Source organism: Mustela nivalis (assembly GCF_964662115.1).
Source record: "Mustela nivalis genome assembly, chromosome: 4".
NCBI classification, from domain to species: Eukaryota; Metazoa; Chordata; class Mammalia; order Carnivora; family Mustelidae; genus Mustela; species Mustela nivalis.
In genome coordinates this window covers 66966067-67076583 of record NC_139023.1, presented here as the reverse complement: position 1 = coordinate 67076583, position 110517 = coordinate 66966067, and the positions used below count along the sequence as shown (strand labels likewise).

Sequence of the window (110517 nt, the reverse complement as noted above, 5' to 3'; positions counted from 1 at the left end):
GGTTCCCAGGTCTCTTTGCTCTCACAGGGACCATAACCTCCATAAGCAAGGGCCCAGACGGAGCCCAGGACAGCCTGGCACCTGGCAGGCCTTGTGGACAGGAGCACTGGCTGGAGAGGGGCTCAGGAACCCCCAGGCTCGAGACGCCCAGGGCTGGGCGCTGTCTGGTCCGGATCCCTGGAAGGGGAGGGCAGGCAGGCATGGTTGTTGCTGTTGACACATTTCTCTCTCCCATTTCCCCCAGGCTCCTCCCACCAAGCAGGAAATGCTGGGGCTCTCCTGTGGGCCACAGGCCAGGCCTTCTGGACACTTCTGGGAACCCCCTCCCCACATTCTCAGAAAGCTCTTGCCCTGAGCCCAGGCTTGTCTAGCCCAAGGTGCCCCTCCCTCCTGCCAGGGACAGCTGAGGAAGGTCAGCTTCCTGGAAGAGGTGCCCTGGGCCTTGCTGGACACCAGCCCAGGGGGAGGCTGGTAGGCAAGGACTCTGGACAGGGGCTTAGGTCAGGCGAAGGAGGAAGCAGAAGGGGATCCAGACCAGGGCACAGGGCTCTGGCCAGGCTGTGAACACTCTCTTCACACTAGGGTCCCCAGATTCTAAGACCTGGGCCACTGTGCTACCCCTGCAGGAGGGGATGGGGACAGTAAGCAGTGAGGCCATGCCATTCTGCTGGTCATGCCAGTGTGGCACCGTCTGCCTCCCGCCTGTCCACTTGGAGCCACTCTGTCATGGAGCCCCACTTGGCAAACTTGGCCAGGGCCTCACCTGCGAGGGACTGGGGGGCTTCAAAGAGGAGCCCCTCCCAAGAAAATCTCCCAGAATGCTAACGTGCCCCCTAAGAACTTCTGCTCACAGACCCTGGGCTCCCCCAGCAGCCCAGAGGCTCAGGGACGGTGTCCCACAGTGCAGGGACTTGGGCAGGGAGTGTGGGGCAGGGAGGCTGGTGCCCTGGCCTCAGGGAGCTAGGAGTGGCAGGCCACGGGGAGGGCCCAGCGAGGGAGAGGGGTTTTCAGAGGGTGGATGGCCCGGATGGTGACCTGTGGGGAGGAAGTGGGGACACCTGGGGGAGACCTAGTGGGGGCCCCAAGGGCCAGCAGCCACTGGGGCCATGGGGGAGGGATTTTCCAAGTGGCCAGGGCTCTGAGGCAGGGTATGGGGCCATGTGGCCACAGCAGGGCTGGCCAGGTGCCCCCACCCCAAACCTGCTGGAGGCAGGCTGCGGGGGCAGCGGGGGTGCGTGACCAGGCCGGCTGGTCACCCATTCTGAGGTTGGAGAAGCAGGCTGGCGGCCAGGGCCTGGCTGCTGTCTCTGCAGGGCCCTCTCTGAGGACACCCGGTCCCAGAGGAGCTGGGAGGCCAGAGCCCAGCACAGCAACTGGACAGCCGCCGCTTTGAGCAGGACCCTCCTGGCGTTCCCAGGCAGCCCCCGGCCATGCCCTCAGTCCAGAAAAAGCTGGCAGGCCGGAGGTAGGAGGGGGACAGGGCCTGTGGCTACACTGGGTCCCTCAGGGGAACCTGAGCCTGGGGAGGGGTGAGTGGCCCCGAGCAGCAGCCTGAGGGCTTTCTGAAGGAGGCGGTGGCCCCCCCAGTGCCCTGCCCCTTGGCAGCCAGTTTCAGAGGCTTCAGCCGGTGGTTCTCATCAGTTCAGGGAACCAGCGGTTTGGCGGAGGGGCTGGGCTGGGGGGAGGGGCTGGCCTCCGCCAGGCAGGCACCCATCCTCGTCCCTGTCAAGCCCCAAACCCTTCGTAGGCACTTGTGGCCAGGATGACCCTCCCATCTCATGGACGGGACCTTGTGGGGAAAGGGGGGTCCATTCCACAACATGGCTACCAGCTAGGGAGGCTTCCTGGGGGAGGCAAGGCCTGGAGGATAAGGACCTGGGAGCAGGAAGGGAGGAGCTCCCAAGGAGGAGGAGCAGGATGAGGCTGGGCGGTCTCACCACCTCCCAGTGGAAGTCAGGCTGGAGATGCCTCCTCCAAAACAGGTCAGAGACAAGGGGCAGCAGGCACAGGCCTCAGAGCCTGCCTGCCTGCTGGTGCCTGGACACAGGAGGCCATGGAGACGGGCAGCTCCCGTGCCCAAAGTCAGCGCAATCCTGTTTCATAACCAGCCTGGATTCCACCCCAGCCGAGAAAAGAGCATAAAAACCCAATATATTTTAATTATATCTTTGAGGGCCATGAGCACAATCGTTTCCAGATGGGGACCCGAATGATGGCTGCTCTGTGCTTGGCCCGGGGTTGGGGGAGAAGGGAGGATGGGCTGGGCCCCTCCAGGGTGACAGTGGCTGCTGTGGCTCAGGGCTCACTGCCCAGAGGCGAGGAGCTCTCTCTTACTGCTGGTGACTTCCATTTTACAGATGGGTAAACTGAGGCTCAGGGCTACTGGACTGCACTGCCTGAGGGCAGAGTTGGCACCCTGGCCCAGGGGGTCCTTCCAGACAGGGGGCTCCCTGGGGTGGGCAGCCCGGGTCTCGGAGCAGGGGCCTGCAGCAGACTAGTGTGTCAGGGACGTGATTGGCAGAGGGTCTGGACCACACTGCCCAGGGAAGGCCAGCTCCGCAGCAATGGAAGGAGCCCTTGCTTACAGCTGAACCCAGCTCCGTCCCAGGGCTCCCAGAGTCTGGGGCGCTGTCCAGGACTCCTGCCTGCCCCTCCTGCTCCCTCTGGGCAGGAACAGACCCAGAGCAGCATCCTTCTCAGCTGTGAGACCCCTGGGGGTCTGTTGGAGGCCCTGGTCCCACCTGCTGGGAGACCTAGCCCCATAGGGCAGGGCACGCACAGGGTGGGCACTGGAACAGGAAGGTCCTCAGGAGCTCAGGGAGGCTGCTAGGAATTCTCCCAGGTAATAAGATTCTCTGCTCGGCCTCCCTGGCCCTTCCTGTGGAGCTGGCGGCCCATGACTACCCAGCACCCCCCCACCCCGCTCTACTGCCCCACTGCACCCCTCACCCCAGCCCAGCCCCGCTGGAGTAGGCAGGACACCCACCAGCCCCTTGCATGTAATCAGAGGACGGACAGGACAGCAAAGGGCCTCCCATCTCTGCCCACACGCAGGGCTGAGGCCCCACCCCAGTGGTGGAAGCGGGAGGGCCCAGGAGGCACGATGGCATAGGGAGGGTTTGGGGAGGGCAGCTGCTGGGCCCCCAGTGGGGATGCCCTCACCCTCCAGGCTGGCTCGAGGATGCTGGCCTGGGCTGGGAGCGCCCATGCACCTGGTTGGAGTTCGGAGTCAGCCCCACCAGCTCTTCCCAGCCACACAGCTGCCTGGCCTCGGTGCCCTACATATAAAATGGGCACCAAGCAGAGGGTCCCTTCCAGGATGTCCAGGAAGGTGTGGAGGGGTGGCTGGGTCTTATGGGACTCTGGCACCTCCCGGCGACGGCGTCTCCTGGGCTTGTACTCTGGGGAGACTCCACCACGACACCCTATCTTCCGTCACAGCCAGCATCCCAGAGGTGACCCACCAGGGGTCTTGTGGGGGTGGGGAGTGGAGAGATAGGCTTAGCCAGGGACCAAGGTGCTACAGCCCAGACCTGGCCAGGATGGCCCCAAGGATGGTGGCCTAGGGCCTTTCCCTCCCAGCACCCTGCCCTCCCGATGACCGCAGGGTGACCCTATATGAACTGCAGCTGGCAAGGTCAAGGTGGGGACTTGGCCCAGTGCTGGGCAGAGCACCCCTACCTCCTGCGCCCACTGCCAGGCCCCGGGGCACCCACAGCAGACGTGATGTCATCCTGTGGCCTCACCTCCGCTGGGAACAGTGAAGGTGCTCCCTCGGCCCACCGAGGCAGGTGTGGGTGCTCCTTCTCCCCGGCTGCCCGAGGCTGCTGACTCACCCCTCCCCACCCACCAGCAGCCCTCAGTCCTGCCCCGAGCAGGGGGAGGCACAGACCTGCCTCACCGGCCCCTGGCCAATGCTGGTGAGAGTCTGGCTTCCCGGTGCTTCCCCGGAGCCCCCCCAACCGCTAATGCCAGCAGCCACCTCCCAGTGTGAGACTGCCTAGCACCAGCCGGGCCACAGGGCATGCTCTCTATGCTAGCATAGAGCTGACCCAGGCTGCCTCCCGCCACCCAGGTCACCGGCTCCTGGGTGCCCAAACTCCACTCTCTCTGGGAGCCAATTCCCAGGATTCTGGCTGCCACCGACTTCCATTTCCATTCTCTGTCCTGCACATACTCAACCCTGCACCGTCCCTCCCCTCTCTACCCTATGCATACTCACCCTTCCACCACCTCCCACCCTCCACCCTGCACGTACTCATCCCTCCACCACCCCCCACTCCACCACCTCCCACCCTCCATCCTGCACGTACTCATCCCTCCACCACCCCCCACTCCACCACCTCCCACCCTCCACCCTGCACATACTCACCTCTGCACCACTCCTCCACTCTCACCCACATTGCACATACTCACCCCTCCACAACCCCTGACTCTGCAAATCCTCACCCCTCCACCCCCCCATCCTCCATATACTCGCTCCACACTTTCACCACCTGCCCCTCTCCCAACTGTCAGAGCCCTATATGGCTAGCAGCTTCTCCATCTCTTCACCCTGCAGGCCATATACCACCCACGGCCCTGCTGGCTCAAGACAGCTGTGTGCACTCCTCTGGCTCCTGTTCCATCACTCTGCCTCTCCCATCCTGCCACCAGACCAGTCACTGATCCATCCATGCGTCCACCAAACAGGTCCTGACCAAGCACACGGGCCCTGGCCCTGTGGGGCAAGGCTGTGCTCTCAGGACCTCCCACACCTACAGTGAGGGGCCCTCCGGGGATCGAGCAGAGTGGGTGGGCACCTAGTCTGAGGCAGGTGGGTGTGGTGTGTCGGGAGGCGGGTGGGGGCAAGGGGGCTTTAGCAGGGCCGAAGGCAAGGGGCAGGTTCTGAGGGAGGTAGGGCAGGAGGCCAAGAGCAGGGCCCGAAGGCAGGAGGAGGAAACGGTGCCAGAGACAATCCCACAACAGACCCGATAAGTGCCTGCTGCATACCAGTAGTCGGGGCCCCAAGGAAGAAGCCAAGGACTGTCTTGAGACAGCTGGGTCTGGGGGTGAAAAAAGGGTTTGCCTGCCTTTCCGGGCCCCTATAGCCTGGGGCTGCCTCCACCCAGAGGGATAGGGGCCGCACCAAAGGCTGGAGCGGGAATGGGAGAGAGGTGCCACAGGCACACCTACCCTCACCCCTCCAGGCTGCAGCCCAGGGTTGCGGACAGGCCTGAGCAGGCATGATGGAGGCATGGCAGAGGCGCACCTCCCTCCCCGTCCTTTCCACCCGCGCCAGCGGACGGCGGGCCAGGGCTGACATCCTCTTCAGGACCCGCCTGCTTCGGGCCCTTCTCCGGCTCTGCCATGGCTGCCCAGCTGGATTCTAGCCACAGCGAGAACCTGGATGGTCCCCACAGGCCCTGAGCTAGAGCCCACCCCAGAGCTGCTTTTGTGCCTGGCGGTAAAGGAAAGATTCTGGGTGAAGGTGTCCCCCCAACATGGACCTCAAGGGCGCTGGCTCAGGAAAGCTCCCTCCCCTCAGGCGTCAGTCCCCACTGCTTCTGGGTCCTCCCAGGCTCAGAGACCAGTGGAACCAGCTCAGGGAGGCTGGGAGGACCAGGAAATGACTGCAGACTCCCTCAATCAGGGGTCTGCAGGCAGTGGGAGGTGGTCATCAGGCTCAGGAGACAAGACAGGCCCTCTCACTTCCAACAAGGTGGGTGAGGGGTCTCTGCCTCAATGCCCTGTCCCCTGGGCAGACATGGTACCTGACCCAGGGTCTTGACTACTTCCACACCTGAGAACACGGAGACCAGGCCCCACGGGCTCCCGGTCCATGGTAGTCCACGGCCCTGGCAAGCAGCACTCAAAGCTGCGTCAGGAGGAGGGTGGGCACCTGGGGTCCTCCCCGTTCTGCTGGAGGCACCCAGGTGGCCATGTAATGGGTACCTGGCGGGGCTGCTGTTCATAACCCCAGATCCTGGGCTCTGCTGAGATGGAGCTGGAAAACTTGGGGTTTAAACCAAGAATGAATCCTCTGCCCGTCCTGAGACTTGGCCCAGGTCCCCAGAAGAGCAGAGTGAGCCAAGCCCCTGGGATAGGAAGTGAGGTCCTGGCAAATCCTGGGGTCCAGCTGAACCCCACCCCTTCATGAGCATGGGGAAGAGGGACAGGAAGGCCCCTGTTTCTCTTGCACACTCTCTGGACTTCTCATTCATGACCACAAGGTCCCCCAGGCCACAGAGCAGTTCCCTGAGAAGAAGGGGGCCCTGAGACCCCGAGTGGGCTTCCCAGGGAGCTAACCACCACCTCCTGGCTAAAGAGCACGCCAGCGTTTTCACCCCTGAGGAGGGCAAGGCCTAAGAAAGAAGGATAGGCCCCATCAAGGCTCTTGGCGCTTCAGCTATGCTTGACCCAGCACCCTCCCTCTCCCGCCACCCCCCCATGTCCCCTTCCCCTTGCAGCAGAGATAGCGTGGGACTGAGAAGCAGATAAACTTGCCCGCCCCAGGACCTGATTAACAGCAAATCCCAGGAAGTCCCCGCCCCATCCTGAAACCCCATCTGCAGCCTGGTTTAGCCTGGGCAGTCATCCCACCCATCCGGGGCAGGCCTGGCCCAGAGGCCATCACCACTGGCATGCACCCGTAGCCCCTCCCTGAGGGCCCAGCCTTCTCTGCCCACTTTAGGGGTGAGATGACTGAGGGGTCCTAGAGCCACCCCTGCCCCCAGGGCCTTCCCCACTTGTCTTATCTGTGGCTGGACCAGGGCCTCATAAATGCCCCGGGGAGCAGCAGGCCCCTAGGTGAGGGCTCAGGGAGGGAGCTGACATAGTTTCTCATGGAGGTGGGTCAGGAAAAAACCAGCCCGCCCAGGAGGCCCTCAGAGAGATAGGTCCCTGGAGGACCTGTGCACGGACACTGGGGACAGCAGGGAAGGCAGCTGGGGCATAAGGACTTCCCTATTTCTTTTCTTTTTTTTTTTTTTTAAAGATTTTATTTATTAATTTGACAGAGAGAAATCACAAGTAGATGGAGAGGCAGCCAGAGAGAGAGAGAGAGAGAGAGGGAAGCAGGCTCTCCGCCAAGCAGAGAGCCCGATGCGGGACTCGATCCCAGGACCCTGAGATCATGACCCGAGCCGAAGGCAGCGGCTTAACCCACTGAGCCACCCAGGCGCCCAGGACTTCCCTATTTCTTTTCCTTAAATGAGATGGCCCACCTTCCACCCTCTGGCCATTTCCTGGGGCATCAGGGTGGGGACTGGGAAGGGGGTCAGGTCCCTGGGGCGTGTACAGTCTTCAGCCCTTGTACTAGGGCCTTCAGATGCTCAGTCGGCCTGAAGAACAGATAGCCACACTGAGGCAGGGGGCCTTGGCTGTGGTCACCTGTGGGTCAGGGGCAGAACTAAAGCCTACACAGAAGGGTAAGGCAGGCAGAGTCAGGCATCCCGACCATGGGTGGGGGGACAGCGAGCCTGGCCGCAGGACAGGAAGCTGGCTGGGCTGCAGTGGCCACCAAGTGTGGGCAGGAGTGGCCCTCAGTTGCCGGGGTGGGGGGGCATGTGTGGTGCCATTGGGCAGATGACTTAATCACAGGCGGGCTTTGTCGCTGGGCGCTTGCCTCCCTGCCCAGATCCTCCAACCAGCCCTGCCGCAGGCTGCACGCCCCCACCCCCAGCCCCAGCTCCTAGCAACCTGCAGCCGAGCATGGGCAAATGTGAGGAGGGCTGGGGGCTCCTTGCCACAGGGCCTGGGAACAGCGCAGGGGTGGCCGTGGGGTGCGGCCGGGGTGGGTCCATCCCAGCCCGGGCCGGGGGGACGCCTGCCATGCCTGGCCCGTGCCAGCCCCTGGAGGAGGGCATCCTGGGAGTGGTTCTGGGCTGGCATCCTGGCAGAGGAGGCGCCGGGGCCGGGGGCTTTGTATGCTGCAAGCCCTCTTCTCTTCCTGGGCCCCCACCCGACCAATCCTGTCAGAGCCTTAGAAAGTGAGACAAAGGCCCGGGAGGCCCCGGGAGGGCTGGGACACAGGCAGGAGATGGGGTTTTAATGACCGGACTCTAAGGGTGGGAGAGGAGGGAGCTCGTTAACCCTGTCGGGCCCTCTCCCTGGGGCCGCCCACCCCCACCCAGGCCCCTGTCACTGACCCTTTAAGATGGAGAACGAGCAGAAACAGGGTTGGGGGCCAGGATCCCCAATGCCCCCACCCAGGTAGCCTGTGCCCCAGTCCCCTGCCAGACAGCTGGGAGCAACTGAGGCCCTGTGCAGGAGCGGGACGCCAGCTAGGAACATGGGTCTGTCATCCCTGCCCCTCTGCGCTTGCAAGTTTCCTGTGTCCTGAGCTCAGACTAGGAGCTTCACCCCTGCAGAGGGGTCACCTGCAGTGTGGGAAACCAGGGGCTCTGCCACGCCTCCCCAATTCTTTCGCAGAGTTCTTCCTCACATGGCGGGGCAGTAGGGAGCCCCTGTGGGCCCCAGAGCTGTGGCAGAGACCATGGAGGGGATGGCCACCTGCTTGTTTCCTCCTTCAGGCCCTCACATCCAGTGTCGCCTGCCCCCAGCTCCAGACATTCTCAGAGGTGCCACCAGCCAGCTCTTCCATTCCCCCCACCCCATCCCCCACAAACCACCTCCTATCCCTCACCCCAAGGTGCAGAATTGGGCCTGGGCCTGTCATCTGCTCTGACCTTGGACTTGCCATGTGGGGACTTGACGAGGCCCTGGGTGTCCTGAGCCTCATTTTTCTGGAGGGCCAGGTGTCCAAGGACCCAGAACAGAAGCAGAGCCACAGATGGAGATTTTCAGCTACGTGGGATAATCCATGGAGAACACCAAGCATGGGGGCCAGGTGTGAGCAGCCCCCCAGGGGGCCGGCACATTGTTCCAGAGGGTGGCAGTTGGAGGAAGCAACTCCAGGGGCACCAGATAGGGCACCCCCTGCCCCCCAAGTGCCAGCTGCCTGTGGTAGGAGGACCCACTTCGGCAGCCTGAACCTGCGCATTCTGTCCTGCTCTGGACTGGGGCAGGGACAGGAGGCTGAGGTCATAGAGCCCAGCACATGGGGAGGGATGTGCGGTAGGGCCAGCTTCTCTGCTGGGCTCAGGATGGGGTGTCCAGCTGGGAAAGGGCAGAGGCCAGGGTCCCTCTGCAGGGTCACCTCCACTCCGGGGGCTGAGCTCTGATCCCTGCCCACCATCTATGTCTATGCTGTGGGGCCAGATGGGCCCAGGGAGACCAGCAAGGGGTACCTGTGATGGCCCACAGAATGTGGGTGAGGCCAGCCAGCGGGGAGGCCAAGGTCTCGTGGGGTGTCCAGGTAGTTGGAAGGTGGACAGACTCCCAGAGGACTCAGGGATTGGGCCTGAGAGCTGGTCAGGTACAGAACAGCCCATGCTTGAGCTGGGCAGTGAACAGGAGTCAGAAGCAAGGTGTGATGTCATTAGGGTCAGGAGACCCCCTCAAGGTGCCCACTGGCTGCATCCAAGTGCAGGTACATCGTAGAGGGCACATTCCTGTGCTTACAGGTATCTCTCTGTGCCCACAGGCCTGGAGCTGGGCCTGGGCCCAGAAGTGTCCCCAGGGTGGGTGTATGTGGCAGGTGCCTGACACTGAGGCACGTGGCTTGTCCATGTGTGGCTATAGCAGACCCCCCCCGCACCCTAGAGTCATCAGGGTGCAGGTGCTCCCCGGGAACCCCCAAGCTCTCTCCATATAGCATACCTGCCCTCAGAACGCTGAACTTCAGGAGAGCTTGAGGCCCCTATGCCTTCTTATAGACACTTCCTTCTTGGGGTGGGGGGTTTCTGGGAAGGCCAGTAAATGAGCGTCGTCCGCCCAATAAAGCCACATCCCGGCCTCGGGCAAGCAGCCCTCGGCCCAGGAGTCTCCAAGTCAGACGATGGTCCCAGGACTTGCCTGGGCCAGGTCTCCTCTGGGCAACCTGTGCTGCCAGGAGGGGACTGAGTTTCCATCGAACAGAACAGGAGATGAGAGGCCGCCCCGCAGTGGCCACCCCAGGCCCGCTCACCTGTGGACAGGCCAGCCGAGCTGGGGGCAGTGGCCTCGGCACAAACAGCCCGGCTTGTTTTCACCCACGGGGTTCCACGGAGTTTCCCAAAGTCTTAATAAGGGACGTGGCCTGGGCGGGAGCGTGGCCGCCGGGCTGTGAATGGCGCCTGTGAGCGCTGGGGAGAGGCCGTCCTCCGCGGCCAGCCAGGGGGGCCTGGGATAAATGGCCCCAGTCATGCCTTGGGCCGGCCCAGCGCGAGTGTGCGAAGTTGAAGCTATAAATTACCCGCCGAGGCCAGCGCCACCGCAGCGCGGGCGGGGGTGGGGTGGGTGTCCGTAAATCGGCCCTTTCACCACTGGAGGCTGTGCACGAAAGAAAAACTTTGTTTTATTAAAGCAACATCAGGGCTGCGGCCGCCCGGCTGGGAGGCGCCAACAGCGGGGCTGGGCACCGGGCAGGCGGGGAGGCGGGGGGTCCAGCCGCACCCCGGGGCCTTGGAAAAAGGGCCCGTCAGGAAGGACCAGCTCCAGCCACGGGGGGCCGGTGCCCACTCCTGCACCAAAATTGGCGGGGGCCTGTGCTGCTGGCTCTCTGGGTGGCCCCACCCTGGTCCCCCACACATTGCCGGGGCCCCTCCAAACCCCCCCACCGCAAAGCCAGCCTCCATCAGCCCCTGAGTGGGGCTCCTGGGTGAGCCACCTCCATCCGCAAGAGCTCCATCTTTCCTTCCAACCGGAGGATGACTGACATTCTGGGGAGCAGGGAAGGACCGCTTGGGAAGCCGCAGGCCTTGTACTGCCCCTGGTGGGCTCAGGCCCTGCTCTGCTGTGGGGGCTGGAGCCCCAGCCAGCCCTCATGGGGAGTCCCCCACCCCACTCAAGCCTTCCATGGCTCCCGGCTATCCCAGCCTCAGGGTCACAGGAGGCTGGGTGTGTGGTGCTTTAGGAGCTGCCTAGGATAATTTTTAGACAATTAAAGTGAAAATGAATGGAAACCAGGGGCCTTATCTCTACTCCTCCCTCAGCCAGGAGGTAGGCGCTAGTGTCCCACAGACCCTGGCAGGGTGAGTGGGTGGAAATTCAGGGTGTGTGAGTGCAGGTTCTTGCCACACACGGACTCCCAAAGGAAGCTCCCGGTGGCCCCCCAGCCCTGCCCGTGCAGGGACACCCCCTGTGCGAGGTCCTCTGTGCCCATAGCCTCCTCCAGAGCCTCCCCAGAGCACCCCAGCCCCATGAACCGCAGAGGAGGCTGCAACCCAAGGCCCACCCTCCCTCCTTTCTACACCCCTGCCAGAGGACAAGGCTGCATTGCTTGCCCCACGCCTGAGCCCCCTAGCCAGGTAAGTGCCTAGTAGGAAGACCTCCGGCACCACATCTGGCAAGCAAGTGCTTGCTTGGGGCAGCCAAGCCTCTGGCTTCTCTGTTGCAGGCGATTGGCTTTGCCTGTGCCCTCTGGACTTTCCAGATGCCTCAGCTGAAGATGGGGCCTGGAGGTCAGGGTGGCAACCCTCTCTGGGCCCAGAGCGCGTCTGCCCCCATGTCCCCATCAGGCTGGAAGCTTCTTCTGCTTCAGCCAGGGGATCACAGTCCTTGCTCCCCATGTGGATTCAGAAACCCAGGCTCCTCAGCTGATGCATGGAATCTCGGGAGTCACAAATGACTGATGCCAGCCCCTTGAGGTACCAGTAACTCACACCTGCCAACCTGGGTGGGAGGTCCTGTGAACAAGACCGGCTGGGGTGGGGCTGGCCTCCCAACTGAACCCAGATTGCAGTATTCAGAACAGATCCGATATCGGAATCCAGGGAGCGAGATCAATTTGGAGGCATCAGGCAGGGAGGGCACCGTGATTGGCGCACTCTTGGGTTGAACCTGAAGGATAAGAAGGAACCAGGCCTGAGTGGCCCTGAAGTACGGGCTTCTGGGAGGCCCAGGGGCTGGAGTAGATGGAGCCACAGGAGGCGGGAAACCAGGGGCCAGGGCACAGGAGCCACTGCAGGAGCAGAGTGGCACATGGATTTGGGAGGGAGGGCACCAGGCAGGGCAGCACAGGCCCGGGTAAGGAGCAGGGGTTGAGGTCAATCCTGGGCAAAGGCTGAAATTCCAGGGCCTGGGACTCAGCCTCCTGTACCCTCAGGCTGCTCTAGGGCCCCTCCCTGACACGGTAGGCAGAACCTGGGCTGGGTTAGGGTGCCAGTCTCTGCCAGGGGGCCAGGGGAAAGGGCCTGGGAGATGGCTGTGCCCCCGGAATCATGCTGCTTCCAGCCCGCCACCCAGGAGATGAAAGGCCGTACGTTGGCCCTGCCCTGTTCAGGCCCCCACGGTGCCCTTTGAAGGCTGTGGGAATGCCTGCAGGGCAGACGGGTGCCAGGCACTGGGAGGGGGGCTGCTGGTGTTGGGGCACTGGCCGAAAGGGCATCCTGGCTCAGCCTTGGCCACCTCCCAAGGCCACACTGTCACGGCCGTGCCCTGTCAGAGATGCCAGTGGGCAGTGGGGGCAGGGGGTACCACCATTCTCCACCGGTCGCAAAAAGCAAGGCCTGTGACCGTGCCTCAGTCTCCCCATCTGTACTGCCAGTAGACAGAGACCAAGAAGAGACCAAGAAGATGTGGAATCGAGACTCCCACATACCCACCCCTGCAGTGTGGGCCTCAGGGTCGACAAGGGTCCAAGGAAATGCAGGCCTCCCAGGCCCCTCTGGAACCTCTCCTCTAGGGGAGAGGCAGGCCTCGGGGAAACCTCCCACCAGGACCGACTGTGGGGTGGTGGGGCAGCCTCTGCATCAGTCTGCTCTGGCTGGGAATCCCTCCGGTCTGATCCCAGCTGCCATCCGGGATGCAGGACAGACTCCAGGGAACCTGAGGGCGGGGGTGGGGCCTGTTGCTCCCCGGGGCTGGGCTGGGGCTGGAATGTTTGCATTCACTGTTTGCCTGAGGAGGGTGGTGCCCCCGGGGTGGGGGGGGCCCTCCTGGGGAGCCCCTCCCGGTTCCTAGGGCCCCAGGCCCAGCTGAGTCTACAGCTAAGTCAGCTGGGGTGGGGGAGGGACACTTTGAGTCGGATGGGGAATTCCAGGGCTGGTCTGGACACAAAAGGGTCCTTCCTACCTCCAGCCTGCCCCTCAGGGACCCTCTGTGCCCTGGACCCCGAGACCCCAGCCCAAATAGTTGCTCAACCAGCTCCTCCCCCGCCCAGCCCTACGGGTCCCGGGGCTTCCCAGCCCAGCGCGGAGATTATGCAAATCCCCGGCGGCTCCTTAATTAAATCCCTAACGAGGCGCTGGGGCCGGGCCAGAGGCGGCGCTGAAAGCCGGGGTCACGCTCCGGAGGGGCCCGGCCCGTCTGCGACGTGAGGGCCCCCTGTGCCCCTACCAGGCCTGGGAACCTCCGCGCAGCCGGAGGGGGTGGCCGGGCCGGCCCTCCTTTCGCCGGGCCGGCCCGCCCCCCCGCCTCGCCCCCAACTCCCGACCGGGAGGCTGGACCCCAGCCCCACCTAGCGGCTTCGCCCCGGGCCTCAGTCTCCCCAGCGAGGACGGCCGGTGCCCGCGCACCTGCGCCGGGTCCTGCGGGCTCAGGGTCCTGGGGGCGGGGGGCCGCCGGGGTCGGGGGCGTGGCGGCCGGGGGCAGCGGCCCCCCCGAGCCCCGCGCTCCCCTTTCAGACGCGGGTTGTTGGGCCAACAGCCCGGCCGGCCGCCTGAAAGGCCGGGATTAGCGCACATTAGCGGCCCTTTGAGCGGCGCCCGGGGCGCCCCTTCCGCCTGCCCCGCCCCGCACAAGCCGGACCGCGGGGCGGGAGGCTGGGGGAGGGGAGGCCAAGAGTCCCCCCTTTTTGTCAGGCCTCCGGTCAGGGTGTTAGCCCCGCCTGGAGCAGAGGGGCCGGCCAGCACAGACCGCGAGAGGGCCGCTGCCCGGTGGGGTCCGGATGGCCAGCATGCACAGCGGCCTCCTGCCCCGGAGCCCTACCCGGTGGAAGCCCTTTCCCCCTTCCTCCAACCTCTTTGCCACGGCTTCAAGGGGGTGACCTGGGGAAAGCCCCAGCCGCTCTCTGCTCTAAAGTGGCCTCCGCATGGGGGTCGAGGATGCCGCTTGCTGGCCTGCTACAGGGTCTCTCAGGCTCCTAACAGCAAACAGCGACCCCCAGAACAACCGAAGGGCTGTTCCCACGCCCACCTCCAGTCCTAGCTTCTAACATTCTCCCTGATCCAAACATCTTTTCCTCCCAGCAGCCTGCCTGGATTTTCCCAAACTGAGCTCCAGGCCTCTGGGTCTCCAAAACGTTCTTCTTCTCCTGGACGCCCTGGCTCAAAGGTCCCCCCAGTGGGTTAGCATCCCTCCCCCAGCACCCAGCTAGAGGCTCACTCTTTTCTGTCAGAATAATCCTTGAGCCCTGGGTCCAGAAAGGAGACTGCAGGTGGGAGTAGCCCCTGTCCCCAGCTGGAGTCAGGGATGACACAGTTTGCTGAGTGCAGCCTGCCTGCCACACCTTGTCCCAGACACCTGACCCGGACTGACTGGGGAAACTGAGGGATGGGTGGGGAAGGAGCCAGCCATCCGGGTCACACTCTACACCCACGGCCCCCTTCTCACTCTCACCTAGCCACCTGCCTGTTGGGGGCGACCGCTGGCCCAAGGACCCTCAACATCGACCCAGCATGACCAGCACCGGGACTGGGGGTCCGGTTGATGCCCACCTGCTACCAGGCCCCACATGTGTACACGCGCGTGCACACACATGCCCACCGGGGCTCCGCAGCGCGCCCCCACCCTGGGAAGAGTAAATATCTTCTCCAGAGGAAGCAACAGGCCTGTCTCCCGAGAGAAAAAATGTGGCCAAACCAGACCCAGGAGGCCTGTGGGCCCCTCTCCTGCTACCACCCTGGAGTCACGATGGCCTCTCAAGTTTGGTGGTAAAACATTGACAGCCCCCCTCCTCCACTGGCCTGGTTCTCACATGGGCCGGTGCCTTGGGGGAGTATGGGGCTGAGCAGGCAGGTAGGACACGGCAGGTGTTGGTGTATGTGAGCATACGCGGTGGGGGGGTGGGAGGGCTGGGAGCTACCCCTGCCCGCTGCCATGAGGAGGGACTCTCAGAGCCTGGAAGGCCCCCAGGGCTGCCCCATCTGCTCAGGGGATCTTGCCTAAAAGAGACAAAGCTCCCTTGCTTATGGGCCTGCAACTCTGCTACCTGAGTCTCCCTGTACCTTCCCCACCCTCCCCCCCATCACCACCCTGGGCCCCAGATGGGTCGGGACCAACTGCAGACAAGCACAGGGCCTCTGGGCCTTAAGGGAGAGCCCCTGGGCTATTGGGGGCCCAGAACAGAGGCTCCCTGGGTCCTGGGCCTCACTGGGATGATGAGTCCAGGGGTCTTGCCTTTGTCGGCTTTGGAAGGATGTGACTGCCTCTCACTTCTTTGCCTCTGGAAAGGCAAAAGAAGGGCAGTCGAGACCCTCCCCTGCCCAGGGGCCCCCACCAGCCTAGCCAGGACAAAGACTGGTCAGGCCAGATCCTATGACTCTGGAGAAACCACATGGAGCCTGGGGTTTGCCTCGGGAAACCCGATCAACTAATGACAGGTTTGGTGTGGGGGTGACTGGCTGAGGCCCCACCACAGGCCTATCAGCAGCAGAGGACCCCTATTCCCTCCACGTCCCCATGGCTGCAGATGCCAGAAGCCCGGCCTCAAGGCCTCTGACACCATCCCCCAGCGTGTGTTTGCCCTGGTTGGACCCCCAGCGTCTCACTCACCCTGGCCACCCAACCCCGCTCGGCCAGCCTGTACCAGGCCCTCCCCTGCCCTGAGGACATTTGGAACTTCTGGAGCTGCTCTTCTGGAAGCAATCGCAAGAAGGGTGTCAGGCCACTGAGAGGCTGTGGCCCTGCATTGTCACCTGCATCTTCCCTGGACCAGTCTGGCCCCTCTGCCTGGGGCCTTCCAGGCTTCGAGGCTCAGAAGGGATGGCCTGGGAGCTCTGGTGGTCAGGAGCTACAAACAGCCACGGGTATCCTACAGCCACCAGGCCTTGTGGATATGCCCGTGGGGACCCAACCCTGTACACACTAGGCTCAGCCCAAGCCTCCCGGAACCCCGTGGGGGCTGCCCTTCTGGTAGGGTACAGTGTCCGGCACTGAGGCAAGGCTGTGGGCAGCTTGTGGGGGGTCTGGGCGGCGGCAGGCCTGCGGGGTCCCCAGAGGATCCTGGAATGGCCCGCTCACCCATGCCCCCACTCAGGAGGGAAGCTGAGGCATGTCCTGGAGGCCAGTGAGTGCAGCGGGGATGGGGGAGCCAGCCGGGGAGTGCAGGTGGCCTCCTGGGACTCATGGGTGCAGGGCACACACTGCCTGTCTGACGGTCTGACGGGGCAGGGCACCAGAGCCTCCCTCTGTCGCTGCAGCCCAGGCGGGCAGCTTTAATTACCACTCGCTGGGCCCATTGAGCCGAGATAATCTGGGCCCGCTGCAGGCGGCGCAGGGAGGTGCCTCCTCCCCCCGCAGCCCGGGCACAGGGTCCCCAGGTTCTCACGTCCTGCCGGCCCCAATTAAAGAGAGCTCGGCGGGGCTGCCGCTGCACTAATGAGCTCCGTGGGCTGCTGGGCTCCGCGCCAGGGGGGCGCAGGAGCGGCGGGGTGGGGGAGGGGAGGCTTGGGACCATTCCAGAGGGGAGCCCACGGGCCTTCCCCTATCTGTGTCCACCTGCCCAGTGGAGCTCTGAGACATCCTTGTGACGGAGAGACACCTGATGCAGGAGGCCCCCTCTCTGTGCAAAACCCCCTGACAGCCCACACTCAGAAGTCAAGACACCCTCCCAGGGCCAGGAGCCAGGCAGGAGCCAGGGTCTGGAGGGCAAGTGGCAGGCGCCGCAGGGGTGGGAGCTGGGGCAGAGGCAGAGGGCAGGGGTGCCTGTCCTGGCAGCTGGCTTAAGACACAGGGGGTTCCCTCTCAGCCCTTCCCATTCAGAGCAGCCGCCCAGGGCCCTGGGAGGGAGAAGTGAGGGGCTGAGGGGGGCAGGACGGGAGCCCTAGAGGATGGGTATCAGGACCAGGGGAATCTTCCAGAAACCTCTGAAGGCGACCAGGGGAGCCCAGGTCAGTCTGGATGGGGCAGCCCAGACCTCTCCCAACCCAGAGCTTCCGGTCACTGGGGCGCTTGAGGCCGAGTGGGGCACACAGGACTCAGTTGGTGAAGGGAGACGGGGCACTTGCAGACCGAGATGGCCAGCTGGGGGGTTTTGTGTCAGGCTTACCAGAAACGGGCTTATCCCACACTGCTGCCTGTCCTGTGCTACTCTCTGAGCTTTGGAGGCCAGGCTGGGTGTGCAGGGCCTCTGAGAGGCTGGGACTGCAGTCCATCAGTTGGGGAGGCTTTTAGGGCCAGGGCCCCCAGTGTCCGCTGGGACTTTCGGGTCTGCCCCTCGAGTCACAGACTGTGTCTGTGGGGCCCAGGACAGAAAGTGGGACAGGGGCCTTAGTGGGCAGATACCCAGAGGGGAGCAAGAGTGTAGGGGGCTTCTTGGCCAGCAGTGCACATCGGGCTCCCCACCCTGCTGACCTGACCCCTGAGGGGAACCCGGAGGCTAGGTCCTGACCAGCCTGAACCTCATGCACACAGTCCATGCACACGGACGTGAACCACTGACCTGTGCTCATACGTGTGGACATGGGGTTCCTGGACAAGCACAGGCCTCAGGACCGGCCCCCCACAGGCTTAGGGCTCCGTGAATATTTGTTGCAGCCAGGGAAAAGGTCGACGGTCAGCACAGAGAGATCTGGAGGCCGTGTGGTGACCCAGTTTACTGGAAAAGCTGGAGCCCAGCAGAGGGTTTGGCCAAAGCCAGCTCCGGGTCCTACAGACCTGTGGGCACCCCAACACATGGTCCCAGAGACCCGGCGAAGGCAAGGGACCCCGGGACAGGCCAGCCCATCTCCCAGGGTGGAAGACAAAGGCTGGAGGAGGGTGCCTTTGCCCCCTGCCCGCAGGGTCGGGTGAGGGGTGTCCCAGGAACCAGACCGGGGAGCTGGGCCAGGCTGGGATGGGGTGAGGCCAAGCCTGTGTTAGTCCGATGGCAGCACTGCAGCTGGCAGCCCCCCTTGGCCAACTTCCGTCTCCTCAGCTCTGGCTACTTCATCTGACCCAGGCCTTGAGGCCAGTCAGGTACAAGGGCCATTTGTGTTCTTGGAGGAAGGGGGTCCCCTTGGACCCCCGAGTCTGCTCCATGCTTGCCCCTTGCTCCTGCCAGGAGTCCCCCGGCCCTGTTGTCCCCTTGGTGCACTGGCTTTTGCCTCTCTGGGGGCAGGGAGGTGCCTGGCAGCCACAAAGGAGCATGGGGCAGTTTGAGCCCCTGAGAGAAGCTGATGGGAAGGGGGGCAGCTTCTCACTTCCACTTACCCCTCCCTTGGGGCCTACCCCTTCGAGCCCACCCCCCTACTGGGCCAGGGCTGGTGCCAGCCCTTGTCCCCGGGACAGCCGGTGAGCGCCACAGGTGCTATCCGTGACAGCAGCAGAATGAGCCCGTCGCACTCAGGGCAGGTGTCGGCGCCTGGGACAGGGCCAACTAGAAACCCAACCCACCCCCCTACCCCCACCCGCTGCAAACCTGGCAGGCCTTCCCCTGAGAGAGAGAGAGAGATTAGCAGGACCCTTGTCCCAGCCCCTCCCCGATCGATCTGCCCCAGATAAGGTGGGTTCCAGGGCGGGTGAGCGGGGCAGTGGGGGTGGGGGCGGGCAGGACGCAGGACAACAGGACAGGAGGAGGCCCTCCTGGCTTGGTCTTTCAGGACCCGAGCTGGGGGAGGCTTAATCTCACATCCCAACTCCCTTCCTGCTCAGGTGGCCAGGAGATCTAGGTCAGGTCGGGGGCTGGGAAGAGTGGTGCACACGGGTGTGGGCTTACCGCTCTCACAGCACCCTCCCTTGGGCACCCTGGGCCCACACAGTCCCTAGGGGGTGACCACAACAGGACAGCTCCTCGTTCTCGGCCTGTGGGGTCTCTCCCCATTGGGGTTCTCACTGCGGGCCTTCAGGGTCCTGTGCACCTCCTTGCCCAAACAGCTGGGCTTCCTCACCAAGCACACACATCCTCCTTTCTCAGGCCACAGACTTGCTGGGTCTGCTCTGGGGAGCCCCTGACTCCAGACTCTGCCCCTCCTAGCCCTCCCTGCTGGGGAGGGGGTTCCCAGGGAGGGCAGCTCCTCCTGGGGGTTCCATGGAGGTGTGCGTCTCTGCCTGGAGGGCCCATCTGCTCTGATCCCCCAGAGCTGACATGGGCAGTGAGGTGCTGGGCTCTAGGAAGGGGGTGAGGTGGACATGGGAGGGACTCATATTTCTGGGGCTTTAAACCCCCGAGGGCTCAGCCTGTTCTCTAGCCCTAGGCACAGCCCTCCCCAGGGCCAGACTGTCTGGAGCTCTCTGCGAGTCCTCTAGAACAGCTTTCCATTCACACTGCATCTACAGCCCTCCCACTGGCCACCAGGTCCCCCCACCTCATGGGTGCCCTCCATAGCTCTGCAGGGCTGGCCTCGCTGCCCAGCCTCCTCCTTCTCTGCCTCCCCCAGCTGATGAGGACTGCTGTCTCTGCAGAAGCTGCTGTCTGATGGCCATGGGCCCAGCTGGGCCTCTCCCTGGGGTCTTGGTGCCAGCAAGGCCTTCTGCTTGGGGAGACTGTCCCTTGCCGCCACTTCGTCCCCACATCTTGGGGATTTGCCTGCAAGTCCTGGGCCATTCATACCCCTGCTAGTCTTCTATACCCCTAACCGGGCCATACACACAGTGGGCACTTTCTGGACACCAACCCTAGGCTGACCAAAGGCCACTCCTGGACCTCGACAGCTTTCCAGACCTGCTCCCTTGGGCCCAGGGCAGCCCCCATGGCCACTGAGTCCAGTTCCAACACCCCCCAGGACCCCATCCCACCTGGACGCTGTCCCCAGGTGCTGGTCTGAGCACATCCCAGCCACACGGCTTTGCTCTCAGGAAGGCATGCCCTGGGCCATGGCAGAGGGTGGCTGTGGGCTTTTGGGTGGAGCAGTGGGGGCTGGGCAGGGGAAGGCTCATGGGATTCCATGAGCTCCATGCTTGCCCCTTGCTCCTTCCAGGAGTCCCCCGGCCCTGGGGCCCAATGCAGGTCACCCGAGGGACAGTGCCTGCCTTCTACGCTGGCCTCTGCAACTTGAGGCCTGAGACAGGCTGGCAGGGGCCCAAGTCAGCGTGGCCAACAGTCCCATGTGTCAACTTGTCAGGTCAGCAGGTGCTCCCCGGGAGGACAGACTGCTGAGCGCTCAGGTCCAGGGGACTTGGTCCATGAGGGGGTGACTGAGGCACCCATAGCCCCAGAGCTTGTCCCCGGAGGGAGCTACCTACAGGCTCCCAGCTGCCAGTTGGCATACCCGTGGAGGCCTGAGTCCTGAGCTGTGCCCACATCTCAGGCCCTCAGCGCCCCTTATGAGGCAGCCCCTCCACAGGGATCTGGGGACCCTGCGCATGACCTGCCTGGCCCTGGACAGAGAGGTTCTTCCCTTGGCTTCCTGCCCGGCCCTCCCGCCCCTACTTTGGAGACATCAGTCCCAGGGGCCGCAGCTGATGCCGGGGGTCCCACCTCCCTCAACCAGGTGAGCACAGCCAACCGCAAGTGGGCAAGACAGACAAATGGCCGCCAGACAGACACCCGGCCAGCTCAGTGGCCCACACACTCCTCCAGGCCAGCTGGCCACACCAATGCCTGTTGACTCTTGGCCTCTCCTGCCCGTGAGGGGCCATGTTCAGTTGGAGGCTGGGGCTGGCTGGAGCAGCGCCTGAGATGAGGTGGTGGGTGCTGGGGCAGGGGGACTTGCCGAGGGCCCTGGCCGGGCTCAGGAGGGCCTATGAGCTGTGCTGCTCTGGCTGTTTCTCCCTCTAGCCACAAACACTTCCACCAAGAAGCCATCTGGGAAGAGGACAGCCTCCACCATCCTGCTCAGGGTGGATCCTCTAGGATGGGCTGGGCCACGTATTAGCAGGGATGTGGTAGAGTGTCCTGACCTTGCCAGACCTCACGCCCTGAGGGATCGGCAGCCTAACCCTGAATCCTCCACCCTCTAACCCTGCTCTCCTCGGGGTCACTCTTGTGGGGAGCCTCCCACAGAGCGACGCAGCAGCTGCTGCTGTCAGGGGGACCTACCACACTTGACCCCTCTCACCCTCCCCAAGGCCTCGCCCCTCCCGCTGGGACCCTGCATTCACCTCCTCCCTCATAGCCTGTGGAGAACCTGGCCTATACCCCTTGGCCAGGTCCCCAGGGCTCACCTTAGTAAGGCTTTGCAGCAACCCTCTGGCTGGCCTCTGCCCCCTCAGTCCCCTTAAGCCCTCATACTTGCCAGCAGGGCCCACCCTCAGGGATCCTGTGAGGCTGTTCCCTGGGCCTGAGGCACTGTTCCCTGCACATCAGGGTCCTAGGGCCTCAGGCTGTTTACTTGGTGCCCCTCTACCCACCCCCAGCTCTGCCTCTGTGAGGAAGACTGCTGGCCATGAGAGCTAAGAGTTTGTTCTTCTTGACTTCCCCACAGGGCTTCTAGGGCTGGATCTGGGTCTGTGTCCTTTGCCCATGGGTGTCTGTGGCCTGGGGTGGGAATGCTCATGGTGCCCCCGGCTGGCTGTCTCCCCCACCTCCAGCCTAGGCCACAGCCCCCACCCCCACAGAAACACACACTAGACTTTCCTCAAACACAAGTCCATTTCCATTTGTGCCACACTGATTGTCTGTGCGGACAAAGGCTCCTTTCAGGGACGTCAGAGGTTCAGCAAATAAATAAATGAATGAAGTCTCCGAGAGGAAGAGGTGGTGGGAAGGGGCCGGGCTGGGGGTGGGGGCAGACAGGCACCCTCCCATCAGCTGTCCTGGCCCTTGGAGGGCACACAGACTAGGGCCAGAGTGGACGGTGGGGGGACCAGGGGACAGGCCTCCCCAGCCTGGGGGCTGTGAGCTGCCCTGGATGGGGGTGGTTCAGGGCAATGAGGCCCAGGAATCAAGTGTCACACTAAGGGCTCCCACAAAGGCTGGGGGCTGGCTCAGTCTGGCATTTGGTTTGTCCCACGATGCATCATGGGCCCTCTGGGGGAGACAGGATCAGAGGCCCCAAGCCTGGGTGCTGGGGGGCGGCAGGCCTGCATGGGTTCCCCTGTGCCCTTGTGAGCCCAGTCCCACCCTCACTGTATACCTTCCTGGGGTCCCAGGAGGGACCCACAGTCAACTCTTAGCCTCCTGGAGGATCTGAGCTCCTTGAAAGGCAGGCAGGCAGGGTCCCCACCTGCTGCTTTCTAGGGTCCCCTGATACTGAGCACCCCCCCAGCTCTGGGAATTCCCTCTGCCCAGGTCAGGCCTCCCTGAGGGTTCTGTGCTCCCTCTAGCCGAGGCTCAAGGGCCCGCAGAGGCCAGCAAACCCCCTGCCCTAACTGTCTTTGTCAGTCAGACTCAAGTAGAGAGGAATGGAAGGGTCCAGGAGGGCTGCCTGGAGGAAGGGACTGGGGTATTGCCTACAGGAGAGAAGGGGCTGGTCTGCTTGATTGGCTGCTGCTCCAGTCCAGGCCTGGTCCAGCCCCCAGGGCAGTGCTGACTCCTGGCTATTCTGGGGACAACAATGGCCAGCATTTAAATTCCAATTGAGTCGGCCTGAGTGGCCTCGGGCGTGAGAACGGGAGCCCCCACCCCCAGCCTGAGCCCCGCCCGCCACATTCCTGCCTCCCCGGAGATGGCCATGGCCAGGCCGTCGCCAGGGGGCCGGGAATGCAGCACTCAATGGCCAGGGACAAGGGCCCATTGAGCGGTGACGGGCCGGATTGAGCCGTCATTGCCCCTCTGCTCAGGAGCCCCCCTCCTCTGTCCCACCCGCCCCCCAGTGTTCCCAATGTCAGATGTTAGGGGGACCCTGTGCAGGCCTTCCTGGGTCCAGAGCAGGCACAGGCAGACCTCGGTCCTCTCGGTGGACCAAGTGACCACACAGCCTCTCTCCTCTTACCCCTCTTGCCACAGCCAAATTGTAATCAGATCATGTCACACTCCTGCCTATACTATAGTCCTTGGTGCTACCAGTGCCTGCAGAAACTGAAGGCTGAGCCCCTCCTCCAACAGCTGGGCCAGCTGACCTCTCCTCCCCTCACCCACCCTTGCTCTCCACCTCCCTCACCCTGCCCGGTGGCCCCCCACCCACCCTGCCACCAGCTCTCATTCAGCCTTACCTTTCCCCCTGTGCACTCTTCACCGTCCACACCATCAGCCCCACAGAGTCAGGATCCCGTCAGCCCCAGGCCTGATCTTCGGGGGCTCCACATGGATGGACCCATCAGGGTTTTAATGCCCACAAGCATGGCCAGGACAGGTCTCCCGCACCCCAGAAAGAGCACAGTACCTTCATGGAAGCCCCATTGGAGGACACTTGGTTGCAGGTGTGTTCTTCCCCACAGGGCCCCTAAAGGTAGAGGCCCATCCCATGAGGCAGCCCATGGCCCAAGAACTTGACCCTCAAGGGGACCTGAGTCCCTTGAGAAGGGCGCTCCTCGCTGGCTTTGCAGGGTCAGGGATCCCTCACTCCTTCACTTTGGAGGGGAAGCCCTGGGCCAGCTGGCCTAGAGAGTAGGGGGTGAGCCACCAAAAAGTCACGGAGTCCAAGGACACCAAGGAGTCACTCTGCTCACGGAGCCAGCCTCAGGCCAGTGACTGGCTGACACTGTACGCACTGTTATCTGTCCTCACCCAGATGGATCACCTGGACAGGACCCCAGGCTTCGTGGCCCTCTGTGGCCATGTCAGTGGCCCTGTTTCAGGCCAGGATAGGAGGATGTCAGGCAAGATGCCAGGGAACCTGAGCCCAGGGAGGGTAGTCCCAGGGGGTAGCAGCTGATTGGGAGACATAAAGCCCTGGGTGCCAGGGCCCCCACTCGGGAGAGAACTGGGGGATGGGAGGGGGGCTGGCTCAGTGCCCATGGGCAGCATGTGTCCCCATGAGGATACCTCCTTCCATCCTGCTTGGGAAGATGAGCTCACCTGCCTGTCTCCTGGGTGCACCTGGCTGGGAGGAGAAAGAGTGCTGGTGGGGGGGCAGCCTTGGCCAGGGTCAACAGCCTGCCAGGTCTGGAAATGTCCCCCAAGCAGGCACGGCAGCCCACCTCCCCCAGGCAGGACCCAGGGAACACAAGACAAGTGAGGTGTCGCAGTGCTGAGGGCCAGGTCTGGGCTTACTGAGAGCTCCCAGGGCGGTGGCCTAGGGGGCTAGACCTGGTGCGTGGGGCGCATGGGAGCCCCTAGTGCCCTTAGATGACCTGGCAACTGGGGGTGCTAGGAAGATAGTTGTGGACTGAATGCATGCCTGCTTCACAGCAGGGAGTAAAGGGGAATAAAGGGGAGAGCTGGGGCCCAGGCCTACCCCCCACCCTGTCCCACTATCCAGAGAAACCCAGGCCCACAGTGGGACCCCTCCACCCTCACCCTGCCCAGGCAGTCTGGCAGGGGACCTGAGTCCCTTGAGAAGGGCGCTCCTCTCTGGCTTTGCAGGGGCAGGGACCCCTCACTTCTTCACTTTGGAGGGGAAGCCCTGGGTCAGCTGGCCTAGAGAGTAGGGGGTGAGCCACCAAGAAGTCACCCCTCAGGGTCCCCTGCAGGCCCCCATCTTCCACACTCCTGGGGCAGGGCAGGAACAGGGATGGTGGCTGGGCCTTGGCTGTCAAGGGCTCGCACACCCTAAGCCCCCCGCTGCCCAGCTGCCTCAAGGTCCCCAAGGTCCCAGCCCGTGTCCAGGCTGGAGCTGGGGCTTCAGGTCCCCTGGGGGGAGGCTGCCTTGAGAGGCCCTTGCCCGTGGCTGCAAGTGGACAAGGATGGATTTGTGGAGGAAGTGGCACCCAAGGAGCGGTGAGTGGCTATGGTGGGGCGCTGGGAGGGGGAGGAGGGGCAGAGCTCCACAGAGAGGGAGCCTTGTGCAAAGCCCCCGAGGTAGAGATGAGCCCTGGGTCCAAGGACTGACCGGCACAGGAGTGGTTAGAGAGCTTGATCTGTGAGTCCCTGGCTGTGCCGAGAGTCAGTCAGGGGCCCTGGGGCCCCAGAGCCACAGGGCTCCTGAGTAGAGAGTGGTGTGGTCCTGTGCAGACTTGGGCAGGACCCCTGGTGGCCTGTGAGGCAGGACCCGGGGCAGGGCCCAAGGTCAGGCTCGAGCAGCCATGTAGGTGTCTGAGGTTGGTGACCCTGGAAAGATACAGTAGCCAGCAGGGCTGGGCCCATCCCAGAGGTCCCACTCCAGCCATGGCCCCACCTTATGCCCAGGCAGCATGGGCCAGCTCCTTGAGCCCCAGATGTCCTGTCTTGGTGCCCCTCAGCTCTCCCTTGCCTGGAGTGAAATCAAGGCTCTCAGCAGGACATAGCTGCAGGCTGGGGGCATAGAATGCTGAGCTGTCCTCCCAGCTGAACCTCCTATGCTGGTCTTTCCTGGACATGGAGAGCAGCAGTACCTGCTTTCTCTCTTTGCCCTGGCTTCCAGGGAGCTCAGGATCAAGCAATGACCATCTGTCTCTAGGTTCTGGAGTGTTTCTGTTTTCTCGGCCTAAGGAAGTCTAGGGTGAAAAAGCGGTGTTTTCTCAGCAGCTTAGAGCTCAAACCCACACAGCACGAGTGTGTGGGGTCTACTGCTCAGAGACAAGGATGTGCTTTCCTTCCATCTCTATTCCGGGGCCCAGATGGGGTAGGGGCCTCACCAAAGCCCCTCCTGCACCTACAGCCCTGGCCCTGGCCAAAACTGGCCGGAGGGGTGGATAGGGCCCAGGTCATCAGGGAAAGCTAGTTCTCAGGCCCCCAGGAGGGCCCAGAGCCCTTCCTGTACCCACATAAACACACGCCTTTCCCACCTGCCTCTCCTTGGCCCAAGACCGGGGACTCACTTGAGTCCTAAGCCACTTCCCAGGTGGAAGGGGAGTCCTGAGCGGGGGTGAGTTTCCTGTTCCCAAGGGCTCTAGCCGATGCCATCCATGTCCAGACGGCAGCAGAGTTGAGATGGCAGGCGCTGGGCTCTGTGACAAGTCCCGTCCTGAGTGCGGAATGGGAAGTGAGTCAAGCCTTAGCCCCTGGCCTCCCATTTCTCTCCAAGGTCAGCCTGCAAGATGTTTCAAAAGGGCAGGGCCCTGGGTTTGGGGGAACTGGTGGGGGGCTCGGTGGGCCTAGGGACTGGCAGGTATCCCTGGTGAAGACAGCTACGTTCGGGCCAGTGTCAATGGGCCACTGTGCTCCTCCAGAGTCCCTAAACCTGCCCACCTGGCAGGACAGATGTGTCCCCACTGGCTCCAGTGGGCCGCCGTGCACAGCCCAAATGTGGGGTGCCATGGTCAGGGGCTAGTGTGCATCCCGGGGCCTCTGGGAGTCCCGCCCAAGTGGAGAGTGAGCCTATGCTCACCCTGCCTGAGCCAGCTGTCCTCAAGACCACACTCGCCCCCAACAGCCCCCGGTGCAGTCCAACACAGCTCTTCCCAGCCTGGGCAGCCGGAGTCTTTTTCTGGGGACACAGGTCTTGACTTTCAGGGGACAGAATCCTCCTAATCCCACCTTGAAGCTCCCTCCATTAACAACAGAGCCCCTCCATGAATGTGGGCCTGGGCCAGGTCTCAGGGGGCTCAGGGAGTCCTCTTGGCTACCTGGTGGTGGAGCGAGCTGCATGGAGAGGACCACGTCCCAGGCGACAGCAGGAGGGTAGGGCTGGGATTGACCAGAGATGTCTGCCACGCAGCAGACTGGCACGTTGTAGCCCACAGGCCATAGAGGTGACCCCCATCCAGCTCTAGCACCCCTGAGACCTCAAGACCCCACCCCAGGCAGGCCTTCCCCTTGGTCTCACTGGCCCAGAGTCTGTGCATCAGCTAGGCTGGGGGTGGTGGGTGACCCCTCCCCGCGGCTGAGGGACCCCGGGGCCACCCCCTCAGGGGTCTTTACAGGGGTCTTGGTGGGGGACGGTGGGCAGGGCCTGACTTCAGGGGGCTGACTCTTTCAGGACTGGAGAGAACAGAGCTGTATGAAGGGTTTGCAGTCAGCCCCTCCCCTGCCCATCCCATGTGCTCTGATGTCCAGAGTCCAGTCATCTCATCCATGGGGAGGCAACTTTACTGTCCCCATCTTACAAACATGCCAGAGACCACCCAGCAAGTACCAGCTGAGCTGGGACCCCTGCACCCAGTGCCTTCTGGGCTAAGCCCACTTCTGGGGCGGGAATGATGGGGGGTTCCGGGTGGAGGCTCTGGGCGGCCAGGGCTGTCGATACAGAAGTCCCAAGGGCACAGGTGCATTCAGAGGTCAGGAGAGCAGAGGGTCACAGGAAAGGGGGCTCACTTGCCTTGCTCCCCACTTCTGAGGGACATCTTCAGGGGTGGAGGGCTGGGCAGGTTGGGGAGAGCCTGAGTGGGCAGGCCTCCAAAGAGTGGGCCCGCCCCCATCCAGTCTCCACCTGCCCAGCCAGCCAGGTTTCTGGCGCTACCAGTTCCGTGAGCTCATGGCAGCGCGGGGCCCAGAACCTGTAAGCTCTTTACGAGAATACACCAGGCTTCGTGTGCGTGCCCACCTGTGCCAGATGGGGCTGGGGTGGGATGGGGACATGGGAATACAGAAACAGCAAAGTCTCGCCCAGCTCCTGGTTTCAGAGACTGGCAGCTTCCCCTTGCCCAGCAGGATGGACACACCAAGGGGGCATGAGAGCATGGCCAGACCGGGAATTAGGGAACAGGCCCCCAGCCCGGTGTGTCTTGTGAATGGCCCCACTCTTCTGCTCGCATGGAGAGTTCTGTCCCCCAGCCACTCTTGAATGTGAAGGCAGAAAGCAGCCCAGGGATGGGCCGGGGAATGGACTGGATGCCTGGCAGCCGTGGGGGAGGGACTGCCACAGGCCTTCTTCCTTTGTCCCATCCTCTATGGGCTGGGCCTGTAGGCCCCTACCACAGGAAGGAAAAACCTTGAGCACTAATGAGGCCCATTATTGAACCCCTGGAAGTTTCTCAGAAGCCAAGAGGGGGAGGAGGGGACATGGTCAGTGCAAATCGGGGTAGGGTGCCTGTGAGGGCAGCGAGCCAAGAGGAACCAGGACCCAGAAAGTCATGGCCAGAGGCATGCCGAGGAGGAGTAGCGGTTCTAGATCTGCTGTGTGGCCCAGGGCAGGTGGCAAACTTCTTTGAATCAAAGCAGATTCCTCATCTGTCTACTTGAGCTCAGTCATCTCCTTCACCCCAAAGACCCAAGGGGCTGGGAGAGGGAGCCCTTTCCCAGCTGGCCAGGGTTGGCCAGGGTCACCAGAGGACCCAGCTTTAGTAGGCTAGCCTGGGACTTGGACTAGCCTGGAGTGCACACTGGCCCAAGGTTTCCCTCAGCCAAGTCAGGTCTCCAGTGGGGCCAGACGGGGGCCCAGAGCCCTGAGCAGAGGCTGTCTGCCGAAGCCTCTGGTCCTGCTTGTGTTCCCCGGGCATGCACATGTGAGCGCCCATGCACACGTGGAAATGTGTGCACCCAGACTTGGCCTGGGCCCAGGGAGTGCTGGGATCTGAACCCCCTGCCTTCACAGGGTGCGTGCTGAGACGGGTGTGGGGAGCCTGCCCAGCCTTGCTCTGACCCAGTTTTCCGGGCCCGGCCCAGCAGGCTGCCCTGGCAGTGGAGGCCTGGAGAACTTCTCAGCAACATGGGTGCCTGGGCCCGTGGTGTCCTGCCGGCAGGAGCCAGCTAGCTCCACGTGCTCCGGGCTGAAGCAGGCCTGCTCCCTGGGACACACGTGCATGCAGGCACAGGCTTGTCTCAGAGGTGTGCCCCCATGAACCCCCATGAGGGTTCTAGGCCTCACTTGCTGGGGATGGGCAAGCCTCCCAGGAGGCAGGCTGCTTCTGGGCCCCCCTATATCCTGCCCACCTCCCCTTCTTTCTCAGGATGAACCAGCACGTCATCCAAAGACCAAACCCTGTGGCCCTCTGATCCTGACCTGGCAGAGGGCTTCCCTGTTGCTCTTTCCCGGAAATCAGCTGGGGCCCAGCTGCAGACCAGAGTCCCGGGAGGCCACAGGTTTGGGGCTAAGCCCACGGAGCCACAGGGGCTGGGCAGTCCTTGGGAGATGTCCCGGAGGAAGGCGAGAGGGAGGGTCCCGCCGGGCAGAGAGGCCGCAGGAGCATATCTGGGGCAAGGACTGCGGGGAGTGGGAGAGGAGGGTGGCCATGGGAAGGGAGCCCTGGCCTGATAAGTCCCTTTGATCTGCACTGAGGCAGCACAGACCCCTGTCCTCAGATAAACTGGACCCGGAGCCACAGGCTCCAGCCCTGTCCTCCTGATCGCCCTGCCCCCACCCACTGAGCCCAGAAGATGGGAGGCTGGGACAGGGGTGGTGCCCCACGAAGCAGGCCTGGCGGCAGGGAGGGGAGTTGGGCTTGCTCCCCGCTCTGGTCCTCCAGCCTGGCTGCATGTGGCCTTCTCTGGCCCTGCAGGCCTGGCAGCAGACCCTTCTCCCACTTCCCTGAGAGGCTCCCATCGCCTTCACCCGGAGCCTGAGGGCCCCATGAAGCCCCTCCCTGGCTGTGGCCCCTTGAGCAGCCCTGTCTGACCTGAGTTCAATTCCTGTGTGAGCACAAGTGTGGACACAGCTCCGTGTGGGACAGTTGTCCACTGCCCAGGCACCCTTGCCATGATGGCTACCCTCCGCCTGGGTGGGGGGGTCAGCGTCCCCAGGCCCAGGGGGCTATCCCAACCACATCCCCAGCCTGCTGGGCAGACCAGCTGGACAATAAAGTTGTCAGAAGCCTGGGGCCATGGGGAAGGCAGGCAGGCGTGGCCAGGGAGGGAGGCCTTGGGAGGCCTTGCAAAGACATCTCTATTAGGGGGTCACAAACCCGGCCCAGCCCCAGGGCCTCCCAGGACTGAGAGGAGTGGGTGAGCATGGGCAGAGTTGGCCCTCAGACTGGAGGCAGGTGGGGACTCGCTGTCCATCAGGACCCACAGGGAGGGCAGGCCTATAGGCAGAGGTGCAAAGTGAGGCTGGGAGTGGCATGGTGTGGGCACCCCGTCTCTGAGAGAACCCCAGAGGAACCTGAAGCCTAGGTCTCCCCCGGATTGGGAGTGCCCTGAGCAAATAGTTGCTGAGATAGGCCCCTTGTGAGATGCTTCGCGATGCTGTGCCTCAGTTTCCCCATCTGTAAGATGGTATGTTGCCAACTGCGTTGGGCAACCCTTTAGCTTCAACAGACAGTCCTCCACCTGTGTTCAGCCTGTGCCCAGGCCAGGCTGGGGCCTCAGGACAGCACACTCACTCCTGCCCCCAGGCTTCCCCAGGAGCACAGTTTCAGAAGCTTGGGGCCCGGGGGACCCACAGAAGGCCCAGTCTCCTGGGAGGATAAGACCAGAGCAGGTTTCCTGCAGGTGTACTGGCTGCAGCCCTCACCCTTTGGGGGGCAAGCAAGACCCCACATGAACTGTAGCCTCTGACCTTCAAGACCCAGCAGATGGCCGAGAGGGGGCGGAGAAGGCCCTGTGGGGCAAGCTGCTCCCCACCTCTCCTTGCCCAGGGCTGCAGAGGGTGGGGGTGCGCAGCCACAGGGCCCTGGGTCAGCAGAGAACAGCTAGCCCTTTCCTCCCAGAATCCCCAGAGCGAGACCCCCTTCTCTAGGAAGCCCAGGACCCCCACCAGCCCCTTCCTCCCCAGGTCCTGCCTGAGCACTTTCCCAGAGCCACCTCCTTCCTCCTGACCAGCCTCCCCCCAGATGCTGTCAGAGCCTCTTCTGTGGGAGACAGAGGCCCGGCGACCCACAGAGCTGGGCAGCCACGGGCGGTGGCCCTTCTAGGACTCTGCCTCAGTTGCCCGCTGTGACCTTCCAGCCCTACTGCCCACAGCCTCCGCAGCAGCCAGGGCACTGAGCTGGCCATGGGGGAAGCTTGGGGCAGGAGTTGTGTCCCCACACCTCATTCTCCTGGGCAGAGGGCCTGGCTGGTGGGGCAGGGGCGGGGGTCGTGGCTCCTGGTGGGCCTGAGTCTGGCCGGGGGTGCACAAGGAGTGCGGGGCTCCCGACAACGGCTGCTTGGAGAGCCAGCAGTCTCTGCCTGGCCTCGGCAAGTTCACTCTGCAAACAGGTGCCTCCTCCAATTAGCTCTCTTCTGCCTTGCAGGCCAGCATCCAGGAGAAGGGCCTGAGGGTGTGGCCTCCCTCAAGCGGCTGGGCACTTGCCTGAGGCTGGGGGGTCCAGCCTGCTCTGTGTGCCCCCTGAATGCTGCAGAGAACACCCACCCTTCCCCAGCTCAGTAGAACTCTCCCCAGGGCAGGGCAGCCATACCCCACCACTGCATGCTTGTGAAGGCTGTGCCATCTGAGTGTCTGTGCCTCAGTTTCCCCACCTGATGATGGAGCTGGCATGAGGTTCGTTGTCAGGAGCCACCATCACTACCCATGAGTCCTCCTGTTCCCAGTCCCTCAGGATGCAGGTTGCCCCAGTGAGAGTTCTGGGAGTCCTCTGGCCCCAGCCTGGACTGGCTAGTGTCTGTAGCCTCCAGCAAGCAGAGATGGAGGCCTCTCCTGCCCACTGGACCCAGCTGGCCACACTGAGCTTGTCTGCTCCGGCTGGAAGCGCGGCTGAGGTTTGTCCATGGGTGACCTGTGCAGGGGCAAAGGGCCAGGGATAGAGGCCCTGAGGAGGGACTTCGGCTGAGGCTCAGGTCAGAGCTCAAAGGGGCTTCCTAGAGCGGGAGACACTCACAAGGAAGAGCCAACAGGACCCAGAGGAAGGGGCATTCCATTGAAGAGGGTGGAGGCTGCCCAGGAGGGAGGAGGGTGTGACGTGGGGTTGGCCCAGAGGCCCCTGAGGCCTGGATTCCTAATTCAGCTGGAGCCTGCGGAGCGGGCTTGTTTATTCTTGGCAGGAAGGCTTGGGGGGGAGGTGGTGGTGAAGCCTTTTCAAAAAATAATAATAATAAAAACGCTCATTTAGAAGGCTCCCAAGACGTGCTGAACTCCAAAAGGGTCTTGGAAAAAATGCTGAGAAGGTTTAAGTGTAAATGGACCCAAAACACCATAATTAAATTTCCCTTAAATTTACCAGAGTTTGGGGTCAAAGAAAAAATAAAACTTAGGGAAAATACACTTGAGGTTTCAGGCAAATGCCAAGTGCTTAGAAAAATAGATTTCTGAGCTTCTCAGCGGCTACCGGCCTGGCCCCCAGCAGCCCCAGGAGCTGCAGAGGCCTTAACCCCTCCAGGACCAACTCCGGCCACTTTTCTCCGCTGCCCTTCCCTCCCTCCCCGGCCCAGCCAGGCTCCCTGCCCACACCAGCTCCCTCCTGGCCCCCTGCTCCTTGGAGCAGCCCTCTATGTCAAGTTCCGTGTAGGGAGCAGGGGGCCCCTCACCCCAGCCTGGTTGGAGCCCAGCACAAGGTTGAGCTTTTGTTGCCCCTTCCCCTGCTCCCTGCCACCACTTTCCTGCAACTACAGGTAGCCCTGGTCTCCTTTCCTTGCTCATCTGGGAACAACCACACTTTCTAAACCTGAACTTGGGATTCCAGGGCTAGCAGTCAGAGCTAAACAAGGGGAAAAGAGGCCAGAATGTCTGGACAGGGGCTGTTACAGCATATGCCAGAAGACAGCCTCCCCATGGGGCATGATTATGGTATTGCCCTCTTTGCTCAGCCTGCCAGGGGGCTCAGAGCTCAAATTAAGGCTCTTGTACAGTAGCTAGTGTTGGCCCACGGATTTTGGAATACTTTGTCTTCTCCACGTTCTTTGGAATTCCATTTCTGTTATAACGGGCAAATCAATCACGCTTTTTATTTTAATCCTCCTCCAATTTTCTGAGTACAAATTTAAAAGGTAGAGATTACCCATAATCCATAGCAGCTCTGGCCTCTCTCAAATCTGTTCTTTCTTCGGGGGAAGGAGGTCTGCTCAGCCCAGCTCTCTATGGAGAGACACCTCCTGCTCCATGCTGTGGACTCCCCTTATCTCTGGGTTCCACACGCAGGGGTAGAGACTGTCAGTAGGCAGGTGGGTAGCAGTGGTTTCCAAGAAGGTGGAGATGTGTGTTTGGAGATGGAGAGCTCCCAGGGGGAGGTCAAGCAGTGCCCTGGGGGTCCCCCAGGGCCTCCCAGAGAAGGTGAACTAGGCCAAGATGTGAGGCTCCCTTGGGCCCTGTTTCCTCCATCAAAGCACTCAGCCTGGTGGCAGAGCAGAGCCAAAACTCCATCAACAGCCACATCTCTGGGCCAAGCACTCCATTCCAGGGGTAGCAGAGTGGGAGGCTCTGACCAGGGGGTCTCCACACCCTGGCTTCCAACAGCAGCCTCGATGGCCACCTAAGGGGTTAGCAGACAGGATTGGAGTCTGCACTAGGCAGTGGGAGGCGAGGAGGAGTGGCTGCAGGGCCCTGGGCTGACAGCCTGCCATGATCCCCACACCCAGGGCACTGTGCAGCCACCCCCTCCCCCACCCGCCACAGCATCCCTCCCGGCTTGCACCTGCACAGGCCCCAGCAAGCCGGGCAGCCTGGCTCTGAGTCACCAATCAGGCTGGTCTGGGCCAGGCTGTCCAACAGCCCCCAACTCCAGCCCAAGGCCTCCTATACTCACCTTCACTGGGGCTTGGGAGAAGGGTGGCCTTGCGGGGGGGAGTGGACAGGGAGGCATAAAGCCTGAAGGGAGTGGGGCAGCCCTAGGACTCCTACACCCCCACTCTGATCCTCTGCAGACTCTCTAAGCCCCTGCACCTGCTCCCTGGCCTGAGGTGCCCCAAGGGGGCCTCCCTCATGGGGTCCAGGAGGACTGCAAAGAGTCCCAGGGGAAAATCTCCATCAGGAGAGCCATGCTGACACAGTGGCGACTAATGGCTCATTTTTAGAAAGTGTTGCTGAGATGTTGGGAAACACAGCCCAGATGGCATTGTGAGTACCAGGCCTGGTGTCAAGGTAAGGCCCTGCGAAATGCTGACTTGGAAATAACAGTTGTGACCAATACAATTATTTTTTCAGTGATAATAAAAAAGGCCTTCCAGCAATGGCCTCCCCATGGTGAGGGTGGGATGGGCTGGACGACTCCCCCAGTGCTGGCAACAGGCAGTGCTGGGGCCTTTTGGAAGCAAATTGGCAGAATCTGCCAAGAGCCACAAGGACCTCCTGTTCTCTGACCTGGAGGCCGGCAGACATTCAGGAGAGGCCAGTGGAGAGGTCACAGCGAAGGGAGCCCTTCAGACTGCGTGCCACGGGAGGAACCAGCGACCACAAGCTGTGTAGACAGCGGTATAAGACACAGGTCCACTTGCTGACCCCTGGAGACCAAGAATGTGACCTCATTCTTTGTGGTATTGTTAAATTATGCTCTTGGGATGATCTTGGATGATCTCGGTGGGTCCTACCTCCAATGGCAAGTGTTCCTATAAGGAACGGAAGAGGATGGGAAGAGGAAAAGAGTGGGCACAGAGTGGGTAGCAGTCACCCGGCCACCAGCCCAGGAGCACCTGGAGCTCAGAGGCAGGAAGAGGCAGGAAGGACCCCCCAGCCCCCAGAGCCTCAGGGGGAGCAGGACCCTGCCCACACTTTGATTTCCAACTTCTGGCCTCCAGGACTATGAGAGACCACATTTCAGCCAACTGGTGTGTGGTCATTGGTTACAGCAGCCTTAGGAAAGGAAGACGGAGCATGAAGTACCCAGGCCTGGCACTGGAGCAAGAGGAGGGGCACGCTCCCTCCCAAAGGCCCCAAGTGCAAGGGCCCATCCCCCAACAGCCTCTCCTCTCGCTAGTGCTGCCCAGTGGCCAAAGCCACACATGAGCAGGACAGGAGGGGGCCCCTGATGCTGTGTGGGCTCAGGCTTATTGGGACAGACAGAAGTACGTAGAGACCACTAACACAGACCCATAAACCCTGTGGGCACTTGGGCCATGGAGACGTTCCTAGGAGGAGAAAAGCAGGAAAGTTACTCAAGGGAGGGTGGCTGGATGCCCACACTCAGAGACCAAGGGATGCAGGACGCTTTTCTCAGGGGCCCAGGGGGGAACTCTGGGTGCTATCCTGGGAGGGGACCTGCAGGGGACAACCAGAGCCTTTACTGGGCCTCAGAAGGGTCCTCTGAGAAGCCATCCCTCAGGTGCCAGCGACCAATCCTTCTCCCCTGCCGCACTCTGAGCAGATTCCTGCACCCTCTGCCTGCTCTGTCCATAAGCAAATCTGGAGGACAAACCCAATCCAGTTCACACAGATGAAGAGGGTTAACAGGGCAACAATCCACACCCATCCTTGTATATTGAGTGATTGATTCATTCAGTAACTTGTTAGGGGCACCTGGTAGCTCAGTTGTTTAAGTGTCTGACTCTTGGTTTTAGTTCAGGTCATGGTCTCAGGGTCATGACATTGAGCCCTAAGTTGGGCTCCATGCTCAGCGGTGGGGGGGTTGTCTGCTGGAGAGTCTCTCTCTCTCTGCCGCTCCTCCCACTCATGACCACTCTTATATATATATATATATATATATATATATATATATGAAATAAATAAACCTTTTTAAAAAAGTAGCTGATTAGTTAAGGAACTGGCTAGTATATTAGAGCCGTATATGCTGCTGTGGCCCCTGGGACGGTATCCCAGGAGGGAACCCAGGTGGGGCTAACCTGGGGCTGTGCACTGGAAGGGTGCAGACAGAGGGCCCAGGGCCAGCACAGTGCACTCGGGCTTCAGGAGAGCAGGTAACAAGAGCAGCATGCCTCGCAGGTGCCAACTGCTCAGGTGGGCGCCCTAGGGTTGCAGGAGGGCTCCCTGGGGGTGGGGCTCTTCTAGGTCCCGAAGTCTGGCCTCAGAGGCTGGGGTTTCTCCAGGTAGGCATTTTCAAAACACAGGCTACCCCCTGGATCTGCGGGGGGGGGGGGGGGCTGCTAGCGCCCTGTCATAGGGGGACTTTCATGGCCCATTTTCCTGATGAGCACCCAGAGTCCCAGAAGCCAGGTGGTCCAGAGGCACTTGGGTGGGACAGGCCAGAGCCCTGTCCCTGTCTCCCCTCCCTTCTCTGGTGCCCCTTGGGGTTTGCCTGGAAGTGGGAGAAGTGCCCTTTTCCCGGTGAAGGTCACGTCGGTCTCGTGGGGTCCTATCCATTTCAAACCTGTCCCACCCAGCAGGGCCCAGGACTTGCCACAACTCCGCCAGGTTGAGCTCTGCCATCAACTACCCTCATCCTTCCCCAGAGCCCTAGGGTTGGGGTCCCCTCTCTGCGGCCCCCAGCCCCTGCTCTCCATGCCTGGCCAGCGCCCCATCTCCAAACTTGTTTTCTCCTGGAGGACTGGGAGTAACTTGGGCGGCTTAACTACAGGCAGCAGCGAGGCCCAAGCTTCTGGGGTGCAGTCCGCCAGTATTCCAGTCCCAGGCAGACAGGCAGAGGGGCCCCTCACTCCCGGGGCCTTTGCAACACAGTTTTCCAGGACTCCATGCGCCCCGGGGCTTGTCCACCTGAGGACCGGCTGCTCACCTCAAGCTAGAGCTTGAGCAGCTCCTTCTCGGTGAAGCCTGTCTGATAGGGCTTCACCCACCGGGATACCCCCCACTTTCCATGTCCCCACTTTCGGTGATCCGAGGTCGGGTGGCGATTGGGACTGTGAGTCGCGCAACTGGAGGACCGCGCTCGGCCCCTCCGCGCGCCCGCCGGGTCCAGTAGGGCGACGCGGTGGGTCAGCGGGTATCTCGCGCGTCCAGCCCCGGCTCCCACGCCCTCCGAGACCGCCCGGCGCCCCCACCCGGCCCCGCCCCCTCTAATCCCCTCCGCGGGCTGGGTCCGGGCGAGTCACGGCCCCGCCTCCCGGCCGCCTCAGGGGAGGGGCGTGTCCCGCGCCCAGCGAGTCGGGGCGGGCGTGGCCGGGCCGGGGTGGGGCCGGGGGCGGGGAAGAGGGCGGGGCGGCCGGGGACCGGCCCCCACTGGCTGCCGCGCTTCAGGCAGCCCGGGCTCAGTGCACGGTGGCGGCGGCGGCGGTGGTACGGCTCGCTGGCGCCGCGCAGTCCTGCTCCGCCGGGCGCACGGACGCACGGGTCAGCCAACACTGCAGGCAGGGGACGCGGGCGCTGGGCCGCCGGGCAACGAGTGGAGCCAGAGCCGCACGCGGCGAGTGGGCGCCAGCGGCAGCCAGGTCGGTGCGCGGGCGCGGAGGGGTCGAGGCGGGCGCTCGGCGAGGCCAGAGCGCGCGGCGGGCTCATCTCCCCGAACTGTCTCTGCTGCGGGGCCCGGCGGGGGCGCAGACTTCCCGCTCTGGAAAGTTTGCCGCCGCCGCCGCCGCCGCCGCCGCCCTGGGAGGGCTCCGCAGAAGTCAGGGAGGGAAGGGGGAGGAAGGGAGGGACCGCGGCGGGGTGGAGGCGGCCGGCGCCAGGCGGCCCGGGAGCCCAGGGCGGTGGCGGCGGGCGGGGCGGCCGGGGGTCGGCGGAGCCGCGGCGCAAGAGCCCAACCACCGCCGCTTCCGCCCCTGCGCGTCCCGGCTCCTCCCGGGTAACGAACTGCCGCCTTCTCCTGCAGTCTCCCGAGGGGGGCCCTCCTCCCGCGGGTTCCCGAGCGGGGCCATGGGGGGCAGTACGCCCGCGCGCGCCGCCTGAGGACGTCGTCGCCCTCGCCCCCACTATGGGCGCCGCGGCTCGCGCCCTAGCGATCTGCGTGGTGCTGGCGGTCATGACCCGCGCCGCCTCGATGCCTCCGGCCATGGAGCCGCGCGTCGTGCGGAGAGCGGCAGGTAAGGGTACCATAGAGGGGCGTCGGGGGCCCAGGAACGGGTTGCTGGGTGGGTGAGGGCGCCGGATCGGGGTGGGCCCGAGGGTGCGTCCTGGGCTGGCCCTGCGGAACCGGTGCCCGGGTTTCTGTAGCCCTCTTAAAGCTGGCGTGGCAGTTTGTGGGGCTCCTGGAGCCTCGGGGCTACTACCCAAGTGCGGAGCCGCGGCGGGGAGCGGGTCGCGACTGCGGCGTCCGCTGGCACTGACTCCCCGCGGTTCCCTAGTGGGGTGCAGCCTGACCCCGGGCAGCATCGAGAGGGCGCGGGGCTGCGTTTCCACGATTCTGCGGGCCTTCCCTGACGGAAAGTTCCTATTGTTGGTGCTGCAGTCCCAACCCGCCTCCGTCCCGGTTCATGACTTCGGCCTAAAGCGCGAGACCGCACTTTGTAGAGAGGGTGTGAGTGCGTCAGCCTGCCCCCCGCCCGCCCCCCCAGTGGCCTGCGTGACGACGCAACACGGTCTAGTGCCTCCGCTCGCCAGCCCTGCTCTCCTGCCCGGTGGCTGAAGGTGTCTGCCCCCCCCTCCCCCCGAGGGCGCGCGCCCGACTCCAGGCAGAGGGCGGGGGTCCGAGGGCAGTGGAACCGCGGACCCCAGCCGGCTGTCAAGGTCGGGTGAACGTCGGTGGTCCGCGAGGGGCCAGTACGCAGAGCGCCGGGGAGGGGAGGGAACGCGTCCTTGCGCCAGGCCCCGCCCCGCCCCGCACACGCGCCGCGACCCTCGAGGTGCTGCGTGCGCGGCCCCCTGCCGAGCCGGCTGTGAGCTCCGGGCGGCGCCGCCCCCCACACGCACCGCCAGGCTCCCGGCTGCGCCCAGAGGAGAGGGCCTGCCCGGGGGTACAGCCGGTTCCAGGCGCACAGGCGATCCGGGGGGCACAGCCGACTCTAGGGGCACAGGCGATCCCGGGGGCCGCGCGGAAGGAGGCCTTCGCCCGGTGAGCTCACGCCCCACCCGGGCGGGACCCGAACAGCCGCTCCTTTGTACCCGGCGCGGCCACAGACCGTGCATTGATGGCGGCCGCGCCGGCCTCGCGGTGAGGTGTGAGCTGAGCAGCGGCGGCGGGCGCGCCGTGCCAGGGAGGCGGCGGCCGCGGGCCGGACCGAGGCAGATGGCTGCCCTCCCCTCCCCGCGCCCCCGCGCTCCTTTCTACCGCGGCGGCTGCAGCCTCCCGGAACAATGTCATTTTTTTATGAATGAAATGGTCCCGGCGCTTGAATGTGTGTGTCATTCAGCGACGTGACAGAGGCCGTCGCGAGGTCAGCGCGCGCTTTTAGCGTCCTGCTCAGGCGGCCCCAGCGTCCAGGGGCGCCGAATAGGCGGTCGCGGGGGGAGCCCCGAATTAGCATTCGTATTCAGATAAAGATATTACTCCCTACGGCCGAGGAATGTCAACTAGCCCCGAGGACCGGGTGGCAGGCGGGGCTCCAGACCCTCCCGGGACCCCCTGAGGCATTCGGGGGGCGGACATGGGGGCGAGCCTTCCTCCCTCTGGGAACGCACCCGAGGCAGGGCCTGGGACACAGTGGCAGGAGGGACCCCGGGGCCCGGGGCCTCTTTCCTCCATTAGAGATAGCTGTGCCCCTCCCGGAAGGAGAGCTGGTGGGACAGGTAGTGAGTGGCTAGGTCAGCGAAGCTAATCCAGCTCCTGAAGTAGATGGACCAGGCAGTAAACATTCAAAGACCTCCTGAAATGTAGAGGTTCCAGCTGACATTTTACTGGGAAACATGAATCAGGAAGCCAGAGTTAGCTGGGGCAGAGGTGGGGAAGGTGAGGGCCTCTGGCCTGACCTGGGCAGCCTTCATCTCCAAATGGGCCCCAGTATTCCCTGTGAGGGACCTGGGTGGGGGGCACTCCGCCTACCCTCTGACTCCACCCAGTCAGGAGGAGTCCTTTGGGCAGACAGGCATTTCCCAGAAAAGCCCTGGTTGCACCCTCCCCCTCCCCCCACCCCATGGGGCCGGACTTTGAGCCCCACAGCCCTCTGGGTGGTTCATTAACCTGGTTCAGCAAGAGGCTGGACTTCTGACCTCAGCCCGGGACCCAAGCAGAGACGAACCCCTGCCCCCAGAGCCTCAGCTCTGCTTGGGGCTACTCTGGGGCTCGGTGTGCCCCATTTCAAAACCAAAACTAAAGGGGTACAGGAGCTGCAGCAGCAGGCCTGAGTGACTTTGAAGTAAGCAATGAGGGGAGTTTTTTCTGGACGGGATGGGAGCTTCCTGACTCCAGATCCTGCTGGGGCTCTGCTCTGGGTGCCCTCCTCCAGCCCCAGTTACCTCCCTATGTGTGAGGACAGGTAATGGTAGAATTCTGGAAAGGGCAGGCTGGGTCATCCTGTAAGCCCACATTCACTTGCCTGACCTCCAATCTCCCTCTTTTTTTTCTAACTTTGTTATCAAACTTTTCAGAAAGTTTCCAGGTGGGGAAGGGGGAAGATCAGATTTTCTCCCTTGACTTCGGGTTCCCTTTGAGACAAGCTGTCTCTCTTGGGCTATTTGAAAGCAGGTAGGTCCCATACTCTGAAGTTGGAAACCTTCAGCACACGTCCAGAACCAGAACCCTTTGTTCTTCATTCTACCTCAAACCCCAAATTTCTTGGGTGCAGCCAGCTCCAATGGCTCCTTTGAATCAGGTCTGCATTTGTTCTTTGGGTTGCCCCCAACCCAAGGCCCTTCTGAGGGAATGTGGTCCAGCCCCTGTGCCGTCCCTGTGCACTAGCAGGGCTCAACTGTAGCGACCTGAATCCAGGAGTGTTTCCTCCCTGTTGCGAGTCAGGGGCTCAGTGGCAGCCCTCCCAACTAGGCCCGCCCTGGATGTCACCTGGTGACCTCAATGGTGATGGTTTTGGTGTCCCACCCCTGCTGTCATGTGATCCAGCCCTTCCACCGCTATGGTGGCCGCCCTGGCCTTCCAGTGGGATTTTTGCCCTGTGTCCCGGAGGTGGGGGGTGGACAGTTGAGGCACAAGGCCAGTGAGTTAGCAGAATCATGAACAACACCCTGTGACTAGGAAATAGGCCTGCAAGCACAGCTGGGCTTTTCCAGGATAGAGTACCCCTTGAGCTGTGCCCTTGGGCTGCCCTTCGCACGCAGTACCTGGTGGCGCCCAGACCCCATTGGGGTGGGGGTGCTGGTGGGGGCAGACATTCCAGCTGGGCCCACTTCCCTCAATGGCACGTGGGTACCTGCCATGGCACACAGGACTTGGTCTCCAGCATGTGTGGGCCCCAGCACTGGTGTAGATGCAGGCAGAGCCTCTTTGTGTCAATGGAGAAAGACTCCCTCCTGGGGCTGCTGGGGGTGGGCACTGAGCACCGTGTTCCCCTATTGCTCCCTAGGGTAGAGCCTATGGTGACAGGTTTTGTGCCCACCCGTGCCCATCGCTTTGGGCCCTGCCTATCCTCTGTCCCCCTGCCTGACCCTATGCACTCAGCGACACTGCTGGGTCACGACTTGGCATGGGCCTGGTGGATCAGATCCCCTGGAGGCTACCTGGGTCCAGGGCTCCCCAGCTTTGGCACCTGGGCACATCCGGGGCTGGGCCTCAGTTGATGGCAGCATCTGTCCATCAGCGGATGGCTGGCCTAGGGGCTGCTCCATGTCTCCCCAGTCCCATGCTGGACTAGGCTGAAGGAAATGCTATGTGGATGGTTGACCTGCCAACGTTGCCCAGACCAAACCAGAACCAAGCACACTGTTGCCCTTGGGCCGGGGCCTGGGGCTGAGGCTGCCGGGACCAGTCTGTCCTTAGCCTTCTGGGGGGCCTCAGCCAGCTCCCAGCACTGGGTGGTCCCCACAGGACATAGTAGCCAGGACTGGGGGGGTTGGAGGTTAGAGTAGGAGTCCCCTGACTGTGGGCCCCAGGGGTGTAGACTTGAGGATACTTCAGAGACCCTCCTAGAGGGCCTGGACAGGTGGGACTGCCGGAAGTAAGTAGGCAGACTTGGGACTGTCCAGGGAGCCAGGGGCTGGTGTGGCCAGAGTGGGCAGCTGGGCCCTCGAATCTAGGCCACGCGTCGGCAGAATGACAAGTGACAGTGTAACTGACCCAGCTGGGTCTGGGGAAGGAGGCCTGGGCGGTGGGACCACCCACCCTTGTCCTGGGCCCCAAGCCCAGGCCTCCTGCCTGCGCTGGGCATTGTCTGGCCCTGGCAGGGATGCCTGGGGGTGATCGTCAGCCCCGCCAGTGGTGTATCCCTGGATGGCAGGCCTCGGCCCTTTGCGAGCTGGGCAGCTGCTGGGGAGGGAGGAAGGCCCCTGGGCTTACCCGTGGATATCTGCCCTTGGCGAGGATCCCCTCCCCCAACAGAACATTTGCACGTAAGGTGGGCCAGGGCCCCTTAGCCCTGGCATCAGGGCTCCCACTCTGACCTGCTCCTGGCTGAATCTGAACAGTCTCCCACTCCTCCCAGCTTGGGTCCTTATCCATGAAATTGGGTGGGGGCGTCCAGGTCCCCTTAACCTGCTGGCCGATGAGACACTGCTGGCTAGACACAGTACCCTCTTTGTATGAGCTTTTTCTTGCTGTGTGTTTAGTGTAGTGCTGACCTGTGGCTCACACGCATGACACTCCCTCCTAAGTCAGGGTCCGGGTATTCCACGACCCTGAGCGCCTCCACCCTGGGCCAGCCCCTGAGGTCACTGGCCCACAGCAAGTGCTGCTCTGGGAGGTTCGGCCCATGCTGCCCAGACATGGCGGCTTCCTTCTCGAACTGGAGAGGGTCTGTTCTCTGGTCCAGAAGTGCTTTTGCCACCAAGGGGAGAGATGGGGGTGTTAAGTGGGACCCCTGCCCATACCCTGTCTGTCCTGCCTTGAGCCTCCATTTCAGGCTAGAAGGCAGAGGTCTGTGGAGGACTGCCTGCCGACTGCCTGGTTTTGAATGGCCTGTGAGCTCAGGGTGCAGTTTGCATTTCTGAGTGGTTGGGAAAAAGCAGAGGAAGAGTAACACTTCAGGATGCTTTGCCCTGGGAATTCTTGGTGTCCATCAGGATGGTCTGGCGGGAATGCAGTAGAACCTGCTTCATCATGTGTCATTCGCGTCAGTGCCCCCACGGTCTAGGGGTCCTCGGGGCGCACCCCCCATTGGCAGGGCTGGATGTCACCATCCCCAGCACTTTGCAGGATTATGGGCTCTGGAGACAGAGCCTCTGGGCCCTAGATGCCCCCGCCACAGCCTCTGCTGCATGTCTGGGCGGTGGACCTGCCGTGGTGCCTCGGCGGGGACGCCCAGGATTCCTATTTTGGGGGCTCCTGCCTTAGGGTCCTCCATCTCCTCCACAGAGGCCCCGGAGCCTGAGCCTGGCCAGCAGGAACAGCTGGTCTTTGGCAGCGGGGACACCGTGGAGCTGAGCTGCCATGTACCTGCTGGTGGTCCCACAGGGCCCAGCGTCTGGGTCAAGGACGGCGTGGGCCTGGTGCCTTCAGACCGCGTCCTGCTGGGGCCTCATCGGCTGCAGGTGCTCAATGCCTCCCACGAGGACTCAGGGGCCTACAGCTGCCGGCAGCGGCTCACGCATCGTGTGCTCTCCCACTTCAGTGTGCGAGTGACGGGTGAGTGCCCGCTGGGCTCCCCCAGGCTCACTGCATGGCCTTGGGAGGGTGCGGGCTCGTGTGGGCTCCCCTAGGCTCACCCTATGGCCATGGCAGGGCGGGGTGGGGGATGTGATGGGTGAGTGGCTGCGAGGTGAGGGGTTGGGACCATGCTCCCACAGCACCCCACATTGAGCATCTTTGTGGTCGTTGATAGAGAAGGAGGCCCCCCAGAGACTCAGGAGGGGTGGTAGACACCGGGGAGTAGGCGCTGGGTGCTTGCCTGTCAGGGGGCTGACTCCTGCGCCCTCTGTTGCCTGAATTTCAGATGCTCCGTCCTCCGGAGATGATGAAGATGGGGAGGACGAGGCTGAGGATACAGGTGAGCCCAGATTGCAGGCATGCAGGGCTGGCTAGGGGTGGGGATCTGCCTTCCCAGGGGTGGGCCTGCTTTCTAGGTGCCAAGCCCTCCACTGTCATCGGGCAGGTGGGAGACTGAGGCCTGGGGGTCACCACCTCAGGGCCGTGACGAGTGTGGGCTCCCCTCAGTGTGGCGGCCCTGAGCTCTAGGTGGCAGCCACGGGGGCTGTAAGGCCTTGGGTGCGGTGGCCCAGGCCAGATATGTCTTTGGCAGGGCTGCTGTGGGGCCGTCGGCCTGGGGCATTAGGGGCAGGGGAGGTGGGAGCAGAGGGTGGCTGTGGACTCTAGGAACCAAGTTTTGGACATGTGCTCAATGTAAACCGGAGGCTGTTGCATCTGCTGGGTGGGGGGGCTGCAGGTGTGGGAGCAGGCGGGTGACAGCACGTGGGGGTTTAAGCCTGTCTGTCACAGAGGGGCTGGTTAGGGGCGATGGGCTGTCTGTTTTTGGAGGAGCCAAGTTTGAGAAGCTGAGAGATGTGGAACCGGGGTGGGAGGCCCTGCGGGGTCCAGTGGCGAAGAGGTGAGGGGGAGCCAGCCAGGGATGCGGGCCTGGGTGGGGACGTAGGAGGGGAGTGGTCCCGGCAGAGGGCCGGCCCCCGTAGGTTGGCTCCACCTTGGGTGTGCACAAGGGCAGAGGCATGAAAGGGCCCTTCCTAAGAAGCTGCTAGGTTTCCTCTCTTTTCCCTTTTTTCCTTTGGCTGCTAGTAGTTCAGAGCCAAACTCCAGGCCCACCTGGAGCCTCAGGCACCCCCAGCCATGCCAGGCCATGCTGGTGCCCCCTCCCCCATTAGCCGGTGGGCTCAGCAGCTCTGAGGGTTGCTGCCAGGGCTGCTCTCCATAGGCACTGTCTAGCAGCACTGAGCTGCCATGGTATCAGCCTGCCGGTCACCCTGGGGGTCTCTGTCCCTGGAGGGCTCCCTGCTTGTGCCTCGGTGCCCTCCTCTGTCAGGTGGTTGTGTTGAAGGCAGTAGGGCAGAGGTGGGGGTGAAAGGGGTATCTCTCCCCGTCTTAGGGGATGCTGGTCCAACCTCCCATGGCAGGAAGGCAGCCTGCATTCCAGCAACAAGGAAGGATGGAAACCAGTTAGGGTGGGGATGGGGTGGTAAAACCAGGAGAGGGGCAGGGCCTCCCAGATGCTGTGTCACCATTTCTACTCCCCCTGCCCGTCAGGCCCTAGCGTGCTCTAGAGGGTGACTTCGGGTCTCAAGGGTTCTAGCAGGTACCTGGCCACCTGTGAGATCTGGGCTCTGCACCTTCCTGGCTTCCAGGTCCTGGCCTTGCTTGTCGGTCCGGCTGGGCTTCGTGACCTGGGCTGACCTGGTTCTGAGGCCTGCTGGGTCTGTGCCTCAGTGGACTGGCTCCAAATGTGCCTCCCTGGGTGGGTGGGTGGTCCCCCAGGAGGTACCGCTGTGTCTTGAAGGCTCCTCAGTCAGGGTGTACTGTTCCGGACCCTTGGGTCCCCTTGGCTGGGAGGGTGCTTGGGGGAGGTGGCCAGGGCAGGGAAGGGACGCGTGTCTCGGCTTTGAGAATGCCAGGAGGTGATGTTGGGGCTGTCGGTGGCCTTGTCCAGACGAGGCAGCAGGCCTCAGAAGTCTGACACTCTGTGCTCAGGAGGGGACGCTGAGGCTGGAGGCATGGGCAGCCTGGTGGCCTCCGAAGGCGGGGTCAGACGGGCCTCTACCCCCACCCTGGACTGGCAAGTGCCCCTCTGTCAGCAGGGGCTCCTTACTGGACGCGGCCCGAGCGGATGGACAAGAAGCTGCTAGCGGTGCCCGCTGCCAACACCGTGCGCTTCCGCTGCCCAGCCGCCGGCAACCCCACGCCATCCATCTCCTGGCTGAAGAACGGCAAGGAGTTCCGAGGCGAGCACCGCATCGGGGGCATCAAGGTGGGCCTGCTGGTGGGTGGTGTTGGCCAGTGGAGGTTGGGCCACCGTTCCTCACCTGCACACCTGCCCACAGCTACGACACCAGCAGTGGAGCCTGGTCATGGAGAGCGTGGTGCCCTCAGACCGCGGGAACTATACGTGTGTTGTGCAGAACAAGTTCGGCAGCATCCAGCAGACCTACACCTTGGACGTGCTGGGTGAGGCTCTGGACTGGCGGGGGGCGGGGTGTGGCGGGGTCTGGTGGTTCAGGGCCGGGCCGCCCCTGAGCCCCATCTGACCCCGCAGAGCGCTCGCCACACCGGCCCATCCTGCAGGCCGGGCTGCCTGCCAACCAGACGGCTGTGCTGGGCAGTGACGTGGAGTTCCACTGCAAGGTGTACAGTGATGCACAGCCCCACATCCAGTGGCTCAAGCACGTGGAGGTGAATGGCAGCAAAGTTGGGCCCGACGGCACCCCATATGTCACCGTGCTCAAGGTGAGTGCCACCCCGAGCTGGGTGTTGGCAGGGCTGCGGGCTCCTGCTCAGGGTGCTGGGCCTGGCCTGCCCTGTGGCCAGCTGGAAGGCATCCCAGCAGGGAGGCCGGTTGGGTCACAGGTGTTGGGGGAGCTTGGCATTCGACCAGTGGGGGAGAAGCGGTAGGGTGGGTGGGGGTCGGCTTGGGAGTCTGGGCCCAGTCCCGGCACATGAGGCAGGCAGTGCGTGGCCCTGCAGTGAGTCCTCAGTTTCCCGGTCTGCTCTACGGGTTGGCCTCAGCCCTGGAGGCGGGCGTGCACATAGCACCCTGGGCCAGGCTCAAGCTCCAGGCCCTGTGGCAGGCAGGTGGCCGCTGAACCCTTGGGGCATGGCCCGCTCTGGGACCCAAGGTGCAGGCCACCATGCCTCGCACCTGATTCGGCACCGTCTGCATGCACAGAGCACAGCTCGTGCCCACCTACCTCCCTCGGCCCCCACTTTGTTCCCACGGCCCCAAGTTGGGACAGTTGCGACACTGTCAGCCCAGAAAGAAACATCTGTTGCTCATGAGGGTGGAGAGCAGGCACTTGGGCTGAGAGCGGGAGTGCAGGCCCAAACACAAAGGCCGCGGTGGCCCCGTCAGGCAAGATCTCAACACACCCCGGAACAGAGCCAGGCCCCGCCGGGACCCTGGGGTAGGCAGACGGAGGGCCAGCCCTGGAGGGCCATCTCTGGGCTGAAGTTGGGGGGGCAGGCCGAAGGCACATCCTGAGAAACCACGGCCCACTACTGGGAGGTGCTTCCATGACCTCCTCCAGGAAGCCTTCCTGCCTGGCATAGCCTGGCCCACCCCCTCTGTTCCTTGAGTGCCACCCCCGTGGCGGGGTCTGCTCCGGGCCCTGAGCCCACATGGCCACTCTGTGCCCGGCCGGGCTGCTAAGGACGCACCTAAGCCGGGTCTCTTGTCCCCGCAGTCCTGGATCAGTGAGAGTGTGGAGGCCGACGCACGCCTCCGCCTGGCCAATGTGTCCGAGCGTGATGGGGGCGAGTACCTCTGTCGAGCCTCCAATTTCATAGGCGTGGCTGAGAAGGCCTTTTGGCTGCGTGTTCACGGGCCCCAAGCAGGTAACAACTCTGTCCCACGCTGTCTGGCACGCCGAGCTCCAGCTCCGACGCCCTGGCCATGCGCCCACCTGCACGCCCCCATCCTGCTCGCTCCCTGCCCCGTGGCTCACGCTGTGCTCCTGACACAGCCATGTCTGCGATGTGGGTGCCACTGGCCTCCACGTGACCATGTGCTTCAAGCTCCTGTGGCCTGTGCTGACCCCGTCTGCGCTCCCATGGCACCCCCAGGAGGCCATCAGCCCCGGCGGAGGCTGTGCCCCTCTGTGAGCTTCTGCCCTGTCCCTGCCCCGCGTGTGTGTGTGTGCGTGTGCATGTGTGTCTATGTGTGTGTGTGCACGTGCGTCTCTTGCCCACGTTCTCTCGCCTGCTCTCGTGACCTCTGCCCCTGGCTCTCCCACTTGCGCCCTTCCTCTCGGTCTATCGGTCAGTCCATCCGCTCAGCTGCCCACCCATGCTCCCCACCTGCGCCCCCTGTGTGCACGCTAACCTTGCATGCTGCGTGGGTGCAGCTTGCTGCTGGCCGCACGCCTGGCGCTCACCTGGGACAGAGGACTCGCCGGTGGAGGGACTGGCTTCGGGCTCTGTGTGGACGCACGAGGCGGAAGACCCCTGGCGCCGTGGCCGTGGTTGTGGTGGTGGTGGCAGCGGCGTTTTCCTTGCAGCCTGGCTGGATCATCACCGCGTGGACTCTGGCCGTGGTGCCCATGGGAGGTGCTGGCGCTCGCCTATCGCGCTCTGTTCTCTCTTTGTAGACGGCGGGCGCTAACACCACCGACAAGGAGCTAGAGGTTCTGTCCTTGCGCAATGTCACCTTTGAGGACGCTGGGGAGTACACGTGTCTGGCGGGCAATTCTATCGGGTTTTCCCATCACTCTGCGTGGCTGGTGGTGCTTCCAGGTACTGGCTCCTGCTGCTGCTTGCTCTGTTCCTGTCCTCTTGGGCTCGCTGGCTTGGGACACTCCATGGCTGCCAGGGACAGGCAGGGGACCCTGCGGCCCGTGGCCAGCTTACTCCACAGAGTGCTCATGCAGGCCCAGTGGCGGGCATGGGAACGGAGTTGACAACACCGTGTCTTGGCTCAGGGTCCCTCCCCTGGAGCCCCCCGCTCTCAACCAGGTCCCCAAGAGCCTAGGTGGTAGCATTGGCGTCTCCCCGGGTGGTGGGCGTATGTGCTGCTGGCTCTCCTGGGCTCCTCCGCTCCTGGGCGTCCCCCTGCTGACCCAGCATCTCTGACCGCAGGGCCCTTGGTACACCCCCTCTGGGGTCTGAGCCCCTTTCCCCACGCCCACTGTGTCTCTGGCTCAGGCCCAGGGCAGCTCGTGGGGGCTCCCGTGCAGGTGGGCCAGGCCTGCAACGCCCATGTCTTTGCAGCTGAGGAGGAGCTGGTGGAGGCTGGTGAGGCTGGCAGCGTGTACGCGGGCGTCCTCAGCTACGGGGTGGGCTTCCTCCTCTTCATCCTGGTGGTGGCGGCCGTCACTCTCTGCCGCCTGCGTACGCCCCCGAAGAAGGGCCTAGGCTCGCCCGCCGTGCACAAGGTCTCCCGCTTCCCACTCAAGCGACAGGTAACAGAAAGTAGATACCAGGTTCTGAGCTGCCTGGCCTCCCAGACCCTCCATGGCCGCGTCTCCTGGGCTGCTGAGCTTAGCACCCTGCGGTGTCTGGGAACTGGGGCCCACGTGGGGACACGGGTGTGTGTGGCGGCTGAGGCAACCCCACCCTTGACTTTGCCATCCCCCGGGTCACTTTGTCTTCACGTAGCACTATGTGGAGCTTGAACAGCCCTCCCCCCAAGTCCTGGCCAGCCCTGCCCATGCAGAGAGAGCTGCAGCCTAACCGTCCCCAGCCCCCCACCAACCCTGCTGCGGTTTGGCCCTGCGGCACCAACCTGTCCCTGCCGACCCAAGCAGGTGTCCTTGGAGTCCAACTCGTCTATGAACTCCAACACACCCCTGGTACGCATCGCCAGGCTGTCCTCAGGGGAAGGCCCCGCACTGGCCAATGTCTCCGAGCTGGAGTTGCCTGCTGACCCCAAGTGGGAGCTGTCCAGGGCCCGGTCAGTGGTGGCGATGGGACCTTGTGTGCCAGGGCTGGGGGCACATATGGGGTGCAGCCTTGTGGTGGGGGAGGAGGGCTCCCTCAGAAGCCTGATTGGATTCCAGTCAGAGGCAGGTGGGAATTGGCTCCCTGCATAGGGTGGCCACCATTGGACGTGGTGCTGGGGCCAGAGAAGGCTGGGCCAGGGACCCTGCAGGCGGGGGACACCCCTGCACAGTGCTCCATCTGGAGGGCCCCGCACAGTAAGAGGCTGGAAGGCCAGCATTCTCCATCCTCACGAGCAAAGTTGTAGGGGCACATATGGAGGGCTTCCTGGAGGCAGTGGCACCGAGCCTCCGAAACGGCCTGGGACAGAGCCTGGAGCAGGCGGCGTGCTCATGGCTTCCTATCTCTGCTGCCAGGCTGACACTGGGCAAGCCACTTGGGGAGGGATGCTTCGGCCAGGTGGTCATGGCGGAGGCCATTGGCATCGACAAGGACAGGGCTGCCCGGCCCGTCACTGTGGCAGTGAAGATGCTCAAAGGTGAGGGAAGGGTGGGCTGTGGCAGGAGGGTCCGGTCGGGGCTGGAGCAGCAGTCCAGTCCCTAAGGTGGTCTCCCTCCTTTACAGATGACGCCACAGATAAGGACCTATCGGATCTGGTATCTGAGATGGAGATGATGAAGATGATCGGCCGCCACAAGAACATCATCAACCTGCTGGGGGCCTGCACCCAGGGCGGTAGGTGCCATGGCGGGGGCAGGGGGCTCGCGGCCTGTTGGGGGAACCTTCTCTGAGGCTCCTGTGCCCCCAGGGCCCCTGTACGTGCTAGTGGAGTATGCGGCCAAGGGTAACCTGCGGGAGTACCTGCGGGCACGGCGGCCCCCGGGCCTGGACTACTCCTTCGACACATGCGGGCCACCCGGGGAGCAGCTCACCTGCAAGGACCTGGTGTCCTGCGCCTACCAGGTGGCCCGGGGCATGGAGTACCTGGCCTCCCAGAAGGTAAGCGGGGGTGGGAGGGCGGGCACAGGCCCCTGAGCCAGTGGGGGCCCCGTGGGAGCCTCAAACCCCCTCCACCCTCCCCCAGTGCATCCACAGGGACCTGGCCGCCCGCAATGTGCTGGTGACCGAGGACAATGTAATGAAGATTGCGGACTTCGGCCTGGCCCGCGATGTGCACAACCTGGACTACTACAAGAAGACCACCAACGTGAGCCTGGCTAAAGGCGGGGGTCGGTCGGTTGGAGGCTAGGGAGGGCTCCCCCTGCCCATAGGAGGGCCCCTGACCCAGCGTACCCCCTTCCCCCGCCCAGGGCCGGCTGCCTGTGAAGTGGATGGCACCTGAGGCCTTGTTTGACCGGGTCTACACCCACCAGAGTGATGTGTATGTAGTCTCCTAGATCCTGAGGAGGGCCAGGGGTTGGGAGCTGTGGGGGATGTGGAACTGTATCAAGGGGACACAGGACACCGTTGGGAGCCTCCTGAGCCCTGGCCCATCGCCCCTGTGCTCCGCTGGGGGTCTGCTCAGGGAGGCAGGCTGACCGTCCTGTGCTCCCCACCAGCTGGTCCTTTGGGGTCCTTCTCTGGGAGATCTTCACCCTCGGGGGCTCGCCATACCCCGGTATCCCCGTGGAGGAACTCTTCAAGCTTTTGAAGGAGGGTCACCGCATGGACAAGCCGGCCAACTGCACACATGACTTGTGAGTGTCCCCACTTTCTCTGCAGCTGGCAGGGTTCCCAAGGGGTGCAGGCGGGGCTGAGGGCAGGCGGGGAGCCTTTCCCAGCTGTCACCCCCACCCCCCCGCAGGTACATGATCATGCGGGAATGCTGGCATGCTGTGCCCTCCCAGAGGCCCACCTTCAAGCAGTTGGTGGAGGACCTGGACCGTATCCTCACTGTGACATCCACAGATGTGAGTGCCACCCCCTCCCCCCGCCCGTGCTGTGTGGAGGACGTGGCATTGACCTCCACCCTCCCACAGGAGTACTTGGACCTCTCTGTGCCTTTTGAGCAGTACTCGCCAGGCGGCCAGGACACCCCAAGTTCCAGCTCCTCGGGGGACGACTCTGTGTTTGCCCATGACCTGCTGCCTCCGGCCCCCACCAGCAGTGGGGGCCTGCGGACGTGAAGGGCCAGCAGCCTGCAGGCCGAGCCCCCACCACTGTTGAGAGTGGACGCCAGCTCCCCCCTACCCTGTGCTGCTGGTGGCATGCTGTCAACCACTGGGGCCCCTTCGCCTGGGCCCGAGCCTGGGACAGACAGACAATGGACAGACACTTGTGTGTATGTGTGTGCACGCGTGTGTGTGAGTGTGAGTCTTGAGGCCCCCTGCACAGGGATCCCTGGGGTGCCCACTCTGCTGTACAGTGACCTCCTGGCCACCAGCGCCGGCAGCACCAGGGGGACAAATGTAGAATGTAAAGGGGTTCCTCCAGGAGCCCCTCAGGACAGGGAGCTGGGCCCCTTCCCCAGGCTCCCTTCCCCCCACATCCGTTGCCTCCCAGGGGCCGGTGGGGGGGTGGGCAGGCTCTGGCATGCAGTGTGGACCAAGGCCCCTAGGGCTGAGCCTGCGGGGTAGCCCCTATGCGGCAGGCCCCCGCCACGTACCACCTTGTGCCTGGGGATGCGTGTGAGCAAACCACCCCACCCCGCCCCAGCCTGCCCCATGTCCCCCCCAGCTCCTTGGAGGCTAAATTACGGGTACCTGAAGGCAGGAGCCTTTACCTTCTCTCCGAGAGGTTCATTCCAGAAATGAGTGTACATTTATATAAATAGAAGCCATGTGTCGGATACGTACATGCCTATATATATGCATATCTATATGGAAGAAAGATTGGTGTGGCCGGCACAGGACCCTGGGGGCCCAGGGAGCCTCCCCGAGGGATTTGCTGTTGAGACAAGAGCAAACACCAGCACACCACGGGGCGGCTTTTCTGACAGTTTTGTTTTAAAAATTGTACCTGGACCTGTATATTTGTAAAGCTATTTATCGATTGCCCAGAACCCCTGCCCCCCGCCCCACACTCATAGTGTTGAGACAGCCGCATGGCACAGAGGTTTCAGTTTTAACTTATTAACCGCGGAGAAGGGACCGTGGGGTTGTGATAGTGCTGGGTGTGGCCTGCCACCCCCCAAAACCCAGCGAGTTCCTTTGTGCCCTCAAGGGTTGTTCATAGTTTGAGGTGATTCTAGTGAGGTGTTTTGTTTCCTTTGGCCTTCTTTTGCAAGGGAATTAGATTTCTATAGGGTTTTTCTTTAGGAGATTTATTTTTTGGGACTTCAAAGCAAGCTGGTATTTTCTTCCAAGTTCTAATTGCCATGTGCTCCGGGTGGGGAGGTGGCTTCCGGTGGGGGCCAGCCCTGCATGCAGGCTTCAATGTTATTAGATGTTACAAGTTTATATATATCTATATATATAATTTATTGAGTTTTTACAAGATGTATTTGCTGTAGACTTAACACTTCTTGCGCAATGCTTCTAGACTTTATAGCCCAGACTGCCACCTTTCAAAGCTTGCAAGAGAAAGCGGTGAATTCAGTTTTGTTACTTTTTGTACTGTTAATGGCCCAAATTTGGGGGCCTGTTTTTTGCTCATCAGCTGGCCAACTGGGCAATGGTTCAGGGTGGTCTTTGTTCTCAGGGGCCCCCCCTCCCCTGCCTTATGGGAGCCAAAGGTGTTGGCCCAAACTGGCAGATGTGCTTTCCAGAAAATAAACGGAGACAACTGGTTCCTGTCCTGATTCTGTGCCTTGTTGTTTCCGGCCCTCTGGAACCCCAGGCAGTTCAGCATCCTTAATGTCCACCTGGGACAGGTCCTATCATCTGTTCTCCCCACCCCAAGGATGTAGGGGTCCCCAGCTGCTGGCACAGATTGGGACTGGCTGCCTGGGGTCACAAGCCCAGGTCCTGGCTAGGACAACAATCCTGGGCAAAGCCAAGGCACAGGTGAGGATGGTCCGCTGTGTGCAGCTGCATGGGGGTCCAACCTTAGGGCCATGTGTGGTCTTCACTGTCTGAGGTCCCCAAGGGCAGGGAATGGTGGCAAGGGGGTGTCCAGGGGATTGGCAATGAGAGCATCCTGGGATGTGGCTGAGCAAGGAGGAAGGCAGGTCCCGCCAAGCCCCCTGGTTGCCCCCAGCTCCTGGAATCTAGGTAGGCTCTGGGAGTCCTGTGCAGACATCTGCAGCGGCTTCTGATGCTTCCCTCCCTCCTGCACACCCCACGTGCTAGCATCTGCGGTTACCTGGGGAGAAGCTGGTTTATAGCTGGGTTCCCCTCATGGAGCCACATGTCAGCAAAGCTCTCACCTGGCCCCTGATTCAGCCAGACCCAGGGAGAGTGCTGTCTGCCCTGGGGGCCACACTCTAGCTCCTGGATGCTTACCCCATCCCAGGCCTGGTACCACACCCTTGGGCTTCACCTGCACCCCTGCATTCCACCATTTCTGCAACTTTGGGCAGAGGCTGCATGCTGACCCTTAGCTAGTTGGGACACTGAGGACCCAGTGACAGGATCTGGTCCCCTCTGCTCTGCGTTCTCAGTCTGAGGGAGTGGGGACACCGATCAGGGCACCCACCCATGCACTGGTGAGGTAAGTCTGGGAAGACTTCCTAAAGGAGGTGACAGTGCCCAGGCTAGACGGTGAGGCTAGAGAGGATTCAGGGATGGGCAGCCAAGCACAAACTTGGCCCAGGTCCTCTCTGGCGCCCAGTGCTGTGTAGGGCCCCTCTCCCTCCTTCCTCTGCTGACCCCTGGTCTGGTCCCACCTGAGAGGACCGCTCCGGGTTAACCAGCCACCTGGCTGTGTCAACTTTTAACTCTGGCTTTTCAGAAATCGCTCCTGCTGTAGCTGTGTCCAACTCACTTTCCAAGTCTGGGGCTTCCCTGGAAGGGAGGATCTGAACCCAGTGGGTGACCCCCCCCCCACCATACCGCGACCCCACTGGGAAGCTCTCCCTGCCCCCGGTCCAGCCTGCCAGAGACCCGGTGTTCTTGGAGTCACCAGCACTCTGGGGAGATGGGGGCCGATGGGGGTGTAAGTGTGCGCTGTTGATCCCAGGCTGGCGGGGAGGTGGGGAGAGCCCAGAGGGTACCCGGCTGAGGGGGGCCCGGCAAATGGGGACGGCGGGGGTAGGAGAAGCTGATGGGGGGCGGAGAGGGGCAGGAACTGGGGAGGCAGGCGAAGCGCGGGCCGGGAGCGCCCTCTAGTGCCGCCCGCAAGCATCCCCGCCAAGTCCCCAGCTCCTCGCCCGCGCGGAGCTCCAGGGGCGCGCTCGAGAACGGGGGCTAGGCCTCCCGGGAGCTGGGAGTCTTGCGGACGCCTGACCGAGACCCCGGGCGGGACGCGGGCGGGCAGACGAACGGGCCAGGCCGGCAGGTTGGGGCACTGGACAGGCAAGCAAGGGCAGCCCTGCACCCTCGCGCGGCCTGGAGCCTCCCCGCCCCTCACCTGCAGGTCCCACCAGCCCCGCGGCCCCGCCCCTCACTACCGGTCCCACCCACTCCAGGCCCCGCCCCTCACCTGCCGGTCCCACCCATTCCAGGTCCCCGCCCCTGTCCTGCTACACCTGTGCTGCCTCACCTGCGACCCCTCCCCTCCCCGGCCGGGCTCGCCTCCTCCTGCAAGCCCCGCTGCCAGTCCCCGGGTGTCTTCTGAATCCCCGGGCAGATGGGGTCCGACCCAGACTCGAACAGGCCTCCGTGGCGTTTCAGGGAGAGAGGCGTCCACAAGCCACCCGCCCTCGAAGGGTGGAGAGCTCCCCAGTTCTTGGAGCTCCAGGCCCTGTCCTTCACCTTTCCCCCTAGCTGCCGGGGTTGGCTCCTTTCCTGGACCCCGCAATCTTATTCCTGACCTGTCAGATGCCGCCCACCTGTTCTGCCAGGCTGGACACCAGCTGTACACCCTGCATCGTCCTCCCAGGCAGGTGGACGCACACACTCGGCCGCAGCTGCCAAGGTCTGCAGGGTCGCAGCCTCACACGGAGCACACTTGCATCCGCCCGCGTGGGCCGACTCCAGTCGCCCCCACTGCAGTGCAGTGAGAGGTGTTTTAAATCCGGACCTCATCTGGTTGCCTTCAGCCCAGAAGAACCCCTGGCCTTTCCCCCCTTCCCTGAGCTTTTTGGGGGCACAACGATGTCGTATTGGAAGGGCCTGCTTTCTGGATATGCTGGTGCTCCTGTGGGGTCATCAGACTTTACTGGGTGGGTACCTGGGACAGGAGCGCTGTAGAGGGGTGGGGCACAGCAAGGGGCACATGGCTAGCAGCCCTTGCCCCCAGTTGTTCCAGGGAATGGTGCCCAGGCTGGAAAGCTGCAACGCTAAATTCCAGCATTTCTTCAGGCCCACCAGCTGGAATTCTCCCTCAACACCTCGCCGGGATGGAACCTCCTCCTGAGAAGACTGGGGAGTGGCTTTCTACTTTCTGATGGGAGAGTTGGCACCGGCACCAGCACCAGCCGGCTGGCCAGAGGACCACTGCAGGGACGTGATCTTTCTTTACAACCCATTCTCCATGTTTCACCCTCACTCTTTCCTCGTTCTGGTCAGGAGTACCCTGTCCCCAGGACTCTAGAGCCATCTCCTTAAGCAAACCCCCAGCACCCTCATCAGCATCCCCAGAACCCTGGTGTCTTTCTGTGGCCTTCTTAACTGTGGAGACAAGAAACATGCTCCCGACCAGGCCCCTGACTCCCCTGAGGGCATGTAGGCGCCTGCCAGGAGCATTTTAAAGAACCTGGATGGAGCTTTTGGCCCAGGGCCCAGGCCAGGGGGCAGGCAAGAGCGGAGACCTACCAGTCCCCCACTCACAACTGCACCCACAGAAATAAACCCTCCCACGCAGTTCTAAAGCGGCGTCCGAGCTCCCAAGACCTACAAGGCAGAGGAAACACAGCCAAGGCCAGCCTCAGGGACAAATGAAGGTGGCCCTTGGGCAGGGTGCAGGCAAGGGTGTCAGGACTCAGCAAGGGTGGAGGGATTCCACACAGCACCCCATGCAGCCTGGTGCCCATGGTGAGGCCACTGGAGACGGTGGAGGGCATCGTTTTGTCTGTCCTGTCTGCCTGGCAGCCCTCTCAGCTCTATACTTGGGGGTAGAGTGCAGGCAGACCTAAGCCAGCTCTCTGGGCCCTGTCCAGGCTTGGGGAGCAGCCTCTAGTGGAGGGACGGCCCCTGCATCATCAAGGACCCCCTCAGCGGAGTGCACGCCTTTGGGAACCACTGTCCCCACTCTCGGGTGTCCTCAGAGTCTTTCCCAATGGAATTGGGCCTTCCTGGGTGATCCTTCAACCAGGATCCCAGTCCTGTCTCCCCAGGTCCCACAGCGTCCGCTGAGGGCTGGGGTCAGGGGAAATCCCGGTCAGGCAACGGCTACTTCCCAGTCTGGACAAAGCAAGCAGTGAACAGTGGACATGTCATCGTGACAGTGCTTTATTAACCCTCTTCCGGACATCACACTGAGCACCTACCCGCTGCACGGGGGTCCAACTGGGGGCACAATCAGACAGGACGTGAAGCCAGTGCGCAGCAGAGGCCACCCAGGCATGGTTCCGCCAGGCAGACGTCCATCTGGAACCTGGTCTCCCAGCAGAACAGCCATACCCATGGGCCACGGACCACCCCCTTCCGCCGCAAAGGTAGAAGCGGACCCCCAAGTGGTCACAAAGGCAGACATTCCAACAATTCAGATGGCTTCCACCTTGACTTCTGATGTGTCACACAGTTCAAAAATCCTACTTGGAGCTATTAGAGGAACATTAACTTAGCATTTTAATAAAAACACTATTTCTAAAAAAAGACATTTATACATAGCTGGAGGGTGGGGTGGTGGTGGTTCTCAGGTACAGCCCGCCCAGGGCCGCATTGTGAGAACCACCGCCTGGAGGTTATTCTTTAAAAATTACAAAGTGCCCTTCATCTTTTAAAAAGTCTGGATTTCAATATTCCAAAAGGGATCTAGAAGCCACACACTATTTTCCCGAATCCCAACTACAAGAGCGGGTGTTTAAAACGTGGAGGATGAAGCCCGTGCTAAGAACTCCTGCTTCCTTCTCAAGGGGTGTGGACACCGCAGGCCCCTCCGGAGGCGACACAGGAAGGTCGAGGGAGCCACCCCTGCAAGCCGCACTGTGCAGAATGGCTTTCTAGACTTACCGGTGCTGTGCCTGCACCGGGACCCAACACTCTGCTGCAGCTAACAGCTCAGGACAGGAACATTCCCCGCATTGAGGGGGGCCTACCGCAGGACCATTGCCACTGGGGCCAATGCCGGAGGGGCCCCTGGCCCTCGGCAAGCCTGGCAGCATCAGGGCGGTGTTTGAAGCGGCAAGTGTCTCCCCTGGAAGACGCAGACAGCAGGGGGCGCAGCGAAGGGGCTGGCCGTGGTGGTGACCACACCTTGGGGCTACTCAGGACGCCAGGCCTCCGTGGCGAGGGTGTAAACGGGATTTGGGCACAGCTGATTTGGGCACAGCCAAAGAACTGCTTGCTAGAAAGACAGCCACCGTTCGCAGGGCCCACGAGCGACCCAAGCTCGTGTACCCACTTCCTACAGCTCAATATCATACCACTAAAGGAAGTGTAAGGTAATTCATAAATAGTTTAATTAAGCATCTAGAATATATATACTTCTTTCTCAAATAATCGAAATAAAAACCCTTTAGAACCCAACTGTTACTTTACAAAGGTTTACATTTGAGAATACAGAATTTTATTCCTATTTTGTCAAGTTTCCTTTTTAATGGCTGAGTAAAACATTTCAAGTAATTTGGAAGCCATCCTTCCTGGGCCCTCATGCTCCTGTCCTGGCTCACCTGGCCACTCTGTTTCTAGGTCTTCCAAGCCTATGCCTGCATTCCCCCAAGAAAACATTCTTGCCCATAACAGACCTGGTGTCTGAAGGACAGGTCTGACGGAGCTGAGACCACAGCCCCAGCCCCCATAGAGCACCCCTACCTAAGCTGCCAGGGGTGCTGAGGTGGCCAGACATCAAGCCCATGGATGCTGCCCCACTCCAGCTGTGGGGTGCATCAGGCGAGCCTGACATCCCAAAGCCTGAGTGCTGGGCTGGCCCCCCTCCAGGGGTGCCGCCTTTCTGAAAGCCCCTCAGGATGCCCTACCCCGGGAGCAGGAGCGCAGCCACCGGCCGATGGGTCCGGAAAGGCTGAGAGCGGTGCTACAGCAGGCGTGTATGCCCAGAGCGCCCCTCACCATCCCTGAACGCTCAGCACGATCCACTCGGTCACCCACGGGGAGACTCTCTGAAAGCCACGACACCATGATCAGTCGAGTAGAAAGCCTTACTTTCTAAGGGCTTCACGAGCATCTCTCCCAGCATAACTCTCACGCACTGTTACAGGGCGGGCGCACAGTGGTGTGCAAACATCCGGTCAGCTGGTTAAGGGTTAGGGCCATGCCAGAGGTTAAACCAAGCAAGAGCTGACATCACAGGAGGCCTGCACAAGGCACCACATCCCTGTCGCAGATCTGTGCTTGTCCAGAGGCCACAGTATCCCAGTTGTGCCAGAGACGACTCTGGAAATGTGCAGGAATCACTGCTACGTAGGCTGCCGGTCAGGACTCCAGGTCCGCAGATAATAGGCATGTCTTCTCTTGAGCCATCATGGTGGGCTGCGCTTCTGTCCTCCCCATCTGTATGCCTCAAGCTCCAAAGGCATGGGGCGTCCACAGAGCAGACCCTTTCTCCTCCTGGGACAGTTACCAGCAGGGTACAGTGCACGCTGGAAGGGAGGCACCTTCCTGCCCTGGACCCACCTCCGGAACCAGGAAGCCTGTGTAGAGCCATGACTCCCCGGCCATCGGTGGGCTATACATGTCGCCACCATGGCTGGGGCCACAGCAGCATCGTGCCACTCTGTGAATCCAGACATGATTCCCTGGAAGGGTTTGGGATTCCAGACTGAATGAATCTTCATGGAATGATGAAAATTAAAAATTACTTGATTATGGAAGTTTCTGATTTATTCCAGACAAAATATTAGGTTTGTCATTAAGAATCACCTCAAAGACTTCACTAGCACAGCAGGGCCCGACAACTGGCGCTGCAGGACGGAGGCCAATGCGGGAGGGGCCCCAAGGTGCCCGGGACGGGGGCAGGCCCTAATTCTTCACTTCCGCGGCCTCCTTCTCAGCCTTCTCCTTGGCTTTCTCCTTCTCCTCCACCTTCTCCTCCTTTTCCAACATGGCCACGATCTCGGCCACCTGGCTGGTGGAGATGTGGATGTCCTCTTTATCCACCAGCTCGATCACCTATGCACACGAGAAAGGGACGAGGGGCTCAGGGGTGACCCTGCCCCCACGCAGTGCCTTCCCAGCAAAGCATGCAGGGGAGGTGGAGCCCAGCTCCTCCATCCCAGCAAGAGGACCACGGGGGTCCTTCTGCTGCCTTGGTTCTGCAGTACCAGACCCTTATCCACTCCTGGAGGCCAACAGGCTCCAAAACCCGAGGCCAGGTTAAAGCAATGAGGCAGGGGCACCTGGGTGGCTCAGGGATTAAGCATCTGCCTTCAAATCAGGATCTGATCCTGGGGTCTTGGGATCAAGTCCCATGCTGGGGTCCCTCCTCAGTGGGGCCCGTGCTTCTCTCTCTGCTCATCCCCATTTGTGCATTGTCAGATGAATAATACAATCTTTCTTTTTTTCTTTAAATAGTAAAATATTTTTAAAAAGCTATGAGGGGCTCAGAGAGCAGGAGACACAGGCTCTGTGAGGATACAGGGGTGGGGGAAGGAGTGCGGGGGTGGCACTATGAGGCCGCAGGGTCAGGGCATGCCCTAAACAGAGACTCCTCAGGAATCTCTCATCCCCGTGGTTCTGGGTGTGCAGGGTGAGAGCATCTGAGTTGCCATCCACAGCATGGAAGGGGCCCCAAGGAAGGGGCAGCTGGTGTGGGCACAGGCCTCCCAGCCTCTGCTGCTGCCAAAGTGAAGCCATCAGCATGTGCTCCTGGTAACACCTGGTCCTTCAAGAGGACCCAGTCAATTAGCAGCTATGCTTGGTGAACCTGGGGATAACAACTAACCAGCTAGAGACCAGAAGCCGTGCGAACAGCCAGGAGGAGAGTGCGCCCTCCGTGGAGTCCCTCTCATCAAGATGGAATCCCATTCCCAGTCTCCTGAGCTGCCCAACTCCTGGCCCCAGGGACCCCAGTGCTTCGCTCAGCCCCCCTCAGGGTTCAGGCAGCACCTGCTGAACTCTGGCCCGGAGGGAAGCCTGACACATTCCCTCCCTCTGAGTCTGCCCTAAACAACCTACAGCTACAGCACTCTCCTGACTGTGCCACAGCCCCACCAGAGGACACAAGAGGCTTAGTGTCCAGTCAAAATGCAGACGGGCTGCTCTAGGTGCACATCCTGACTAAGCCAAGGGTTTAGAGTGAGGACAGAGATGGGGTACATGTGGAAAATATCTCCCCCAGACCCAGCCATTGGCTGGGCCAGGCAGCCCTGACTTGGTCCCAACTCACCTTGACAAGGTCATCGATGTTGATCTTGCCATCCTTGTTTTCATCCAGCGCAGAGGCCAAGCTGATGAGCTTGTTTTCTGGAATGTGCTTGATCTGCTTCATGGCACTGATGAGCTCAGCGATGCTGATGACAGTCTCCCTGGGGGTTGTGGGGGACACAGCCTGCCTGTGGCACAGCCACACCCACAGCCCCACCAGGCCTCCTAAGGGTTAGCCTTAACCCAGGCAACCCTCCCTCCAGAGCTCCTCAGCCCCTGCCTTTGGGAATTCCCACCCAACTTGGACATAAACCCAGAATTCTTCCTTTGGTCCCAGGTCTCCCTGGGCGCTGCCCCCCAGGAAGCCTTTCCACTGCTGAGGACAGAGCCTCATGGTTCCTGGGCAGTGGTCCTCAGGCCTATGTGTGTAGTGGCCTGGGGGGCAGGGGCCGAGTATGGCTGTGCTGCCCTGTCCGAGGAGGTCAGGTGGGCTGAAACAATGACACAGCCCAGCAGGTCAACTCAGGAAGGGCACGGATCTTGCCTGGGGGTGAAGGCCCCCCAACCTGGGGACAGCAGGAAGTCTGCAGCCAGCTCTCCTTCCCTCTTAGAGATGCGGGCACTCAGAGCACAGTGCCCGGCCCATAGGAGCAGTGGTTAGCAGCCTGACAGCTCCTCACTCACACGATGACCTCCAGAGTGGCGACAACACTGAGTGCCTGTGTGTAGGGGGCTTCAGGAAGAAAGGTGGCAGGGGATGGTCCAAGGGAGCTGTATCCTAGGCACATTCTGGAAGGACCAGCTTGATGGCAGTCTGGGGACAGATGTGGCCTATAGTGCCTGGAGAGTAAGGGCTGGGGGCGGGGAATAGTGGTCCTGGTATTGGCCAAAGTGTGCCTGTGTGTATGTGTGCGTGTTCATGTGTACATGTGTGTGCATGTGTGAGCAGAAGAGAGGACCCCAAGATCTCCTTCAGTAAAACAGTGACAAGTGGAGATGGAGGTGGGGCTAGGCTTCTGGCTGGAACCATGGGGTGAAAGCTCAGGGCTTGGACACCCAGGCCAACAAATGCAACTTCAGCTCCCAGTGCCCAGCATCGGGGCCACGCTCACCCTGCGGGCGGCTGCTCAGCCGTGGGACCCAGCCGGCCAGCCTCTGGGCTCGCCTCCAGCTGTGAGAGCAGGCTATCGATCTGCCCAATCATCTGCTGCACCCTCTTCGTCAGCCTCTTGCTGGCTTTCGACTCCTCTACATAGATTTCTTCACCAGTCTTCGAAAGCTCCTTCTGGATCTCTTGCAAATCCTAACAAAATTATGGAGTCATAAGATTGTCTTTAAAAAAAAAAAAAAAAAAAAATAGGGGCGCCTGGGTGGCTCAGTGGGTTGAGCCTCTACCTTTGGCTCGGGTCATGATCTCAGGGTCCTGGGATCGAGCCCCACATCGGGCTCTCCGCTCAGCGGGGAGCCTGCTTCCTCCTCTCTTTGCCTGCCTCTCTGCCTACTTGTGATCTCTGTCTGTCAAATAAATAAATAAAATCCTTAAAAATAAATAAATAAATAAAATAAAAAGGACCCACACAACTCTGTTTATCTCGTAAAAGTAGTTAAATTAACCCAAAGGTAATAAATTCCAGGTTGCAAATGGAGCTGCACAATCGTGTCTGCACCTTCCGTACAAATCACTTGTTTTTGCAAACTCAAATATGGTCTGTGTTGCAAAGAAAATAGTATCTGTGTGAAGCTCAACTTTCTTTATATTTGTTAAAAGAATAAATAGATGGATGAAAAAATTGGGGAATAGAAGATGCCTTCTTAAATCCCAAGTCATGACCGTCCTCATAAGCAGACACTACAGGGAAGGATGGAATGTGGGGCTGGGAATGAGGCGAAGGGCTCAGCATTTCTGGTGAACCCCGGATTTCCAACAGAGAACCACTGCATCAACAGGCCTGCCATGAACATGGCTGATTATTTTCACCAATCTCAAAACTAGTCATCTTTTCCCAATGGATCTATGAAAACATAGCTCTTTCATGAAGTAGGCTCCACAGCTCAAATGGGGCTTAAGCTCACGATCCTGAGATGGAATCACACACCCAACTGAGCCAGCTGGGTACCCTGAAACAGCGCTTTCAAATCAGATTTGGAAGTAACATTTATAAAACAGACAGGTTTTCCTTTAAAAAACAAACAGGGTACCTGGGTAGCTCAGTAGATTAAGCCTCTGCCTTTGGCTCAGGTCATGATCCCAGGGTCCTGGGATTGAGCCCCACATTGGGCTCTTTGCTCAGCAGGGAGCCTGCTCCCCCACCCACCCCTCCCTACCTGCCTCTCTGCCTACTTGTGATCTCTGTCCAATAAATAAATAAAAAATCTCAAAACAACAACAACAACAAATAAATCAGTAAATGAAAAAAGTTAGTGTGTAAGAAAGAAATGTCTACCAGGGAAACATGACTGCAATGAGGATTTCATTTATCAAGAGACCAGACTGTTGGTCTGGTCCCTTCATGGGCCTATGGACTGCCAGGGTAAGCAGCCCATGCCAGGAGCAGAGTCCGGGCACTCAGCTGCACAGAGACCATCGGCTGCCCCAGAAGGGGGCCAAGGACATCCCCAGGACACTGCCGCCCACCTCGCTGTAGTCCTGCACGTCCTCCTTGAGCAGCTCCAGCTCTTCCTTCTCCTTGGTCAGGGACGACTTCTGCTCTTTCAGCTTCGAGCAGGCATTGCTGAGTATGTCGATCTCCTCTTTCGTTATTTCCTCTTCCTGCACAGAGGACACATAAGCGCCCTAACAGAAACCCAGCTGGAGGAAAATCATTACTGACCCCCCACCTCCAGAGTACTCAGTGGCTCTTCTGATCACACCGTCTGCTCCTGCCGTGCACGCAGAGGCTAGCAGACACACGCACAGTCCCCGTCCTTGCCCCCATGTGCCCAGATGTGCCTGTGCCACCACGCACGCAAGCCCGGGACACCATCACCAACTGAGAGAGACCTGTCAGCCACCCAAAACCTTTCTGTCCCCAGGCTGGCTCAGAGCTGCCCTCCAGCAGGTCAGACAAACATCATGCATGATGAGCTCATGCATGTAGGACGTCGTCCCCCGCCTCACTGGGAGCCCCCCTCCCCATCTCTGTGTTGTCCTGGGCCTCCAGGGGCCGAACAGCTTCCCAGCCAGAGCACAGACCAAACCTGCTCCTCCACCACAGGCCATCCTAGCTCCTCTCAGTCTGCACACATGTTCTAGAACAAGCCTGCCCACTTCCACACCAAGCCTGTGGGGATGCTGATGGGTCCAGTCATGGGCATCAGTGGCAGAACGGACACCTCACGAGGACCCCAGCACACACAAATGCAGAACACCTGTTGGAAGTAAGGAACCTCAGCGGCACCTCAGCATTCGGCGGTACAGCGCAGCTGCGATACTGTCACACTCAGCCCAGGTGCTCCCTGCAGGGACCGTCCACCATACTGAGACTGCCGGTCGCTTGCTCATCAACGGTCCAGAGAAGCGGCGATCATTTTCGGCTGCTCACACCCTCTGCGGACAGGCAGTTTTGCTCCCCCCTTCCGACTGTGTGCTTTCATTCCTCTCCTCTAACCGTGCCGGCCAGAACCTCGGCACATTGCTCAACGGGGCAGCGAGTGCGGATGCCAGGGACTGAGCGAGCTGCAGCTGTTTCCACAGATGCTCCCCGCTGGGTGAGGGCATTCTCCTCGACTGGCTGGCTGGGAAATTTTTTTTTTTTTTTTTAAATCAGGAACAGATACTGGATTCTGTGAAGTGCTTTTTCTGCATTTATCAAGATGCTCATATGTGGTTTTTCTCTTCATTCTGTCAATACGCTCGTTATACTGACTGTTGTTTTGTATTCCCCGGACAAGCCCCAGGAGATCACGATGTATTAGCCTTTTCACAGAATAGCTGCATGTGATTTGCTAAGAGTTGGTTCAGAACTTGTACGTCTGCGTCCCGAAAGATACGGCTGTGCAGTGCTCTCCCAGCGATCTGGTACTGGCATCAGCCCATCTCAAAAGCTGGAAATGGCCCCCCTCTTTGGCTTTCTGCGAATACTCTGTGGAGCACTGAAGGATCTCCCCAGAAACTTGGCCTGTGAAGCCACATGGATCTGGCTTTCCCTAGGCTTTCAGCCACAAGCTCATTGTCCTTACCTGAGGGAAAACTAATCAGGCTCTCTGTGCAGCCCCAGCAGACGGCGAGGACAGGTAAAACCTACAAGGTCACACTGCAAATGGGGACGGAGGCACTTGCTTTTCTCACTCCTTACAGTAACTTTCCAGGGAACAAAGGCTTGTAGCTGTCAGTTTTGTAAAGGTTTGTGCTTCTTGCTAAGAAATCCTCACCAAACCTCAGTTCTTCTGACCGGTCTAACTGCCCTTTCACAGTTAGAAAGGGGATGCATCTGTTTCCATGAAGACAGTCACTGTCCCAGCTCTATTTAATGACAAGTGCCCCTTCTTCCCGAACTGCATTCCATGGGCCCAGCAGGGCTCCATCTCTGCTCAACTGTCATGTTCCAGCCTTCCATCCCCTTAAAAATGACCCTGACCCCTCCCTGAGTCATCCTTTGAGCCCAGCTTGGTCCCAGATTCCTGGGACCCTCTTCCTCCCAACCTCCTCGATGTGTCCTTACCAGCACATCTGTTTCCAGAATGGCCCTGGCCTCCCACCTCGCAGGCCTGTCTCACTCACCTTCCTCCACCCAAACACATGGCCTCTGAGGACCACAGACCATCTTAGGCAGCTGCACCAGCTCAGATCTGCTACCCCGAGTCTTCTTGCAACAGTAGTCTAGATCCTCCCTGAGACCAGCTCTCCCTGCTGCCTGCTGCAGTGGGGCCTTCCTTCTCCACGGGCCTGGAGAAGGCTGGCGTTCCCCCACCTCCCGGCAGCTCCACCCTGAGACACCCACAGGGGAGCTTTTCCTTCCAGGTCTGCCCCACAACTGCTCCTACTGAGCCACGGATGACCTCACCCTCCCCATTAGGGGTCTGTCTTCATGCCTCCCCCACCCAGCCCTCAATGCTCCTGATGAGGCCCACCCTCCCCTGGACACATTTCCCCCCATGTAGACATGCTGGGAGCACAAGTGGTCCCTTTACAACCTCGTCTCTCCTCCGGCCTTCGAACGTGGAGGCCACCGTGTCCCGGCCCCTCTGGGACCTCACTTGAACTCCCCCCATCCCCCACCAACACGAATCTGCGGCCCTGGTCTCTCTCGTACTCCAGCTGCCAAACCAACATTGCCGTCTGTCTGCAGAGACTTCCCATACCCGACATCTAGCAGTTCCAGACAGAAGGGGTCCTACGTGGGAAGTGGGCTACCACCTGGACAGTCAGACCCCCTAGAAAGCAGTATCCTGCTAGGGTGCCCAGCACATCAGGCTGGGTGGGGATCATAACAGCTCCCCCTCCTTCCCACTGTGCAGCCACTGGGAGGACAGAGGGTCCAGGGGCCCAAGCACTGGGCACCTCCACCTTCCAGCCACTCAGGCCCAGAGTTGGGAGCATAGCTTGCCATTCGCACAGCAACCTGGGCCTCCTGAGAACATCTCCAAGCTGTGGCCTCCCCCCTTACACCCCCACGACCGTCTGTTGTCACCCTGAGCCAGGCCACGGTGCCTCTGGAGCCCCCGCCCCACAAGCCAGCCCCCTCTTCACCCTCCTGTTGGGCTCCAACATGGCCTGCCTTCCAGGCCTGCATGCACGGTTACCTTCAAGCCTTCTAGGACAGGGGCCGTGTCCTTCAGGGCCTCTGATGGCAGGGTAGCCTCAGGCACTCCGGGCTGCAGCTCGGCCGCAGGTCTCCCAGGGGCAGCCTCTGCCGCCACTTCCGGCTCCACTTCCTTCTGAAATGCAAGGCCACTGCCAGCTCAGCACTGAATGGCACCCCAGCTGCTGTCCTGGAGCATCGGCGCCAACACAGACCGAGGGCGCGTTGTCAACAGGCCGGCCGCGTGCCGGTGGAGGTTTTCACGAAAGCCTGGCAGCCAGCGTTGGGGGGTGGGTGTGTCTCCCACAAGGTGTCCCCGCCAGGCTCTGATGGGCACATTCCACGACTCATGCAGCTGTGCATGGGCACTCGCCAGGTCCATGGAGGCCCCTGTCTAACATGGTACCAGCACCTACGTCCATCCTCAGTCTTTCCCTGACAAGTGCACGAAGCTGCCCCATGGCCTCCAGAGCAAACACACCCACTGCCCGGGCCGGTGGGCACCGTGCTGCCCCTCTGCCCATTGGTGGAGCCGGCCACACTGGGCGCTGGCACCTGGGCCACTGGAGAGCCAGCCAATCCCATCCCCTGGGCACTCCAGGGAGAAGACAGGAGATGGGACCCTCTCAATGTGGTTCCACAAACAGCTTCTAGAAAAGCTGGAGCAGATGGCCTGTAGCCTGTCCCAATGCTCCGTGTGGCTCCCGCGCTACCCAGGCAGGCACAGGGACCCGGCAGTCACTTACCGCCGCGTCGGGGCGCCGCTGCAGCTCCTTCTCCAAGTGTTCACGCCGGATGGCCGCCTCCTCTTGCAGTGTGGCCTCCAGTTTGGCCTTGTTGTCCACCTGCTCACCCTCCACTTCGGCCACCTTGACCTGGGCCTCCTTCGCCTGCACAAAGGGGAGACTATGAGGGGGTGTCTGTATCCTGAGATGCCCCCACGGCACTCCCAGACCACCTGCACCTAGACTCCCACTTGGGAACCCCATCTGCTGGACATGCTGCAAGGCAGCTGAGGGGCACCTTCTGTGCTGTCACAGGAACCTTCGACATCAGAGTGGACTGATGAGACAGTGTGGGGAGCGTCCCCAGAAGTGAGAGGGCACCCCGCCTTCCAGAGCAAGCCACAGATGCAGTCTCCTGACACACATACCACGATCTCTGGGAGCGTCTGCAGCGTGGACTTGAGCTGGTCGGCGGGTGAGAGGGTGTCCGGGAGGTACATGGCCCGGGACAGGATGAGCAGGGATGTCGGGATCTCCTGGTGCAGGTGCAGCTCCAGCCACTGCAGATGGGGGAAAAGACAGGCTCACCTGCTGGCCGCTTCCCACCAGCCTCTCCTGGGACCTGGACCCTGGGATCTTCTCTCTTCCGGTTTCATGGCGGAGGGGGACTACAGTAGATGGACTCACTAGCTCACTCAAGGAAGGGCTCCCCAAAAACAAGACTCCTCAGTTTCTACAAGGCCCACCTACTCCTGCCTCTTACGATCTGATGCCCACCTCAGCCGACCAAGCCTGAGATGCCCCCAGGGTCGTGAACGAGCACTAGCAGCCTGGCCGCTAGGCTCAGAAAGCATGGAGCGTGGTGACCACACACTCTGTTAATGAACTGCTTCATTTACTAATTTTTTAAGAATTTTTATTTTATTTTTTTAAAGATTTTATTTATTTGACAGAGATCACAAGTAGGCAGAGAGGCAGGCAGAGAGAGAGAGGGGGAAGCAGGCTACCCACTGAGCAGAGCCCAATGTGGGGCTCGAGCCCAGGTCCCTGAGATCATGACCTGAGCCGAAGGTAGAAGCTTTAACCCACTGAGCCACCCAAGCGCCCCTTAATTTTTATTTTACTTTTTTATGAGGTAGGGCAAAGTCCCGACATGGGACTCCATCTCATGACCCTGAGATCACTAGCTGAGGTGTCAGCCGCTCCACCAATGGCGCCACTAGCCGCCCCTAAAGCTCTTCATGTCCAAGCGCCACAGATGCTGCGGGGTCAGCAGCTGTGGTCTCAGAAGGCTCTCAGGGCTCTGCCGGCCCCGTGAGGGCTAGGCACTTTGGGAGGGGTGTTAGAGACAGAAAAACAGCGTTCAAACTGACCAGACCAACACAGGGTTTCCACACAAACTGTACACAGGACAGAAGCTGAGACAAAATGGAGGACCCACGACCAGAGAAACCCACAGACTTGGACTTGCAACAGCGGCCCACAAGCACACGTGGCCAGCTGTACTCAAAGAAAGCTGCCCAGGGAAAACACAGGGGGGCTCAGCCTCTGGGTTAGCTTCCACTAGGTGACCAAATGCTCAAAAGTGCAGGTGCTGAAAGAGGAGAAACAGGTGTGGACACGTCTCTGTCTACACGTGGAGGACAGCCCCCAGACGGAGTCGTCGGGGGTGGAGAGGGGGCGCAGTTGGCACTGACCATGCCATGCATTAGGTCTTCTGATGTGACAGCTCAAGGGCCGTGGATGTTCCCTTCCAACCTCTAACCTATGCAAACTGATGCCAGCTGCAGACCTGGGCTCTGGATGCGGACCAAGGGCCCTCTGAGCTGCAGGAGAAAGCACAGCACAGCCAAAAGAGACGCTCAGGCTGGGCTGGCCTGGATCCTAGTTATGCAGAAGGCCCTGGCCTCATAAGTTATAAGGCAAACTGGGATTTTAAGGGAGGTTAACCGAGTCCTTATCTGTCCACACAGGACCAGAGTGGGACAGTCAGGATGGGAATATCAGCCAGGAGTGAACACACAGGTACGTGAGCACACAACAGAGCCAGGCCACTGCGCACCCTTGTCCAAGTCCAGCCGCCCCTGGAGTTTGGGGGTGTCTTTCCACCACAAGCCCATCTACACTGGCCGGACACAAGCAAGCCCTTCAGCCACATACCTGCTTCAGTTGGTCTCTCAGACGGTCCTCTGTGACCCCGAGGGCCCGCATGCCTCGCGCCCGACATGCTGACTGCAACTCCTTGACATTCAGGCTGTCCACTCCTTCCTCGGCGATCAGCTATAATGGAAAGTCAACTGAGCCCATGCGGAAAGGTCACTCCAGGGTTATGTGTCCCGTCAGATGCGCTCCTGATATGCCTTGCCGAGAGCAAGATGCACCAGAACCACCAGGGCCTCAGCTGGGGGTCTGCAGAGACCAGAACTATCTGACAGAAGGTGGGGATTTGGGAGGCACACAGTGGCCAGGACCCCACCTCTGCCCAAGCCCTGCTCGCCACATTTGACGGCCTCTTCCTCCTCTTCCTCAGGGTTGCCCCAGCTTTCCTCCCCATCTCCCATGGCCCTCCAGCCACAGGGAAGAAAGGATGGAGAGCAAAGTGAAGCCAACCTTTATTTTTTTTTTAATTTTATTTATTTATTTGACAGACAGAGATCATAAGTAGGCAGAGAGGCAGGCAGAGAGAGAGAGGGGGAAACAGACTCCCTGCTGAGCAGAGAGCCCAATGCGGGGCTCGATCCCAGGACCCTGAGACCATGACCCGAGCCGAAGGCAGAGGTTTAACCCACTGAGCCACCCAGGCGCCCCTGATGCCAACCTTTTGAAGAGGTCTCCTGGCCTCAGCCCAACATCATGGGGACCCAAGTGAGAAGAGCGAACCAGAGTCCTCATCCCAGAGGCCCCCTCAGCTGGCCCCTCTCGAGTCCCCCAATGACTGTGAGGCGACAACACCGTGACACACCTTCTCTGAGGTAAGCTTTCCATTCTGAGAGGACTGGAGACCAACACGCAAATGTGACAGCAGGGTTTCTGCCAACACTAAGGCAGCACAGACAATGCTGACAGTCATAGCCTGCATGGCAACACCACACCACCAAGCAGGAAAGCCTCCTGTCCCCAAGAGGACTGTGTGCTTTCACACACTCCCACCTCCTGAACCCCTGGCAACCTTTCCCCTGCTCCTTGTTTCCGGCACACGTGCAGCTTGCCACAACTTCCGGGACATCCAGGAGGACGCGGAACCTGCTCATCTGTAAGCAGACAGCCCTGTGCCGGAGACTGTCCTGCTTTAACTGCTCTCCCACTCACATGCAGCTGGATGTTTTCAGTTTGGAGTTATTAGGAAAAAGCTGAGTCTCTGTTTTCATTTCCCCGTCTTCCCATGGGTTCCACAGTTCATGTGGACTTGTGTCCCATGCCTCTGAATCCATCTCCTTACGAGGCACGCGCAGAGGTCACTCACTGTCCACATCCTCGTCCCAGGCCCCACGACATGTAGGAACCTCAGCCCCCAGATGACCCTTGACCTCTCCCACTCACGATGCACTCATCTCAACGACTCCTCCTTCCAATGGAGAGCCACCTTGCACAGTCCCGTCGTTTCCGCTGTGACCACTGCACTTCATGTAGAAGGTAGACAGAAGGGAAGTCTACTGGGTTTACCTGTGTTTGCTTGCCATGTTCTTTTTTCCTCATGGGCCAGGCCTTCTCCGGTCACAGCTGACCCGTGACCAACATGGGCTTAACTTGTGCAGGTCCACTCACACTTGGGTTTTCTCGACAAAGGACAGCAGTGGAAATGTCCTTTCTCATCCTTACAATTTTAGTAACATTTTTTTTTGTCTAGCTTACTCTATCGTAATACAGCAAACAACACAACACATTACACACAAAAGAGGTCTTTGCCAACTGTTTATGACATCAGTAAGACTTCTGGTCCACAGGAGGCTCTTAGGTAAGTTTTTGGGGGTCAGATGTCACACATTGTGGCCTGGCTATGCCATTTGCCTGCCTACTACCAAGGGACACAGAGGCAGGAGCTCCCTCCAGCTGTGTTTTTAATGGAGTCAAATTCCATTTTGAGCATTTTGTTTTCTTTCTCTGAGAACACAGCCTGAAACACTACAGAGCTGAGGATCATATAAACGATGCATTCGTAAACATCACACAGTTTTACATACATTCACTGTGTGTTTCTGCTGCCTTCTTGGTAATTTACTTCGTAACACATTACCACCACTTGTAAATAACTTCTGTACGGTAACACCACTGCAGTTATGGATAAAGAGACTAATTAAGAAGAAAAGTTACATGCGGATTTTCCCCTGTGTTGGGGGGATGCGGGGTCCAGAGGCCCTAACCCCCACATCATTTAAGTTCGACTATGTCCCTTCTGATTACAGCTCCTCCTCCAGGCTGAGGGCAGACGTGCTGGTGGTGAAGTTCTCTTAATTTTCCTTCTTCTAAGAATGTCAATTCACATGCCTCCCCTTACAGAATATTTTCACTGGGAACAGGATTCTGAGTTGGCAGGGTTTTTTCCAGCAAGTGAACAATATTGTTCCACTTTCTTCCGGCCCCTAGTTTCCACAGAGCACCTTCCCTGTGGGCCAGACACCACTCTAACGCTGCTGTTGAAATCAGTGATCTTTAGTGTTGTTCCATTTGACAATGACTGTCCTCCTGTGGATTTCTTTGGGTTGATCCCACCTCAGGTTCACTCAGCTTCTAAAATTTGTTGATTCAGGTATTTTACTGAATCTGAAGAGTTCAGCTGTTATACCTTTCAGCACTTTCCTGGCTCTGCCCTTCCTCCTCTCTTTCCAGAACTCTGACAAGTATGTGAGATGCTTTCCTTTAGTCCCCACGGGTGGCTGAAGCCCTGCTCATTTTTTTTTAAGATTGTATTTATTCATTTGTGAGAGAGAGAGAGAGAGAAAGCACACAAGCAGGGGAAACGGCAGGGGCAGAGGGAGGAGACTTCCCGCCCAACAGGGAGCCTAACATGGAACTCGATCCTAGGACCCTGATATCATGACCTGAGCCAAAGGCAGTTGCTTAACTGAGTGAGCCACTCTGATGCCCCCGCAATGCTCATTTTTTTCAACTGTTTTCTCAGATGTTCAGATGGGTGATTTCTATTGTTTGATCTTAAAAGTTCACTGGCCCTGTCTTCTGTCCTTTCCCTTTTGCTATATAAGGGACCTATTTTGGATTTTATTTTTTACTTCTAAATTTCCATTTAGTGGGATGCGTGGGTGGCTCAGTTGGTTGAGCATCTGACTCACAGTTTCGTCTTAGGTCATAATTTCGCGGTCATGGGACTGATCCCCACATTGGCCTCCATGCTCAGGGCACAATCTGCTTCAGGTTCTTTTTCCTTCCCCTTCTGCTCCTCCCTGCTCATGCTTGCACTCTAAAATAAAATCTTTATATGAAGAAAGAATTCCATTTGGTTTATCTCCATTTTCTTTGCTAAGACTCTTCTTGAACGTGGCTACGGGACAGCAGCTGCTTCACAACTCTTGTCTGGTGTCTCACGTCTCTGCTGTCTCCATGGGCTGCCTTTTCTCATTCACTCTGAAAGCCTTCAGTTCTTCTTTTCTCTCTCTCTTTTTTTAAGATTTTATTTACTTATTTGACAGAGAGATCACAAGTAGCCAGAGAGGCAGGCAGAGAGAGAAGGGGAAGCAGGCTCCCTGCTGAGCAGAGAGCCTGATGTGGGGCTCGATCCCAGGACCCCAAGATCATGACCTGAGCTGAAGGCAGAGGCTTAACCCACTGAGCCACCCAGGCACCCCCTCCTTTTATGGAAAGATTTTAATCTCTCGCTCTTTTTTAAAGTTCCCTATGGATCCCAGTGTAGGGCTTGAGCTCAGAACCCTGACATCAAGACCTGAGCTGAGATCAGGAGTTGGACAACAGGTGCCCCATGAGGAGTGGTTTTCACTTTAAACCCAGACGTTTTAGGTATCAGATAGGAGACCCTGGATCTTGTCTCGGTATTCAATCTTCGCTGGCCCCCTTAGACACCACTCCGGCACAGGAATGGTGTGTCACATTCTAACCAACTTTGACAGATTTTGCAGTTTGTCTGGCATCTACTGACCAAACCAACAAGCCTACGTGGATTCAGTCTCCCCTGTGGCCTGGCTTTCGAGGGAATGCAAAAATCCTGTTTCAAACCCTCCAACCACAAAGCCCTAGCCACTCCTCCCATGCGAGGACTAAAGGCCAAGCCCCAGGTCCTCCCTCGCTCCTGTTTCCTAGTTCCCAGGTGTGTCAAGGTCTCATCTGGCCCTCAGTGGGGGCTCTGCCTCCATTTCTAGGGCAAATGTGAGTCATAAGCTCCCTTGATGGCTGTCCTCTCTGGGCTAACTCTCGGTTATACCCACAAATGACATCCATGGCACAGCCTGGAATAAGCTAGGTGCCAGCTCATTGTTGCCAGGCCCCCATTCAGCCTCCACTGAGTCCCAGAGGATGCACCTCTGTTTCTGCTGGGTAATGGGGATTCGAGCTCCGGTCTTCCACCAGGGCTCTCCATGCCTCCTGGGCTAGGAGCAGGTAGCCCAGCTGGCTCTGGACACCATGCCAGTGGGATGCAGGGGGAGCCTTGCAGGTAGACGAGGAGGTCCTGGCCCCTGCTCCCTGCTAACACTATGCCCGGGTGAGCAGGGTGGCTCAGCCCCACTGGCCAGCCTTCCTGGACATCATCCTGGCTGTGACATCCTCAAAAAGGTGGAGGTCTCAGCCCTCAGCCAGCAGTACACATGGTGGGGGAGACAGCATCTCCCTTGGGGTCTGGCTGAACTACAGAAGTTACTGCCCCAAGTCCCCTGTCCTTTGAAACAGCTCCTTTCCTCTCCTCTGGCCAGACAGAGCATGCTTCTGTTAGGGTTTTTTTTGTTTACTTTTTTTTCAAAAGATTTTAATTTTAAGTCATCTCTACGCCCCACATGGGGCTCCAACCTGAAGCCCTGAGATCAAGTGTGACACGCTCCAGCGACAGAGCCAGCTGGTGCCCCTGTCACAACTCTGAGGTCTGCACGCATCAGCACCTCTTCATCTCTTCAGCCCTGAGGTACAAAGACCCACCTGGTTGGTCCTGAGGTCTCAGGGTCTTCTCAAACTTCTTGTGTGTTTGTCACTTAACATCAACACCCAGGGGAAAGGAACCCCATTCCACCTTCCCAATGGTGGAAGTCCAGCCGCTATCCTATGTTACAGGACTCTGAGGCACTGAACAGTGGGATGACTTGTCCAAAGTCATAGAGCAAGCAAGTGGGCAGGACTCAACCCCAGGCCACCTACCCTTGAGTTGCCTCTTCCAGATGGGGTGGCAGAGATTAAGGGCAGCCACACCGCATGCTGTCCTACGGCAACACTGTGGGCTCCCCCACAACCACACAGCAGGCTCCCCCGCAGCCACACAGCAGCCACATGGTAGGCTGTCCCACATCCACAAGGCAGCCACAGTGTGGGCTCCTCTGCAGCCACACGGCAGCCACAGCACAGGGCTCTCCCAGTCACATGGCAGCCACAGCGCAGGCCCCCCCAGTCACATGGCAACCATAGTGCAGGCCCCCCCAAGTCACATGGCAGCCACAGCGCGCTCTGCCAGAGTGGATGTCCAGAGCACCCTCCGAGACAATCTGCACCATGCTAAAGAAAGGGTTTCTTTTCAGTCTCATAAAAATGCAGATACTCTGCTACTTCTAGCTACAAGGAGGAGCCAACTATCACCGGACCCACACCCCTGCTGAGAGCGCCTAGAAAAGCCAGATGAAACACACAAATACACACCCGGTGGCATCAGGAAGCTAACACGACAAGGGCTCAGGGACAGCGAGATGATGTGCCTAGAAAGGCCAGGCAACCACGGAGGTGTGGGCCCTCCGTCTGTGAACCCCTGGGGACGTGGAAGCATCTGCTGACTCTTAGTGCAGGCTGAGGTGAGACATCTCACCAAGCTAAGATGACAGCTGGAAACAAAAGGTTGCTTGGTAGACAGGCCTTGAGGGCCGCTGCCCAGGGAGGAGGAAGGTGGGAAAGAACCCTGGTATTAGGCCCTCCAGCTGAGCAGCACACAGGCGAGGAGCTGGGCAGAAACTATTCACAAAGCAGAGGGGCCTCTAGGGCCCTGCTGTGCAGGTGGCACTATAGGGAAGGGCCTCGGTGGGGCTGTAGGATGACCAGCCCTGATCGCAGTTAGTGACCCCCAGGTGACCGGGCCCTCAAGAGACTTGGGTGGGCCCCTCTGGGAGGATGACGGCAACAGCTGGAAGCTCGGAAACTTCGCACGGACATATCTGCGTTCAGGAAAACTAGACACTGCAAATGCACAAGCCTGAAAGATGAAACAAAACAAACGAAGACCTACAATCCAGTTATCAGAATAATCAGACAGGAACTATGATGAGCTATTCAAGAAAGTGGAGCACAAGCGGTCTGGAGCAAAGTCTGAACACCTCCGAGATGTGCCTAGAGAGCTAGGAGGACATCAGACGCCAGACACTGTACAGCAAGCACTGCTGGAGAAAAAGAAGGGTGTTTCAGGAGCTCGTGCCAAAAAAAGTGCACTGGAACCATGGCAGGGCAGCCGCTGGGCTGCGGGCAGGCCAACCATGACACAGTAGTCAGTATAGCCCTGGGAGCAAGCTGGTTGTAGGCCACTCTTTTTATGAAAACTATCCAAGATCTGGAACAAAAATCCATATTAAAAGATATTTATTACAGTGCTGTCTCGGATAGCAAAATATTAGCGAAAGTGATGGTTAATAAATTCTGATGTGTCCACATAACGAAATGTTAGGCAACCACTGCCACTCATCCTTCTAGCAAACACTCAGTGACACGGGCAGGTCTTCTAACATCCTGCCAAGTGACTAGCTGTTGGTGGGATGGTTCCAGAGTGATTCCAGCAGACATGCACATGCTTTCAGTGTGCGCACACAGAGCACGGCGGGGGGCAAATAGCCACGACTGGGGAATGACAGGGCCACCAGAGCTTTAGAGTGAGGACATGGAAGGCGCCAGAAGAGGCAGAGCCGTGACCTCAAGCCACTCACCTTGTCGTCAGCCTTGATGGACCGCAGCCTCATGGTGAGCTGGAAACGCAGAAAGTTGTTGGTGCCAATGGACTGGAGCTCCAGCAGCTTGCACAGGGCCACCAGCTGCGGCCGAGTCAGGTTATCCAGGGTCAGCTCATCCTCAAACAGCTTGGAGAAACGCAGGATCTCCTCATTGCTGGGTCTCTCGCCAGTCTCTCGGATCTGCAGGAGTAATCATGTGGGTGAGCCCTGTGGCGGGGGAGGTGCTCCCCAGTGCCACCCACAGACTTGGACCACAAGCCTCAAGTGAAGAAACAAAGGAGGATAAGGTGAAGAGCCCCAGACCATGCACGCCCTCCCTTGGATCCACCCTGTCATCACACCCCTACTGCGGAGGAGTGCCTGGAAAGCTCCAGGCCCTGAGCACAGCCGGTGCTAGCTCCCTGCAGACGAGGCCTCCAGGCAGCACATGGCTGCCGACCACCCTGCTCCTGCCCAGGCCAGCCAAGCCAAGGCTGCTGACTGGCAAGAGGCTCCCACTGTGGATGTAGCTGGCACCCCCTAGCCTGGCCCTCCAGCAGGTCACTGCTGCAGGGTCTTAGTTCCTCATCTGCCAAACTCTACGTCCCCTGGGGCTGCTGCAAAGTCTGGAGACACCATGGCGAATGTCAGTGAAGTTCAAGTTCTCAGTACAGCAGGCCTGACCTCCCTGAGTACGGGGTCAGGGTGGGGCTCCCAGTCAAACCCCCTATGGCACCAGCCCACACCTGTCTGGGAGACCCACTCTTGCCGTGGGTGGTAGAGCAGAGGGAAGAAAGGAAGTGAGGTGTGCCCCACGTAGGACGGGAGCAGCCCTGAGGCTCTAACCAGCATTCGGGACCGGTGGGCTGAGGCCACCAGGGCCCCGAAGCATCACGGCACCTTCTGGAAAAACACGGAGAAGTCTTTGGTGGCGTTCCCCTTGGCTGCCTTATTCTTCAGGGCCATCTCCTCAATGGTGTCCTGGAGGAACTTGGCCAGCTCCAGCTTGACCCGCAGCTCCTTCTTCAGCCTCTCCTCCTGAGGGTCAAAGAGGGGGTGCTTCACTCCTCTGGCCTGCACCCTGGCACCCCCACGGCTTCCCTGGATCCACCAGTCAGACCAGTTGCTTCCATTCCTCCAATGGAAACCCCAGCACGGAGTTCATGTTACTCCTCAACCCAGCGCCACCCACATTTCCCTGAACAGTACTCACTCCCACCCAGGTGCTATGCATTCTGAGACTTTCTTTTCTAGTTCACAGTTTTAGAAAATATTTGTGTGGCCTCTTACAGCAGGGGTCGGCCAGTGACGCTCTGAAGCTTCATGGGCCGTGTGGCACGAAACCAGTCCCTGGCTGTGGAAGCAGCCGCCGCCAGCCCGGCCTACAGCAGGTTGGCCCTGCCCTCCATGGGGTCTTACCCCCACCAAGAGCCTCAACCCGTGCCCTGAAGAGGTGGGCTAGAGAAACAATATGTGAAACAGGTTTAAAGAGAAGCATCTCTGAAACCCATCCTTGACTCCTCACAGTGCAGCCTGGCTGAGTGAAGGAGACACACAACACCTGAGCATCAGCCACGAACAGTGCAGAGGTCGTAACTGCATCCGTAGCCGCCTTGCCCTGAATTCCCGCCCCTGTGGCCCCTCACCTTGATGGACTGGGTCTCAAACGTAGATGGCAACATGTTGGGGAAGAGCTTCACAGCGACAGGAAGCAGGAACTCCATGAATGGCACCACCACAAAGACCAGGAAGGGGACCAGGCGAAAGAGGTCAGCGCATATCCGGAGAAACTGGGCAAAGGCGGAAGGGATCAGAGGGTGAGGCAACGTCAGTGCTCACACGGCCGTCAGAGGCGTGACCACAGGCACCACCTGCCAGGGATCAGCGAGAGCGTGAAGTTCCAAACAGCTCTACCGATTGCTCCCAAAGCCGGCTCTTCCTCCCGTGTCCAAACCATGGGAAGATAGTCTTCAGAAAGGAGGGGTAGAAGCTTGCTGTAGGAGCTGCCCCATCCCTTTGTGCCCTGCCCACTGGGAGCAGGGGGGTCCTGCTCAGCACAGATGGCCTGGCACAGCCATGGTACTGCCCACGGGCTTGAATGCCATGGGAGAGGAGCAGCAGGCTGATGACCTGCCACTGCTGGCAACAGCAAGGGCCACCAGGGAAGGCTGTGGCCATACTACCCACCCCACCTGAGTGGCAGAAAGAGTGCAGGTTTTGTGTTTCTCCAGATAGCCTGACTTGAGCCTGCACTACACAGCAATGATCAGACAAGCGTCCAAGGGCTTCAACGACAGAAATCAACTACCAATGAAGCCATTAAAGAAACGCACAAACTGAAGTCCCCCGAAACCTGAGAAACCTGAGACGACACTCCCTGCCAGGCCCCCAGGTAGTTCAGCCTTTTCTTCAGTCATGACCAGCCAATGACGGTCTACACTCACAACTCTCCAGCCTCCCAGGAAACAATGGCACCCTGTGCACATATGTGCGCACTTCCACTGTCACGGCCTGCTCTGTGCTTGTGAAGAACAACGTCACTCCTAGAAATGGCTTCATTTTGGCCTTGTCTGACACTTCCGACTGGGCTCCAGGGGTACATCCCCAATGGAGCACGGCTCCCCTAGGGCTGCAACCCCTCCCAGCCGTCAGGAGCCACCAGCCTCTCGATTGTCCTGCATATACGGAGGACACAGCAGAGGCTCTTCTCCCCAGACCAGTCTCTACTCTGAGGGTCACAGAATAGGGACCCCCAACCTGAACCTATCTCATTTACAAACCTCGCACATTCACTTTCCTATTTATTGTCAAAACCAACTCATGGATTCCTCTGTTTTTTCATTTGTTTACAATTCATTACTGTTTTTATTTTTATACTCAAATGGTCCAAAATTAGACCAAGGAAAGACCCTTTCAGTTAAGGTGTTTTTTGACTTCATCCATTAATTTTTTTGTTAGTAGTTCTACTGAGGTTTAATTTGCATTCCACGACATTCACCACTGAGTGTGTCATTAAATGATTTTTGGGTAAATTTACAGATATGGAACATGTTTGTTGTGCCGTAAAGCTCCCCATGTCCGTCTGTAGTCAAGCTCTGTTTCTACCCTTAGCCCAAGGCAAATAGTAAATTGACTCGTTTCTATAAATTTGCTTTATTTGGACATTTCCCATTCAGGGAACAGTACAATATATTCTTTGGCGTCTGACTTCTGTCATTAAGTACATGAACATTTAGGAAATCTGTCCTTCTGGTGACTTCACCCCTTCAGCATTGTGAATGTGGGACACCAGGAAGACTTTGTCCATCCCTGGTGATCTCTGCTTTGCAAATACCACAGAACGGTGCTCACGTGCCTGTGCTGGTTCTCTTCTGCCATCAGCACCACTTCCCTTCCCCACTGTGTCACCTGGAATTTATCTGTGTCCTTACACTTAAGGGGTGTGTCTTGTAGACTGCACAGAGTTGGGTCTTGTTTTTTTATCCAATCTCATAATCTCAACCATTCAATTAATTAAACTGGGAAAAAAAAAAAAAGGAAAACCGTAGGATCATCTAAACAGGTGTAGAGGGGCCTGGGTGGCGCAGTCAGATAAGCAGCTGACTCATGATCTCGGCTCAGGTCGTGATCTCAGGGCCATGAGATCAAGCCCCATGTCCATCTCCACAGTTTGCAAGGAGCGTGCTTGAGATTCTCTCTCCCTCTGCCCATCCCACCTCTCCCAAAACAGAATACTCCATCACAACAAAGAACAGCAGACTTTGGTAAATCTGTAAGACAAGATCAATACATAAAAATCGGTTGTAGCCCTGGGGCGCCTGGGTGGCAGTCGGTTGAGCGTCCAACTCTTGGTTTCGGCTCAGGTCCTGGTCTCAGGGTGGAGAGATGGAGCCCCTCGGGCTCTGCACAGGCGTGGAGTCGGCTTGGGTTTCTCTCTGTGTCCCCCCCACACTCGAGCACATGCATGCTCTTTCTCTCTCAAATAAATAAATCTTTAAAAAGTCAGTTTTACTTCTATATATAGTAGAGCCTTGAACAACACAGAGGCTAGGGGCAGCAAATCTCCCACCCAGTCAAAAATCCATGTATACATTTTGACTCCCCAAAAATGTAACTGCTAGGAGCCTCCTGTTGACAGAAAGTCTCAGTGAGGACAGAGCAGTTGATGAACAAGCATTTTCCAGCATTTCATCTGCTGTATTCTTACAATAAAGCCAGACAAAAGAAAATACTAAGAGAATGATAAAAGAAAGTACATTTGCAGTAGTCCATATATTTTTTATATGTTTAAACATTTATTTAAAAAATCCACGTGGGGCGCCTGGGTGGCTCAGTGGATTAAGCCTCTGCCTTCGGCCCAGGTCATGATCTCAGGGTCCTGGGATCGAGCCCCGCATCGGGCTCTCTGCTCAGCAGGGAGCCTGCTTCTGCCTCTCTCTCTCTCTCTGCCTGCTTGGGATCTCTCTCTCTCTCTCCCTGTGTCAAATAAATAAATAAAATCTTTAAAAAATAAAAATAAAAATAAAAAATCCACGTAAATGGATCTGCACAGTTCAAACTTCTGTTGTTCAAGGGTCAACTGTACTAGCAATCAACAACTAGAAACTGAAATTTCAAGAAGTCCTTTTATCTACAAGAGCCAAAAGATGGAAGCACCCAAGTGTCTGTGGACAGATGGACGAATGGATGGACAGACAGATGGATAAACAAAATGGACACACAATCCATACAATGGAATGTAATCCAGCCTTAAACAGGAAGGACACTCTGACACCTGCCCCCACTGGGATGGACCCCAAGGACACGGTACCGAGTGAAGTGAGCCGGTCGCCAAGAGATGACACTGTGTGACCCACTTACCCGAGGCCCTCAGAGGAGCCAGGTTACAGGGACAGGAAGTAGAGGGTGGGTGTCGGGGGTGGGGAGTTAGTGTTTCGTGAGGGGCAGAATTTCGGTTTGGTGAGATGGAAGAGCTCTGGAGATAAGGGTGGCCCCACTGAGCAGAGAGCCTGATGCGGGGGCTTGATCCCAGGACCCTGGGATCATGACCTGAGCTGAAGGCATAGGCTTAATGACTGAGCCACCCAGGTGTCCCTTTTCCTTACTTTCTGACACAGGTTCATCCCGTAGCACCATTGGTGAGCTCTGTCTCTGAGAAGCCCCAGTTCCCCTTTGTGGACCCATTAGAAGCCAAGGGCTGGGGGCCAAGTGTGCTCACTGCTACTAGGCTGTCATGCCTGCCACACCTGGTCACCAGCTGAAGGGAGCAAGAGGCTGGAACCGGTAAGAGTCTAACAAAGCTGAGAAACTGCGGTAATTCTCGATCACATGTCTGCCATCAATGGCTAGACCAGCAAGTTTGTTAGCCTAAGAGCATTGCCGCATGGTAAACATCAGGGATCCAACAGGCGCCATCTGAAGCCAGCACTTGGCGAGAAGGCTCTGGGAAGAAGAGCCGTGAACACACTGGAGAGGCAGAGAACCAAGCCTGCCCAACAGCCCCCAGCTCCCCAGAGCCCCCAGGAGCCTACAAGCCAGGCCCTAGCTGCACTTCTCCACAGAGAGCTCTGCCAGATATCAGCCGCACGTCGTCCCGGCTAGAAAACCAGGACCCCGGGGCACGGAGAGAGCACGCAGCTACTTCGCCGAGCAAGAACAGAGGCCGAAGACAGCACCATCTCTGCCCGCACAGCTGCTCAACACATGGTCAACAGACACACGCTGTGGCTCTGGACACACACTGCTACCTCATGGTCCCTCCTGCTGACTGCCACTCGGAGTCATTTCTGCGGGTAAGCCAGAGCTCCTGTGACAGAGCCAGAAGCGCTCCTTCCACCAAACACACAGGCCCACAGGGCCGAGAGTCAGAACACAAAACAACTCTCCAGATACTCGTGTCACACAGGAACCCCAGACAGGTCTGTCACTCTCTGTTTAACAAGATAAGCAAGCATTCAATAGCTCCATGACCTAAATTCACATTTCAAATGTACCTCCTGCTTACACAAATTATTCTACAATCTCTTTGCCTTTGTAAACATAACTTAAGAGTCACTTTTCTTTAATTATCACAACTGCCAACGTTCTGTTCAAATTCAAAGTACCTATAGGACCCTAAACCAAAGGAAAATAGCATTGCTCCATAGACCCTCTCCTTAATGCTGGCAATGGACAGACACACCACCTCGGCCAAGCCCATGTCCACACAGGGACCTTACCCTGGGATGTGCTCATCTGCTCCAACTCTGTTTTTTCTTTTCCTTTTTTAAAAGATTTTATTTATTTGACAGAAATCGCAAGTAGGCAGAGAGGCAGGCAAGGGGTGGGAGGAAGCAGGCTCCCCACTAAGCAGAGAGCCTGATGTGGGGTTCAATCCCAGGACCCTGGGATCATGACCTGACCCAAAGGCAGAGGCTTTAACCCACTGAGCCACCCAGGCCAGGCAACCCAACTCTGTTTTTTCTTAAAGTTTCAGTGTCTTCAATGAAATAGCAAACACATGCACCTTTCAAGGATGAATGGGATGGGGGTGGAGCAGAAGGGAATCCGAGAAAGCATTAACGTGTGCACTGTACTTGACACCCAGCGAGCACTAACAGTATGATTCTGGAATACCAGTGCCACTGCTCCTTCTTCCAGTTCTCAACCTGCCCCCACCTAGAACAGCGTCCCAAGGGACACTCTAGCCAGTTAAAATGACCCACATTCTCCATGAAGCTCCTGAGAAGGAGTATAAAATCTGAAGCCAAAGTAATTCTCACACATGACAGCCAGTTCCTAAGATCCTCTGAAGGTCAACTTAAAGGGATTACCCATCGCTGCACCTCTCCTTGGAGAATCTAAGGGTGTGGAGAACATAAAGCTGCCCCTTGCCCCCTGGGGACTCACCAAAAAAAAAAAAAAAAAGCAAGAGAGGAAGAAGAAAGAAAAATCAACACTGTAACCATCAGTTATTTCAGATAAGATAAGAGATCTAAAAGATCTGGGCTCCTGGATATATAGGAAGAATCTTGTTTTAAGAGCCAGGGGATGGCATGGGGCGCCTGGGGGGCTCAGTTAGCAAAGGATCTACCTTCCAGATCAGGTCAGAATCCCAGGCCTGGGATGGAGTCCCGTGTTATTCCCATGCATCTGCTTCTCCCCTGCCCTCTGCACTTCCCCCTACTCACATTCTGTCTAGCTCTCTAGTAAAATCTTTTTAAGATTATTTAGTTGGTGTTTTGTTTTTTTAAAGATTTTATTTATTTACTCATTTATTTGACAGACAGAGATCACAAGCAGGCAGAGAGGCAAGCTGCGAGAGAGGAAGTGAAGCAGGCTCCCTGCTGAGCAGGCTGTGGGGCTTGATCCCAGGACTCTGGGATCATGACCTGAGCCGAAGGCAGAGGCTTTAACCCCATGCGCCAGTCAGGTGCCCCTAAGATTTTACTTATTTATTTGGCAGAGAGCGATTACAAGTAGGTAGAGAGGCAGGCAGAGAGCCTGATACAGGGCTTGATCCCAGGACCCTGAGCCAAAGGCAGAGGACCATTGATCCCATGACCTGAGCCAAAGGCAGAGCCTTAACCCACTGAGCCACCCAGGTGCCCCTCTAATAAATAAAATCTTAACAAAGAAAGAGCTGGTGGATGGCAGAGAAAGCCGGTGCACTGAATGCCGACCCAGATGGCCAGGGAGCGGGAAAGCGGGCAGGTTCTGGAGCAGATGATGGAGGCACAAAAGCCTCTGGCAGAGGAGAAGTGCTGCCATCAGCGGCATCTTATGGAGAAGTTCGCAGGTTATTTTTCCTGTGCTTTTTTTTTTTTTTTTTTTTAAACACCAGAAGTGGCAGAAAAAAGCCTAGAATGTACGTTGAAGCACCCAGAAGGGGAAGCTGCCGGGAGCACTGGTGCCCCTTACCTGCCTGTGTACCTCTTACCTGCCCACGCCCCTCACCTGTCTGCGCTCCCGGCGGGTCAGGCTGTGGCCGTGCAGGATTCGCCAAAGCATACGCGCCGCGATCTTGGTGTCGATCCACAGCAGGCGGAAGCCATGGTAATAGTGCTTTAGCTCGTCCACGACCCTCTGCCCCAGGGACTTCCGCACGGCCACCTCTGGTGGGGGGCTGTACACGGGGCCACCCTCCTCCAGCTTCTTGTTCTTGTCCTTTAGGGACTTGAGGGACTTCTCCACCACAGAGTCATCGCCCAGCGGGGCCGATGAGTGCCAGCAGCGCAAGGGAAGGAACAGTGGCCCTGGGACGACCAGACTGGCAGAGGTGAGGGCCCATGGTGCTCCAGCTGCTGAGCATGTGCGCTCGGGCCTCAGAGTCCAGTAGCCATGGGGATCAGCTTTGAAGCAAAGGTTCACAGGGTGGACAGGAGTGCGGCAGTGAAATGGCACGATCCTTGAAAAGGAAGAAAGGAAAACAGTGATGAGGAGCCAGCCACAGTTCACAACCTCCCAGCACCACATGCCAATGGGAGCGACACAGACCAGAGCCCTATCACAACCGCTCAAACACTCAGCCTTCCCACCTCGTGAAACAGACTCCCCACTGCTTCCCGATGCCTGGAAACCACAGCAGGAAGAGGAGGAGCTGTGTGAGAGACCAAAGGCAGGGGCTTGTGTGAGAGACCAAAGGCAGCCAGTCCCCATGGGCTCATGGAAGACACCAGGACACCAAGGAGCCTGGGCATGGGCTAGGGTCTGGGGTGAAGGGACAGGCTGGACACAAACAGTACAAGCCAGACCCTTGGATTAGACAGACCCAACATCAGGACAGATCTCCCAAATGAGTTCCCAGAATTGGGGAGTCCAGGGTGGGACAGGGGTGGGGGGGTGTCCTTTCCCCTAGCAGAGGACTACAAAGACCTGCAGTTCTAGGGGTACCTGGGTGGCTCTGTGGGTTAAAGCCTCTGCCTTCAGCTCGGGTCATGATTCCAGGGTCCTGGGATTGAGCCCCACATCAGGCTCTCTGCTCAGCGGGGAGCCTGCTTCCTCCTCTCTCCCTGCCTGCCTCTCTGCCTACTTGTGATCTCTATCTGTCAAATAAATAAAATCTTAAAAAAAAAAAAAAAAAGAGAGAGAGAGAGACCTGCAGTTCTTGAGCGAGTCCTGGAAGTCAGTGAGGACACCTTGAATCAACGGGGCACCAACCCTGTGTGCGGCCCAACAAAGACGTTTGTGCCAAATGCCAAAAACTGAACAAGTCACGTCCAGAGCCCACTCTTACCCTCTCTTCCCCGTGCTGCTCCCACTGCTCAGCCCAGAGCCTCAATTATAGTGCAGTGTTGGAGCAACTTACCTGCATGATTCTCAGAGCCCTACAATTGTCTATGTACCCCACCCATCTCACTGGAGACCTCCTCCCTTCCTGGTGCACAGACCCACTTCTGGGAGGCCACAGGCTCCAACTTAACCTCAGAGGCATGTGTGTATAACCAACATGCCCTAGCCTCTTCCCAGTTGCCGGATCATCTCACTGCACCTGGCCCAGCGCCAGCAGTGAGGACCTAAGCTCTACAGCTGCCTGTCCCAGTCCAAATTCCAATCCACTGCTCATTGCTGTGAGACCTTGGGCAACATAATGAACCCCTCCGTGTTTCGGGAGCTTCCTCTGCAATCAGGTGTGGTAACACACACAAAAAGTCCCCAAAGCCGTGCCTGGCACACAGCAACACCTACCAGAAGGGTGGCAGTGATGACTACCCTCCCATCAAAGCGGCTGAGCAGCAGACGGTCAGGGCTGGAAGGAAGCTCTGTGAATGTCTAGACTAGATGTGCCTTTTATAGACAGGGAACACCGAAGGAAAAACAGAGACATGCCTATCTCAGTTCGCAGCCTGCATCAAGTGGGCACAGCTGGCACAGGGCACCACCAGCCACAAACTGATCAAGCCCGCTTGGAGGCCCCGTTCCCGTGTGCGGAGGGCAGGGTCCGTCCTGTGCCATGACCCCCAGATCCCCACAGTCAACACTTGAGCAGGGAGGTTAGTGGCCTTGAGCCCACCCTGCTGCATCACAGCTCACAAGAGAGAGGCTGCATGGAGCACAGCGGAGCTGCTCAGCCACACAGGGCTGTGGGACTGCAGCCACAGCCTGGGCCCTCTTCCCTCACTCTCACCTCCTAATGTAGGCGATGACAGTGCCCACACACAGTAATGAACCTTACCTCCCATCTCCGTCAAACTTAATTACCCAATTTTCCAACCCTCAATTAGCAAGGAAGCAAGTGGCTGCCACAAGAAGGCATGATGTCAGCAGCTGCAGGGGCAGCCAACAGGCAGAAACAGACTCGTGAAAACAGCATGCAGAAAAGCACCTGGAGTATCTAGCTGGGGCCAGTGACCTCCAAGATTTGGCTATCTTCACACACACTAGAGACTACTATTACTAACAATCTAGCCAGAAAGGTTTAGCTATTTTCCAAAAGCATAAAATTGCATAATCTGTTATTTTAAAAATATTTCTTAGAGTAACCCCAATCTGGGCACTGCTGCCTCCCCAAGAGCAGCTGGTGCCCTGCTTTGCCCCACCTCATGAGAGCCCACGGCTTGGCCTCGCTCTTGAGAAATGCACGCCTTCCTCACCCACACAGGGTCCGTGGGCCCAGTTTCCCACCAGCCAGACCCCAGTCCTGCTTTTCCTTTCCTTTCCTTCCCTTTCAAAGTGGGGAAAACCCACTCCAGGCAAAAGCAACGTGTCAACAAGAAATTCGCAGTCACTAGAGAACAGACTGTAGGCAATAAAAAACTTGAGGGCTCCTATTGAAGCTGCTCATTTTACTTTAGGATGCTGATGCCCACATCCACCTCAACACACACCCCCTGCTGCGACCTTCAAGAAGAGAAAAACTATGAATACCTTGGCTGGTTCAGTCAGGAGAACAGGCTGACTCTTGATCTCGGGCTTTTGAGTTTGAGACCCATGCTGGGTGGAGAGAGGACTTAAAAATCTTTAAAAAATGAAGAGAAAGGGGCGCCTGGGTGGCTCAGTGGGTTAAAGCCTCTGCCTTTCAGGTCATGATTCCAGGGTCCTGGGATCGAGTCCCACATCGGGCTCTCTGCTCCGCGGCGAGCCTGCTTCCTCCTCTCTCTCTGCCTGCCTCTCTGCCTACTTGTGATCTCTGTCTGTCAAATAAATAAATAAAATCTTTAAAAAAAAAAATGAAGAGAAAAACTAAGTGGTGCCTGACAGTAGAATATATTCACAGGGTCAGCATTTCCTGTGCTTCGTGGCACCAGCCACACAACTACAGCATGGCAGGCAAAGGGACCCACACCTGCTCTCCCTGCAGCTCTTCCCTAACTCTTAACAATGGCACGACTCCTGTGGCCACACGATTCCTATCATGTCCTGTTTCTGAGGGGACAACTCACCCAGACAATGGCTTGAGCTGAACAGGGAGAATCACAAATCTCCACGTGCCCATTTCCATTCTTCAGGGACATGATGCCGGCAAGGGCAAAGTGATACCAGCAGCAAGAAGGGAAGCAAAGATGAACAACAGAGCAACAGGTGCCAGGATCCAGAGGAGTGATTTCCAAAGTGTAGGACATCTCTCTGCCCAAAGACAAGAGGTGAAACCACGATTGCCTGCAGGACAAGGGGCCCCTCCACCAGGGAGCCGGAGACCACTGCCAACATCTCAACACCTATCAGAGCCCTGGAGGCCCCGTGACACCCAGTGTCCCCCATGGGAGGAGCACTCCAGGGGCAGGGAAGCAGCTTTTAGTGTTTTAGCATTTCTGCAGCCCATCTCAGGAGAACTCAAACCACATGAGACTCTGGGAAAAGACTCCTGGTGGCCCCAGCCTTCCCACCAAATGAGTTCCAGGACTAGGTCCTGGAGTTAGTTTGCTTATTCCCAATTTTAGGGGCTCCCTTGCTACCTTTATTTTTATGATAAAGGAGGTCAAGGGCAGCTAGACAATGGCCATGACATTGTCTTGGATCAGAAACTTCCCACCTGCTCACCCTTTGGGGTCTGGACCATTTTAGCTGAAGACTGAGATCGCAAAAGAACCACCAGAGAGAGCACAGTGACCACCACACTGGCCTCAGGACCACGTGGACTTCTGCGGCTGGGCTTATACACAGAGCTCTTCCCACAAATGTGGGATGGCCCTGTTAAGTGCACTTGCTTTATGATTTCTTTTGTCTAGCCTGCTTTATTGTAAGAATGCAGCATATCCTACAAAGACGAGACAAGTGAGAATCGACTGTTTGAATTCAGCAAGGCTTCTAGTCAACAGGTGGCTAGCTGTTGTTCAGCTGGGGGAAGTCAAGTCGTATGTGCGTTTTCGAATGCCCAGGGGTTGGTGCCCCTGACACCTCCCTGCCTTGCTCAAGGGTCACTGTCCTTAACCGTGTGGCTCAGTATTTCTTTCTTTCTTTCTTTCTTTTTTTTAAGATTTTATTTATTTGACAGACAGAGGTCACAAGTAGACAGAGAGGCAGGCAGAGAGAGAGAGAGAAGCAGGCTCCCTGCTGAGCAGAGAGGCCGATGCGGGACTCGATCCCAGGACCCTGAGATCATGACCTGAGCCGAAGGCAGCGGCTCAACCCACTGAGCCACCCAGGCACCCCTGGCTCAGTATTTCTTATACTGAACCAGCAAAAGGAAAAAGCAACATGGCCAGGATGCTGAGACTGATAAAGACTTCAATTCTCACCTGTAACCTCTCATTTGAAGTATAGCTGTTCATCTGAACAGCTTTTTGGTTCCCACTGCTCAAAATTCTTTTTTTTTCCTTTTCCCTATAATCTTCTTTAATTTATTTTTAAGTACGCTCTACACACAACATGGGGCTCGAACTCACAGCCTTGAGAGGAAGAGTCACCCACTCCACCAACTGAGCCAGCAGGTGCCTCACATTGCTTAACTTTCTAAAGAAAGCACTTAACTTTCTACAAATTGTTAACTTGTAAAAAAATGTGTATTAATAAAGCAGTTTTTAAGTTCATTTATTTGGTTTTTATTTCACAGAAAGAGAGAGAGACCACAAGTAGGCAGAGAGAGAGGGGGAAGAAGGCTCCCCGCCGAGCAATGAGCCCAACGCGGGGCTCCATCCCGGGACCCCAAGACCATGACCCGAGCCAAAGGCAGAGGCTTAACCTACTGAGCCATCCAGTGCCCCAGTTTTTATGGTTTTTTTTTTTTTTTTAGATTTTTAAATTTATTTATTTGACAGTTGGAGATCACAAGTGGGCAGAAAGGCAGGTTTGGTGGCGGGGAGCAGACTCCCCACTGAGCAGAGAGCCCGATGTGAGGCTGGATCCCAGGACCCTGGGATCATGACCTGAGCCAAAGGCAGAGGCTTTAACCCACTGAGCCACCCAGATGCCCCAATTTTAATGTTTTAATATGAATCTTAAATGCAAGTACATTTGACTCTTAAAAGGTGGTTGAAAAATTCAACATCCATACCTAACAAAAACAGGAATAAAAATACAGGGCAGAGAGTACTAAAAACAAAATCTAACATGACACAGGCCAAATACTAGACACTCCACTGTTTGCTGGACTGACAACGCAGCTGCTTGGACACCAGGCCCAGCGGCTGAGGAAGTGGGAAAGCAGAAGCACGGGCACCAGAAGGAGAGATGCACAGGGCACCGGGCCCCAGCAGACCACGCCTCCAAGGACAGGTGGTACCATGTGAGCTAGAACACGATAAACGAGCTGTGAGAAGTGGCTGGACACAAGAAAACTGGTGACTTACATGCCAGCAATGATCACGTAGAAAAATAATGAAAAAGAAGACCCAGGGACACCACACCCAACATGTCTGGGCATCCTCTTAGAGGCACCAGGTGTGGCCCAGATAAAGAAAATGACAGACCTCTTCCTGAAACAAGAGAAAAGGTCTTACTAAAGAAAACAGCTAACTCCCTAAGAAACTGTAGGCACCTTTAAGTTAATATTCCCCAACAATTTTATGGGTTTTTAAAAAGATTTTATTCATTTGAGAAAAAGAGAGAGAGAGTGCATGCACTAGCAGGGGGAGCAGCAGAGGGAGAAGGAGAAGCAGACTCCCTGTTGAGGGGCTCAATCCCAGGACCCTAGGACGATGACCTGAGCTGAGGGCAGACACTGACTAATCCCCCCAGGAGCCCTGATTTTATGGTTTTGAGGACAATCCAGTTACAATCCCAAAAAGACCACTTTAGAACTGAAATAATTCAGAAGTAAACCCAGAAGGACTGTCCAGAAAGGAAGTATTCCAGGCCTGGTCCCCTGCAGATAAAAGCCAGCAGGAGGCCTCACCTGGGCAAATGTCAGGCGCAGACCACTCAGACACAAGTGTCCCATGCAAGAGAAAAGGGCACGGAAGGCTCTGCAGGCTGCTGGGGTCACTGATTGGCAGCACCACCACCCCTGCCCCCCCGCCGAGTGGTTCATGCAGGTGAACCAGCCCCCACCGCAGTCCTCTAACCTTCCTTAGAGGTCTGGTACCTAGAAACCAGACATTTCACACAAAAACCCAGACTTCTAGGTTGTCTTGAAAAAAACCAAGAGCTGGTCTTAAGAGGCTTTATGGCAAGCGGGAGTTGCACCCCGGGATCAGCAGCCCCTGCTTCCAGCCTCGCGCTGGGCCCCATGCCCCTGAGAGGGTTACCCGTGGATTACAGAATTTGCTTTAGAATTAAATCTAGAAATGCACACTTTGGCAAGAGTAAAGATGTTCTATGAACATTCATCAATGGCTCCGTATCATAAAAAGAAAGAGCTTATGACAACAACATCTTACACTGGTCAAAAGAGAAATCTAATTAAAATCAAACCCAGGGGTGGGCGCCTGGGTGGCTCAGTGGGTTAAGCTGCTGCCTTCGGCTCAGGTCATGATCTCAGGGTCCTGGGATCGAGTCCCGCGTCAGGCTCTCTGCTCAGCAAGGAGCCTGCTTCCATCTCTCTCTCTCTCTCTCTCTCTGCCTGCCTCTCCATCTACTTGTGATCTCTCTCTATCAAATAAATAAATAAAATCTTTAAAAAAAATAAAAATAAAAATAAAATAAAATAAAATCAAACCCAGGGGTACCTGGGTGGCTCTGTCGGTTGAGCAGCTAACTCTTGATTTCAGCTCAGGCCGTGATCCTGGGGATGTGGGAGGAGGCCCTATGCTGTGCTCGGAACTCAGTGGGGAGTCTGCTCGGGATTGCCTCTCCCCCAACACCTACTCTAAAATAAATAAATAAAATCTTTAAAATCAAACCCAAGATCAGGGTGCCTAGGTGGCTCAGGTAGATAAGCATTTGCCTTTGGCTCATGTCACGATCCTGGGGTCCTGGGATCGAGCCCCACATCTGGCTCCCTGCTCAGCAGGGAGTCTGCCTCTCCCTCTCCCTGCAGCTCCCCCTGCTTGTGAACACACACACTCTCTCCCTCTCTCTAATAAATAAAATCCTGTTTTAAAAAAATCAAACCCAAGAGCCAGGTGGGGAGTACTCTTGCCACATGCAGGGGCCAGCAAAGATTGCTGCTGGGAGGGGCTCTGAGTCAGACTCTTCCGTGTCCCCACCATACACTGCACCTGTGCCAACCCCATTCCACAAAGACTCTCACAAATGCAAGAAAAGCCTCTCAAGCCCCCTGTGTTTAAACACAATTTTGCTTCACCATCAACCAAGTTTTTGGGTATGACTTACATAGTTTTTATTTTAGGGAATTAAATCTGTTCCAGGAAGCATTCTCCAGAAAAGTGTTATAGACAAGATGAAGTGATAAATGAACAAGCTCAAATTATAAGAAAACTCAGAAGACCCTATAGCTCTGTGGTTGTAAGGGGTCAGCTGGACAGCAATTGGGAAAGATGTCTGTACTCCCAGATTGGAAGAATCTGGGCTGTCCGAAGGGAGAGACAGGCTCTACTCTGGGTATCTGGGGCAAGTGGACAAGGGCCTGGGAGTCAAGAGACAGGTCTGGGAATCCAACCACATAGGTGGGGAAGCTGATCAGAAGGAAACTATGCTCGGGGATGCCGGGCAGAGGGAATGGTGGGTGGGAGAGCACAGGAACCCTGAGGGACGTTTGAGTCCACGTATGACAGTGGACAGGGAAGTATGGATGCCACTCCCCCAAGGAAGTCCTTCAGCCTCACAAAGTACCACCACAGGGAAGGGCTAAGTCCACCACATCCCACACATCCCCCAGGAGGTGGGGGCAAGCCCTGCGGCCAACAGTCACTCAACACAATGCTCTACAAAGGACCAAACGGGGTTCGAGGGAGGGTCTTGGTGCAGCCTATGTCTCCTTGCACAAGTACATGAAAACCCACAGACAAACAGCCGTGGGAATGTGGAAAAGCACATGGTGCACAGTAAGTACACACTTTTCAAAAACAGACACATGAAGAAAAGACCAGAATAAAATTCACCAAAATGTAATAATATTTACAACAGGTACTAGGATCATGAATGTTTATTTTCCCAAGTTCCAATAACATATGAGGTTAAAGAACAGGAGGGTAGACTAATCATCCCCCCAAAATCAGGAGTCACACAGCACTCAAGCATTTTCAAGCTCCCACTTAAAAGGGATGCACAGTGACGTGTTGACTTACAGGTGATTTATCAGCCCCACGGTGTTGGCACAGCTGAGGCAGGCACGATCTCTCAGAGTACCTACGATAAAGACAAGGAGAAAACAAGAATGTAAATCTCAAACCAGGGGCTGCAGACTGATTTCACCTTTTACAGTCTCTTGCAGAGTAAGTCTCTGGAATTCTGTTCTGAGTGTTGGAAGTTTTCAGAGTGCTGCTAACTGAAGGGTCTGTTCAGTTAGGAACACAGGGTCTTGGGATAGCCCTAGAAAGAAGGGGAATCTTAAACAGCCCTGGGCTTCAAACACCCCCACCAGGGATACTGGATTTCACACAGGGTCCACAGAGCCCAGGCCTGGGGGGTCTCCCCAGGCAGGACCACTCCCGACTCACTCCAGCTGATGCCAGGCTGCATGGGACCCTCAATGCACAGACACCCCACAGAGCAACAAGGACCCCATGCATACAGCCCAACACCTTCTCTGCTCACAGGAGGGGGCGAGGGGTATGAGAATTACTGGTAAAACAGACGCTAAGAGCAAGCTGTTTCTTGGATAAACAGTACTGGTGAGTGTACAGCATACTTTAATGATTTTGGTGTATTTTTGACACTTTTTCTAACTCAGTGTGGTTTCCGTAAGCATAAAATTCAGAGTTCGTTCTCAAGACCAATGCCTGGGCTTACCTGGGATCAAGCCCTGTGCTGTGGAGACCACCTGCGGAGGGAACGTGACAAATATGGGGGCCATGGGGCCAGAGGCACCATGCTGACAGGGTGCCAGGCCACAAGGCTGGAAAGGCAGGCTGGCACCCTAAGACCCTGAGGCAGCAGGAATACACAGGTGCGGCGTGTTGAGGGTTTAGTCTGGGAACCAGAGTGAGAAGGGAGAGAAGATGGGCACAACAGGGGACAGGTACCAGCCCAAAACACCCTTCGAGCAGGCCAGGCAGGGGAGACCCAAGCAGCTCCCGGCAGATCCTCTGGAGACAAAGACTTCTACTTGTCACTTTACGTATCCCAAGAGAAACCCAGTGTTATCACAGGCAACTTTCCATCAAATTCGGGACCTTGTAGTATAGGTGACAGTCTTGTTTAAGCTGGGCTCTGGGCTCCCAAGTGGTTACCACAATTCATAATCTTTTATACTTCAAACACTACATTTTTAGTAACACGAAGCCCTTCTTACTCCAGCTGAGGACCGAACAGAAGTGTGCCAGACCTGAGCCAGCCCCACACCTCAAGAACATGGCTCAACCATGGCTCCCAGCCCCATACCCGCCTCCCCCCAGCAAGGAGACAAGCTGTCACAGCTCCCAGAGCTCCTTGGCCTGCCCTCCCATCACTATATTATGTGAACTGCACATCCCCTGTCCTACGTGGCCCCTTCTCACAATCTCCACCCTTGGAAGGTTTCCCCAGCCCTCCAAGGAGCCTGCTCCTGAGGGGTCCAGGGGGAGGACTCGGGGATACCGGCTATAGATGGGCCATTTCCTCCTTCTATAAGTCCCTTTAATCCCTGTCCCCATAACCAATTCTCCAACTCTCTGGCCCTAGCTAGAGAGCCTACTAGTCGGTTCTGTCTGACCCTATCTGGAGTTAGTGCACCCCCACGGTTATTAAGGCTTCAGTCCCACAACACTGCTCAGCTTCAGACACCAGTTGCAAATAGGGTCCTCAGGTCACCCACACCTCTGCCAATTACAAATAGGAGGGTTCCCATCACCACTCTGAGTTTTATTAATTCTCTGCAACAACACAGAACTCAGGAAAATTCTCTACTATTACAGTTTATTATAAAGGACATGAGGACCAGCCAGATGGGGAGGCACATAGTGCATGGTGTAGAAGACTTCTGAGTGCAGGAGTCTGTGTCCCTGTGGGCTTGGCATCTACAGATGCCACTAAGTCCAATGCTCCCCAAGCCCCCTTAGTCAAGAATTCTTTTCTTCATTACCTAGACATGACTGATCACACCCTAGGCCACTGGAAATCAATGTCAATTCCCAGACCCTCTCCCCTCCCTGAAGGTTGGGATTCTACAACAGAGCTGAACAGTCCTCAAAACTGTCAAGAAAACCCTGAGAAACGTGTCACAGCCAAGACTAAAGAGAAATAACTACAACCTGTAATCTGTAATGTGGTGTCCTGGGTAAGGTCCTGGGGTGCAGCAAGAAATCAGAAACAAAATATGTGCACAATAAAGGAAAGGTACTAATAAAAAACAAAGGTGAATAGAAAGTATGTAAATAACAAAGTAAAAAAATCAGAATAAAGTGTGGGACAGAGGGCACCTGAGTGGCTCAGCTAGTTAAGAACTGCCTTCAGCTCAGGTCAGGATCCCGGAGTCCAGGGATCGAGTCCCGCATCTGGCTCCCAGCTCCTTGGGGAGTCTGCTTCTCCCTCTGACCTTCTCCTCACTCATGCTCTCTCTGTCTCTCCCTCAAATAAATAAATAAAATCTTTAAAATAAAATAAATAAAATTTTAAAAAGTGTGAGACAGAATAAAAGAAATCTGAATACAGTATGGAGCTCAGTTAATAGCAATGTACCAATGTTGGTTCACTAATTGTGACAATGAGCCACACTGATAGAAAAAGTTAATACTGGGGAAACTTGCTGCAGAAAACGGCTACTGCGCCCAGCCAGGAATGTTCTGGAAGGTTCAAGACTGGATTTGGAGTCCAGCCGTGGGTCTCCCAGGCTCTGGATTCCCTGTTGGTCCTACAGCAAACCTAATGTCCAAGCCTCTCTCAGCCCCTTCCTGTATAATAAAGAACAGTGCTAACTACAAGAAACATCTGTATTCCCAGAATGACACAACCACAAAAACAAATTCTGCTCACTTTTAAACTGTGAACGTGCTACAGAAACCTGAAGTGGCCAGAGTATTTTTATTACCATGCTTAACAGGGAAGAGTTACAAGAACTCGAACAGCAGACGGACCTGGACACCCAGACCATTCACACCGTCAACTCCCGCTCCTCAGTGCCTTTTTCATTGCTCCAAAGTTCTAAGCAGCCAACAGTCATTACTGTTAAAAATTACAAGAATTATGTTTCTTGGGTGTGCTTTTGTGAATCCTAAAGTACTTTCAAATATATTTCACTTGAGCCTCTAATACTTGTAAGGGAAATCCTAATCTTAACAAATAAGGAACAAACTCAGGTTAATGTAAAAAGAATCAAGAAGGGAGTCTGGGCTACTGACATATGGACGGACCCCTAAGAGCCCCGAGTTAGGTGTGATCTCTATGTGGACAGCAGGATCACAGAGGCTGGGGATACCAGGGGACCTGCCTGGGGCCATCCGGAGCAAGGCCAGGGGTCCGCTCTACAAACACGTAAACAGTACTAGAATACCGGCGCTGCGGATGTCCTACAAGCCCGCAGATCCTGGCCATCTCATCTCAAGGAGTCCTAAACGTGTCCCAAGGGCACGACTTCCCCGGAGAGTGAACACCGCGTTCCACCAAGCTTAACTACGACAAGAGCGCCTAGATCGTCCTAAGACTGGCCGTTAGCGCGCTCCCTTCAAAAAACTTTCCGAACCCCGCTCAGGACGCCGCCGCCAGCAGCCGGGCGTCTAAGGTCACGGCGCGAGAGTGAGTCACAGGCCGCCGCCCCGCGCGCGGCTCCCACACCCCGACACCGGGCTGGCCAGGGCGGGGCAGAGGGGCGAGGCGGCGCAAGGTCCCAGCCCCGCGTGACCCCAGCCCCAGCCCAAGGTCCGAGCGCCCCACCAGAGCGCCAGCCGGCGCTGTGCTTCCGCGAGGCAGCTGAGGCCCGAGGCTCGAGGCCCGAGACCGTCCGCCCGGACTCCCGGCCCTCTTCTCCTGTCCTCCAGACGCCGTCGGCGGTCGGCCGCCGGCCCCGGCCCCAGGCCTCGGCCGGCCTACCCGACCCCGCCAGCCCCGGCTCCAGGCCCCGCGCTGTCGGCAGAGCGCCGGCTTCTTACCCCTCGGGGCGGCGGTGCGGGGCGGCGGGAGGCGAGAGGGCGCCCGGCCGCAGCAGCTCCTCAATAAGATGGACGCCATGTGCCCAGCCGCAGCGGCCGCTGGGGCCTCCTGCTGCCTCCTCCTCCTGCGCGGCGGCTGCGGCTTCTCGCCCGCCCGCCGGCGCCTCGGCCCGCCCGCGCGGACGGTTGAAGGCGACGGTTGGCTCCCGGCGGCGGGCGCTCAGCTCAAGGACCCGGCACCGGCGGCAGCCATGTCCCCGCACAGCGTCCGGCGGCGCGGGGCGGGGCGGCCGGGCTGCCGCTCCCATTGGGCCCCTCGGGTGCCCGCCGCCCGCCAGGTGCAGGGCGGGCTCGCGCCGCCGCGGACTGCGGGTCCCGGCGTGCCCCGCGACGGCCAGACCCTGAGACCGCGCGGAATTCTGGGGCCCGTCGCGCCAGCCGCGCATGAGCGCTGGGCCCTTCCGGGTCGGTGCAGGCGGAGGGTGGCGGTGCTTGCCGCTGCGGGCGCTCGGGGGAGGGCCGTATGGAGCCACGCGGTTCGCCAGGTTTGGGTGGCGGAGCGGGTGCTTATTGTCGGTCTCGTCCCCGGCCGGCGCGCGTAGCCCCGAGGGGCCCTCCCTGGGGCCGGGCCTAGAGCGGCGCCCCCAGATCGCGGGTTGACCCTCTCAGCTGAGCTCAGACACCTGCTCCAGAAGACTTTCCACCCAGAGCGGACCTTTTAGCCCAAGCTCCCCTTTCCTAAGATGAGGTTCTGTTCGCCATGGTCGTACAGGGACGGAGGAGGTGATGCAGGGAAAGCAGGCAGGGAGAGATGGGGTGGGCGGGTCCTGGGGTTCAGTGGTCCCCCCCAGCAGGGAACTCCTGCCAGCCTGCACTCCAGCCCGGCGACAGCAGGCTCCTCCTCGAGACTCGCTCCCCTCTTTGCCCCATCCCACGCTTAGCCTGGAAGGCCTTTTACCTCCCTTTGACCTCACGTGCCTCTTTCTTGTTCGTGGATGTAAATCCCAGGGTACCGCTTAGGGGAGGTCCGGCAGTACTTACTCCGTGCAGAACTGTTCTCTGGGCTGCAGGAGTGTGGAAGCCCTAATCTTAGCAGGCTCCCCGCTCTTGAGAGATTGAACTTGGTTTAATTGCATGGCTCTTGGGGGGCTCGGCCCTCACCATCAGGAAGAAGTTGCCTGCCTGCAGTGGTTTTCTTTTTCGGAACTGTCAGATGCTCCCATTTTCTCCCACTTCTCAGGTGGGAGAAAAGGGAGCTAGTTAGTGCAGGGCATTTGGGAGACCAGACGAAGTGCTTATGTTGGCACTGGGCAGTGAGCGCTACGGACATCATACACAGAGTTAATCTAAGTACGTTGATGCCTGAAACAGGCCTCCAAGGTCAAAAGCCCATAAAGCCAGGACCCTATCCTATACATCCCTCAGGAGGCAATGGTGGGATAACAAAGGACAGTTCTTGTCCATGGACCCCAGGGTCAGGTCTGAATCAGGGCAAAAGGTGCTCAGGATCAGATAGGACTGGCCTTCCAATGTCCAAAGTGTAGGAGAAGGCTTTTGCTAATACTAGTAACTGATATTGGCCCTCAGCTCCTGAAGGCCGTGTTCCAAAGCCATCAACGGGCAGGTAGGGAGCCCCACAGAGTGGGTGAGAATCAAAGCTGGTCCCTAACAATGCTGTAAGTGTCTGCAGGACTTTGAAGGACAGAGGATGGGGGGAAGGCCCCATCTGCCTCTGTACTGCCCAAGGGGCCAAGTGTGAGGAAATACGGCAACAATGCTCACTTGCCCTTGGCATGATTCTCCTGTGGCCCACCTAGGTTGCATGAGAGAGAGAAGCAAAAATAGAGTCTATAGAGGGGGCGCTTGTGAACACCCACCTGGAATGCTTTCTGCAGCTCCACTGGTAGGGTGGAATTTTAGGGAAAGTCATTTTTAACAATACCATATTGGACTTTCTTTCTTTTTCAAAGATTTTATTTATTTGAGAGAGTCAAGCCAGGCAAGAGGCAGAGGGAGAGGGAGACGCAGGCTCCCTGATGAGCAGGGAACCCAATGCAGGCCTCCATCCCAGGACCCTGAGATTAGGACCTGAGCCTAGAAGGTAGAGGCTTAACCAACTGAACTCTCCAGGCAATCCCCATTATTGGTTTTTCTTATTAGCTAAAGAACATGTGCGGGTGCCTGGGTGGCTCAGTGGGTTAAGCCGCTGCCTTCGGCTCGGGTCATGATCTCAGGGTCCTGGGATCGAGTCCCGCATCGGGCTCTCTGCTCGGCGGGGAGCCTGCTTCCTCCTCTCTCTCTCTGCGTACTTGTAATCTCTCTCTGTCAAATAAATAAATAAAATCTTAAAAAAAAAAAAAGAACATGTGCTTATTATAAGCATTTTAAGTTTATAAAAATAAATATAAAGGGGTGCCTAGGTGGCTCAGTCGGTTAAGCGGCTGCCTTCAGCTGAGGTCATGGTCCCAGGGTCATGGGATGGAGCCTCTCATTGGGCTCCCTGCTTGGTGGGGAATCTGCTTCTCCCTTTGCCTCTCGCCCCTTTTTGTGCACTCGCTCGCTCACTCTCAAATAAATAAAATCTTTAAAAACAAATGGTGTAGGGGCGCCTGGGTAGCTCAGTGGGTTAGGCCTCTGTCTTTGGCTCGGGTCATGATCTTGGGGTCCTGGGATCAAGCCCTGCATTGGGCTCTCTGCTCAGCAGGGAGCCTGCTTCCCCTTCTCTCTCTGCCTGCCTCTCTGCCTACTTGTGGTCTCTCTCTCTCTCTGTCAAATAAATAAATAATGTCTTGAAAAATAAAAAAATAAAAGGCATATAAAGAAACAAGTAGAGGGGTACCTGCCTGGCTCAATCCATAGAGCATGCAGGGCTTGATGTTGGGGTCAGAAGTTCAAGTCCTACATGGGGCATAGAGCTTACTTAATAATGAAAATAATAATTAAGGGCACCTGGGTGGCTCAGTGGGTTGAAGCCTCTGTCTTCAGCTCAGTTCATGATCTCAGGGTCCTGGGATCGAGCCCCACGTCGGGCTCTCTGCTTGGCAGGGAGCTTGCTTCCTCCCTCTGTCTCTGCCTGCCTCTCTGCCTACTTATGATCTCTATCTGTCAAATAAATAAATAAAATCTTTAAAAAATAAGAATTAAAAAAACAAGTAGGGGCACTTGGGTGGCTCAATGGGTTAAGCCACTGCCTCGAGCTCGGGTCCTGATCTCAGGGTCCTGGGATTGAGCCCCGCATCGGGCTCTCTGCTCAGCGGGGAGCCTGCTTCCCCCTCTCTTTGTCTGCCTCTCTGCCTACTTGTGATCTCTCTGTCAAATAAATAAAATTTTAAAAAAACAAACAAGTAGAAACCTGGCATCCTACCAGCTTGCCATCCATACCCTTAATGCCACGTCAGTGGCTGCCTTCTTGCACCCCGCCTACTCATGCAACAGTCCAAGTGCACAGAATCCTGGCAATGGGTCTGTTTTTGTATCACAGACTCTGCTGTTTTTATTTCTTTATTCTCTTTTCTTATAGGCCTTATTCTTTTCTCTATGTTCCCCACAAATTGAACATAATCTTCCATAGTCGCTCCATGTTTACACAAGTGACAAGAGTCCCAAGAAACAAGGTGGGATACACAGCACAAATGCCCGAGCTAGGGAGGTTAGAGGATCGGTTGAGGATGAGGTCAGAAGTCAGGTTAGGGAGCTGGTTGGGGGGAGGTCATGTTAGACACTGGGTTAGAGGATCAGGTTAGAAATCAGGATAGCAGAGGAAGACCAGCTGTTTGCCCTCCTGTGGCCAGGATTAGGCTCAGAGCAGGTGAAACTGGGTTGCACAGGGTTGGAGTTTTGCCCAGAAGGGTGATGAAGGAAGAGAGGGACTGTAGAGTTTAAGATGTGTGCAAAAGAGTGGCTGTAAGGTTTGACTGGGAAATTTAAACATGGGATGAGGGGAAGTGAGGAAAAGGTGGGAGCAGCTTGGGATAGTGGAAAGTGGCAGAACCACCGGCCTGTGGGGCTGCAGGTCCTGAAGGGCGTTGGGAGTCAGCTACCATGGGAGTCAGGTACCACAGCAAGTGAGCTAGCAAAAGAGGGATGTTCACAGTGGGTGGTGGGTGTCTTGCATTTATTGGCTATGGCAAGTGCAAGGATGTGAGCCCAGGAGAAGGGCCTGAAGTGAAGCTGAAGGGCAAGGCCCTTGAGGTGGAAGAGCCGGGACACCTTTGAGCACCATGGGGAAAGGCATGCCTTCCTCTAACTGAAAGCAGCCTCAGCCAGGCATACACAGCAAAAGGAGCAGGTAACTAGCCTCCAGCCCTATCATACACAACCAAGCTGCAGAAAGCATCCCAGGTGGGTGTTGGCCCGGACTAGAGTATGGTGATGGCCCGGACTAGAGTATGGAAGAGACTTTCATTTGGGTCCTTGAGTACACAGGAATGGTGTCTATGGGGCTGAGACTAAGCCTACTCACTCCCCACAGCGACACCCATTCTTAGGTTTCTGAGTTTCCTGGAAAATGATCCATTCAGCAGCTTTGCTTGACCCTTCTGCTTCCTTCTGCCTGCCAAGCACTGTGGGTAATGGGATGGAAAGGATGGACCCTGGACTGCCGACCTTGGACTTGTTCTACCTAAGATCGAGAAAACATCCATCTTTTCTCAGCCACTGTTATTTGAAGGGGTTTCTGTATATAAAACTGACTTTATTATAACAAACCCAAGGACAGATCCCTAGAAGCTGGATTGCTGAGTCAGTGTGACTGCCAAGGTATATCTTTGTAAACCTTTAAAATTAAAGGTTTTATTATTTTTAAGATTTTATTTATTCATTAGAGAGCAAGCAGGGGGAGAAGCAGAGGGAGCCTGACATAGGACTCGATCCCAGAACCCTGGAATCATGACCTGAGCTGAAGTTAGACGCTTAGCCAACTGAGCCACCCAGGTGTCCCTCATTTGGTGGTTTTTAACAGCTTCTATTTTTTCCATAGAGGTTTCTCTTCATTCATTAGATCATATTTTCCTTTATTGAATATCTTCAAACACCTGCCTTAAAGTTTTTCTCTGCCATATCTAAAACTGGGCTTATGGTTGGTTCTTTCTTTTCTTTTCTTTTTTTAAGATTTTATTTATTTATTTGACAGAGATCACAGGCACGCAGAGAGAGAAGAAGAAGCAGGCTCCCCACTGAGCAGAGAGCCCAATTCGGGGCTTGATCCCAGGACCCTGGGATCATGACCTAAGCTGAAGGCAGAGGCTTTAACCCACTGAGCCACCTAGGCACCCCAATGGTTGGTTTCTATTAATTGTTCTTTTACCTTGATAATGGCCACATCTCCTTTTTTCTTTGCATGCTCAGTGACTTTGTTGCTCACTGATGGTTGTGGATCATATGCTATAGTCTCTAGATTCTGTTATCTTCCTTTGACAATGACCATGTGTGCTTTCAGATCACTAAACACTCTGTGGCTTCTGCCTTCTTCCCTCCAGATTCCCATTCTGGGAAAGTCAGCCCCTGTGTTGGGAAGATACTCAAGCAGCCTGAGAGAAGGCTCACGTCGGGGAGGACCTGAAGCCTCCTGCCAATGGCCAGCACCACCCGAGTAAAGCTATCCCCATAGCCTATCTGCAGCCCCAGCCAAGGTTTGGATGATGGCAGCTCTGGGCATCATCTTGTCTGCAAGGACAGAACTAGCTGTCTCACTCTTTCCCAATTCCTGACCAAAGCAACTGCATGTGATGGTCCTAGGATCCTGGGATCGAGCCCCTCATCAGGCTCCCTGCTCAGCAGGGAGTCTGCATCTCCCTTTACTGTTTGTTTTGAACCACTTAGTTTTTGGGTAACAGACAAGATGTGTCCAGAGAATGTTTTGCTGTAGGATGAAGCTCCAATTCCAAGGGGATGTATCCTAGTGTCTCAGCTTCATGTCAGAGGGATTCATGGGCTTGAGCGAGGTGTCCACTCTAGCTAGCCCAGAGCTCCCACAACAGTTGTCTGGGAAGTCTGGGGGCCTCACCCCAAGTATGTGTAGTCCCATTCTCAGCCAAGGACAGTGGGACATCTTAGACTCCCCTTGACACACTTGCCTGTCCTCCAGTGCCCTCTCCACAGATTCTAACAGCAGCACTGGCCCCTAAGATCAGTCATATGGTGTCCCCTGGCTGGACCACATCTCCCTGTGCCATGGTGAGGGATTGCCACAAGTACAGAGCTGGGTGGGCAAGGAGTACCTTGTGAATTTCCCTTCACTGGAGACTGTAGTTCTGCCTTTCCTGTTTTGTCACGCCTGAAAACAGCTGCGTCATCTGTTTTGCCCATGTTAATTGTTGTTGTCAGTGGGAGGGCCCATCTACTACAGGATTCTCTGTTCTAGCCTCAATCCAATTTGCTTTTTTTTTTTTTTTTTAAGATTTTATTTATTTATTTGACAGAGATCACAAGGAGGCAGAGAGGCAGGCAGAGAGAGAGGGGGAAGCAGGCTCCCTGCTGAACAGAGAGCCCGATGCGGGGCTCGATCCCAGGACCCTGAGATCATGACCTGAGCCGAAGGCAGAGGCTTTAACCCACTGAGCCACCCAGGCGCCCTCCAATTTGCTTTTTTAAAAAGACAAATGTTGGGGCGCCTGGGTGGCTCAGTGGGTTAGGCCTCTGCCTTCGGCTCAGGTCATGATCCCAGGGGCCTGGGACCGAGTCCCACATAGGGCTCTCTGCTCAGCAGGGAGCCTGCGTCTCCTCATCTCTCTCTCTGTCTGTCTCTCTGCCTATTTGTGATCTCTCTCTCTGTCAAATAAATAAATAAAATCTTTAAAAAAAAAAAAAGACAAATGTTTCCACATTTGTGGCAAAACTGGTGAGCTCTGAATCAAGCCTAGAATTTAGTGTTAATGGTCTGATGCTGGTTTCTTAGTTTTGACAAAGCTACCATGGAAATGTGAGCTGATGAGACTAGGGGAAACAGGTGGGCAACTGTTACCTGTGTATCTTTTTTGTAAATATAACCTTATTACAGAGACGCCTGGGTGGCTCAGTTGGTGAAGCGTCTGCCTTCAGCTCAGGTCATGATCCCAGGGTCCTGAGACTGAGTCCTGCATCAGGCTCCCTGCTCAGCGGGGAGCCTGCTTCTCCCTCTGCCTGCTGCTCCCCTTGCTTGTGCGCGCTCTCTCTCTGACAAATAAATAAACAAAATCTTTTCAAAAGTAAACTTATTACAATAAAAAAATAAAAAAGTCCATCTGGCTGGGGGCAGGAGTGAGGGAAAGAGAGGCCAGGTTCTGTGTCTGTGTGGCTGCCCACTAGGCTGGCTGTGAGTGGCTGCTTCTGCTGTCTCTAGTCAGTCCCCAACTCAGGCTGGGGAAGGTGGTCACTAGTCCAAAAAGAAGTGCCCCAAAGAGTTCCCCAAGATTTTACCAGTTCTTACACCTAGTGGCAGGCCCAGAGCCTGCAAAGAACTTTCATTTTCTTCTCTTTGATGTTTTGGATGTGTGTGTGTGTGTGTGTGTGTGTGTGTGTTTAAGATTTTATTTATTTGACACGCAAAGACAGCGAGAGAGGGAAGACAAGCTGGGGCAGTGGGAAAGGGAAAAGCAGGCCAGGGAGCCTGACATGGGGCTGGATCCCACGACCTTGGGATCATGACCTAAGCGGAAGGCAGACGCTTATCGATTGAGCCACCCAGGCACCCTAATATGTTTTGGGTTTTAATTTTCTGCAGTCTTCATAATTAGAAAAAGAAGCGCAACTTTAGCACAAAACAATGTTTCTTCAGCGAAAACCTGAGTGGGTGGGCAGCGCTGGCCAGGGCGCCCTGACTGGTGGTCCTCCACCTGGGGCAGTCCCCGCGGAGGAGGGCGGTGCAGGGGTGGGCGCGGCACGGCGAAGATCGCCCGTCTTCTCATCGCTGCCCTCGGTTCCCTAGGCGGAAGCCACGAGACTCACTGAGCTGGCGACACCCCGGCGGCCGAGGGTCAGAGGAAGAGGAGCCGGGTAGCCGGCCACTGGCAGGGCCGGGCGGGGGCGGGGCCTCGCGGCGCGTGGCCAATGGAGCGGGCGGGATTTGTGGGTCGGGGCCAGGACGGCTGGAGCTCTGCGTACCCCGCTGGGGCAGGTTTCTAACCTCCGCAGCCCGGGCGCCGCCTCCTTATCCCTCGGCCGGAACGTGCGAGCTTTCCTGCCCCGCTGAACCCGCGCCGCTCCGGTTCCGCCGCCCACGCGGCGACTGCCCGGGCCATCACCCGATGGGAGGGCAGCGGGGTAAATGGGACCATCACTCGAGGGAGGGCAGCGGGGCAAATGGGACCACGTGCCCTTAGGGAAGCGGCCATTCCTAACTCCCAGCCACTCCTGCAGCGGGTACGGCACTACTGCCACACTGTGCACACGGAAGCCTCACACCCTGCCCAAGGTCGTGCAGTTAATAAGGGAGATGTGGGTTGTACTTTGTTCAATAAAAGATACGTTCAAGGCCTAACTCCCCTAACTGTGAATGCGACCTTATTTGGAAACAGGGTCTTTGCAGATGTAATCAAATTAAGAAGTCCTTAAGCGGACTTAGGACTGGCGTCCTTAGGAGAAGGGAAAATAGGGACCCCTGGCTGGCTCAGTTGGTGGAACAAGCGACGCTTGCTCTCAAAATTGATTGAGCCCCACTTCAGGTGTAGAGATTACTTAAAAATTAAAGTTTTTTTAAAAAGAAAGAAAGAGGGGCGCCTGGGTGACTCAGTGAGTTAAAGCCTCTGCCTTTGGCTCAGGTCATGATCCTAGGGTCCTGGGATGGAGCCCCACATGGGGCTCTCTGCTCAGCAGGGAGCCTGCTTCCTCCTCTCTCTCTGCCTGCCTCTTTGCCTACTTGAGATATCTGTCTGTCAAATAAATAATTAAGATCTTTAAAAAAAAAAAAAGAAAGAAAGAAGACAAAATAGGTGGACACAAAGGAAATGAGACCATGTGAGACAGAGCCTGGGAGTGCAGTGTTGCTGATAGGAACCCAGGAACACCAAGGCTTGCCCACTATCACCAGAAGCTGGGAAGAGCCTGGGAAGATGCTCACTGAGAGCCTCAGAGGAAGCATGGCCTTACATAGGCCTCAGCTTCAGGCTTCCAGCCTTCAAAACTGTGAAACAATAACTTTGTGTTGTTCTATGGTATTTTAGTGGGGCCCTAAGGAACCTGTTCAAGGGGGACCAGGACTAGAAGACTGGCTGTCCAGCCCCAGGCAGCAGTGCCTCCTGGAGATAAACACAGGGCTGTGCATACCCTCCAAGAGGACGCAGCCAGCCTGGGAGGAGTCAGAGGAGGCTTCTAGAGAAAGTGCTATCGCAGGTAAGATCTGGCATGGGGACACAGGGCAAAGTTCAATTTGATATCTTCACAGGGTGGATGTGCGTGGCTGTCCAAGGGTTGCCATCTAGAGGGGAGTCAGCTTCAGACTAGGAGCTCTGGGGGGAGGGCTGGGTTGGAGAGGCAGAGCTGGACGTCCAACACAAGGCTGGCTGAGGAGTGGGTTTTGTGTAAGGGGCACTGGGGAGACTTAGCATGATTTTAAATAGTTGGGGGACATGGTCAGTTTTGTGGTTTAGAAAAATTCTGGTTGATGTAGAGAATGGACTGGAGGGGGAGAAAGCTGCCTCCTACTGGAGAGAGGCTAGATTAGAGGAGATTTAGGAAGTGGAATTCCTGGGGGGTTGGGGGGGCTTGTAGGCTAGCTCAGGTGAGATCTCCAGGAAGCAGCTTTTGGGGGCAACTGGGGTGGAGTCTCCTCAGGCAGGTTTCAGTCTGCATGCCCATCTTCCCTGCCTGACAGGGACTCCCACTACATGGAGAGTTGGACCATGTGACCCTAAGGATCCTTGCAGTGCTGCCTGCTGGCTCCTGGTGGCTGCAGCTCCTGCTCCTGTGGTTGCCCCTGTGGACCGAAGTGGCCTGGGAGATGAGGCAGAGCCAGGCCTTGGAAAAGGCCAGTTTCCAGTCTGGAAAGCAGAGTGTGCCGGCTGGGTAAGGGGCTTCTGGGAAGGAGGGTTGGGGGAGGCCTTCCACCCCTACTGCTCTGCCTGGGCTGGGGGAAGGGCCTTTATTCCTTCCCCTCCTTGGAGGCAGGGGCCACCTGGGGCATGGGAGGAGGGGTGGCTTAAGACTGCCAGTTTCCACTTGGAAGCTCTCTTTATTTGCCCAGGGATGGAGAAAGGCAGGGGTCAGAGTGCATGCATCCCCATGGAAACAGCAATGAGCCTGGCCCCTCAGGGACCCTGGCCCTGGCAGGGGATGGGGCTCCTTCAGCTAAGGGGTCTGGGCCTTACCTTTGGCAGGAGCTCTTACAGGGAGGTCAAGCCATGAGCTGCAGTACCTGTGGCAAGGAGGAGCAGGGAGGCAGAGCATGCTTGGGCCAAGGCCGCCCTGGGGACAAGTAGGGGAGCTTGTATTGTGTCTTCCAGAGCTGTATGTCCAGAGTGGGTGGTTAACGTGACCCACTGCAAGACCTTGCGACCAGGGGACTCCCCATGAATCTTGATCTTTTGTTCTGTTGTTGTGGGGCTTGGCCCAGGTCCAGCAACCAGGCCTGGAGTCCTCTGGTCCTAAAGGCCTTGCCCAGCTTGGCCTTGGCCTGAGAGCTGGGGGAGGGGGGTGCTGCTGTGGGAGCTGAGACAGAGGGCAGCTGAACCCCTCAAAAGGCCAGAGCAGGGTAGCCGTCCATCATCTGTAATCACCTGCCTTTGAGTCCAGAATTTTCATCCAGAGAAATGACAGGAGTCTCAAAGAAACCCAAGCAAGGTTCAGTCTTGGCTGCTGCCATCTTTGGGTGGCCAGTATCCCTCTGAGCCCACCAGGCTTGGGGCTTTGCCTCTCAGGGCCGTCGCCCACCTGCCCGAGACCTGTTTCTCAAGAACATGCTTTCTCAGCCTGCAGTGCCAGGGAACTACCCAGACTCTACAAATTTCCAAGCTCTGTATGCACTGAAATCATTGCCACAGGGACAGCAGCCCACTTTTGGGAGCCTCATATGTGAGCACCTGTGGGGGTCCCAGTCACTGGAAATACGTCCCCACAGGGCAAGGCCCCTGGAGTGTGCAGGGCTGGGGGGCTGTCCTACTGGCCAGACTTGCTGAAAAGGGCTCAGGACCTCTATGAGACAGCCAGGCAAAGCTTGCACTGGGCGGGAAAAGACCAGCCAGTCCCAAATAACTTTCTTCAGGAAAATCTAAACATGTATTTGCATACTTTGAATAAATTTGCATATCAATCACACTATTCTAAATGCATTTTTTTTTTCCCAGAAGAGGAGATTTAATTTCAAATCTGTGAAATTAGAGGAGATATGGTGGTATTTGTCCTGTACTGCAGGATTTAAAAAGTGCCGTTTTTTCAAGTTTGTGCCTCAGCAGGATCCAGGTCTGGGAGCCTCTTCCCTCAGCCAGAGGGATAATATGGCAAAATGCAATCTTTCCAGGAGCTCCTGGTGAGTTCTGGCAGTGACTTCTGGGGGAAGGGTTTCTTCTGGTTTCTCAGGATCTCCAGCACCCTGCTAGGGCACTGCACGCATTAGGATCTCATGTAGTGTTCTCTGCTGAAAGTGAGCAGTTCCATAATTCCTTTCAGTTGAGACACTGAGGAGGGTCTCATCCCTGTCCCGGCTTGCCCTGTGCCAGTTCCTGGTCTGGTGGGAAGCAGCTCGTGGCTGGGTCAAGATGCTGAGTTTGAAGTGCTGTCTTCTCTGTAGTGTCTTCTCCCAGAGTCCTATAGAGGAACTGAGCATGCCTTTGTAACTCCCTCCCCTCAGTCACTGGATGTGGCTGCCCTGAGAAGGGAGACCTATGGTGAGATGGCTCTTTGCAGCTGAGGCTGCCTATAAAGGTGGTAGCTGGAGGTTTAGCAGGAAGACTGTTAGGGGATCTGAGTGGCCCATCTCTGTGTCACCCTACCAGCCCACTATCCTCCTCACAATTAGAGAGATCTTCTGGAAAATGGTCTCTGACTACAGGCTGGCATTCCTGGAGGGGCTCCTGGTAGCCCCTTTGCCCCACGGCAGCCTCACTGGAATGTCACATCTCCTAGCTGACAACAGATCCCCCACTCCACCTAGCTCCAGACCAGACTTGATTCCGGGGGGTGAGGGCGATGGTTGAATCCACACCCTGCAGATACTCTGCAGGAAGCCTCCAACACCATCGTGCTGGCCGGTTGTCCTCCGGCCTGTTTTCCACGCTCGGTCTCATTGTTCGGGACCCTCTAAGTCAAGTCTGTAATGCAGGTTCCAGGAGCGCAGGCGTGTGTGTGTGTGTGTGTGTAGGGGCTCCTCTGGGGCGTCCAGCTTGCTTTCCATGTGCAGGGGCAGTTGGAACTGGACCTCTGCCTTCCCCGTGCCACCGCGCTTCCTGTCCCGGGCGCCTTCTTACTGTCCTCGAGGTAGAGGCGTGGGTGACCCCTGGGTGCGGGGCTGGCGACCCTCGTGCGATGACCCCGCGCTGCCGCACGCACCGGCCACTGGCCACTGAACTGCTGTCCGAAGGGCACGTGCGAGCGCAGGACACGCCGGGGGCGGGGAGCGAGCGGCACCGGGGTCCCACATCCCGGATCAGCCGCCGCGCGTCCTGGCTGGGGCCGCGATCGCGCGGGGCCGGCTAGCGGGCGCCGATTGGGCGCGCGGCCGTGACGTCACCTCGCTCCCGCCGGCTCCGGCCTCGGGCTCCCGGCTCCGGGCTTTGGGTTTAGCCGCCGCCAGGCACGCGCCCGGCTGAGTAGCGGGAGCGGGACGCGCGCTTCATGCTGGTCTGAGGCGGCTCGCGGGGTCCCGCGGCCCCGGCCCCGCGCCACCGCCCCTCCAGCCCGCCCGGTCGCACCCCCGCACCCCCCGCCCGGTCCCCGCCTGTCCCGCGCCCCGCCCGCCCGCGCGCCCCGCCCGGCGCGGATTTGAAAAGCCCGGCCGCAGCCCCGCGAGCGCGGCAGCCAATCAGCTGCGCGCACTTTCCCGCGGCTTCTGCGAGGCGGCGGCGGCCCGGCGGCGGCGGCGGCGGGCGGGAGGCGCGGGGGCGGGGTCGGCGCCGCGCGCGGAGAGCCTCGGCCTGGCCGCGCTGCGCCCGCCGCCGCCGCCGCCCCCTCCCCTCCCTCGGCCCTCCCTCCCCCGCGGCCCCGGCCCCCTCCCCGGCCCGCCGCCGCCGGAGCCGCCGCGCCGGGAGAGCCGCCGCCGGAGGATGCGACGCACAACAGGTCACTGGAGCCGCCGGCCCAACCGCCGCCGCGGGCCTGAGGGGCTGAGGGGCCCGGGGGTCCGGGGATCCGGGGGGCCCGAGGGCCTGAGGCGCTGAGGGGCCTCAGAGCCGAGGGCTCGCGGGGCCGGGCGTGGGGGGGGGCAGGAGGACCAGGGAGGCCGGCGGGGCGGGGGCGGCCGCGGCTAACGGGGCCGGGCGTCGGGCGGCCGCGGCCATGTTGGGCCCGGCCGCCGGCGGCTGCACCTGTGCCGGCCTGCGGGCCGGGCGGCCTTTGTTTGCGGCGGCGCCGAGCGAGCCGGGCCGGCCTTTGTGAGGCGCGGGCCCGGGCCGTGGCCGGCGGTGGGAGGGGCGCGCCGGGTCGGCGCTGAGGCGCTTTTTTTTTGTCTGCGGTGGGTCCGCGGGTGACACTCAGGGACGCGGGCCGTTGGTCAGCGCGGGCGCCCGGGAGCCGGGCCGGGCCTTGGCAGGTGGAGGCGCGGGCTGGGCGTGGGGACCCCGCCCGGGGCTGTGGGCGCGCGCTGCCCCGGCCCCCGGCGCCGCCGCGGAGCCCCGAGGCCTCGGGACGCGCATAGACGCGTCCTCCCGGCCGCACGGCCGGCTCGGCCCCACTCACGAGAAGGGCGGTTGGGAACCTCGGCATTTCCAGAATGCCGGGCTTGAGTTTCGGGGGAACGGCTGTGGGCCCGT

At 58.3% G+C, this 110517-nt stretch overlaps 2 protein-coding genes and 2 long non-coding RNA genes across 12 annotated transcripts; 3 read left to right on the top strand and 1 right to left on the bottom strand.

Annotated features, from left to right (window-relative positions):
* The first annotated feature begins 36887 nt into the window (after positions 1 to 36887).
* FGFR3 (fibroblast growth factor receptor 3) lies at positions 36888 to 52900 on the top strand. Of its 8 annotated transcripts, none has more exons than XM_082727153.1 (18): positions 36888 to 37081; positions 37462 to 37672; positions 42985 to 43254; positions 43562 to 43615; positions 45369 to 45541; positions 45615 to 45738; positions 45827 to 46017; positions 47874 to 48018; positions 48493 to 48683; positions 49029 to 49174; positions 49578 to 49699; positions 49786 to 49896; positions 49970 to 50160; positions 50246 to 50368; positions 50472 to 50542; positions 50721 to 50858; positions 50966 to 51071; positions 51141 to 52900. In XM_082727153.1, the coding sequence occupies exons 2-18, from the start codon at positions 37564 to 37566 to the stop codon at positions 51285 to 51287; spliced, it is 2412 nt and encodes an 803-aa protein (XP_082583279.1). In that variant the 5' UTR covers positions 36888 to 37081; positions 37462 to 37563; the 3' UTR covers positions 51288 to 52900. The 8 variants fall into 8 exon arrangements, with proteins under 8 accessions (XP_082583279.1, XP_082583277.1, XP_082583280.1 ...); XM_082727151.1 differs by having other exon boundaries at positions 49026 to 49174; XM_082727154.1 differs by having other exon boundaries at positions 36904 to 37081; positions 45372 to 45541.
* A 6219-nt stretch (positions 52901 to 59119) lies between these two features.
* Positions 59120 to 97011, bottom strand: LETM1 (leucine zipper and EF-hand containing transmembrane protein 1). Of its 2 annotated transcripts, none has more exons than XM_082727082.1 (14): positions 96644 to 97011; positions 92708 to 92768; positions 84099 to 84549; positions 77810 to 77953; positions 77064 to 77201; positions 76161 to 76364; positions 69250 to 69369; positions 67518 to 67649; positions 67111 to 67254; positions 66366 to 66500; positions 63259 to 63393; positions 61736 to 61926; positions 60646 to 60784; positions 59120 to 59429 (listed from the first exon to the last, which is right to left on the bottom strand). In XM_082727082.1, the coding sequence occupies exons 1-14, from the start codon at positions 96720 to 96722 to the stop codon at positions 59280 to 59282; spliced, it is 2223 nt and encodes a 740-aa protein (XP_082583208.1). In that variant the 5' UTR covers positions 96723 to 97011; the 3' UTR covers positions 59120 to 59279. The 2 variants fall into 2 exon arrangements, with proteins under 2 accessions (XP_082583208.1, XP_082583209.1); XM_082727083.1 differs by having other exon boundaries at positions 66366 to 66497; positions 96644 to 96926.
* An 84-nt stretch (positions 97012 to 97095) lies between these two features.
* Positions 97096 to 102948, top strand: LOC309862821. Its single transcript, XR_014310724.1, has 3 exons — positions 97096 to 97426; positions 101775 to 101921; positions 102121 to 102948. It is a non-coding gene; the product is annotated as an uncharacterized lncRNA (long non-coding RNA).
* A 991-nt stretch (positions 102949 to 103939) lies between these two features.
* Positions 103940 to 107860, top strand: LOC309862822. Its single transcript, XR_014310725.1, has 3 exons — positions 103940 to 104980; positions 105781 to 105949; positions 106431 to 107860. It is a non-coding gene; the product is annotated as an uncharacterized lncRNA (long non-coding RNA).
* The last annotated feature ends 2657 nt before the right edge of the window (positions 107861 to 110517 follow it).

What these genes read in the sequence shown, in the direction of transcription:
- FGFR3 (XM_082727148.1), top strand. Translation starts at nt 37,564, where the DNA reads ATGGGCGCCGCGGCTCGCGCCCTAGCGATCTGCGTGGTGCTGGCGGTC. An exon ending in TGTTCACGGGCCCCAAGCAG is followed by an intron (nt 47,122 to 48,492) that starts GTAACAACTCTG and finishes ATGTCTTTGCAG; the next exon opens with CTGAGGAGGAGCTGGTGGAG. An exon ending in GGCAGTGAAGATGCTCAAAG is followed by an intron (nt 49,700 to 49,785) that starts GTGAGGGAAGGG and finishes CCTCCTTTACAG; the next exon opens with ATGACGCCACAGATAAGGAC.
- LETM1 (XM_082727082.1), bottom strand. Translation starts at nt 96,722, where the DNA reads ATGGCGTCCATCTTATTGAGGAGCTGCTGCGGCCGGGCGCCCTCTCGC. An exon ending in CTGTCCTAGAAGGCTTGAAG is followed by an intron (nt 63,394 to 66,365) that starts GTAACCGTGCAT and finishes TCCTCTGTGCAG; the next exon opens with GAAGAGGAAATAACGAAAGA. An exon ending in ACATCGATGACCTTGTCAAG is followed by an intron (nt 59,430 to 60,645) that starts GTGAGTTGGGAC and finishes TCGTGTGCATAG; the next exon opens with GTGATCGAGCTGGTGGATAA.